Source organism: Cydia pomonella, chromosome 12, assembly GCF_033807575.1.
Source record: "Cydia pomonella isolate Wapato2018A chromosome 12, ilCydPomo1, whole genome shotgun sequence".
Classification (NCBI taxonomy): Eukaryota; Metazoa; Arthropoda; class Insecta; order Lepidoptera; family Tortricidae; genus Cydia; species Cydia pomonella.
Window position 1 is genome coordinate 19455023 of NC_084714.1, and position 119454 is coordinate 19574476.

Genomic DNA, 119454 nt, shown 5'->3' on the forward strand with positions numbered 1-119454 from the left:
TGGGGATAATAATAATAACTTTCCTTTGAGTGTGTCCTCCATGTGTCCTCGTATTTTATGAGTGGATGATTTTGAATTACATTTTTAAGTATACATATAAGGTGTAAGGTGTAGAAAAAAATGTTGGCCTTTGTATGAAAGGTTGGCCGATTTGGACGACCTGCCCCATAGAAAATGTTTTTTTTTTTGCGGCCTAAAATCGTTTCTACCTACTTTTTTCTAATCAAATCACGATACCAAATATCTAAACGTATCCTCACTATTTTTGTTACAATCTGTACAATATCTGGTGGCCGTTTCACAATATCATCAAATAAAATCTTATGACATTTCGGTAAATTTTGATAGCATTACGATATTTTCTAACGGAGTAGATCAATTTTCGGAGCGGATAAGCGAAGGACTGAAATGAAATGGGCTAAAAACTTTTTTAGTATAAGTTATGCGACTTTCCTGTGGACATCATATAAAAAAGTCAGTTTATTTACAATAACAATATATATAATGGAGGTACACAGAGGATTACTATAACTAGCTTAAATAGACCCTTGAGGAATTGCACCAAGGATGCTGGCGGCATTTCTTCGTTGTATCGCAATACTGATACGTTCACCATAGCAGTTACGTCAACCAGACGGTTCGCGATTTCTCCAAAAAACTTGTGCGCGCTGGGGCCCCATGGACCTAAAGTTTCAACACTAAATGCTACAAAAATATAAATAAATGGTCTTTAAACTCCAATTTTCTTGCCGGTTCCTTCTATGCACGTTCAGACCTTTTACTTCTTAAAAACTATTTGATGAAAGCCTTAGTAAAATCTACCTAAATCGTTAACTTTAGTAAAGCCCACCCAAATATCGTTTTATGCTTTTTAATGCCAGGCATTAAAACCACTATACCTACCATACCAAACCATAACCCAAACGTTGACGCGATGTTTTTTTTGTGTCTGTTGTCTTCATGTGTTCTTGTGTAATCTCTGTAGTAGTAAGTAATTATTCTTTTTCTTCGATTTTTTCTTTGTAAAGTTATAATGTACTGTATGTGGAAGCCTGCGCTGGCTTTATAGCTAGCATTATGCTGAGTTGGGTCCATTTCGTGAGGCGCACGTAATGTTCTGTTGTTCTGGTTTTGTTGCCTGTACATGTGACTGTCACGAATAAATGTCTTTTATCTTTATCTATAAAAGACTTTGCAATATCGATCGATCAGGTATAAACAGGGAGAGTAAGTAACCTACTCCCAACTTTTAATTAGACATATTAAGTATACAAGTGGTAAATAAAGTGCTAGTGCAATTACCACTTTATTTACCACTTGTATTAATAAGGTTCTGCGGGCAATATAGCGGGTAATTATGAGGTAATGTTTCCGGGTCAAATATAATGAATGGCACGATAAAAAGAGAAAATAGGTCGACGTCAAGGAAACTCCACCGAGTTTGAGAACAGTTTCGAATGTTTCTGACGGCCGGGTGCGGTTAAGTTTCAAACAAAATTATATTTAATAATGTAGGTAGGTACTTCGGTGTTATGTTTTTAAATATGAAATACAATGGGCCCTCGTATAGCCCATCCTGGATTATGCTGATGTGTGTTATAATAATCTCACCCAAGCTTTCCTATCCAAGTTTGATCGGGTGCTCAACAACTGCATTCGGTTTGTCTGTGGACTCCATAAATACGACCATATCTCAGATTATCGTAAAAACTTAGCTGGCTCTATATCTGAAATACAAGCGATAGAAATTGGAAATCTAGTGGTATTAAACAATCGTTTTCAATTCTATTAGTAGAATATTTAGCCGGTAAAACTTTGTCAGTAGGAAAGGCGCAAAATTACAAAAAGACAGGCAACATTAAGCATTACGTAATTAAAATTTTCCATGGGGCGTAAACCCTTAGCGCCTACATTTTTTGCCGCTCTTTTCTACTGACAGAAATGACTTGACAGACTTCAAATGCCTAGTAGTGGAGATAATATAGGGAAAACCTAAGAAGAACACGGAATCGAGCGATTGAAATTCAGAAATCGACCCCCTAATTACTTTCGGTGCAAATTCCAAGTTTTTCCGCGTCCCGCCACTGATCTCACCTCCCATAGCCTCAAACTCATCATCCCCCGACATCAAACAGATTTTTATGTCTAATTTCTTAAGCTCTTCCCAACTGACGTCCAGTTTTATTGCGGGTACGGTTTTCTCCAGGAGCCCGTTTTAGTAGTATCCGTGCTAATATGGTAACGTTAACACGAGCATTCTATTTGCGGGATACTGCACGCATACTACAGAGAACCGTATCCGCAAAAAACTGGACGTGAGTGGGAAAGAGCTCTAACCGTCCAGGCAATCCTGCTGTGGAATGATCTTCCTCTCTCCATTAGGCAGGCTTAGAACAAATTTACTTTTAAGCGCATGTTGCGCGAGTATCTGTTTGACAAGCTTTAAGTATCGTCCACATGATGTTTCACAATGGATGTATATTGTTTATGTGTCAAATATCAAATATCAAATATCAAACATTTATTCAGCAAATAGGCCACAGGGGCACTTTTACATGTCCATTTTTACAAACAATAAATTAAAAAAATAAAACAATTACAAATATCGAATCTATGAAATAATAAATACTTTATTAGAGATGTATACTGTCTCTAAATGTCAAATTACACAAAAAAAACTATGATAAAAAAATAAAACCATAAAATACTAAAATTCTTTAGAGATGTATAAGTCTCTAAGTGTCAGAGATAAAATATAAAAATATATATTAAATTATCCTTAGAGATGTAGAGGGTCGCCAAGGCTTGAATTCTTATATAAATAATTAAAAGACAAAAAAATTAAAACAGACAAGAACCGAATGAAGTGTCTCACGTTAATGTCACTCAAAAGTAAAGTTACATACTTTAACATAACCTGTACCCCGTGTAAGCTTAAACAGACCGGTCTCCACAAACAGCACCCGTTCACGAGTGTGTGTATGTATATTTATTTATTCTCTTTATGCGGTGAATATGGCGAACCCTGGGGAAGAATTTTTATTGGCCTATAATATCCCACTGCCGGTCAAAGGCTTCCCTCTCTTTCTTCCTCGTATGTCTATGGCAGTACCTACTGCCATAGATCTAGTACCTACTAGATCTATCTTTTTGGAAGACGTTAAGGTTGTGCTCGTGCCGCCATTTTCTTCGAGGTCTGCCGAGACGCCGCACTATGGTTGGTGTCTATTCGGTAGTTTTCTTTGCCCACAAGTCGTGTAGCATACGACAGATGTGTCTGGTACTTGGTTTTGGTGATCTGAAAATATTCGGTAAAAACAGGTTGTAGTTTCTTTGGTTAGTTTGTACTCTAGGTTATTTTTAGGGACAGTTGTACCAACCATAATTCACGACAGTGAACTATTGTTATACCGTGAGATCGTACGATAGATTGTCCATTTTTGCCCTGGGGGGTAAATGAGATTATTGAATACATAACGAAGAACAGAGCTACGACATTATATAATCGTGGTTTGTTTATACCTAGACCTAAGTACTACTAAGTCCGATTTTCCTCTTGATAGATATTGGTGCAGAACCCATCCGAATGCCCACCATGGCAAAATTGGGCGGTTTTACTGATCAAAATATTTTTCAAAGAAATTATAAATAATTAAATGTTATTTTTAGAAATATATATTAATGCCAGTCCAGTTTCACAACGCGACCGCGACTAAAGTTTCCGATCGACATAAAGTCGAGGTAATCCCCGCTTGACGCGCTAACGCTTCTAATCTCCTAATGCCAATTAATTTGATAGTAAACCACTTGACAAAAGCGATTTGTACAAAGCCATCGAATTAACGGTACCAGTGGTTGTTAAACTTTGCTCCGTTTAGATGGGTTTCAATAGCTTGATTACATAAATAAATAGAAGCAGACTGGAAGATTCAATAGCTTGATTACATAAATAAATAGAATCAGAGATGACCCCTACGAATGTTGTAGCGACTGGTTAGAGCGTGCATACTGCTGCACTAAATTATTAAATAACACTAGACCCTACTCATAGTGTTGTGTTCCTACCGGTGAGTAAGGTTGCCAGAGCTCAACGAGGGGGGGCGGGTTTAGGGTCGGCAACGCGCATGTAACTCCTCTGGAGTTGCAGGCATACATAGGCTACAGCGACTGCTTACCATCAGGCGGGCCGTATGCTTGTTTGCCACCGACGTAGTATAAAAAAAATAAAATAATAATTATTCATAAGCATTATGGTATCGTTTACAGACATTTCTGCTTAAAACGAAATTAATTTGGTACGCACCAAACATTTGTCCAGCAGACGGACATAAACTAAGTTATAGTAAATATATTTAGGCGAAGATCCCACATAGTGGTGTGGTGCCTCCGCCGTTCAGTGTGGTACAGCGGCGCCGTTGTGTCGGGACTAGGCGGCGTGAAATTTTAGGGCTCCTCTACACGATGGCCCAGCGTAGGCCAGTCCAAGGGACGCAGCTATGCGGTGAAATGAGATAGCAATATCACTTGCTCCCTCTAACGCATAAATGCGTCCCTAGGACTGGCCTACGCTGGGCCATCATGTAGAGGAGCCATTAGGTAACCGCTACACCGTGATACAAAATTTCACGCCGCCCCTCAGCCGTTCCGCGCGGTACAGCGGTGTCATAACATATGAGATAAGGTGTCTTACCTTTTCTTGTAACGTAGTATCTCTGTCCAACATACTTGGGTCTGTATTGGAGCCTAATTTTTCGTCGAAATAGTTTCCAGGTGCATCAAAATATTCAAAATTACGGGTATTCTATCATTGCCAAGGCATGCTACTCTGCTCCTAGCGGCCCATTTTAAACGAGGTATTTAAATCTTTTGAGGACAATCTTACCACAGATGAACCTAGCCTCAAACTAAGCACAGCTTGTACTATGGGTTCTAGGTGACGATATACATACTTACGTAGATAAAATCCATAACTCAGTAACAAATATTTGTTAATATTTGAATCACTAATGTTCCTGACGCCTGCGATGGGCAACTAGGCAGGGCACGCTACGAATTGACGAGGCCAGAGTACCCAAACGCCTTCTAGATGGCCGACCGGAGAGCCGCAGAGGTAAAGGCAGGCCCAAGCTCAGATGGTTGGATGGCGTCGAAGAGAATATAAGGACCATAGGGGTGACAAGTTGGAGAAGGAAAGCCAGAGATCTGACTGGAGAGATTTTCTTGACCAGGCTAAGGCCCACCCTCAGATGATGATGAATGTTTCTAACCTTCGGGAAGGGAAAACACAACTGTTAATACTGGAGTATTTGACCTATATAAACACTTTGAACCATAATTTTACCTTTTTTTCAATATTTTTTGGGGTATTGTGGAAAAAGTCCTGCCTAATTAAGGCAAACAACATCCTGCTTTGAAGTTCCCGATTAATACTTTGATGTTACCACGCCCAAATCCCAGTAAAGTTAATAAGTACCCACTAAGCTTTCGGTCACAAAGGTGAACCAAGACCTCGTCGCAGAATACTGAACTTACCAGAGTACCACCAACATTTCCATTCACTTAAAGATGACTCACACTAGACCGGCCCGTGCCCGGGCCGAGGCGTTCGACACGTCATTTTCTATGACGGCTGATCGGTGATCAGGTGGTGCTTTAAAAGAAAAAGAAGCGCCGGAAGCTCCGGCCCGGTCTAGTGTGTCATTATTTACTTTAGATGGTTAGCAGTCCTTAACTGTACGTTTCTCCAGAAACTTCCTACCTCACACAACTAAACTCTGGAATGAACTGTTGCTCGCGGTATTTCCGGATCGACTATAGTTCTTACAACACAGTTGTGTTAGCTGTTACTCTGAGTTTAATCATCTGTGTTATAAGGTTCCGTAAGGTCACAAAAGTTATTCTTAGAGTATCTATTGTGTTGTTACTTGTAAGATCGACCTATAACTTTATAAGTAGTGGGTGTAACACGTGTAGTAATTACTAAAATTAGTTTGAGCTAACCTCAGTACAAAATCTTTTATATTATTCATTCATCTGACGTTAACAAAGAGCACCTACATTTACCTCAACGAGGGGGGGCGGGTTTAGGGTCGGCAACGCGCATGTAACTCCTCTGGAGTTGCAGGCATACATAGGTTACGGAGAGTGCTTACCATCAGGCGGGCCCTATGCTTGTTTGCCACCGACGTAGTATAAAAAAAATACCTCTCACTGCCATAATATTTAGTTCGAAGTTCTTATACATTGTTGACTTCAAAAAACGGCCCACATAACTAAATCTTATCTGTCCCGTCTCTGACAGTCATTCCTACTCCATAAATATACCCCGACGGCAGCGTTGAACATTAATAGTACATTACGATACAAGTGCGAAAAATAGGAAATTCGAGACGAGTGGCGATAAATTAAAACACGACCGAAGGGAGTGTTTTAATTCGACACGAGTTGCGAAATACCTATTCGCACATGTATCGTACAACGTTTTACAGTACATATGGCCCTTTAAATATTCGACATAGTAACGTAATATGGTAATTTTCGCACTAGTGCGGTAAAGTTGCACCATATGTACTGTAAATAAATATTATAGGACATTATGACACATATTGACTAAGTCCCATACACAATTTTTCGCTATTAAAAAAGTTGTGATTTGATTGCCTAAAATAAAAATTATAAGCCATACCTCTTGCGCGGCATTTCTATATTTGACATGGTCAAGCTGCGCGCAGTGCAGTTGAGTCGCTCGCGGCACAATAATACCCGCGGCACAATATACCATTATAAGGAAATTTATGATAAATTGTCTGTGTAAACGGCGCATCAGGAATACCACCCTCTTTCAAGTCCCAATACACTCAACTACGGCGCAAATGCCGTACTATCTCTCAGTCCCCATCTTTACAATCAGGAATTTGATTCAACGGATCCTTTTAATGGCCCTAAAAATAAGTTATAAAATGACGTATTAGATATAGGTATGTAACAAAAACAGATGAATATAATAGTTATTTAGTGTCTTAATAGATTCTATAGATTTTCCAAATACTGTTGCAAATGTTAAACCTAATTATTATACTGTAGGAGTATTCATCATTGGCTTAATCTTGCTTGCCTTAAAATATATTTAGTTATTTTTTGCAAGGACCAAGCATATATACATATATGTACATAAAATATAGTAAGTAAAATGGTTAGTTTACAGGAGCGCTAAATAGTGACCTTTGGGTAAAGGCGTGATCACTTAAAATATTTACAAGTGCAATATAAATAAATTACAACAAGTATTAATGTTAATGTTATCCGAATGTCTTTCGCAGAGTCCTTGAATACTTCGGGCATGTTGCAAGAAAATACGGTGGCAACCTTGAAATGCTCATTGTGACCGGCAAAGTGGATGGGAAGAGGCCTGGACGCGGACGCAGTCCAATACGTTGGTCTGACCTGATCGGCCTCGCTCTTGACTCCACAGTTCACATGGCTCTCCACACCGCCAGAGACAGAAACAGATGGAGAAAGATCATAAGAGAGAGAGTGGTACAAAAGAGAGCTCACGACCCTCAATGTTGAGGAAATCGACGCAAGGAGGATGATAATGTTAAGGCATACTTATTAACTTTATGCAAACATGTGTACCTCTAACTTCAATTTTCATGTTGACTATGTATCGATCACCTACTGCTACTGTGTGGCGTGCACACTTTTACTTTAGATATTACTTTGTTTACATATATCTGTATATTATTTTGCAACAAACGGATAACTGTTATTGGCCTAATACTATGTAAAAAATACTTGAAAGTTATTTAACTATTCGTCGGCGGCGGATAATGATTTGGCAAAAACAACACAACGGTGATGTTTTGTCGGCCAAAACCGTAATTTAAATAATCCAATGCGGCCATTGGATAATCAATTGGCCAAAATCTATTTCAATTACACACATTCGCCTGCCAAACCGCAGGTAACGAAATGGCGGTGCCGGTAGCGCATTCAGATGTTGGAAATAGAAATAGGTTCACCGATTTTTTGTTTTGTTGCCAAATTATTTTTTCGTCAGATTTCGATAAGTTCTACTACTACTTAAAATTAATTAATTTATTATAAAAAATTAAATTAAATACAAATCTAACAAAATCGGTCCTCTAAATCCACTTAACACTACGGAAGGGTTCCCAATTGCCCATATGATTGACGATTATCTGGCCAAAGAATAAAAAAGTTTTATTTACGATTTGTCACGCCTTTTCACGACTATGTGAAGTCGAGAAAAGGCGCCGACTCTGCTTGTGCTGCAGCATTTCTGCCGCAGCGCTGGTATTCTGCCGGTACCTAACATCATCATCATTCGACTCGACAGGTTACTAACCCGTATTTTGGCTTCACTTTTTAGGAAATCGACTTTACAGAACTCGTTTTCTAGGTTTTAATAATCTGAGGCGGGCTATTAGGAGTAATCAAAGTAATGCGTTTCTAATACGGGTGATGGATGGAGCCCTGATTGTATTATATCGACGGACAAATTGACGAAAATATTTATAAGTGGATTTAGGAAAAGTGTTATTAATTACTTACTGTCCTGATTTTAATAGTCGTTGCATTGTTTTTCTTTGTTTAATGGAGTAAATAATAATAAACAAGATAAACATTAATGGTCTCAAATCTTAGCCTAGTCGGTAGAGACTGCCTATGAAGCAGGAGGTTCCAGGTTCGAATCCCAATAAGGCATATATTTGGGTGATTTGTTCCATTCAATTAAATTTGGAATATAATAACGGTGTCTCTCAACAGAAAAATATATGCATAAACGGCCAAGAGCGGAGTTATAGAAAGTAGTGTAAAAACCTTAGCGTAAAAAAAATAGTTGTCAAGCGGACCCCAGGCTCCCATGAGCCGTGGCAAAATGCCGGGACAACGCGAGGAAGAAGAGGGATAAGAATGGACATCATAAAATAAGCGGATTTTAAAGCCTAATTTGGGTTTAAAGATTTTTTATTACTCATAAAGAACAAAAGTTCACTTACAATGAGCTTAAACTATAAACAATTTGATACGTGGTTTACAATCACATCCAGCTAGTCGATGATACTTAATATACATTATCACTGATATATTTCTTCAACTTGGTTTTAAACATTTTTAATGACTTACAATTTTTCACTTCACTAGGTAAGTTATTGTACATCTGTGCTCCCTTTTCTCCATTTTCGTACTTTATCCTTATCGGCATGTTAAAACTAGGTACTTCTTTAAAGATTTTCCGTTGAAATTCTTTTGTAATGTCCACAGAGAAAACGCCGGTTTTCGAACGTTTTCGACGACGAATGACGAAGCAAATCACAAATTACCTTTAGACGGCGGGGTCGACTGCGTAATGACATCACAAGCCCTGTCTTTACCCCTTGTCATCGTGCTTACACCGATTAATTAGATAGGTATTTTCTCTTAAATTTGACCTTGAAATTCATACCGAGAGGGGGCCTGTAACAGGAGCAAAAAATTAAACTGTAGGCTGTACTTTTCAAACTGACCAACATTTGTTCAACGACTTTTAAAAATAATTTGTGTTTTGATTTTTACTTATACTTAAAATTTTACTCTAAGACGCGATGTATTGCGAATTTTGTTATGTTCAAAGCATGACAAGCAACGTCAATTGCAATGATTATAGCGTCGTTAATATTTAATTTGTATGAAAGATACGAATTCAAAGAATTCATAATTTTTAAAAGTTATTGAACAAGTCTCTTCGTTTGATCACCCGGTATAACACTTTAAGCTCTCTTTGTGCTCATATTTAGTAATAATAACTGCTCTAACGCGACATAATTTCATTATTTTTAACTTATCCGACGTTTCAACTGTCTATCTCGAACATTTTCATAAAATATTTTTGGGTAGTTTAATGTAGTTTACCCATATCTCCGTTGTTGTTAAGATGTCAGTCATCCATGATCACAACTATTGCAATCATTGACATATATATCTAAGGACGGGCCTTACGATTAGTAAGAATAGGGGCAAGTACAGCGGTGTCACCTACACGAATTAGAGCCAATCGTGCATTCTAACCCCATAACGCGATTGGTTGATGAGTTCGTATCAAGTTGCGTTAGACTGCACGATCGGCTCGAATTCGTGAGTGACACCACTAAACTAGCACCATTCTTAGAAATATGATATGTCAATGCTTGCAACCCAGTTGAAACTTCGCATTAAGAGGCCGTTATCGATTTTAGTCGCAAAAATGACAAATTGATAGATTTAGCGCATGAAATTGTACACCTTTTGTTTACTATTAAAAATAACAAGTACTAGTTTCTATTAGCACGTCTTGTTATCTTTCATTATAATAAATCATTTTTTTAAATACAGACTCACTTAATTAGTAATGATTTTTTTTCTGATGGACGTTTAGGTAAACGCGCGTAAAGCAGTGATTTTGTCGATCTTATTTGTAAATTTCGTAAAGTTTGGACTAGTAAAAATAGTAATTTTGTATTACACATATCCTGTACTTCAATTTTAATAAACTACATTTTTGTTATTATAAATTTGAAGTAGTGTAAATGAAAGTTAGACGAAATCAATTTTCTCCAGAAATTACTTCAAAACAAGTGACAATTTCTCTGAAAATTGACGTAATTTCAACGTAATTTTGATACTTAAACAATCTACAACATTTACTGAAACTGTTCTTATATATCACTTTGTATAATTAATTTACTACCATAATTTTTTGATGAATTTTTAAAAACTATCCCTTCTCGTCACCTATTACCGAGGACGCACGCTTGCGACCTCATTATTAAAAGGCAAGATGAAAAAACGTCCTAATAGAAACCAATACTTGTTATTTAGATATTACGTAACAAAAGATGTACAATTCCAACGACTAAATCTAACAATTTAAAAATTTTCCTCTAAAATCGTTACCGGGCTCTTAAGGTAAACCAAATGAAATTATATTGCGTCCATTTAAAATTACTAAATACCTTGAAACTCATAAGTTTCATAAACCTACAAATGCGGGAGGAGGGTGTCCTTAGACTATCTCTAGGAAATTTTACATAGCGTAATTTAAAAAAAGATTCTTTGACTACGAGTGTCTTGCCCTTAAAGCGTCTTTAACCCTTATAAGACCCACTATGAACGATTAAGTCTCACTTCTCAGTGCCAAATAGCAATTGATAAAATATCGAATAATATTTCATATATAAGTTTCTTTCATACTTTAATCAAAGCGAATTCCCAAAGCGACCAAAAAGACATTTAATTCCATTAAACCCAATTGCCTGTAAATCCGCTAAGTCTGTCTAGACACTCTAGACGAAGGGCACTTGACAGTTAAGGTTGCCGTCACCTTTTCATGGAATAGGTGACATCTAATACAAATACGAGAAACTTTTTGTGTAAAAGGGACTTTCATTTTAATTTTTAACTACTTTATATCGATCTGTTGCGATAGAGATAAACCATTTTTAACTGTCTCCTCTTCCAAAGCACATAGGTAGGTGCGTTGGCATGAAAAATTGTGATATCTGTCGACGCTGACCAGAATCGTCAAGCAGCCACACACTCTCGGTTCGTATTAGTCGGCACTGTTAGTGTGTGACCTTTTGCGATTAACTGACGATGACGGACTAATATCATCAATTGGTTGAAAGCGTTTGGACGGTTTCTTCGGAATCAAGTTGCGGGTTCAAGTCATGCCGGAGGCGGTGAGTTTTCCATTTACTATAAAATATAAAATTATGTATAGATTTTCCTATATTTGGAAAACAATTTCAGGATAGCAGATACTTTTGGCGCGTTGTTTTATCCGCTACTATAGATCGTGTCATTCACGAAGACGCGTGCCTTGACTCATATTATCATGTTATTAAAGGTTAGATTTGGCAAATCTGCGCGTCATCGTAGATGGCACCAACTATAATTATAATTATAATTGAAAGATGATGCCGATATAGAGCGAGAACGGAGGGCGTTGTCTGTTAGGGCAAATATGGTGGCCCGCAGGTTTGCTCGTTGCTCTGCCGAAGTTAAGGTAGGTAACTCTATTTAGAGCCTTTTGCACAACTTTTTACACGAGCAGCCTGTGGATCTCGTATACCCAGAAACGGTACAACGCTCTCCGTGTACAGTACAACAATGCCTTCAGGATGATGATGGGGCTGCCTCGCTACTGCAGCGCATCGGGGATGTTTGCTGAAGCTAGGGTAGACTGTTTCTACACCACAATGCGGAAGCGGTGCACATGCCTATCGCGTAGGGTGCGGGACAGCTCTAACATCATCCTGAGGGCATTTGCGAGGCAAGGTTTGACTGTCAGTACATGAACCATTGCCATATGATACATGTACTGACAGGCAAGCCAATATACTGTATGTAGAAATAGTATGTTATGTCATGTGTTTACTGACTACTATAGACGCACCGCTGACAGATCATAAACAAATATACGTAGAATTAATCAACGAAAAACATACATCTAAAGAAAAACAACAATATTATGCTACAGACTACTCAGGATTATATAAAAGTGTAAGTGAATCTAATTTTAGGAACGAAAACTGTTCATATAACGAACTAGAAACGTTTATTAAGCTACATTTAGAAAAAAACCAAATTATGAAAACAAAAATACTAAACAAACCGAAGGAAGATTGGATAAACAAAAACATTTTAGCTGAAATAACAAAAAGAAACATTTTATGGAAGAAGCTAAAGAAAGACAAGGAAAATGAAGAAAAAAGGAATGAATTTAAAATGGAAAGAAATAAAGTACGTGCATTGATTAAATCTACAAAAGAAAGCTATTATCTCAAAGAATTTAAAAACTGCAATAAGAATTCAAAAAAAATGTGGAATTTGATCAATTCACTTGCTACTAATAAATATAAGGATGTGTCTTCTCCACCGAGACTAGTTATGGACTCTAATGTAATTAACGACGGATATGCAGCTTGTCAGACTTTCAACAAGTTTTTCGCTGATGTAGGCATTGAATTATCAAATTTAATTCCGAGATCATCTAATAGCAATAAGTTCATATTAACTTACATAGAATCTACCCCTGAAATAACCATGGATATTATGAAACCCTGTACTGTAGATGAAGTTGTAAGAATCGTTAGCAAACTGGACACTAGCACCAGTACCGGGGTTGATAATATAAGCACAAAATCAATTAAATGTATATTAGACCAAATAGTGGTTGGTCTGACAAATTATATTAATCAATGTCTTAGTTCTGGCATATTTCCCGACAGTCTAAAAGTAGCCAGAGTTACACCCATTTACAAGTCAGGGTCTAGAACTGACCCTGGAAACTATCGCCCAATATCTGTTTTGCCTGTTATATCGAAGGTTTTTGAAAGAATTTTGTATCGAAGACTTGATAATCACCTGACTAAACTAAACTTTCTTATTGAACAGCAATATGGATTTAGAAAAAAATCAAATACATTATCAGCAACCGTGGACCTTGTGACTAAAATAAAAACGAATATAGATAAAAAAATGTAGCTCTCGGAATCTTTATCGACCTAAAAAAGGCTTTCGATACAGTTAGTCACCCAATACTATTGCAGAAGCTCGGAAATCTTGGTATAACAGGTACAGCATACAATATTTTTAAATCATACTTGTCAAACAGAACTCAGATTGTTAAAATAGGTGATTACAGAAGTGATCCGATTTTTGTTCAATGTGGAATACCGCAGGGATCCATACTAGGTCCCCTGCTGTTCTCCATTTATGTCAACAACGTTAGTACTATAGGTCTGTCAGCACATGTAACTCTATATGCTGACGACACTTGTTTATTTTACTTTGGCCGAAGTCTAACAGAGCTGGTTGATAAAGCACACGCAGACTTACATCTGTATAACAAATGGTGTCAAAGTAATTTGCTGACAATAAATACAAATAAAACATCCTACATGATCTTTGCTGCGAAAAACAAAAAACTTCAGCATCCTCCCACTATAATGATAGAAAACGATACTATACATCGCTCCACTAGCGAAAAATATCTAGGCCTGATACTGGATGAGAAACTAAGCTGGAAAAGTCATATAAATAAAATTAGATCCAAACTATCTTCTCTGACAGGAGCATTAAGACATTGTGCGGGCTGCATACCTTATAAAGCTCGGCTACTCATATATAACTCTTTAGCAAAGTCTCATTTACAATACCTAATTGAAGTGTGGGGATGCGCAGCTAAGACAAATCTTCAATTTCTGCAGAGATCACAAAATAAACTAGTAAGAACTCTATTTCAATATCCTCAGCTCACGAAATCAAAGTCACTTTATACTAAAACAAAACTATTTAATCTAAAACAACTATACACATACTGTACTTGCATACTCATCGATAAGTTACTTACACAGAATATACACTCTCAGTTACTATTAACAAAACGAAAATTTAGACATAATTTAAGAAATACCAATAAAATAAAATTATTTAGACATAGAACTAATTATGGAAAAAAAAACCATTTTATTTGAAGGTGCACAAATGTATAACAACCTACCAAAAGATGTTAAAGAAAGTCATTCAGAGACAATGTTTAAAACTAAGCTGAAAGAATATATATATATATAATAATATTTACTAAGATGTGTTGGAATATGTTACATAATGTTAATTTATTGTAATCTCATGTAAGTGAACTGTTCTGTTCTTATGAGAATAAATGTCTTTAAACCGAACCTTAGTTGTAGGAAGACTAATTAATGTAAATGTGTAATTTAATATAGTAGTACCTGGGCGACCGAGCTTTGCTCGGTTATAACTATTTATTGTAATATGGTGGTGTATACCTAGGTGATAATCTACATAAACTTAAAAAGTAAAATGTGAACTGACAATTATTATTATTTACAATCGATTTTAACCTTACAGCACTTGTCACAGAGTAACGCCATCTATTGTCAATTTCTCTTATTACATAGGTAATTTTTTTACTAAATTAAACTTGTCTAAAACAATATATATAAACTTGAACATATAAAAAAAAAAAAAAACTTAGTCACCGGGCGAGATTCGAACCCGTAACACTTGTTTAGCAGTCCGCGTCTTAACCCGCTGGGCCAGACGGACAGTGTCTGGTAACACGAAATTAGCGACCATATTCTGCGTCGAAAGAAAACGCATGAAAACTCGAAAATACGCGTTTTCCCAAACATAAGACTAATATAGATAGATTGTATACCCCCAAAAACCCCCGTATACCAAATTTCAGCGAAATCGTTAGAGCCGTTTCTGAGATCACAATTGAGATTATATACAAGAATTGCTCGTTTAAAGGTATAAGATAATGTAATTACTAACAAACTATATGGGCCTATTTGACCTGAAATAAATGTATTGAATTGAATTTAATAATGTTGTTGACTAAACCTTAGAACATTGCTCCATTTAAAATAAATATATCGTTAAGTTAGGGTGGGGTAAGACGAACATAGTTTATTTTGCTCGGGCAAGACAAACTGTATGAGGATACCATAGAAGTAATTGTCTTGCCCCAGTGAAAGTCTTACCCCACCTTACCTTATATTAAAATGTAACTAAATAGACGTCTATTCAAGGCTAAAACTACAAGTCCTGACGGTTTTATGCAAGGAATGTCAAATTAAGGGTCGAGCCGTTGGGACAAAAATTAAAAGGGTCTACCCATTTACACCCTACCCTAATAACAATGCCAATATTTCTCATTTTTGTCACGAATATAATCCGATTATTTACGCATTCCATATTTTGCTATGAAAGCCTTTTCTGTAAACGATTTTATTTCAAAAAGATCGTTTTGCTTATTTGTGCAAATTGAAGCGGGGTTTTATTGAATTTATTGGGCAAATATGATAGTTTATGGTTGTTTTTACAATGTCTATAGAGTGCGCTCTGAATTCTGTACCCCTAGTGTAATTTTAGTCGATAGCGAAACGTGACGTACGCGTTTGCGTTAAGTCTCATTTTTTATGGGTTTTTGAACAGCGCGCCAAGCGGGACGTTTTGGAAAGTCAAAAATCTCATACAAAATGACACTTAACGCAAACGTGTACGTCACGTTTCGCTGTCGAAAATATTTACACTAGGGGTACTGATGTCTGGTATTTGATTTTAGCCGCGTTTTCTGCCAAACCATGAACATTCTTAGGTAGGTGGAAGAAATTGTATGTATAAACCACCGGTAGACTTTATTTTTGAAATAAGGTTAATTATATGAATATTAAATGGGAATAACATATACAATTTTACAGATAAGTTAATAAAAAAATAATGATAAAAGTAAACATAAAATAAGGGTCTTATAAATAGAAAACGTCCTCAAGCTCGCTACGATGGGAAGTGTGCCCAGAAGGCTGACCGCATTGCCACGTTGAATGGTTGATTTGTTGTACATTTAATGGCGCTTTTATACAATCTTGCGAGTAAGGAATGAAAACCGGTTTTTATTTGTTTGGGAAAACAGGTTATCAACAAAAATTTTATACTAATGTAAACCGGCTTGCATTCCCTACTCGCGAGATAATTTCTAGGTACATACATATATAATTACATCTACATCCATCTACATAACATACATCTTAATCCCTAACGATTGAGCCACAAGTGAACATCCTAACAATTTTGTCAATAATTTGAGCATCATCTTAACGTATCGATCGGCTTAAGGTTAGTATTATTAAGCCTTTATTTAAAAAAGGAGATAAGGAAATATGTGACAACTATAGACCTATTGCCATTATACCAATATTGTCTAAAATATACGAAAAAGTTATATACAGACGATTGCTACACTTTCTTGACAGACATGAAATTTTAAACACCAACCAATTTGGATTTAGAAAATGTAAATCCACTACTTTGGCTATACATGAGCTAATCAAGGATATTACGTTATCTAGAGACAATAGGACACCTATAACAACAATCTTCATGGATATGTCCAAGGCCTTCGATTGCGTCTCTCATAGTATACTCCTAAGAAAGCTTTATCACTACGGCATACGTGGGAACTGCCAAGACTGGCTACGGACGTACCTATCCGATAGGAAACAGAGAACTGAAATTACGTCATACTGTGCGAAGACGAAATCGTTATCAAAAATGCGGTCTGACCAGTCTAATGTGAACATGGGGGTACCACAGGGGAGTATACTTGGACCGTTATTATTCTTAGTTTACATTAATGACCTACCCAATGTCACACATAACAAGGTCCTTCTTTTCGCCGACGACTGCTCCGTGATTATTCCCGGTAATGATCCAGCAACTTACCAATCAGAGGCAAATTTAGTGTTCAACAATATCAACACCTGGTTGCTGAGAAACAATTTGAAAGCCAATATGAGCAAAACCAAATACATGGAATTCTATGCCCCTCAAAGCAACGCAAAAAATCTGGTAATAAAACATAATCATGATGCCATTGAAAGCGTTCAAACCATAAAATTTCTCGGGGTCATGCTGGATTGCCATTGTGATTGGCGAGCACATATTGAGCATCTGGTCAACAAACTGAACAGATTTGTGTTTGCTCTGCGCAGGATATCACAGGTGGTATCCCAAGAATCTGCTCTTTTGGCTTTTCATGGCCATGTTATGTCCAACCTTCGTTACGGTCTCATTTTATGGGGGAACTCCACATTTGCCCAACAAGCGTTCGTATTACAAAAAAAATGCGTTAGAGCAATCTGTGGCGCCAAAACGATAGATTCTTGTAGACCGTTGTTCAAAAAATTAAAAGTCCTTCCGTTGCCAACGTTGTACATTTACGAAACATGTCTCTTTGTGAAAACTCATATTAGTCAGTACAAAATTATGAAATCTAACCCTAGGTCAACTTCTAAATTCCATGGACTCAATATCAGTTACCCATGTCATAACTCTGCTCATTTTGAAAAATCTGTTCTTTTCATGTCTGTCAAAATCTTTAACCACTTGCCAAATGACCTAAAATCCCTGGATTGTCAAGGATTTAAAAGCAAATTATTTAAGTGGTGTTTACAAAAAATGTTCTACACAGTCGATGAACACTTTGTATCCACCAATGCTTAAAAAAAATGTTATTCCATTTTATTACTATTGAGTGCTATTGACATTTAAATATTATGAATTATTAAAAAAATATATTGTTTGATACTTTTCTATATGCATGACATTTGCCTATTATTATTCTTTTTTATAATTATTATTGACCTTTTATATATTATACTTTTTTTTTTTTTTTATTCTGACATTGTTATACTTTTATTCTTAATTGGTTTTAATGACATGCATACTGAGAGTCCAAGTATTGTACGCCAAATTCTGGCTGATTGTGATGTAACAAAATACTAACCCTACCACCATTTATAACCACTCACATTCAAACAATAAATAATTTGTATTTGTATTTGTATTTGTATCAGCGCAACTATTAAGTAGACTTTAAATCTTCTGCTAAGTTTACTTTAATTAAAATTCAATAATTTACAATTACCCTCTAAGCAATATCAAAGCTTCGGGAATATGAAAGACAAATGGATACAAAACACATCATGTAGCTGTCAGAACTTGCAACATAGACGTGTATAACCCACATTAGTTGTTGTTTGTTGTCCCAACTGTGTGACAAATACAGGGTCTCACCCTATGAAGGTAAGGTCATACAGTAGGATAGCAAATAACAATCTTATTCGTTTCTATTCTAAAAGTGGGTCATTGTTGTTCTATGAAGTGTGCAGACAGTGATACGTTTCTGCTCTAGAGCATTTTACATTCAAAGTACGTTTTTTTAAGTCAAGCAATTAAAATTTGGTTTTAAATGTTTTTTTTTTGTGTAATTTTCATTCTGATATTTAACTCTCTTTTTCATAAATAACAATACTTTGACCTAAATTGTTAATTGAAAGCACCCTCAAGAAATACTTTAAAAGGTCATTCATTATAATTAGTAATATTTTTTGATATTTATGTATTTTTTTCTCATCGTATTCGAAATGAAGAGTGTTTAACTTGGATGAAAGGCACCATTTCAGTCTTGGACTGTTGGCGTTATTTAGGTACGATTAAACCATAGATATAAGAAGTAAGGAGATTTATAACGAAGCATAATTTCAACGAGTCTCGCTGTCTCCAACTGTCCCCCACTACATCATTAAAGGCGTGGCCAGACAACCAACTCACGCGCTGTGATTGGCCAAACCGCGCGGTGTAGGAGCCTAGAGCGGCGGCACTAGAGTGAGGACAATTCGATAGAACTATCGATATTTTACATATTCTGAACATGACCTTAAGAGTTTTGAAATTTTTGTTTTAAGTAATAATTGCCATAGATTTAATTTATATTCCTTTAAATTTTTGACCTTATTTGCTAGCTAAGAATTTTAAGGTACGTGTAAGGTATATTAGTTAATCCATAAGTTCTCTCACAAAGGTTTTTACTGATAAAATGTAATACAAAGCTTTTAATTAAAAAAAAAAAAATGTACCATGATGCGAAAACTTGTTTATGCTAAACTAATCAAATTGGTTTAAATTTTAGTCATTATTTGATGTAATGTTTGTTTAAATTGTTTACTTTGGGATTGTCGTTAGACGCGAGCGCTCGTCTGGATTCTACTTCACAAAACGGAGTAAAAATCAGTGTTTCATTTAAAAAAAAAATAGTTTCAGTTTATTATAGCATATTTCGTCACCAATTGAAAGCAATTCCAGCATGTTACATAGAGTTATGAAGAACTGCGAAAGCAAGTTATAGTAAATTATATTGTAAGTATAATGCACCATTAAAATAAGCTTTTAAATCATATGTACGAATAATTATCAGTAAAAATCTTTCTGATAGAACTTTTGGATCGACTAAGTATGTTTTAAACATATTTATATTCTATCGTTATATAAATGAAAATGATCCAAACAAATAACACTTTTCTCGCTTGGAAACCAGTTAGGGCCTCTACATGTAGCATTTATCCATTTTTCTTTAATACTCGGATTTTTCGGGAAACTGAAAAAAATTGCAATCATGAACATATTTGATTATACCTAGTGCAGTTATTCGAATCGTTGCTAAGAACCTGAATAAAATATACTTCCTTCTTCCTTGCGTTGTCCCGGCATATTGCCACGGCTCATGGGAGCCTAGGGTCCGCTTGACAACTAATCCCAAGATTTGGCGTAGGCACTAGTTTTTACGAAAGCGACTGCCATCTGACCTTCCAACCCAGAGGGTAAAACTAGGCTTTGTGGGGATTCGTCCGGTTTCCTCACGATGTTTTCCTTCACCGAAAAGCGACTGGCAAATATCAAATGATATTTCGTACATAAGTTCCGAAAAACTCATTGGTACGAGCCGGGGTTTGAACCCGCGACCTCTGGATTGCAAGTCGCACGCTCTTACCGCTAGGCCACCAGCGCTTCAAATAAAATATACTTATAGGTATAAACTATAATGTTATAAATAAATTGTACTTAATTAAATCAGTTTATTTTTTGGCGTACCTATTCGATTTTTAATCCAAATTAATAAGTATTAAATTAAACATTAGGTGCATATAAAATAATTGTTAAATTTTACTTGAAAAATTATTACTTTGATACACACTATATCCAAACATTTTTATCGATAACGCTCAAAGATCAATTATATGCACGAGCACCACTCTATTTCGCGGCGTCAGTGAAGGCAGCGGTTGGCGGTCGTACCAAGAAACAATAATGCCCCTGTGAATATCGTTAGCGGTTTAATGCATTGCGCCGTTGCTTAGGACACTACAAATAGTTTTCCATGCCAAAGCGTCAATGTAGAATGCATAGACAAATTGCCACGCGTTTGAATAACGACATGGTCTGACTCAGAAAAATCATATGTCACTGGATTTATTTGTTAAAATGTGTGGTTTTATTGACTAATACGTGAAAAAAATGTACTCACATGTGGTATGTAACTTATAGTTTTTGGATGCACTCCTATTTCGACACAAAATAACGCTATAATTCGGCATTTCAATAAAATTGACGCGCACATTGTTCAATGACAGCTAATTTGCTACTGTCTTATGGCGGGCCGGTATGGCCACGATGTGGCCATGTCGCGGCGACACGCGCCACGCCTCCGTCTGCCATCTAGTACTTTCTATGATCTGAGGATTAAACATACATGGGCATTTCTCAGAGGTGACGTTCGGTGCCTGACTTCGGTGCCGATTATTTTTTTTTACTTTATAGACATGTGATGTTAAAATTAACAATTAGGCTTAAATTTAAAAAATATTGGTAGTGAAGGCCTCCTTATAGACGTAAAGGTTCGCGAGATATTTGAGTTTTTCAAAACACTGAAATCAAACACACTCACTGAAATCAATATTAATAAAAAGGGTGCCACTGAATTCAAAATTTACCAAGATTGTAATAAAACAATATTATTTTAGCACTAAAATAGTTTTATTATCAATTTAAAGACATCATAATGAAGATATAATTATGTTATTATTGTGATTCATCATAAAACGAAGTTATGCTCTGCTACAAACTATGGATTTATGATTATAAAAGTAAATGGCTTCAAAAATTAAAAGTCAAATCATAATCAAGATAGAACGGTAAAAGAATCATTATTTTGAATAAGCAGTTAAAATCAGTAACAAATTAAAGTTTATATCTCTCAAAATAAACTAATTAGATCTTTAAAAAGCAAGGCAAAATTGGCCTGCTCGCAAGCAAACACTTGACAATCAACAACAAAATCAAAAGAAATCTTAGGAAGAAAATAACAGTTATGCTTTAACATTTAACATAACATTGAAAAGAAAAACCTGCGTAATACCCTGCTTAAACTTAATTTTAACTATGTAATGTCTATATCTCTATTAATATAATATTCAGTCGGTTTGTCTGACAATGTGCAGACACATCACAAATATCACAATACTCATTAAATTCTAAAGTTATCTTAAACAAAATACTCTTTTGTCATTGACTATTAAATTAAAATAATAAATGGTAGGAAATTATCAGTTTCTTTGACAGTCTTTTTTCAATAAGATTTTAATTATTTTTTAAGAGACGTTAACATTTTAGTTTTAGCTACATAAAAATTAACAAAAGGTGATATTTCTCGTCTAATAACACTTAACATATACACATAAAATATTTCTTAAAAATAAATCAACATATTTGATATCAATGAGTTATTGAGATCTGCTATTAATCAAATATATTTAAATCATCGTCTGATTCAATGACATTATCTCAGCATTATCTGAATCAAATGTAGGAAGTGAAATGTCATGCTGTGCTAAAGATGGAGTTATCAGGTTTTCCAAGTCAGGTATATATTTCCAGAAGCTGTAATTTTCCTATACACCTATGCTATCAAAGTAACTGCTTTTTGTATGCATGTTCATATAAGATTGCAGATTGTGCTGTAAATAAAAACCAATAAATATGGCACCAGCTTAACAATCAAAATTATATATTTATTTGGACATATATAATAAGCACATGTTAACGTATATAATTTAAATTATCATTGTATGTAAAGTACAAAAATAACGAACAATATAGTAAAGATTGACAACGGTGGACTATTTTTTGATTTCGGTGGTCAAAAAACCCACCGAATCCACGGTTATCACGCCCACTGAATTCAATTTTAATCGCTTTTAATTAATTACAGAAAACATAATCATAGTATGTAAAAGAGTTTCTAATATCCAAATCACATACCTCTGAGGGTGGCTTACGGACTTTTTAGCCGAAAAAAGCATAAGCACTTAAACAATTAATGGCTTCACCGAATTCAAAAAATCACGTAACCAAACCCACCGAATGCCGAACACACCTTTACGAAATCTGCTTGCAGACCGGGAGCCGACGTCCGCTCTCGCCGGTAAACGTGGCGCGACTGACGCTACCTGCGCACGCGGCGCGGAGTTCCTGGTATATTCCTTTGTGAAATGCCGACAAGGTTTATAAATTCCAGTGAAATCACGTGTTGCCGCGGGACAAGTCGAATAATTGGATTTATTTTGTAATATTAATGCGTAAGTTATTTTGAGTCTAATAATATAAATGATAGGCTTATGTTGAATACGTGAACCAACTTTAAAAATTAAAATAAAATTCCAGTCTTAAGTTATGATTTTTTGTTTCAACAAATCTGGGTGCGGGACATACCCACTGTTCGTCAATTTTAGCACTTAACATTTATTTTCTTATAATATATATACTACATGGAATGTTTTACCAGTTGTCCAGGTGTATCAGATGCTGATGGATTTCCATGATTTAATTCAGATTTTATAGGCAACAAATTCATGTGTTTATGCCCCCGGACACGTAAAAACGCCACCTCTGAGAAATGCCCACATAACATACTGGAATTCCGGAATTAATACCACTATTGTAGTTCATCATTTAAAAAGCTATTTGTCAATGGAGATGGTTACTTCTTCTTCTTGCTTTTAAGTACTTAAAGATAATTCAGTACAGAAAAAATGTAGAATATTAGAATTAGACAATAATGAAATAAAACACGCGAAAACATCACATTTTAGTCGTAATTTCATTTTTTTTAAACGAAACTAAAAACATCCTATACCGGAATTCCGATATTTCGATAATGTCCCTCTTTAATTCCAGTATTAAAATATCCTAAAAATCGGTCCGTTATTCCAGTTCATGCCCTAGTTGTAAAGCGCGAATGACCCTACTGTACTTATTGTGTCCTGTATGAAGGATGTCCAAAGACGTGACGCTGCGTTGCGTCACGCGCGGCTTTTAAGAAGTGTCCTCGTTGTGACGCAGAGTGACACTCGTATGACGCCGGGCGCAGATAACAACCCTTTGAGTTCATTCATGCTTAACTGGATCATTATCAATGATAGTAAGGGGGTTCAAATATTACGTAGGTATAGATATAATAGATGAAGTTAATTAATAGGCCCTGTGACACGAACTAGTATTGTATACAATTGTGATATAATGGAGGGCTTTTCAGTCGAGTACCTACCGTGTTTAGGCAACGAAGCTTGCTGAGTGGTCTAAGTAAGTTACGAGATTGAAAAGCTTGATTATATCACTATTGCAATACACTTTATACGAGTCATCTAAATTAATACTTTTTTTAACTATAAAACCTCAATAATTAATCAAAATTGCTAAGTATCTCATTAGACAAAAATGTAGACATAAACGCGCGACTTCCGCCCCGTTTAGTTTTTTCTACGGGAGCTCGGCGGCACGTGGTTGGTCAATGTTTTTAATAGTTAACTACAGCGTATCGAAATGAATCTTATAGTTGAATGGGAGCCCATACATGAAAAGTACGCAATAATAGTGTACGAAATCTTAATTCAACCATTTGAGTCAACGAGTAGAAAAATAAATAAAAACATATATTATAAAACTTTTGTTTAACAATTACTTGGCTGGCGCGATGATCCAAAGTGAGTCTTGGCCTCCGACACAAGAGCACGCTACTTTGCTCGGTCCAGAGCGGATTCGCGCCAGCTTTCGCCGCCGCCGAGCTCACAGAGATCTGTCTCCACTCTATCCGCCCAACGATATTGAGGGTGACCCAACCCAACCCGACCCAAGTGACCCCTTTTGACTGCCCGATCGTCACCCATCCTTTCGAGGTGGCCAATATGTATATGCTTAAAATTAGTAAAATATTTTTGGTTACTACCAAACCTTAACCTTCGACTAATAATAAACATTGGAAAAATAACAACAACAGCACAGTCAAACATAAATGTATATCTATTGAAGAGGTCTAATACTCACTGTTTATTAGCTCTCATACTGACCCTATCAAAAAAAAATTTTTTTTTTTCATTTATTTTTCAAAGGCACATATACATAATCAATTCAATCAATAACCCAAAGAAAAACCGAGTGAGTGTAATAACCTAAAATCTTCAGACATTAAAACCCTCAATTTCCAACCGGCTAAATTACACGTCAAATGGTTTGAAATCCAGAAATATTTTATAAATTTCGCCCCCCTTCCCCCCAGATGACAAGGACATCTAAATGTCATTATAAGTTTGAGTAGCGCCGCTGCGGGCGGTTTGCCATTGGTTTTCTTGTTCCCATTTATTTAGAAGTTTAAACGGTTCGAGCTCACATGACTTTTGCGGTTAAATGTGATATATTACATTATTAAGTTTGATACACAATAGTCTGATATTTGGGAAAACTTTTTTATGTGAACATCCTCCGGCGTTAGAAAAGCGACATGTTGATGAGAATTGAGAGAGAAGCGTTAGGTTTAGATATATATGATATGAAGTAAAAGATTTATTGTTATTTGGAATGATGAGAAGTTTTTATGTTCATGTTTTTTATTTTATTTTGCCACACCTCGTTGAACCTCGAATTTCGAGCTAAATGGGACCAAGACTAGTTTAGATAATCGGAATGTGGGGTTTTTTGGACAATATCAAAAAACAAAACGTTTACAAAAAAATTGTTAGCAGGTACAGTACTTATTATAAAAATTCTACCTATAAATTAACATTAAACATAAAATACGTAGAAGAGTTTCTAATGTAATTAGAATGCCTACTTATAAGAGTTGAAATTGCGATTTTCTTCGATCTTTAAACTGTGCAGGCTATTGGCAATGCAAAATATTCATCGATGTTCATAGAAAAACTATCGAGAAAATATTTTCCTCGAATTTACACCGTCCATTTTCTGTGTAAACACAATGCCTTTTTTCTAAAGCATCAATTTTTCCATCACAAAAAAACAGCCACCGCACGTTGCGTTTAGTTGGCAGCTCTGCTTTATGTTTTATTCTAAAAACGAAACGCTGCTTTTGAGCCTTTTCTGTGCTGTACAACGAAACTCCTTCTTTGTAAGGATTACAAAGGGTTTTAATGTTTGGTGCTTAATTAAAAACTCCTTGTTGTATGTCTCATGTAAATCGGTGATCTCTCTAAACAGCCGGCCTAGCCAAGGTGACAATCGCTATCGCTACGACAACGAAACGCTTTGTGTCTCTCTATCACTCTTCCATATTAGTGCGACGGTGACAGTTGCGTTTCGATCGCTACGGAGCGTAAGCGATTTGCATGTTGGCTACGCGGTCTGGTTATCAGAATAAGTCTAACCCCCGTTTCCGTAAAAGCCATTAAAAAATTACAACTTGTTTTACCCACAAAATCTCCGGTAACGTTTCAATCGCGAATTCTGTACAAAACACACCTTCATTCGGCCATGCTGTACTCGTAGGTACATTAATGATGTAAAAATATGCAGGACTGGAATTTCGTAGTCGCCTCGTCCTGAACAAAAATGTTGACGAGTGCTATTACCATATTTCTATACGTACAAAGGATACCCGCTCTTTAATGCTAAGCTGGATCGGGTCTTAGGGCGACTACAACTTAAAAACAAATTGTATACTTACCTATATCTTAAATGTCTCTGTACTGGACAGCAGCGTTCTAAAAATTTCCACCTTCAATTTTAATTCCAAGCAGAGGTGACAAACAGACTGTCAAAGAGGTTGTTAAACTTTTACTTACTTATAAGTATAATATGAAAGGCGATATAAAATTGGTTAAGGCCGAATTACACCACAATTACAAATTAGCATTTTTATCATAATTCATTTCGATACGCTGTAGTCAACTATAATAAAAAATTACCAATCATGTGCCGCCACGCTCCTATAGAAAAGACTAAACGGCCGCGGGGCCCGGAGTCGCGCGGAGTTGCGCAGAGTCGCGCGTTTATTTATTTTGTACTACATTTTTGTCTACTCTTTCTCTTTCTGTCTAGATACTCACCAATTTTCATTAATGATTAAATTATACAGTAAAAAAAGTATTATTTGAAATGACTTGTAGAAAAAGTGTTGTATACAATAATGATATAATCAAGCTTTTCAATCTCGTACCTTACTGAGGCTTCGTTGCCTAAACACGGCCTCAACTCGACTTGTATAAAATACTATTAATCAGCTACACATCCTCTTAATCTCAGTTGTGTTCAGATCATTGTGAACTCCTCGCCGTCTTAGCTACTTCCGCTGCTGATGATAGGTACCTAAGCTCCATGAAAATAACTTCAAACTCTTTATGAAATCAATCACAAAATAAAATAACTCGTGTGTCACCATCCTACAAATCGCCGAAGCCTGTGTGAGGAAATTCGACATTTTAAGCCTGCCACAACGTAACGTAATATAATGTCAAACAGAATATAAAAGTATCAATGGTTTTTGTGGGTCACTGAGGATCGCTCCGACAAATGAGTTTTAGATGTACCTAAATATGTAAACCTATGTTTATTAAACGTTTTTCTTTTACTTACTTTGATTAAACTTACTTAGTTTTATTAGATGTTTGAAGTTTTTGGGAGTTTATTACCGCCTTAAAGGGCTTATCAATTAAAATTGCTCTAATTGCATGGCTGTGTTGAATTATTTTTTTCAATTTTTCTGCTCGTTTGCAGCCTATTACATAAAACTAATTTAAATCGACTTTCCCTTCTACAAGATACTGCCATAGGCAGAGAGAATCGATCTATCTTTTTCTTACACTAAATTAACAGCCAAAAAAGGGATGAGTATTGTACGATTCCCATCGACGGGCTGGAGTAGAAGGCGCCGGAGCGCATTTTCAATGTGCCTATACATTATGTATGGCAGAAATGGTGGAGTCCGTCCGGAGCCGTCCGCGTCCGCGGTGGGCCGACCGATTTGCGCCCACATAAAAGTGAAATGAGAATTATTGAGACCATTTAGAAACAAATATAATTTGGTAAACCTATTTGGGAATTCTGTCAGTAGCAGTAGAATAAAAAACTATAATTCCCGCCGAAACTCCGGTACTGACAAAATAGGTATACCAGATAATTAGTTTTTAAATGGTCTTAATAATCCGGCAAGGTACATGTAATAAGGTACATCGGAATAACTTCAAGAGTGCGCTAATTTTAAAAATCACTAACAAATATCTAACAAACCAGAATCACTACAAACTTTGGCAATACTTAAGCTGCTCAGATATATACATAACTACTTAGGTATGCATACTGGTGCTACTAATAAATATATGCAATGTTCAAAATTATTCCGCATTTGAAGTTATCCCAATGCACCTCATTCAAGTCTCTGAACTATTATGGATTATGCTCAACTATTAGGTGGTTAATTGCCTAAAACTGAGCAGCTAGTTATCGACCAGTTAGCCGGACTTAGCGGCGATCTATGCCCAACTTTAGTCTATCACTTAGTCCGAAGTTGGGCAGGTTCAGTTAAGTAGGGGAGAGTGGGGGATTGATAACAGCATATACTTCTAATTGCACAAAAAAATCTGAAGTATATTGAACACAAACACAAAGAGGCGTACCATGTCCCTAAGTGCCTGTAACATTCGGATGCTACGCAAATCTGGTCAGGATTATTCGAACAAAAATGTTTTCAACTTCTGTTATAATTTGTATCATATAAGCTGCAGTATAAATTTTGTTATAATCTTGTTTATAATGTCTGCTTTCAAACCCCAGGTTTCAAGTTCACCAAAATTACAATCATGAGTGATACTCATTTTGATTGATATTATTCAATTAAGAGCTAATTAAACGAGAGCGTTTTCATTTAAAACATGCATCTCAATGATTCCTACAATGTGCATACTGATTGAAAATTCAATATCGTTTTAATTTGTTAATTGTTATGTATCCTATGTGGTAAGAAGAGATCCTTGAAAAGTTGTTGTTGTTGTTGTCCTAAAGCACCCCAGAGGTGCAAAGGGCTTTCACAAGCTCAAGCCACGCCTTCCTAACTTCAGCTCGTCTTCTGGCCTCGCTCCAGCTCAACCCGACCGCTCGTAACTCTCTTAGGACGGACCGTTGCCAAGAGTGTACAGGACGCCCGGAGCCACGGCTTCCGTCCGGCGGTTTCCACGCGAAAGCTATGGTAGCATTGAAAAGTGATACTTCAAAATCTTCAGTGTTTCCATTTCCAAGGAACGGCAAGGTTTTTGTTTTCCCCCAAATTTTGTAGGACAACATTATCTTAAAATTATTATTTGTATAAAATTCGATAGACGATAACTAAACTAACGGTTAGAATAAAAACAAATTCGGCTTATGGCATTTTTATATCTTTTTAGGGCGTCTGAAGTTAAGTGTTCCCAATTCCCCCACTGTCCCCTATTAGATATTCGATCCCTTTTGTTGGTTCTGCATTTACATAGTTATTAAATGTAAGTTGCTTGAGTCAGTGCTGTATATCACTCCATTGTTGGAGTTTATGGTTGCTCTGAGCAGTAAACAGGATGACTCACGCTAGAATATTCTATGATGGACACCACGGCCTGAACCCAGACCGTTCTAGCGTGAGTCATCCTTATAGACCGCGAGCCAGGAACAGATTTCCATGAGCAATCGCCTTCCGGGCGAAAACTCGTATAGTGGTTAACGGCTATGAAATTGTCATCGCCGCTCGTTTGATACTTTGTCAGATGGTAGTTCGGATGCCATTGTTAATTTAAAAAATCGTCAGCCGGTTATATCGCGGTAAAAAATAAGCGCTTTACCTTTTTATGATAGCAATAACAAATCATGAAACTTTGCACGTAGCATTTCATCAGGTGAAACGCCTGAAACGTTAAACGGATTACGCAATTTACACTTTGCGGATATGAAGTGGTAAGGAGCGTATTTTTTACATGTTCATTTTACAGCTGACGGTCTTTCTCACCGGACGGCTCACGGTGTTTTTAAATTTAAAACAGCATCCAAACTGTCACCTGACAAAGTATCAGCCGGTAGGCGATGACCTACGAAATATGCACCTGGCCCGCGTTCTATTAGGGATTTTTCGTACACCACGGTTCAAATGTATTGGTTTAATATATGTTAAGAAACAATATGTCAGTTAATAAAAGGTAGAGGTCTGAGTGCACTATCCCAGTACCTATCATTATATCTCTGTCTGTGTATAATTATATCTGCCTGGTTTTCTGGAAGAGATCGCTCTTTAGCGATAAGACCGCCTGTTGTCTGCCTCTACCATTAATCAATTGTTTTTCTTTAAGCTGTATCTTTTACTGAGGTGTGCCAATAAAGAGTATTCCATATACTTATCTATCTATATAGCAAAAGGGTGTTAATATTGGGCATGAGCATGTCTAGCACTGGAACGCTTAACTTATACTTGCTTAGATCCATTGTTTTGAACTTTGTTTGATACTATGCAAGTTAAACAAATGTCATACGCTATACATTAAATAAACACCTAAATGAATTCCATCAAAACTAACTTGAAAGATAAAACAACACGGAATACGAAACTAAATGAAGCTCGCAAAACAATAGCACGAACTTTTCGAAACTGCGGTTAAATACCTGCAAAAACTTTTAGCGGGGTTATTCTTTCACATGAAGTCCATTTGGAAATTGCGACGCGCTCAATAAGGTCGTGCGGTTGTACAAATTTGAATAAATGGCGGGCGGTTCGAGAGGCGTTGGGGCTTGCTGGCGCAGTTTGTGGCGGTTGCACTACTTTTAAATATAGGAGATCAATCTTGTAGTACATCGTCGTTTTTTAACCGACTTCTATTTCATAGAAGTATTAGGTTGTGGCTATTTTTTAACAGACTTCAAGAGGAGAAGGTTTTCAATTCGGTAGTATGTTCTTTTTAAATGTTTGTTACCTCATAACTCCATCATTATTGAACCGATTTAGAAAATTAGTTTTTTGATTAAATTTATATATATACAGATTGGTTCCGTTTTTGTCAAAACTCAGTTCTGATGATGGAATCCACGACGAATCGAGGGAACTCTTCAAATGTGAGATGCATTCATATAGTGATTTTTGTATTTTCATCAACAAATCAAGCATATACATTTAAAAAAGTAACATTTGATGAAGCGTAACTGCTGACGGTGATCAAAAAGGAACTCTTCAACGACGCATGGTTCCCACTTGGCGATTTGTCATCTTCTTTATGTTTGTTAGGCAAATTAGGTTTTCAAGACAAGGTTGTCAAGCTTGAGATCTGACGGAAGAGTATATGAGGAATCGAGGAAACTATTAAAATGTTAAAGGCTTACATATAGTGGTTTTTGTATTTTCTTTAACAAATCAAGCATTAACATTTAAAAAAGTGACATTTGATGAAGTGGAACTGCTGATGATGAACTATAATAGAACTCTTCAACGACGCATTGGTCACGTTTGGTGATTTGTCCTCTTCGATGTGTTTGTTAAGCAAATTAGATCTTCAAGACATTTTTTTTAAATTTCATTATATGAAATCCAAAATCAACAATAATCTTTCTTTCAATGGTCTCTCTCATTGAAGTCGTTTTTTTATTTTTATGTACGTTCACCGATTACTTCGACACTGATTATTTTTGACCGGTATTGTTACTATTGAGCATGGCACCGACTTCAAACACATCAGTTGGTAATGCATATACTTAAAAAAAGATAAAATTTTATTTTATCCTCTTTGAAGTCGGTTTACTTCTTTTTGTAAAAAGTTTTTTACAAGCCTATTAAGAGTGTCCCACTGTCTCCTTGGCAAAGGCATCTCCTCCTTCCCGATATGATCCTGCCCAATGTACACTCCCGCCACTTTTCACAATTTGTATCTAGGTTGTCCCGCCTACTCCGTTTTAGACTTCCTCTGCCCCGATATGCATTCTGTGGGATCCAGTCTGTGGTTAGTTTGGTCCAGAGCGCTTACCGCGAACCACGTTCGACGTGTTGCCTCCCTGTCACACTTACGTAAGTATTTACAAGTGCGACAGAGAGGTAACACGTCGAACGTGGTTCGCGGTAGGCCCTCAGCGCTCCGGGTGCATTCGGAGAACGTGCTCTGCCCGGTTCCACTTTTGTAGAGCTATATGCGACTAAAATAATTTAGAGTGTTAGTGTTCTCTACTCGTTGCATACATAGGTCCGTCTGACATTTAAATATCTTAGTAGGTATCCTGAGAGCACAATGATATTTGCTTTTTGCAACGCTGGCTTTGAGCAATGGTCTTCATTCCAAAACTGTCGACCAACGATTGCGTGTTATTCTCGTAATGTCTGCCTTACTTGCTGTTATTGTTTAACCCCCACTTAGTTAGACATTTTGTCCCTTTCTAACAAATACAAATGTCAAAATGACTCATAAAGAAAAACGATTATTTAGGTGTTGTTAGACTTGACAAGCGTTTATGAATAACGCCAAATAATTTTTGTACCTAAAATATTACCGATGAAACTTACCATACGATATATCTATGCATACGAGGATGTATCACGATGATCTTAGGTGTTCCAGGGTCCAGGGGTTCTAGCCAAGTAAATAATCGTAGATCTATAAACGCCGATCGAAAAGTAAAAATGTATGGGGACGACAGACGCAACGAAAAGTCATGTGATCACTTTCATACATTATTTAAGTTTCGTTTGTCGTTTTCTATATACGATTGTCACTTGGCTAGGTACCCAGGCCGCGTAGCCAACGTGCAAATCGTTGACCCTCCTCTTTTGCGATGGCAATTTCATAGCCGTTAACCCCTATACGAGTTTTCGCCCGGAAGGCGATTGGTCATGGAAATCTGTTCCTGGCTCGCGGTCTATAAGGATGACTCACGCTAGAACGGTCTGGGTTCAGGCCGTGGCATCCATCATAGAATATTCTAGCGTGATTCATCCTGTTTACTACTCAGAGCAATCATAAACTCCAACAATGGAGTGATATACAGCACTGACTCCAGCAAGTTACATTAAATAACTACGTAAATATCTATCTAAAAGATTTAAGTGTCTATTGAAATGTCAGTGAGGCAGCCGTCGCTCCCAGTCTGCAGCTCCGCAATGCACCGGCTTTGTTCGTCCAGTTGGCTTTACTTTACGTATATACTCGTATTAGGGTTGCCACCGGAATAGACCATTCGCGTTACGTTCTACGTAGCCGGCGCAACAAGTCAACTTCGCTTCCAATTACACATTTAGGGTTGTCAATACGACGTAAGTTGATTTAGGGCTTTTGCATTTTAAAATGTTTTGCCTAGACGAGGTTTAAGTTTTGGATCCGGGTACGTCCTTAAACTACGTCCAAATGAGAGGTATGGGCATTGTGAATGTCATCATTATAGCAGAGCATAGGTTGCCAGAGCTCAACGAGGGGGGTGGGGTTAGGGTCGGCAACGCGCATGTAACTCCTCTGGAGTTGCAGGTGGACATAGGCTACGGAGACTGCTTACCATCAGGCAGGCCGTATGCTTGTTTGCCACCGACGTAGTATAAAAGAGCCCAACTGGAGAGGTACTTCCACCTTACAGAAACAGCAGCCAAATAACAATAGATCCTACTCATAGTGTTGTGTTCCTGCCGGTGAGTAAGGTTGCCAGAGCTCAACGAGAAGGGGGGCGGGGAGCTTAGGGTCGGGAACGCGCATGTAACTCCTCTGGATTGCAGGCTTGCATAGACTACGGAGACTGCTTACCATCAGGCGGGCCGTATGCTTGTTTGTCCCTACTAGGGAATATTGAGTTTGTATGGCCAGAACGCTAAAAATCTTCCCTAGTTCCGGTACCCTATTTGTATGGAAAACCAGTCCCGGGAGTACTCCCTAATCCCTACACAAAGTGGCAAAAAATAGGAAAGAAAGCGCTCTCTGTCAAAATGGCGATCGTTTCTGTACAAAATGTACGCGCGATTGCCAAACTCTTATTAGAAAAACACATTGTAAACGTTTTATTCCCATATAAATATGGGTACTAAATTTAGTGATTGACGACATTGACGTATGACGTGATTTGAAGGGTCTGACGTGACATTATGCTGAAACGTCGGATAAGTTATAAGTAATGAAATATTATCACGTTAAGGGAGTGTGGTACCACGCCACATGGTATACATCTGCCTTCACGAATATTTCTTGTTTCTCAGGCTTTTGTTTCATTTCCACGAATATGACTTGTTGTATAACACCAAATGTTTAGATGAATGTCGGACTGACGGTGACTAGCTAACAGCCATTTACACAAGAAATATTCGTGTAGGCAGATGTATACCATGTGAATAAGAGGAGTATATCACGGGCTGTCCTGTACGGATGCATTTTATTTCCTGTGTTGCGATTTTTTTAGCGGGCGATTATCTTTCTGTGCATATTTTCGACCATTAGCAACAGAAAAGGAAACTCTTGTACCTCCAAATCTTCAGAAAATTCGCGTCTGCACGGGACAACCGTAGAAAACTTCATGGAGTGCTCCAAGAGATGATCGTTGATCGCTTACACTACTGTCTTTCAACTATTTCTAGAAGAAATCATTTCCGCAAAGAAAAATCGTTCTATTTTCGCCAATCGGCGTATAACTTTGTTCACGTCGACGGGAAACCAATTTTGTGATTGCTTTTAGTTCATTTATTCACCTCCAATTTTCAGAGGCTCCATTTAAGTTGAAAAAGAACAATGAACAACGTATTCATTAATTATCAAAGCAATTACGTGCTGACGCGATAACCTCGAAAAAGTTTTGAATGCTGCGAAAAACACTCTCAATTTTAGAGCATTTCCCAGGAGCATATTTTCAACAAAAAGAGTAAGATACGTACATAATTACAAAACGCGAAAAACGCAGGCCAATTAAGTTTTTAAATTTTGATATGGTTTTAATCTTTTTTGAGACAAATAGCCTTGAACACCGATCAGCGTTAGCAGCTCACGCTGATTTGTGCTGACGAAATGCAACCAAAACAAGTATTACGTAAAAGCGGCCCGATTCGAAGAATGATTAAGATCCGTTTAAGATCTAGGAAAGATCTTTAAAAGATCAATAACTAATGTCAAAATTGACGTTTATTTCGATTCCGCTGTGATCCCAATAAGACCTATCTACGATATTTCTAACGTTAAAGTGACATTGGTTGCCCGAATCGAGCTGCTTCTGTCAATTTTACGACATAAACGATATCTAAATGAGAACTTATCTTTATCGTATCTCATTCTTCGCATCGGGCCGAAGTAGTGTTTTATTGTTGTGGATGTAGGGTAACATAGGAATATAAATAAATTATTCGTAACCACGAATACAGAAGAGAAAATTATACAAGAGAGAAAAACCTAGGAAGGAGAAAATGCCACGAAATGGTCTCATTTCAGCATGATAGCATGATGCTGGGGACTTCCAGCGCTGAACTTCCGATGAGATCAACCGGTGAAGGTGAAACTAACCACAACAGGGAACAAAAATAATAAACAAAAATAAACACAATAAACAGAAATCCATATCAGTTTGCTTTCGTATGTCCGGATCTTCTCCTCTGTAGGTCGCATTTTTCAACCGATTCTCGTGAAATTTTGTGAGCAGGTTCAATACCTAGTTAGAAAGATTTTTTCTGTCATTTCGTTTTTTTGGAAGTGTTGAAAACGACGGAAAAATGCAGCCTAAACTTCAGTAGGGTCTATGGCCCTTATGACCATTGTGCGTTCGCTGTGATAATGACTCAACGAAGTTTAAAAAATTTTTTAGGCATATCGCGAGGTCTACAGCTTACTGCGCCACTAGCGTATGTATGTGTGTAATAAACGATATCAAATTGCTAAAACAGAACCAGCCTCAAGGTAACGGACCCAGAGAAGTTTCTCGCGGCCTGACCCTAATTTTTTATAGACCCATTTAAGCGTTGCCTGTCCAAAATCCCGTTCGGAACTTCCGAAAAAGGGACGCAAACTGCCGGAGTTTACTGCTTTAATATAATTCGGGGGCGGCTAGATGTGTAATGTTTTTTCACCTAATTTTTTGCAAAGTGTAACAATTGCTGCAATAATTGATTGTTTATGGTTGCTTTTGTTAAATGTTATCCACCATCATGATCTTCCTGAAGGTCAGGTACTGAGTTTATGGGCTTTAGACAGTTCTAAACACAAACAGTTCTTCGGCCCAGTAGCCGCTTTAATATTCTCTTATGAGTCAGATACACCAATAGCCCTTTGAGTTTTTGACCTTTTACAGTACCCCTAGTGTAAATAAATTCGATTTCGAAACGTGACGAACGCGTTTGCGTTTAGTCTCATTTTGTATGTGATTTAGAAAGAGCGCGCCAAGCGGGACGTGTTGGGAACTCAAAATCCTATACAAAATTAGACTTAACGCAAACGCGTTCGTCACGTTATGATGTCGATAAAATTTACACTAGGGGTACTGAAAACGATAACTAATTAGTCCAAAGAGGCCAGAGATTAATCGAAAATCTAACGTTTAGAGTCTGTGCGGAAAGAGAAGAGTCATGGAATGTATGGGGCCCAATACATTCCACGACTCTTCTCTTTCCGAACAGACTAACACGAACTGCCCATGAGACTGCTTTTTGGTCTGAAGAAGAAGAACCATCACCACCATCAGCAGCACTATCTCTTTCGCTATATCGTGGGTAATCCCGCAAGGTATTTGCACGTACTTAAGGTTTGTCAAAGACGCCTAGTCTTTCTAAGATGACATATCGTCGTCTTATATTCGAGAAATTGGGACAGGTTCTGGTGGTTCATGGCGTTAGCCGCGATTGCTAAATGTCGGTTCTGGTCCAGCACTGGAGGGAGGGCTTCATCACTTTTTCTTTAGTATATAACATCTATTTCAGTTTATAATTTATATACAGTAAAGGTTTAAAATACAACAGACCTAAAATCAGTTTTCTAGCATTTTCATAATATTAAAAAAGTAGCTTAGTACTTTAGCGACACGACAAGTTTAATCCGTAACCGAGAAGCGTATTGTAATGGCTTTATAATTTCCATTAAGCGAGTAATGTAGGTTAGGTATCCAACACACAGCTATATGATTCCCACAAAGAGCATTACAAACGCTTCGCTTCTATACACCACTTTCCCTAGACTACGTAAAGGAAGTATTTATGAAAAATCGCGGTCTACAAACGTATCTACCTAGAATGCATTTATTTACTGCTATAATTTATTTACGACATTATTTATAAACGTTTGTCAAATCTAACATCTTTCTAATCTTTGATAATCATTTGTCCTATCCGTATCCGTTATTATGACATTTTCTGTTTGTTACAAAGAGAGAAAATTTAACAAATGTTTGTAAGAGGTTGCTAACTTTATGAATCAATTTAGTTCTCCACATCGTGATAAGCATTATTATAATTTCTCCAGTAGGTGCATATTGTTTACCTATCTTCATGTATAATTTGAGTTCCTTTGTACACTTATTTTAAGGTTGTGCAATGAAGAGTATATGCATTTTTATTTAGATGACGCCAGAGACGTGAAAAGTGGCATTCTAAAAGTTGAGTTGCCATCTTGCCAAATTAGTAATCAATTTTGGCTAGTAAGTACATATTTGCAATTTAATATCCTCATGGAGTTGTAAACGTAACGCAACGAAAATAAGCTGTGGCGCTCTACTGCAAGTCTATGAATGAATATGGAATAAGTAGCCACGCTGCCTAGGCGTCCGATACTTAGTTTTCTATAGAAAAAAAAAACTAAATAAAAAAATATATTTAAGGACATTCTTAGACAAATTGACAAAGCCCCACAATAAGCTCAAGATAGCATATGTTGTGGGTACTCAGGCAACGATATATGTATATAATATACTTACAAATACTTAAATACGTAGAAAATATCCATGACTCGGGAACAAATATCTGTGCTCATCACACAAATATATGCCCATACCGGGATTCGAACCCAGGACCATCGGCTTCATAGGAATGGTCACTACCGACTAGACCAGACCGATCATCAAAACAGAAAAAATCAGGCGATCACCTATCCACCCATCATAAAAACGAAATGTCGGACACCTCGATCCGAACTCGGACCATTCTGGCGTGAGTCATCATGTGATGAGATCGCGAGTAATTACATGGTTCATCTAACATGTAAGTTCTCTGTGTTGGCTTCATAACGAAATTGTTTCAGTCGTGAATTTATATTCAAAATATTCGAGGTGCCGGCGTAAGGAAATTTAAGTTAGACTGAGAATGGAACTTTAACAAGTTCTGAAGTCAGTGCTTAACGCTCAGAGGTTAGGTATGCCGATATAATTTATTTCATTTCGAGTAAAGCACGAATTTCTCCAGAATAGGATATATTTTTCACTAAGTTTCTCGAGGTCCCGAACTGTGAGTAAAAAATAGGTGACCAGAAAGAAATAAGAGTACAACTTCAGGTTATTTAAAAGTGTATACGAATGGTTTTTCTTGATATCGAGAACTTTTTTTTAATTAAATTAAATGTATGGATTTTTTGATGGGTTTTTAGTTCTTTGTGCAGGCAATCCTTCTTCAAGAAATGAAACAATACAGTTGTCTTACCTCAAATATCATGAGCACTGATTTAACACCGTGCGGTGGCAGCATGGTTCCATTTTTATCACTTGTCACTATGGTCGTCACGTTTGCGCTTACAGACTTGTTAGAACGTGTCAGACATGGTGACAAATGATAAAAATCATCTTAGGCCTATAGGAAACCTTGAAATCGACTACCGCCAAGTTTAAAAAAGTGCATGTCGGCCAACTTGGATCCCAAAATGGTCGTAACTATTGAAATCCGCACCCCCTAAAAACTAGGAAATTACTTATATGCGACATTTACGAAAAAATGCTTGTCCACCATCTGGGATACCAAAACGGACGGAATATTTACATTGTGCGTATCGCTGGTAAAGGCAGAAACGCGATTGTGCAACAGTGAAACCGGTGCAGAATATGGCATGTGATGAAAAGCGAATGTATAGTTATACTGTGAAGAATCAATAGTACTTTGTAGAACGAATAAATAGATTACCATGTACATTCGTTTATTCGTCACATTCCAAATTCGGCGAGTAGTATTAACCTAGTACGAGTATGAAGAAATAATATTGTGCAGAATGGCGAATAAGATGAATTGCTTTTGTATTTAAAAAATGCTGCCGTGAATAATTAATACATATTATGCAGAATTGCGGCGAACGAAGAAACTCGTTTCTAAAAAAATACCGAAGTGAAAAAAATGCGGTAAATTCAATCAATCAATCATCATTATTGCACCATAGTAAAAATCAAGAGTTGTTACAGCATTTATACAAGTATCCCATGGACCCTAAAAGGGTATGACAAACCTTTCCTTAAACTAAGATATATAAAATTGCTGGCGTGAAGAATTAATATTGTGCAGAATCGCGAATAGAAAGAAAAGCGAATAGGAATGCATTAAGCGGAGCGATCCTGGAACTGGTCTGATATTGTGAATGTGAATTCCAGGGACAACCACCCCGGTCGACAAAAGAATTATTCATAAAACCAGTGTGGTGAAGTTTAAGAGGTATTGAAACTTCACTGCCAGCCGCTAACATTAAAAGTAGCTGCAAGGCCTCAAACATTACACCAATCCATCTAAATAACAGATACGCCGAACTTAAACTTTCAAGATATCTTAATATTCCTTTCTAAGTTACGAATTCTGCAGCGGCTTTCGAAATGTTAAAATCTGTTATTCATATGTTTTTATTCGCAGCCCATCTCATTCACATCATTACACAGGATTTTATTAAGCCCATAAACGTTCATGGTAAGTATATTAAAATATGTACCTAGGTCCTAGGTCATACTCAGGCTCGCGTCTACTGTTTGGATCTATAGAGAGGGAAGGGAAACGGTGTGGGTTTAATGGGTAGGCTCCTCCCCCTCCTTCTCAGTGGAAAGAGCCGGGTACTCAGGTCAACACTTAACATGGGAATAATCCTGAACTTTCGAAAAATATATTAGCTGTCCTATGCTGTCTGTCTGTTGTGTCCGTAGAATCCAATGGATGAGGATCACGGAGCTGCGCTTCATAACTGTATCACAGATATGAGTGAAGGTTAAGCTCAAGTGGGGTGGCAAGTTACGTCAGATACAGAAAAAATAAAATGAGCCAAAATAGCGACCGAATAGGCACCACAGATCAGCCGTAGCAGACGCAGGCCAAAGAGGAGATGGTGAGACAATTTGACTGATTTGACTCATTTTTTGGTGACTGGCGGAAGCATGCCCAAAGCCGTGATGAGCGGCGGAAGACAGGGGAGGCATAGGCTATAATGTCGATTTCAAAGTTCGTTAAAAAAGTTGGTCAAAAGTTGAAGTAAGCTAGATTCACGAGCTAATGATGTTAAAATGAGATGAAATTGACATTCATATGTAGGTTCAAATCGGATACATGGAGCAACATTCTGGTTTTAAAACCTATTGTAATTGATATGATACGATCGCTAGTGCTGATTGGAGCGCGCAAATCTTCCAGAAATGGGTCGATCGTATCAAAACTTTAACAAATTATAAAGTGAGAATACCGCTGGGTTGCCAAGCCTTATCAGATATATTTGAACAAGTTTCCGAAAAGTCTAACTGATTTGGTAATTCCGCAGTTTGTGCGTTCTTTGAAGCTTGGGAAGTTGGGATAAATAAGATAGCGTTGGTGTATTATATATCTACCTGTAATTGGTAAACTTCAGCCGAGTCAACAACTTCGAGACGAGAATTATTTGAGCATATTTAGAGTTCGTTTATATCTATCTATTGCTATTTGGAACTTTCGTAATAGAACGAAAAAATATGTAAGGACAGCATTATTATAAATATAAATGAAAACTCATTTTATCACACTTGCTTATAACGCGTGGTCACGCAGGTTTAGCGGGAGCTATAGCCCTTTTTACTCCCTAGGGAGTTATGGATCTATATTATTATCTTATTAAGTCATATGAATCATCTCTTGAATTTCCTTAACACTTTAACCGCCATTGACGTTATGACGTCAACAGACGCGCGCGGCTGCAGCTGCCAATATCATGGCTCGGAAACCGGTTAAATTTCCAAATCGTTATCATGTACTTGGCGCAAAACCTTTTAATGTCGAATAACCGTTATTTTTAAACCTTTTTTAATGAGAACAGTTCTCGTCAAATTTACCGGTTTAGAGCCATAAAAACCGGTTTATTCCTATGTCGGTATCTATTCACGTGGTCCATCACCAGGCCGGCCGGCCGTTTCGTCGCTCGACATATAAACCAGTTGTTTTAGGTTACAATCAAGTTCTTAAAACAAATTTAAAAGTGGAACAATTACTGTCTTGGGTGAGAATGAACTCACGGCCTCTGGGTTTAAGTCTCACCCAAGACAGTAATTTTTCCACTTTTAAATTCATTCTAAGCTTAATAGCATCGTTCGCAGACGTCTCTGCTTGTTAAAAATTAATTAAGTTCTTAAAACGTTCGCGTTCTTATAAAAGTTCGGGAAAAACGAAATAAACCGTTATTTACCGGTATTTTATAAACCGGTTTCGTGCATCCCAACAAGGTTCACGACGACGCGCCGCGCACGATAGGCGTAACGTTCAAAGGGTTAAGACGCCGCATATCAGGCTTTACGAATCGGGTTCGTTGACCTTTGAGCTACATATAAAATATTCTTTGCGCCAGCGGGCATTAGCATGGGCTTTATTTCTTGCCTCCGGAGTATTTCTGCTTATTGGCAGTTACATAAAAGGCCGGCATTTAGGCTATATATACAGGATAGCCCATATGTTATCTTTTTTTTATAATTTTCTTATTTTTTACATGTATTTTGTAAAAAAAAACATATTGCCTTCAAAATATTCTCCTTTAGTTTTGATACAGATAGGCAAAGCTTTGTTGAAATTTTCAACAAAATGCACATTTAAAAAAATTGACAACGTATTTTGAATCAATCTGTACTTGTAAGTTAGAAATAGTATAACAATATCTATCCATGCCTAAGAATAAGAATCCTAGTTACTTAATAATCAAGAGAAATCAAAACGAATGACTTAGTATGGGAACTTCCATAAAAAATTGACTATTTTTGAATCTAGGGCTCACTAAACAAGAGAAGCTTTTCATTAAAATTTTCGTACATTGACCCGGCTGTTAACATCACTCGCAGTAGCACTGTTGCACTCGCAGTATTGTATTCAGTGTTGGCCAAATGTTAATTGCAATTGACCATTAACCATTACAATTGAACCGTAAACCGCAACCTATACAGTTACAGTTTACGGTACAATTTGTAATGGCTAATCGGTTACAATTTATGGTTCAATTTGTAATGGCTAATGTTCAATTGCATTAACGTTTCGGCCAACACTGATTATATTGCTGTCAAACTCGCACAGTGACATTGACAACCGGCATCATGATCTAGGTCAATGTACGAAAATCTATATACAAAACGTGTCTGCTTTAGTGAAAAGTTGACAACTGTTTTTGTCGCGTTAAAATCTAAGTTTGACTTGGCCTCAAGGTCTCGTAGCAGCGTAGCTGGTGGCCTCGTAGAATGCTACGAGCCGCGTATAGATTGTATCAATTACGACAACGCGAGCCTTGACTCGTATCGACAAGTTACGCACGTGCCGGTTAGTATTTCTACATAGAAACCTAATACCCCCGTTCCTAAGATCTATGGCAGCGTTCATGAAGCGTGGCGCCAGAGAGGCGATGGACGTATTACATGTCTGTTTGACGAAAGCCATATTATACCAACGTCTATTCCCCTAGGAATACAAAATATTTCAGACTGTATTACGAAGAGGCTATAAGTTCAACGGCCTCTGTAGCCCTGACGCTTATGCTTAACACTACGACGCTGGGATACCGAGTTCCTGAGTTCCAATTCACGCTGAGGACATTTATTTTCGTAAAAAGCAGGAAAATTCTCATATCGCTACTGTTAATATTGACTTGTCTTTCTCCTGTTAGTGTTTGATCCTTTCGGATTTTCTCAAAGGTTAGCTGGAAGAGATCCCTTTTAGGGATATGTTCGCCTGTGTACATACTTTTTTTTTAAGTGGAAATTTCTTTAGCAGCGCTGTGCACTTTTTGTGATGGGGAAAAAATGTTAAACTCGCGTCAGGTCACGTGACCGACAGAAAAGATTTGTTAGATGAGTTTCCCAAACGCAGTTATTCCTTGCAGCTAATTTTCTTTTCGCCGTTATTCACAGTCGCAAATTTTCCCACTTTTTTAATTTCCCTGTCTTACTATTTCTCGGTAGCGACTTTTATGATCGCATTTGTTCACAAACGCATTTTTTCACTTTCGTTTTATTACTCTGTAGTATAGTTTTTTGCTCGCAATATTTTCCAAAACGAATTTTTTACTTGCTTGAATTTGTTTACAAACGCGTTTTTTTACATTCGTTTTATTACTCTGTAGTATATTTGTTGCTCGCAATATTTCCCTAAAACAATTTTTAACATGCTCGAATTTATTTACAAACGCGTTTTTAGGGTTCCGTAGTCAACTAGGAACCCTCATAGTTTCGCCATGTCCGTCTGTCTGTCTGTCTGTCTGTCTGTCCGAGGCTTTGCTCCGTGGTCGTTAGTGCTAGAAAGCTGAAATTTGGCATGGATATATAAATCAATAAAGCCGACAAAGTCGTACAATAAAATCTAAAAAAATTTTTTTTTAGGGTACCTCCCCTATACTTAGGGTGGGGATGAACTTTTTTTTTTTGCTTCAACCCTACAGTGTGGGATATCGTTGGAAAGGTCTTTCAAAACTAATAGGGGTCTTCAACAAACATTTCTTGATAAAGTGAATATATTCGGAGATAATTGCTCCTAAAGAAAAAAAAATGTGTCCCCCCCTCTAAATTTGAACCATAGGTCCAAAAAATATGAAAAAAATCTTGGAAGTAGAGCTTAAAAAAGACATTAAATGAAAACTATAGCGGATATGATCAGTTTAGCTGTTTTTGAGTTATCACAAAAAGTTTTCCCTTCATAGTAAAAAGACTTACTTTAATTAGGTACTGATTATGCAAATTTGCCTATTTGTTTAACTCGGGTGAAAGGTTTAATCCCTTGGTTAACAATTTACTATACTTTAAGCTCCAGTTTAGCTTATTGTGACGGAAGAGTAACTACGGAACCCTACACTGAGCATGGCCCGACATGCTCTTGGCCGGTTTTATTTTATTATTGTAATAATTAGGAGCAAAAAACAGATTTCATAAAAAATAAAGATAAATCTATTATATATATTGCAGATAAATAAGATATGTCAAAAAAGCGGGAATTTTTCACTCGCTCACTAATCTGAGCAAATAATGTAGCCGCGTTTAGTAGAATATTAGTGATATTAGTAATTTTCAGAATATCCCGATTTTCGGAATTAGCCGAGTGTACCTTACATTAAAAGATTAATATGGGTGCTACACAATTTTTTTTAAATATTATGATTATTTTTACATAAATACAAATTCGACTTTTTTCAAATTATATATAATATATCCCCCCCCCCTTCACCCCTCTGGTAGCTGGCCGCGGACATTAAAATAACACGACAAGACGAAAAAACGGAACAGTGAGAAAACTATTAGGAAATATGGCTACGGGTGAAAAAACAGAAAAAAACACAAAACGAAACAAAAATAATTTATAAATTAACTGCAGGTTAAAAGTCAGACAAAAAAAATATCAGAAACAGAAGCAAAGCGACTGTAAAAATAAGCTGCAGAGGAAAATTTAACTGCAGGTTAAAATTCAGACAAAAAAATATCAGAAACAGAAGCAAAGCGACTGTAAAAATAAGCTGCAGAGGAAAAATTAACTGCAGGTTAAAATTCAGACAAAAAAATATCAGAAACAGAAGCAAAGCGACTGTAAAAATAAGCTGCAGAGGAAAAATTAACTGCAGGTTAAAATTCAGACAAAAAAATATCAGAAACAGAAGCAAAGCGACTGTAAAAATAAGCTGCAGAGGAAAAATTAACTGCAGGTTAAAATTCAGACAAAAAAAATCGGAATCAGAAGCAAAGCGACTGTAAAAATAAGCTGCAGAGAAAAAAAGTGTTTAGGATAATCGCTTTCGGGAAAAAATGCGAAAAGAAAATTAGCTGCAAGGAATAACTGCGTTTGGGAAACTCATCTAACAAATCATTGAAAAATCGTATATCATGGTGACGTGCAAATTGAATGTCATCGAAGCCTGATTACTTTTTTTGTTTTGTTTTGTCTTTTTTATATTAACCCGTTTATGTATGTGCAATAAAGTGACATACATACATAAGCCTTTACGTATATATTAGTAGCTACGCCATATTAGTAGCTATTTGAAGCCAGGCGGCTCACAGAACTCGACGCTAAGCGCGACGAGCTGAAGGCCAGACCACCTGCGGCCATACTTTATAATTATGTCGGAGGGGTGCTGACTTGCAACGAGTGTGGTCGTACATTTGCTGCAAAAATTGGCTATATCAGTCACCTGAGAGCGCACCAGCGACGCTCTCAGCGGTAGAACGCAGTCGCTGTGGTCGAAACGGCTAGGAGATGATGATGATGAGTAGCTACGAGAATTTGAATATCATATTAAGTGTTTATTTATAATAAGTGTGTAACTATATCTTCGTCAAGTACAGTCACTGAAACAAGTGGATCAGACTACGCCTTAAGAGTCCGCAGCAGGCTCGGCCGAATTTCATCTTCCCATACAAGCGCAGTTTCCTTCTCATTTTAAAACTACGTGTTGGATTCTAATGAAACGTTGCACATACAATGATATGTAGTATATCTAGACCTGTAAATAGTTTATATTGCTTCACCTTATAAAACAAACGAAATAGAGCTAAAACAAATTTTGTATGAAAATCTTAAATCGTATCTGAGGCTACATAAACTAATTACAGACCTAGATATACTTTATCCTATTCAAAGTACAAAGCTTCAGCGCAATCTAGCGAGACGTTTTAAAATGAGAGCGTAACTACGTTTGTAATACTAGACTCTAAATGCGTACCAATGTATGCTTCTTTATATTAACACATTCGGTGCGGCAGCGGTAAACCCAAACGTACTGACAGTGCTTTACGAGTCATATACTTCCCGTATAGAGAAAGCCAGATTTGCGGCACGACCTACATTTTCCCGTACCATGTCCTGACTTTTTAGGTCCCTATAGGCCTGGAATATAATCGATTTGAAATAAAAATCATTCTGGTCAATACACGACATCCTTGTGTATATACAGCTGCCGTCGCCCGTGGATCTGGATAAAATTCCAAAAGATATAGGTATTTTTCAAAACCCTTAGTTTTAAGGGAATATATTTCCCTTGCCGCACAGGCCGTATATACAGCTGCCGTCGCCCGTGGATCTGGATAAAATTCCAAAAGATATAGGTATTTTTCAAAACCCTTAGTTTTAAGGGAATATATTTCCCTTGCCGCACAGGCCGTATATAACACTAGTGATGGGATACTAAAGAATCGATAATGACTTTTGTAATCGACAAAATATTAAGTATCGTCATCGTGTCTGTACTTAATCAAAACAAATATTATTCATTTTCATATAATTATAAACAGGGGCCGCACTGTTAGATTAACTAATTTTCTATATACTAAACTAATCTTGAATTATCGCATGAATACAATGTCGTATCGACGCGGAAACGTGAACAATGCGCAGTACTATGACCAATCTGAGGGCTATGTACCCGCCTTTCAGTGCGGTACGGGGTGATGGGGTACGGACAAATAGTACCCGTGCCGCACCATACAAAAAAAAATCTTTCAGTGCGTTACGCAAAAATATTTCCCGTACATTTTTTATTTTCAAATGGAATATACTTGCAGTGAGAATATCGGGAGTATAGTCATCTTTGTCTTACTCACACGGGAACATAAAAAACCACCGCCGCACCGAGTGTAAGACAAGCGCAGATAGCTGCCGCACCGGCGGAAAGTCAAATACGGCCAAATGCTTCCCGTAACGCAGCGAATGTGTTAAGGTACTTTTTGTAATAATTTTGCATGCAAGTTTCTGGTGGAATGTGTGTGACCACGATATATTTTTATACCATCATTTGTACCACATATTTAAGCAAAATAAATATACATATTTGTATTTGTATGGAGAACCGAGCTTGCTGGGGACCCTTAACAAAGAGAGAATATCTCTCTAAATGTACAACAATTAAATTGTAACAGATACTTATGAACAAACTTTGCAGATTTATTCCTCTTTGATAAAGTATCCCAGGGTGGCACATACTTTTGCAGCGTAGTTTCATCTCACTATTTATGTTGACTGTACCTACTACATACTGAGCTCAGTTAGGAGCCCGGTACATTTATTATTTATTTATTGCACAATAAAAATAAGTACTAATGGCGGCCTTAATGCCTTAAGGCATTCTCTACCAGTCAACCATAGAGCAAAACAGAAATTCTACATTTGTGTAAGGTTATCTCCACAAATTAACTCGATAAATCATAAAGTAAGGATTTTTTTTTGTATAGACTGAGAAGGTCATTTTCGTACAACCATTATATTAACACTTTTTATAAATTTGGGAATTTTGATGTTATTTTTACTACTAACAGGAAAAATACGAGTACCCATACCTACTAGGTATCTATACGTTTTTCGATCCTTCCAGTCTGTTACCGTCATACAAAGTCTATGAAAAATGGTAATGGAAACGTAACAAAAATCTTGCATTATATATATTTTCCCTCTTAAATCAAAAGAGCGCGTAGTTTAAACAACAATATCTTAGAGACCGAGAGTTGCTCGGAATACATATAACAACTGAAAAATGCGCGTTTTCCCAGATATAGGTCTCATAGGTAGATCGATTTATCGCCCCCGAAAACCCACGTATAGTAGATTTCATCACAACCGAGAGCGGCTTCCGATATCCCCGAAATATATAATTATACAAGAATTTCTCGTTTAAAGGTATAAAAAATATACAAGATAAAAAGGTAAAAAAGAAAACCACAACTTTAAATAAAATGCCCCAGTTACAGTTACAGACCACAAGTATTTTGTTAAAAGTGACCCAGATAGTCCATGGTCCAGGATTTGTACGCGGAAGTGCAGATTAATGCAAACGAGCGCACTTTAAACGTTTCATTTGTTTTCATACTTAAGTGGTCCCGGGGGCCTAATTCCAACTTTAACAATCTGATTTTGATCGCAACACAGGAATGCTAGAATAAAATATAATTTAATTTGACGACCTAGTGGGCCTATGAAGCCGGTAAGGGAATTTATTTGTGTGATGAACACAGATATTTGTTCCTAAGTCATGGATGTTTTCTATGTATATATATCAGTTGATATTGACACATAACTGCGGGACTAACTTACCTCCGCATGAAATAGATTGATAGCTGAGAGAAATGTCAAATCAAGATCAGATTATTATGGTCTAAACACAGCCCCAGAAACTAGTGAGGACACTAAAACACATGTGCTACCCATTTAGCATAAAATGTTAATAGTTTTGATATTTCTTACGTACATTTTGGTATTCCCTCTCAATAACGTATCACGTTTCGCGGATATTTATTTAATCTAGGTTCCTATCTTATAAATAAGCTTATTAATAAGTTCAATAATCTATGATTACAGACGACTGTTGGATTATTTATTAAACGTTTACAGTTTACTAGGATATATGTTTTCTTTTTTGAAATACATAAGATATGTAAGTGTTAGAAACTATTAATTATAAATCAAAAAATATTTTGGACCTCAGGATATTTATTTGACTATTGCAACGATTTCGCGAGAATATATTCATCATCATCATCATATCAGCCTTTTATGGCCCACTGCTGCGCATAGGCCTCTCTTCCAGCACACCACTTATCCCGATCCAGAGCCAATCTCATCCAGAAGTGACCCGCAATCATCCGAATGTCGTCCACCCAACGAGAAAATATATTATATAAACAAAACAATTTTTTTTTCGAGTTGATACTACGCTCCATGCCTTAATCTAGGTGCGAGGCAAGGGGCCTATCGCGAAAACCGAAAATCGCATATTGCGGGGATCTTTCTCTTTTACTCTTACTAAGACTATTATTCATTTGTAGTTTTACATGTATGTAAAATGTATAATTGTTGGTGCAATAAAAAATATTTACTTACTTACTTAAGACGTAATTAGAGTGACAGAGAAAAATGCCCGCAATTGACGAAATTCGATTTTCGCGGTTATAGCACAGGACCGAAATACTCTTCGATCAAGCCTTTTCATTTCCAACAACCTAAATTCACATCGCATTGCCCCGCCTAACCTAAAATCGACGTACCCAAGAGCCATAGTATAGACAGTCAACTATTTACGATTCGTAAACCTTATTACAAAGACATAAGGACTATCAATGGATATGATAAGAGTTATACTGTTAGGACAGTCAATCTATAGGAGCGTATGAAACAATTGAAACAACGCGTCAAAAATGTCTGTCTCCCTGGAACACTTTTCAAGAAATACATTTCTATATTGAAATAAATATTTGCCAGTAACAAACATATTTTGTTACTACTTACACAAAAATTGTGACTTGCGGATTTTGTGTTACCAGGATAAGTAGCCAACTTGCCAATGGTTTACGCTCCGTTGCGAACTAAACGCAACTGTCTCTGTCGCACTATTATGGAAGAGTTATAGAGAGAGATGACTACGATACGCTACGACGCGTAAACAATTGGCACGTTGGCTACGTAGTCACCCTGTTACAGAATCGGTTTTAGGATATTGAGCAACATTTGCTTATTTATTACATACTTAATTTCAGTTATTATTTTAATTAATGAGTTCGGTTAATTTCTTTTTTCAGTGTTCAGTTCGCGATGAAAAGTAATTGCTGCAGTCTAATTATTCTACATATAGATAGATAGAAATACTCTTTATTGGCACACCTCAGTAAAAAGATATAAGAAAAATAAACAATTGATTAAATGTAGAGGCAGACAACAGGCGGTCTTATCGCTAAAAAGAGATCTCTTCCAGACAACCTTTGGGTAGCGGAAATAGAGAAGTTAATCGAAAAAGTAGGTGTTGCTAAACCGTTATGAAGCCTACATTCACACACACAATTACAGTGAATAAACATACACTTATAAGAAATACAAATAGACATACATAAACATTCATATAAATATATAATTAATTAATTAATTTTTATTTTTATTTTTAATCTGTTTATTTCAGTTTTTGTTGAGGTACAGTCTGCACTCAGTTATAATCTCTATATTCGGAGATTGTGTTAACTAAGTTTAGCCTTAACTAAGTATATAATTAGTCCTGTTGGCAGTTAGTGTTTACATGTTATTAAATTAAGAGAGGTATGGGCATTGTGAATGTCATCTCGCTCTGTGTGGTAGGGCACAGCACAGCGGATGTCATTCCAGATCTAGAGCAGAGCCCAACTGGGGAAGTACCTCCACCTTACAGAAAATCGCAGCCAAATAACACTAGACCCTACTCATAGTGTTGTGTTCCTGCCGGTGAGTAAGGTTGCCAGAGCTCAACGAGGGTGGGAGGGGGTTAAGGTCGGCAACGCGCATGTAACTCCTCTGGAGTTGCAGGCGTACATAGGCTACGGATACTGCTTACCATCAGGCAGGCCGTATGCTTGTTTGCCACCGACGTAGTATAAAAAAAAAAAAAAAAAATACTATTTGTAACAAAATTAATTCATTTAATCAGTGCTTTCTTAAGTGTACTCTTTATTTTATCAGGATGTTTTTCTAAAGTTATATATAAAATTAACCGAAACATAGCTAAATATGACAGCAGCATGTCAGCCACAGAGTAAAAATAACTATGTACTATATAAACACTAAGGGAGAGATAAATAATATATTTTTGTTAAGTGGTTATAATTCGTGTCATCCACGATGTGAATGACACAATCTATAGAGAATGGTATACTTTTGACGCGAAGTCGGATCGTTACGTATGATGCCGACTATACCTTATCATGAATTCCCTGTAGCGATCAATTCTCTCCAAATCTGAGGTTATATTCTTTGAGTCGGGACCTTGACGTTTTCGCGAAAGTGAAGGCTGATAAATTAGTAATCATTATTTACCTAAGCCACCTAAGGTAAAGTCTTGGTAAAGGAAAAGTTTCCTTAGGTTGAGTGCTTATTTATGGCATTATATTGGACGTACAGCTAGCAAATCTTGATTATTGCTCTTATAACTTAAGTGGAAAGAATGGCTTTGCGATCTTAGCGAAATAACGGCATTTTTTCTATGAAATTCCAATTAGGGAGAAAATGTTTTCCAAAAAGTACATCTTAAATAACGATTCACTTTGATTTTGATGTAGATCGCTTCAGCGTTATAAATTCTAGGTTTATAGGTTTCGCTTTTAAACAAAAAAAAAGGTTTTTTTTACAAATTTTGAAAAAAAATGAAAACCTATATAAACCTAGTTTTTAATTGTGTCAATAACATACTAAAAAATCATGGCGAATGAAAATATTTAGAAGTGGAAAAACGTTTTCTCTTTTTGTATGGACGGACGAGCGTACTTCCCTCTTAATTAATATGACTCTTTAAATTAAACTTAACAAATATGACAGTATGCATTTTAGTGACAGCTTTTGAACAGCTTCTACTAAACTTGTTCAGGATGACTCACGCTAAAACGGACGACGAAGCATCAAACACCTCATTTTCTATAAAAAACATCACGTTGTCGGATTCCTGGGCCCAGACCCTGGCCGTTTTAGCATAAGTCATTGTGTACCATTTTGTACCATTTGGCGTTGAAACTCTAGGTCCATGGGGTCCCAGCGCGCACAAGTTTTTTGGAGAAATCGCGAAACGTCTGGTTGACGTAATTGGTGACCGAAGAGCTGGCGGCTTTCTCGCACAACGTATCAGTATTGCGATATAACGAGGAAAAAAAAAAAGGCCTTAAGGGCCTATTTTATATATAAGCTAGTTATAGCAATCATCTGTATATATCCATTATGTACATTGTTATTGTAAATAAAGTATATTATTTTTAAGTCATTCTTAAGTTCTGGGTTTTTTTTTAAGTTCCAGTATAGAACGATTTCTCTGTCTCTCACTATAACGCACGATAAGGCTATACCTTGTGAATATTGTATTGTGTTCTCGTTAGGTGTAGAATAGTACATTACCGATACAAGTGCGAAAAATAGGAAATTCGAAACTAGTGGCGATAAATTAAAACACGACCGGAGGGAGTGTTTTAAATCGACACGAGTTGCGAATTATCTATTCGCACATGTATCGTACAACTTTTTACAATACATATGGCCCTTTAAATTTTCAATATTATTGCGTAATGTGCTAATTATCGCACTAGTGCGGTAAAGTAGTACCATATGTACTGTAAAGATTTTTACCTATTCAATAATTATTTTGGACTTACGACCCTAAAGAAAAGTGAGGGTCCTTATACACCGATAACTTTAAGTAGGTAAATAAGTAGGTATACAATTCATTCTCGGTGTATATCTCGCGCGAATGCGGAACACGTTGCGTGGAGCGAGATTCAACCTCTTCACAATTCACAATCGCGTAATGGAGACGCACTGTGGAGCCGTTTGGATCAGATGGGAATGGGGAACGGCACACAAGAAAGTAGTAACGTCGGTATTTTTGTGTCTAATGGATCAGGTTACACGGAATCGTTTCATCGTTATGTAAAGAGCATTTGAAGGGTTTTGGAAAAAACGATAACTTTCCGTTTTACGACTTGAGATTTAGTGTTTTTACCTTAAAAATGACATAGGTACCTATTTTACATTTTGATTCAGCGATGATATATTTGGAAAAAGAGTTATTAAAACTCGCATAGGTACTTCCCGATTAACAGGAACTGACCTAATTAACGCACACTTCAATAAAACAGGCTCCTAATACTCGTTTTCCTCAATAAATCTTCGTTTATTAAATAAAGAATTAATATAAATCTTTTTCATCAAAATAAAAGGTTCTCTGGAAAAGTAACTCTTTAGCGAGAACTCCAACCCTTGCCTTTTTTCTTTATGTATATTTTTCTTTTAATGATATAATGTTAAATAAAAAATTAATAGGTAGTTAATAGGGGTACTTGTAAGGGATTTGTGTTCCAAAATTCATATTTCTACAATGCAATTTGCAGAATGTTGTATTATACTTATCTTATAATATACAGTATAATAAAAGCGTCGCAATAGTGCTACAAAATATTCACCAATCATAGAATTTAGCCAAAATATTTATGTGGTGTGGTATTTAGGCGTTACCAGCGTATGTGTCAACGCGCGCTGAATGCTAATGGGCGCCGTCCTCAACCAAGTGTACTGAACAAATCTAGCTGCTTTCAAACATTTTGTGGCCTGCGGACGTGATTAGGGTCTAGTTGAATGAAGTAAAAATTATGTAACTATCTTTAAAGGTCAATTGTTTTAAGGTCAAAAGCTTTAGATGGTCAATTTATAGGTAAAATGAGAACGTAAATCAACGAAATGCTGAATTATTTATTAGGCTGTTTTTTTACCTCACCATCTAGAGGTCCAGAAAGACTCTCGTTGAGACTCTGACTAGTTTGCAAGTGTCCATGGTCTACCGCGTGCGCTTACCCAGAAACTCTACTCTTGCTTGTCAATGAAAAACTAAATCTTTGGTACCGAATGTTACAATTAGACGTAATTTAGGGACGAGTATCCAACCGACCAAAATCTGTAAATATAACTTAAAATTTCTGTCAAAAATATAAAAACCATTCATATTAATGTATTTTTTTTTCAGAGATCCTTTTCGCTAATTTAAATCACGTTAACTTCACAGTTTGAGAACTTCTGACCGGCATTGATGTAATTCATGCTTCACCAAATAGACAAGCAGCTTTATTTTATTCAATTAAGGAATTAACTGACACGCACTATTTGCTTCATATAAAAGTGGCCGTCACGAACAAACCGCACAAGTGAGAAGCGACCCAGGTCGGACTACTCACTTCGTCTTAAACCAGTATTTATTTTTACATTTTTAAATCACAAATGTTGAGATTGGTACTCATAGTGTAAATTTCATAGTCGGCCATTTTGTTTTAAGTTCGTGTGCAAAATGGCTTCCAACTACACGGACCTGATCGGGCCTATGGCGTATCCATTGAAAATGTTAGTATCATTCTTCCCTTTGGCATTTTTTTATTAAAAATATGTATTGAATAGGGATAACTTCGGAAGCGTGATTATTTTGAAAATGGCAAAATATCCCCTAAAGTTTTCTACTGTAGCAACAGTAAGCATCGTGCCTTGGTGAGCATTGCATTAGCGTAAATATTGCTTAAGTATGTCAAATGTTGTCTGACAAAATATTTTTTTTATCAAAAAACATTTCTTGTAGTGATAAAACTATACTAAGCAGATCAACGGTACTTTTAAAAACATTTCAAATAGTAGAAAGTGTTCTTGTAGTTATTTAAGAATAAGTAGCTCATCCATAACCCTTCCTCAACTGTTTCTATACCTAACCTAAACATCCGTACCGTATCCGTCTCAATCGACAATTATCACTGCTATTGTTAGTGACAAATGGCAGTCCATAACCCGTAACCGTAATCTATTGGAAACTTCCTTACAGACCACTCCCATCTCTATTTCAAACCTCACAAAGTTCAGTTTCCTTTGTCTAGTTTGAGCGTCCCTGTGACTTGATTGATGGTTACATTTCCACATCCTATATGTCCCTTTGAAATATCGCGCCTAATATTCTCGTGCTTCGAGAGGGCTTTGAGGCTTCGCTGTCGTTTAATTAAAACCGCTTCAATCATTTTTTCTTGGTCTTTATTAAACTAATTGAGCCAAAAATCCGGCCATTTTAGGGGAGCTTGCTTCCTTTCAACATAAAATTAAGAATCTTTAAAATGGTTTTCCTCTCTTGAAAATTGCTCCAAGGTTTGACTGTGTAGTGCGGCGCGTGAATTCAATGTCGCAGTCAATCCGACCCTATAAAAAAGTGCAACATAACAAAACTCTTAAATCACCATACGTATGAACATCAACCCATTTTCTTTTGTTTTACGTACTTAAGTATATCACGTATATGCAGAGGTTTATGCTCAGCAGCGAAACGAAAAATGTCACCGGACACCGCGCGCCGCCGTCTGATTTTGACCTCCGAAGCAAAAAAGGGGGCTGTTATAAGTTTTATCTATGTGTGTGTCTGTCTGTGACACTATAGCTCTTATACGGGTAAACCGATTCGGATGCGCTTTTCTTTCAAAAGCAGGTTTTCTAGCGCTGATTCTAAGACATGTTTTTATGAAAATCGGTTAATCGGTTTACTATATTTTTAATTTATATGACGTCGTAGTCAGAACACAGAAGCTGATTCATTTTATAAATAATTCAAGTTACTTTGGTTTTCATGATGAAATTTACCCTGTCTAAAATGCCTCCGCTGCAAAAAATTTGAAACGCTATCATTTTACACTAACATACAATTCTGAACACTTATTATTTATTTCCCCAGGGTAGCCAGAGAGGTGGAGGAGCACATGCTAGGATGGAACATTCCCGAAGAACATCAAGACATGGTGCACGAGCACTGGCGCGCGTTCCCCGCCGTCAGCAAGTACTGGCACTATTGCATGGCGCTTATCTACACCATACTTATGGTCATGTCGCTCACGGGCAATGGGATCGTCATATGGATCTTTAGCACGTAAGTACTCACATGCTAGGATGGAACATTCCCGAAGAACATCAAGACATGGTGCACGAGCACTGGCACTTACTTATTCTATACATTTATGACGTTATTCATAAACGTCTGTTAAGTTTAACAAGACGTTTATAATCTTTTATCCCTATCCGCAATTTTTTGACATTTGCGTTTGTTGGAAAGAGACAAATATTTAACAAAGGTTTATACGGTGAAACCTCGATAACTCGAACCTCGATAAGGCGAAATCCTCATCAACACGAAATAAAATTCCCTTCTTTTCAAAAACCAACACGTCCATAAGTCGAAATATTTAACCTCGTTAACACGAAGAAACCAACGATAGGTATGAACGACTATCCAGTACTATTTTTACCTCTATCACTAGAAAAATTAAATTTAACCTCTGTAACTCGAAAAAATAGGCGTATTGTTTTGTCGCCTTTATGAGTAAAGTTTTAAAGCCGACGACTGGCTAACAGGCCGCCGGACGATATCGCACTGTCAGTTATTACAAAAATTTGACAGTTCCCAACGACTGACCGTTCACTTCCAGCAACGCATTTTTTTGATATAACCTCAAACTTAAACTAGACGTAGGTTTTAGTGCTATAAAACAATTCTGAAACATATTTTTAGTTTATTCTTCACTACCAGAGCATAATTCATTTTTTTTTCAAGCTTAAATTTATTTCGTACATCATGATCACTTGTGACGGTTGTGACGTCGCGTCATTAAAGAGACGTTTTGAGTTAAAACAAAGTAATGATACATTACTTGCTGAATTATTTTGCATAAAAAAAAAAGTCGTCCATTATTTATAAAACCTATGTAAGTGTGTTAATTAAAGCCTATACTAACTACCCTTTGATTATGTGGTCGTATCAAAAATACACGCTGTATATGCGTTCACCGTCATACAAGTTTGTTCCTAGGACACGCCCCTTGGCAGTGAAGACAAAAACTCGGTTGAAGTTGTGTTTCCCTTGAGTTTCGTGTTACCGAGGTACCACTGTAAGACGTTTCTAAGTTTTATGAATGAGGGGGCTAGACGTGTAGATAATATTCATAATTTAGAGTTCAAAATATATTTGAGCAAAACACACTGTCCCATCCCAGTGAGACGGCAGTAACCGCAAATATAAGTGTATTCGCATATTTTGTAATGTAATACCAATATTTTTAATTGCATGTAAACACCAGTGAAAACAATGGCGCTGTAAACACTTTCACTTATTTACAAGCCCAAACTCCCACTTATTACACAGTCGAGTGGGCCTCAAAACAGGGAACTTGTCTAAATGTTTCAACCATCACTTTTTGTAATGAAGGAGACAGTCCCGGGATTGTTTACGTAATGGCTCTTACGGAAATCGTGGTGTTTTGTTATAATAATAATAATAATAATTCAGCCTATATACGTCCCACTGCTGGGCACAGGCCTCCTCTCATGTGCGAGAGGGCTCGGGCTATAGTCCCCACGCTAGCCCAATGCGGATTGGGGACTTCACATACACCTTTGAATTTCTTCGCAGATGTATTGCAGGTTTCCTCACGATGTTTTCCTTCACCGAAAAGCTAGTGGTAAATATCAAATGATATTTCGTACATAAGTTCCGAAAAACTCATTGGCACGAGCCAGGATTTGAACCCGCGACCTCCGGATTGAAAGTCGGACATCATATCCACTCGGCCACCACCGCTTGGTGTTTTGTTACTTCCTAAAATAGTCGGTAAAGTTCTCAATTTACATTTGGGTACTACCTTTTCTCAAACATTGCTCTCTCAGATCCTAGCTTCTGCCCACGTCTTCAATAATGATAATTATTGATAAAACCTACCCTTTGCTCTTTCTTGGACTTCAAACTACCTATCTCCTTACCAAATTTTATCTAAATTGGTTCAGGGGTTTAAGCGAGTCTTCACGCTTACAGACAAACAGAGTTACTTTCTCATTTATAATATTAGTCGGGATAATAGATCCCTCCCCCCTATATAGATAGTTTAGAGTAGTTTTTTCTGATTATTCATCAGTGTTGCCCGAACGTTAATTGCAATTAACCATTTACCATTACAAATTGAACCGTAAACAGTAACGGACGGTTACAGTTTACGGTTCAATTTGTAATGGTTAGTGGTTAATTGCATTAACGTTTCAATTTGTAATAGTTAATTGTCAATTGCATTAACGGTTCAATTTGTAATAGTTAATTGTCAATTGTATTAACGGCTCAATTTGTAATGGTTAATTGTCAATTACATTAACGTTTCGGCCAACACTGATATTAATATTCAAGTGTATAACCTTATAAAATAGAATGAAGTTCACCAAACATGAGATTATTAAATATTAAAGCAAAGCCCAGCTGGGAGCGAAACTAACAAATGTTGTATATTTAGGTCATTTTCTGAACGCGGTTTTTTTCCGAATTCTATCGTTAAAGCTTACGATTCTAATACTCAGACTCATTAAAATACCAAAACAATATAAATTATGGAAATACATACTAAAATATATCTAAACATATAACTAATTAAAAACTAAACCTAAATGTATAAATATTATATTATAAAATTTTAACCATCTCAAATCACTAACCTTCCTACCTAGTACTTAAATACGGTATCAAAAATTTCAAGTTGCGTTCATATATTAATACGAGTAGGTAGAGTCAGACCAAGATAAGTTGGCAGCGATTTTTGAAACGTTAAATTTCTATAAAATTATGACTTTTACTTAACACTTGCAAAGGCTGGGCTATCAAAATCGCTGCCAAATTAGCTTGGTCCGACCTTATCAATTGTTTGTCACAAAAGTTGACTTCATATAACTTTTATTACTTCACCCATCTCATATTATTAACGGTACTGAAAACAACAAATAATTTTAGTATTTTTTTTTATTTAAGTCATCATTATGCCTCAATCTGAACTTTATAATATTAGCATAACCCCAAACTCTGCCAGCTGGACGTTCAGAAACCTTCTGGAATTCACAAAAGTCCGGGAATTAGTTAAGCCAACAGGGTTAATAATGTGGAACAATTTGATCATATCGAGTGTTGCAAAGGGCGTCAGTCGCGCGGTGATTTAATTAAGTTTCTGAACGGACAACCGACAGATTAAAATACAGAGGGATCACATTTAAACTTACGAGTATATACCTAAGTTCAACACTAGTAACTACAAAACTTAAAACTACTTTCGATAAAAACTTTATTGCAAATTGAATACTAATATTTGGAACAAATTCCCTTCGAAGTTGCGTTTCATATAAGTGTAAATCAAAAAAGATCGAAGAAGGTTCCATACTATTCTTTTAGGATATTACCTTAGGAGCTACTAACACATACAGGCTGCTCGAAAGTAAAAAATGGTAATTTGTTAATTTCTTCGAAACCGCTACACCGGTTGTTATGATACTTTGTACACTGGTTCTAAATACCCTAATGCATATGTACATTTTGGCTTTGTCCAATGGCTAGGGACACACTGTATATCACATGATCGTCCATGCAATAGGAGAAAATTTGTACAATGTACAATCTGTGAATTAAAATCTGCGTCCTTAATCCTTGGAGTGTTGTTCAAAGAAGTTGACGTGACATTTTAAAATACGGAGCTTCAGACGTTTGTTGATAAAATAGATGAAAACTTTATGTTTTTATAACTGTATAAAAAACACCTAGATTTTTTTTTCAAACTTATCGTAGAATAATACCTCGATGCTGAATGCGACCACAAGATTGAATGAACACCCTTTCATAGGTCTTATAAAAAATACGACTTTTATTTTTCCTTTTAATAATAGAATTCAGTATGCTACCATTAGGTACTTTGTTTTAACTAAAAACGTCGCATTTACTGATGCAAGTGATCACGATGTACCAAACACATTGCCGCTTGAAAACAAATGTGTGCTTTGGGAGTTAAGTGTAAATTTAAATTTTACTTTCAGAATCGTTTCATAGCACTGAGAAATACGTCTAGTTTAATTTTGGTGTTAATTATATCAAAAATACACGCTGTACATTACATTGAATATAAACTAGGTCAGAAAATTAGTGTTTCTTTGACAATTAATAATTACACAAATCGCATGGCGACTGCATTAGCTTCTGTAGCTTTGAAGCGGGTGATGTGACTGTCAAAATCCTTGATAAAGTGACGGATTGGACGTTCCAATCGAGGCAGTACTGTGGCTACGAACGTCACTCATTTTATCAAGGAAATTGACAATGACAGTGCCCGGGTCAGGCCACAACAGTAGGCATGGCATTTCACCTGTCCAATTTCTTGGTCTAATGTGTATTTGCATCTCAAATTTTGCTTAATGAGAGCACTCGCTGATGACGCAATGCACATTGGACAAAGAAATTGGACGGGTGGAATACCATTCTAATTCATCTGAAGTTGCCATACGAATGTCACCTTAAATTCATTATTTATTCTAAAATGTAGGGTGAACTGTTCCCACGTTTCCAGTCATTTATAGGAACCCTAATAATCAACTAGGAACCCTTATAGTTTCGCCATGTCCGTCTGTCTCTCCGAGGATTTGCTCCGCGATCGTTAGTGCTGGCAAGCAAATATAAATCAATGCCGACAAAGTGGTAAATAAAAAGTAAAAAAAAATTAGGGTACCTCCCCTATACAAAAAGTGGAGATGATTTTGTTTGAACCCTGTAGTGTGGGGTATCGTTGGGTAGGTCTTTCATAACGAATGGAGGTCTTCAACAACCATTTTTTGATAAAGTAAATATTTTGGCAAATAATCGCTTCAAAATTTTATAAAATATATAGGTATATTTTATTATTTTATTTCTTAGCCTGTTGTGTCCCACTGCTGAGCTAAGGCCTTCCTTTCTTTCTTCCCGCATCTCGCGGAATAGCAATCAATATTAGGTCAATCTTTCCGAAAGACGCCAAGATGTGCTGCCATCTCCTTCAAGGTCTGATAACTTTAATAATTAATAAGGTATATGCACACTATGTAAAACCGACCTGTAACAATTGTTACCAATAAAGATTTTCATTTAAATTTTCATTTTTGCTTGGTGTCCACTCGGTAGTTTGCTTGGCCCACAAGTCGTTTGGCATACGGCAGATGTGTTCAGCCCAGTCCCATTTAAGCTTAGCGGCTGTCAGTGCTACGTTGGCTACTTTGGTTTTGTCGCGCAAGATGGAAATTCTGATTCTGTCAGTTAGTTTGACACCAAGAATACTGTGCTCCATGACTCTCTGGCAAACCTTGAGAGAATGCTTTTGAGCATTAGTCAAAGCTAAGTCTGAGCGCCGTAGGTGAGGATCGGAAGAATACACATATCCATGAGTTTGCGTTTCAGCGATATAGGAAGGTCGCCCTCCATGCAATAGCTCTTCCAGGAAATTCCGGTACGTCTTGCGGCCTCCTCGTCTTGTCGTACCTGGAAAAAGACTTTGACCCAAGTAAATGTACCTACTCATGGAAATACGCAATTCTTCCGCCGCCGTCAACTTCAATCCCACGTTTGGCGATGTTTAGTAATTAGTTTGGTCTTTGACATGTTCATTTGCAGTCCGATTCCAAGCTTACCGTGCTCAGTTGTTGGAGCATGCTTTAGTTCTGTAGCCGACGCTGAGAAAAGGACCATGTCGTCAGCAAAGCGAAAGTTTGTTAACCGTCTGCCGCCGACCTCAACGCCTCTGTCTTCCCATACAGTCGCCAGCGAATATAGTTTACATAAAGATAAAAAGAATTAAGTTAAAGTACCCGTTTAGTATACAGCGGATTGAGTGACAATTTACTATACACTTATACTCGTATTTAAAGAAACTACACCGCCCGACAGATCTCGAGCGAAGTTGGAAACCGCTACTCTTCGCAACTTCGAAAAACGTTTTCAATGTTCCGAAAGTATATTTTTATACGCAATCGTATTTATCTTGCTCGTTTTATTCAAAATTCCGCCGAGTTTCGTCCGAATACAGACAATAGCTGAAGCGAAACGAAAATTATGATAATTTTATTTAAAAATGTTTGCTTGATGTCCGTTTCGTGTGGAAAGTTGGGTTGGAAAAGTTTTTTATGATAAAGAGTTTGATGACATTTCTTAATTTGGGGATTTACGGAGAGCTCTAAATATAAAGTTTGGAGCGAAATTAGAAATATGTACAGTCGAGGACAAAGATTTTTTTACACTTTCGCCTTATTATACCTAAAGGAGTACGGTGTTAAAGTGTAAACATATTTGACGTAGACTGTGCATTTGTTTCTCAAAGAACTCGAGTTTTTACAAGCTTTTATTTGACTTGCAATGTATGTTTGTTTATCTGGGTGGAATCTTGCAAGTTAAATTTGACCCACTTCCCGGTTTCCGATGAAGCTGAAAATTTGCATACATTAAATATGTAAGTCGGGTGACAATGCAATATTATGGTACCATCAAGCTGATCTATCTAAAGATGGAGATAGGAGTTGCGTTGTTTTAGCCATAGGAACTCTGTGATAAAACAACGCAACCTATTTGTGTTTGGGGTTTTTAGAATTGTCTCGATGAGTATTAGTTGCCTGTGGAAAAAAAGACAGCGATAAAAGCTTGTACCAAAAATGAAATTTTTGCCAAAAACTTATTATACCATGACAGTGGCAAAAAATCGTACGGCTCGCATTACGCATGACGGTAAGCAGGAACTGTAGCCTGCGGACTTCATTGTCTTGCTTAAAAGGAATATTTGCCGATTTAGGTACTTAGGAGTTTTTTAAAAGACTCGAGTCTCTTTTCATGGGTTACATTCGGGAACAATAATTTAATTAAATTGGTTTCGTAATTACTAAAAAAACGCCAAAGTATGTGATCCGGTGTGATTCATCATCTTTGCGTTGTGTCGATCGGTCATTTCATGGGAGCCTGGGGTTTACTTGCCAAAAAATCCCAAGAATTGGCGTAAGCGTAAGCACTAGTTTTTACGAAAGCGACTTCCATCTGTCCTTCCAACCCAGAGGGGATGCTAGACCTTATCGGGATTAGTCCGGTTTCCTCACAATGTTTTCCTTCACCGAAAAACGACTGTGAAAAATATCGAATAATTTATCGTATATAAGTTCCGAAGAACTTGGTACGAGCCAGGGTTTGAACCCCCAACCTCCGGATTGAAAGTCGCACGCTCTTACCGCTAGGCTACCATGCAGCGCTTTTGTTTAATCTAATATGATTGCAAAAATAAAAATCAACGGCTTAGCAACGGCAAGCTAAGTAACAACATAACTAAATATCTCTAAAAATGTTTCTCACATTTCTCCTTTCCAGCGTCGATATTAGAGGGATTAGGGATTGGGAATGTAGAAGCCATTGAGGCGACGATTTGTTACCATTTCTATTGACCTCCATTTCAGATTTTCAGTAATACGACGTGAATGTCATTCATTCTGAAACTTCAATACGTTGCCGGCGCTCCGGAAATGGCCTCCGTCTACTGCAATAGGCCTGGCTTGTAACATGTGACGTAAAAACAATTTCCCGGGTTTGAAACCTGGTAATGGCGTCTCTTTTGTGTTCGTCGCGAATATTTGTTCCTGAGTTATGGATGTTATTATGTATCTAAATATGTATTTATCTACATTTGCGTACGGAGGTACATCCAGCCATTTCGCTCATATTTTCCCGTACGTATAATGGCGCGAGCGAGACGCACAATAACTAAATGATATCTTTCTGGTCATCATTGTGATGTCAGTGTACGTTCGTAGCCTGATCGTGGCTTAGTATGGGGTTAGATCGATCTGTGTAAAGACTAATTAAAGAGTGTTCCCAAAATATTAATTAATTAAATATTTACCTGAATACGGCAACGGCATCTATAATATATACTTGTATAATATACATACGCTGTCGTAACTTCAAAAATATAGAGCTAATTTTTGAAGAATATCACGGCATTGGATAAATTTGTTTCTTTTATCCAACTTACGAGTATTCAAAAACGACTTTTAGGAAGAAGGATGTCTAAAAGTGTAGGTAGTCAACTTTTTAAAAATTTACGTGAATATACAATAACCTCGTGGATCGTGGACACATAAAGTATTGGCCTGCAGAATATTCCTGGCGCGGGGCGCGTCGCTAAAATGCCCGTCACGGGCGTGTATCGATAATATGTCGATTATATCCCGGTTTAGTATTTGGCGCATCGACGAAATTGGCCTCGTTGAAATACCAGAGAGTACATTGTATGTGGTCATTGGTAACAGTAGGGTAATAGAAACAAAGCTCAAATGAATTTAGAATTCGAAGGCAAAGAAGAGTTAAGATACTTACTATCTCTAGGTAAAATCATAAATTAAATAAACACGCATTGGTTCATATGATTTCGTCAGTTTCGTTTCAACTCTCTCGTTTTTACTGTTATATTTTGTCTCAAGTAGTGCGGCGCCTTAGCTCGATTTAGTATAGAGGTTTGGTTTCATCCGGCAGAAAGCACGAAACTTGGCATGCATATAGCTTTTACGTTTGTTAGTCTTTTACGTTGAGGTTATGAAGCCGCACTAAAGATACATTGCAGAGGTACGGAAAAAATAGATAGATATCACTATCTCTCTCTCTCTCTCTCCCTCTCTCTGTCTATCCTTTCGAGCATACAGATAGGTAGTACTACGATGGTGACACTATAAGTGACCTTGCTACTAACAGAAACAACAATAGCCTTTGTGTTGTATTTAATTTACTCTGTAACTATGTTTAAGGTGTTTTTATTCCTATACAATAAAGTATATGCATACATATATATACAGGATTTAGGACTGTTTTACCAAATAAACCGAACGGATAACTTATTTAAAACTTTTGTTGCAGTTCAAAATCCCTGCGAAGCGCCAGCAACATGTTTGTGATAAACCTGGCGATCTTCGATATGATGATGATGCTGGAAATGCCGCTGCTCATCATCAACTCCTTCTACCAGCGGACTGTGGGCTACCAGCTTGGATGCGACATCTATGCTGCTTTAGGCTCATTGTCTGGCATCGGGGGTGCTATTACGAACGCTGTAATCGCATTTGATAGATACAAGTAAGGGAACTGTCGTTTCTTCTAGCATTTTGATTCATCTTCAACCTACCGTATCCCTGTCTCTTCTTTCCGCCATCGCTCTACGCGACTACATTTTCATCTTTACCACTTAGACGGTTGGCAGTCTTCTCCAGAAACTTCCTGCCTTGCACAGCTAAACTGTGTAAAAGCACTATGGCCTGCGGTATTCCCGGACCGATACGACCTTCAAACCTTTAAGAAAAGAGCGTACTCCCGTCTTAAAGGCCGGCAACTGTTATCTGGTGAATTTTCCTCTATCTGCGAAACACCTTTGGAAAAGGAGACTCTTCTATTGATGGTAAAAACTGTACTACCCCCTCCCCTGCCTCGACGTTTATCTCTATGTATGTTTGACTGGCAAAAAATCCAAACTCGGCGATTTTTGACATGATGATGTTGCTGGAAATACCGCTGCTCATCATCAACTCTTTCTACCAGTGGATTGTGGGCTCTGATGCGACGTCTATCCTGCTTTAGGCTCATTGTCTGGCATAGGGGGTGGCTATTACGAACGCTGTAATCGCGTTTGATAGATACAAGTAAGTTAGACTGTCATCTTCTCTTCTGGCATTTTGGCTGTATTTTCAAACTACCCAGGCGTCCGGCAGGATCCTCACACTCTAAAACCTGAATGGTCTAAGGGAATTTACTCCCACGGACGCTCCGGCTACGGAATAAGCTCCCTGCCGAGGTTTTCCCGAGGGTCTACAGTATGGGGTTCTTCAAAAAAGGAGTGTACAGGTTTTTAAAAGCGCGCATGTAACACCTCTGGAGTTGCCGGCGTCCATAGACTACGGTGACTGCTTACCATCAGGCAGACCGTATGCTTGTTTGCCACCGACGTGGTATTAAAAAAAACCGTTCCGCCATCGCTCTCCGCAACATTTCCATCTTTACCGCTAAGATGGTTTGCAGTGCTTAACTGTACGATTCTCCAGAAACTTCCTGCCTCGCACAGCTAAACTGGGAAATATTCCGCGGTATTTTTGTACCGATACGACCCTCAAACCTTCAAGAATAGAGCGTACTTAGCCGATTCATCTGCTCATTACCTCCTAGATCATTTTTTACTATTTTACTGACGTGTACAATGAACTAATTATAAAGTGGAGTCCAATAGAAATTGCAAATAATGCAAACAAACCAATTCACCTTCAATACTTCGTAATCACGTTGACGACAATCATGATCTTATCAATTTATATACTTAAATATTTTATAATAGTTAATCATATTTTAACCTCCAAATTTTTTTTAGGGTAGATGTCAAATGCCAACAAAAGCTGTCATTTGTTGTTTCTGTTAAACTTGTGATTGTATGATGTATGTATTAATGCATTGTTGAGATACATTTTATTTTATTTCATTAGAAGACCGACCTATATAGGTACGAGTATTAAGTATGAAGCTACTTCTAACATTGAATTACGCATGTGTTGTCGACCAGAACGATATCCTGCCCGCTGGACGGCCGCATTAACAAAGTACAGGCGTCCCTTCTCATCGTGTTCACCTGGTTCTGGGCGATGCCCTTCACAATACTGCCCTGGATCCAAGTGTGGGGAAAATATGTACCAGGTAAATTATCATCATCACCGTACATAACGATATAAACTATCCATTTTTCGCGTAAGTATAAGTATTTTTTTATATAAAAAATACGTTTATTAATTACAATCAAACGAAAACATAAGTACTAATAATTATGTTAAATGCTATGCTACAAGTGACGTCCCCAGGAAGTGATGTTTTTGGAAAGTGATTTCCTAAGAAAGTGAGGGCCCGAGAAAGTGATCTACCAAGAAAATAACCTCCTTAGAATGTGACCTAAGATTCACTGAGATTCAATTACATTCTCTCAGATTCAGTCACAGACTTCAGATCTTAAGATTAATATAGTTCTTCTTCTTCTTTTACAATATATGGCCTCCATCAACTATGATGATTTTGCCAATGTCAAGTCAAGTGTCGTTGTTCAGTAGTAACTTTCAAGTGTGCTCGTAGAGCATGATGTTGCTCGGTAGTTGCTTTTAGTAAATAGATAGCTTTACTAAAAGCCACGATGAATTGCCGGGTTTTTCATTAGTTGCACACTTCCACGATAGTTCACAAGCTATCACTATTACACTTTAAACATCATTAATGAGCAAAACAAAAAAGAAAAATCTCGAAACGTCTTCGCCATCTTGAATCTCAACGACAACCCTATCATATACATATTTATATAGTGACTTACTCCGTCTATATGGGTAAAACTTTTCATTCATCAACTGCCAAGAGTATTAAGTACATAATGATGGACACGAGAATGTATCAGACAAACGTTTAGTTTAGGCTTTTAGAGTCCAGCGGTCTCCATTACCCGTAAATTCTTATATAAGTATTTTGAACCTATGCGTGTACAATTTTGTACTGACAAAATAAAGATAGTTATAGTTCATGTCATCCACGATGACGCACATATTTGCTAAATCTAACCTTTAATAACATTACAATACGAGTCAAGACACGCGTCATCGTAAATGGCACGTACAGTCACGTCTGAGAATATATATACGAAAAAAGTGACAAAAATATGTATACACTACCTTATTGTCCATATATTAAGTTAGTGTTTCATGTTTTTGGCACTTTGTCCGTATCGATATTTTCAGACGTGACCGTACTATAGACCTTTTTATTGGGCTCTGGACTGCTATAGGATATAATATGCCGGCCTTTCTAGATCAACAAATTGTGTATACTTGATACTTTACTTTCAACTTCCTCCATGCCTGTTTTGTTCTTCGATAATTATCGAACAATTAAGTTAAACAACAATAACAACTTTCTTAGATAACCAGTCGCTCGTAGACATATTAAAATTATTCCAGAAGCGGCTTATTTTGCCAAGCTTTATATCCAATAAAAAATGGGTTAAAAACGTTCGGGAATATGGGCGTAATTTCTGTGGATATGAAAGTTAACTATTTGGATACTTTTTCAAGCCTTTTATCCGTGTTGTGTTTAACCTTTTTGACGCCAATGATGGATATATCCGCACCGTGCGTAGGTCCAACGCCGAAGACGGATTAATCCGTCACAGACCACGGAGCACCTAGGTCCTATGCGGCATAAAGTTCAATTTCATTTTTGAACACTGACATAGATGTACTAGACTCGCTATCGAGAGCAACTTTGTCCGCCATTTTCGGCGTTTGACCTCTGTCACTAAGCTTAAGAATAATAGTAAATTAGGCTTTAAAGTTCATTTATTGTATAATGTCCACCGGAAAGTCGCATAACCAACATAAAAACTTTTGACCCTAATACTCTTGATTTCAAATAAAACACACAATTTACACACATACACATATACACCGTGGGCCCTTCTTCGCATCATTCATCTTGACCGCATTTAGAGACTAAAATGTCATACTTAAAGTTTTCTGAAATCGGTCTTGTTTTAGAAATAATGACAATTCCTGTGAAAACGCGTTTCTATAGCAACTTAGTGGAAAACACCTTATTGGCTGCTGCGCTGCCACTACATATGTGACTTGGTTTAGATATACATACTGACAGACATTAAAGTTTTAAAAGAAAGCCGCAAAAATTATCTGTAAATAAATAAAAAAATTGACTCATTCGTTGCAATGTTTAATTTTTCGCCAAGATATAAAAATAAATAACGTGTCGTGTGCAGAAAACAGTGAAAACACACTACACACACGCGAAAATATTTTTTGCCGAATTTGAGCAAGTCTTATAACATTTTTTGCTCTATACAGAATGTTTATTTAGTCACAGCTCTAAGAGTACATTTACTACAGGGACCAACCCCGAAATCGCAAAAAAATACATTTGGCTGTTTCATATATTTTGACTATTTTGCTGTCTTACCTTGACATTTTCTATGGAAGAGTAAATTTATCGATTTCGATATTGTTCCCATAGTAAAAGTTGCTCAATACCTATATATTCAGCCCCTAAATTATTGCAGGTGACAAAATAAACACTCTGTACGACCTCAGGAATGCGTGGTTGAAATCGGTCAGGTTATATGGGTCCACAGTGTATATTGTATAATGTTTATAAATGTGATTAAAGATGGTCCTGGTATTGTGATTTCGAAAATGAACTTCAGTATAACGTTTGATGCGTCATAAATAACTAATTTTAGTTCCCCAACGGACCAAGTCCGTTGAACTATTGGCATCCTCATTCCGCGAACAATATTCCGCACCCGCAATTTAACTGTTTCTTCAAAAAAACTCCTATCAACGCTAAAATCGTACAGTAAAATGAAATCTATCTCGTTATAAATAAGTAGGATTTTTGTATGAATGTAAAGGACCTGTACGAGATTGACAAAGTAAGGAGGATTTGGATAATTCGTTAACTAGAGTGCAAATTGTCAGCATCCGTTGACCGAGCATTGTCTTGCCTAATCTTCGTTGACGACTGAGGCTAATTTTACATTGTGTGCATTGTTATGTAGGTAAGTTACGTCTATATGATAATGGTATCATTATTTTTATTTATTTTATTTATTTATGTATGTATCTAAACACTTTATTGTACATAACAGGGACAGGTAGATACAATTAAAAAAATGTTGGCAATTTACAAAGGCGAACTTATCCCAATAAGGGATCTCTTCCAGTCAACCTTTGAGCAATTGAGATTCAAAAGTAAAACATGAAAGACAAACGAACACTGTACAAAAAAGTAAACTATAACAACTGTAAGTAACTATTTTATTTTTTATATATATTTTTCCCACATATTAGTCACAGAATAAGCTCAATAAGGCTTGTGTTGTGAGTTCTAGACGACGATATATATAAATAATATATAGATACATTTTAGTACTGTAACATAACACCACATCCAATACGGAAAGTTTACCCAATTGCTCGCTTGATGGCGCTAGCGTCGAGTTAGATCGCGCAAGCGATAGTCTTTCACAGTTTTATGGCATGTATTCGACATTAGTATGCAAACCATTCGCTAGATGGCGGTGGCGTCGAGATAGAACGCGCAAGCGTTTGTCTTCCATAGAAAAGTTAAGTTCTTAGTTTGATTTCTGTTTCTATGCAAAATATTCGTCTGATCCGCGTATCTTCCAACTAAGAAATGCTTGGAGAGTGATTACTAAGTGTGGTAGCCAGTGGTTTAGTTCGTTACTCCTTGCTCCTGCTTACTCTACTGTAGGTCTACCTTTGCATACGTAAGTGTGTGTTTCGTGTACAAACGAACGGTTTAAACTTTTATGAGCACTTACCACGTTTTACATAACTACTTGTCGTTAACACTGTCTTTCACTGATTACTAAGAACGCCGCATCAAAATTCAAAATTCAAAAATTTATTCTGCAAGTAGGCCTCAAGGGCTCTTTTACAAGTCAATACAACATTTATAGTAACATCATATAGTGACATGAAAAATACATAACAACATTTATAAATACAACAGCCAATACCTGGGTAAACATTACATTATAATAATCTTAAAATAAATAATTAATACAATACAATAGAGATGTATAGTCTCTATGGTTAAAAACACATTAAATCTGGAGATGTAAAAGGTCCCCAATGTCAGAGTACTAATACTAATAAAATTTGGAGGTGTAAAGTCTCTCCAAGTGTCAAAATAAAATTTATACTAAATAAATAAACCGCGTCTGGACTGTTAAACTAGCAGTCTCATAAACTAATGCTACATTCTGTACATAACTAGTATGTACCAAGTCAAGTATATTATACAATATGACAGAGACGTATAGTCTCCACGGTTAATACATTAAGTTTGGAGATGTATAAGGTCCCCACGGTCTGAGAAAAATAATAATACACAATAATAAGATTTGGAGGTGTAAAGGTTCTCCAAATGTCAAAGAATAAAAAAAATAAAAAATTGTATGAAATACATATTTCACGTCAAGAGACTGTTAAGCTAACAATCTTAAAACTAGTTCTACAAAATACATAACTACTATGTATTTAATATGTCAATGACATCATCAAAATAACTAAAACATAACAAACATTAATACATAAGGTTGAACAGCTAGAAACAACAGCGCCATATGCCTCTCCGGGACACTGCACGCAAAACTATTACAGCTTTTGAGACTGGATACTTGGCCATGATTCCGTGTCTCCCAAGTAGTCATCTATTTTATAGTATCCCTTTTTGAGAAGTGCATTTTTGACGTATTGCTTGAATGAAGTATAGGGCAGGTTCCATGCCTCTAAGGGTACTTTGTTATAAAATGTTACACAGTTTCCCATGAACGATTTTTTAACTTTCTGTAGACGAAACTTGGAGACTACTAACTTATGTTTATTTCGCGTATTATAACTATGGATATCGGACAGTTTCTTAAAGGACTTTATATTCTTATGCGTATACATTATCACATCTAGTATGTATTGTGAAGCTACTGTGGGAATATCTATTTCCTTGAATCGTTCTCTCAGTGAGTCACGAGAAGCCATGTTATAAATAGATCTGATCGATCCCGCCACTTACAGTACTTATATACATAGAAAACATCCCTAACTAAGGAACAAATATTCGTGATGAAGGCAAATAAATGCCCTTACCGGGATTCCAACCAAGCACCACCAGCGTAGGCGGGGTCACTACCGACCAGCTACTTAAGAGAAGACATCTCTACCGGTTACGTTATATTGACTATATACTTATATAATGGCGCAGCGACCCAAAATGAGTCTTGGCCTCTGACACGAGTACACGCCAGTTGTCTCGATCCTGTGCCATGTCCCACCAGTTATCGCCGCTTCAACAGCATCTGCCTAGCGATACCTGGGACGTCCGATAGGCCTCCGCCCTACCCGGCGTTGACTATATAGAAAGTTGAAAATATCGATCGGCCGCTAAAATAGCGCACCGTCCTAGCTGTAACATCCGTTTAGTAATGTTACATTCACGTGCGTCGTCTATTGTGTGAAATTGATTTTCATTATATTTGGGACATTTAGATTACGCCTCTAAGGGCCTGTTTCAAAAAGTGCAATTAAAGCATTGGATAGCTAATTAACAAATAAATTAACTGCCAGATTAAACTTCCTGCAAAACTTAGCCCTTTATCTACGGTTTAAGCTTATTTGAAGATTGTGAAACGCCAACGATGACTTTATTCGTCAAATAAGTGGCAAGTCGCTTATTCAAGACTTTACTTGGACATTGTGAGACAGGCCCTAACACTCTTAATATTTATTGCATATCGTATCTTAACTATTAAGTACATAATACAATTTTATACACAGTAGGGCACGACAAACAGTTTATAGTAAAGGGGAAATCGAGTTTTTTACACAATGTTCTAAATTTAGGTACCTAGTGAGAAAGAATTATTTATAATAATATTTTTAGCATAAAGTTAGACAGCCGCCTCTTAGCGTCTTGAGGTTCAATGACCTAGTACAAATGACCTGCAATGAAATTTTAATCTTAATCAAATGGAACATAGTTGCTTTTGTTTTGCTTCGATTTTTTTTAATAACACGTCGGTGGCAAACAAGCATACGGCCCGCCTGATGGTAAGCAGTCACAATACCCTATGAACGCCTGCAATTCCAGAGGTGTTACATGCGCGTTGCCGACCCTTTAAAAACCTGTACACTCCTTTTTTGAAGTACCCCATACTGTACTCCCTCGGGAAAACCTTGGCAGGGAGCTCATTCCACAGCCGGAGCGTCCGCGGATGAAATAAAAAAAAAACAAATTCAACTCTATTTTCTAGTACCATTGATTCAAATTTGATTGCCAATTGTATGGTGGTCCGATAGAGGTTAAAAATAAATTTAGTAAATATACAAAACCAAAATTCCCATATTGAATACATATTTATATATACCTACATTTATCACATATTTAAACGTTTATTTGGTAAATATACTAAAAGCTAAACTACAAAACTTAAAAACCTAGAACTAAAAATAAATAAAACTAGACTTAAAATAAAATAAAACTATCCCCCTGCGGCATGGTGCCGTAGATGCTAGCAGCATTTCCTCGCTGTATCGCAAGACTAATTCTTTGAGCGAGGAAGCTGCCAGCTCTGCGGTCACCAGTGACCTCTCTAATCCTTTTAGAAACTTCCTTAAAAAGGTTAAAGGCGCTCGGACCCCAATAATATTGAATTATATAATTATAAATATACTCGTATAGTGTGTAGGTAAATACCTGCTCATATATTTTTAACGTCTTCGATCTTCATCCTCTACAAAATGAGTCAATGATGTTACCTTATATTTATTTGCTAATGTCCTAATGTTCACCATTTCTCTCACAGTGCCTTATTTAGAATTCGTTTTAGACACATCACAATTACATCGAAAACGTGTTGATTTCCCGTGCTTATGCATGTGCACTGACATTTATACGTCTAATATAAGATAGTGTTTATATCCAAAAATACATTTTACAGAATGTGTGTGTGTGTGGGGTGGGGGGGGGGGGTACTTTACACAGTACAATTAGTCAACATAACTAGGTTACATAGTCAGGTCCAGCTTCCGATAAAAGAAACATAAAAGTATTGATATTTCTACAATAGGTTCTATGGCAAAATCTTGAAACTAAAGTGTATGATTTTAAGTGTCTTCTGCTTTGCTATAATTTCGGGACCTCAAGAATTTAAATGGGTCAAAAATCATCCGGAAAACCGTCGTCTTTTCGGCGGACATTACAAAAGTTAACGATTTGGATACATTTTCCGAAAACTTTCATCGTAAAGATTAGGTAAAAGAAGTAGAACATCGGCATGTAAGGATAACATACAAAAATTAGGCCTTAAAGTTTGTTTTTAGTTTATGATGTCCACAGGAAAGTCGCATAACTTTAACTTATACTAAAAAGTTTTTTATCCATTTTCTGCATGGTATTATAAGTCGTCACATCGGAACGTTTTCCGTTGAATTGATATTATATTGCAATTGAATCGTGTTTCTGAACAGGGCAGCAATAAGCGGAAACGTTAATTGCTTCCAGCAGTTCACTAGAGTGCACTTTCATTCGGTTACTTGTTCAGGATATTGCGGCCGACTGTACTAATAGTATGTTTGTTATTAAACAAGTTCATGTAAAACTAAGTTATTGATTAGTGTAGTAAAAGTGTACTTTCTACACAGTTAATGCATTTGGTGTATTAATTTCAATTCGATTTCATTTTATTCAAGGACCAACTTAGATATTTTTTTTTGTTAGTACAAATATGATTTATAAAAAATGGTTAGTACTTACTCCATACACTATACAACGTCATTCTATGTAATAAAACTGATAACCAGGGGTCGGACAAAAAGTGCGGATGACGTAAAAAATTACGTAATCTTGCACACCGGATGATGTTTGAGTTTGTATTTAAACTTCCGTATATAAAATTTGTAAGGTTCATATTAAATTCACTTTGCCCTTTTTTTCTACGTTTCCGACATGTTTGGTTGTCTCCAAATGTCTTTTAATATTGCTTACTTTCGTTGGTATATCTTGATTACAGCAAGAGCAGTATACGTGTTTGTCACGTACCTCCAAAAACGGAAAATTGCCACAATATTCGAGTAAAGATGACATTTTAGAGCGTTTTCTTATACATTAGTAAATATAAATTTTAGCTAAATATAGTCGTGAAGATACAATAGCTAAACAATAACGAAGTCAATTTATTGTTCATCTGATTGACAATGTGTCAGTCAAAAACGTACTTACTCATTTCAAGTGGCGATATCGTTTAATAAAGAGGTTGATAAATGATAAGTGATAATTGTTTATGAAAATCAAAAATACTATTTGAAATCATCCTATAAGTGGTTTGACGTCATCCGCACTTTTTGTCCGACCCCTGCTGATAACGATGCCTTGGCCGGCCGGCCAGAGTGGAGTCGCGAGAGCTGCATTCTCGAGGGTAGATGTGGAAACATAAGTGGTGAATTGGCTATATGTTTAAAGTCCAGTGTCCGGTTTGTAAAATACTGGTAAATACCGGTTTATTTGTACGCCAATCATGGCAAAACAAGGATCGGTCAAAACCAAAAATGTAACACCCAACGATATAACACACAAAACTAAATACCTTGTGTTTGGCAGCAGGCAACAACTGTCTGGTGTCAGTATTACAGCGGATGTTGAGTTGATGAACACACCGGTCGAGAGGGTGTATGAAGCGCGTAATTTGGGTCTCATAATGGATTGCGGACTACGTTATGAGAAGCATATTGCTGCGGCTATTAGAAGTTGTTTTTATAAGCTTAAGGTTTTATATACAATTCGGCCATATTTAAGCGAAAACCTGCGATGTCAACTAGTTGAGTCACTTGTCCTATCAAAGCTGAATTATGTGGATGTAGTGTTTGGGCCTCGGCTTCTTGCTAAAACAAAAAGGCTCATTCAACGTGTTCAAAATGCCTGTGCTCGTTTTTGTTTTAATATTCCGTTGAGAGCTCATGTGACTCCATTTCTGAATAGCCATAATATCCTTAAAATGCAACACCGTCGTAAACTTCACTTGGCTTGTCTGCTCTTTGGTGTAATGAAGTATAAAACCCCCCCATATCTCTTCAATAAGCTATGTTGTATTAAGCTTCGCGAACGCCGTAACTGTGGGATTCAACTGTTAACGCCGCGCCATGCCTCAGCTGCTTTTCGGGGAAGTTTTCGCTACGCCGCATCGAAGGTCTGGAATAACATCCCTCCCCCCTTGAGAAACCTGCAAAGTATTCATAGTTTTAAGTCAAAGTTGAAACAGTATTTACTTAATCACCAACTTAACCAGGAAGCCTACAGACTTGATACTAGCTGCCTGTAGTTTGTACGCTTTTACTTACGCTTACCACAAGTTTTTTGTTCCTTCTGCAGAGCAATAGTTCACCACTCCTGTTATGCCATACATGTTTGAGTATTATTATGTTAGTATTCGTCTTCCTCTGATGCTGTTTTCATAATATAAAAATCTTGTAAATTGATAAAATGGACGCTCGATGTTGGTCTGGTCTGTCATTGCCTTTTAGTTCGTGTAGCTACCGTTGGCGCTTGTTGCGTATGCAGCTGTAATGTTCAGCCAAGGTATGGTTGGACCGGACCGATACAGTGTTATGTTTACGATGCTTGATATAAAAATAATCTTTACTTAATTTTGTCGTTATCTTTTATCTATTTTTCAATTTGTTCACTCTATATTATTTTGTCTTTTTCCTTCTTGTCTGTTACCTTTCGTGATTTTTCTCACTTGATGGTCTCATCGGAAGATCAGCGCTGGAAGCCACCAGCAACATGCTGAGATGAGGCCATTTCGTGGCACTTTATACTTCCTTTGTTTTTGTTATATCATGTAATTTAATGTGTCTTGTTTGTGTCTACGAATAAAAAAAATATTCTATTCTATTCTATTCTATATAGGTACGCTTATTTGACTCAAATAAATTAATAATAAATATTTTAACGAAATTGGTTCTTCTGCAGCTCTTCTTTATCTCCTGACACTTGTCATTTATCTACTTACCTAGAAGTTTCTATATTTTATATATGAATTATTATTTGATATTATACCTGTTGCTTTTCGATTTGTTAAAAGATTTCTCTAATCTATTGTGATGTGTCTTCTAAATGTGATGTGAGGTCCCAAATTGAGCTGTTGTGGAGAATACATTCCTATGCCTCTTCTATAATGAAAAGAGGCCTGTGTAGCAGTTAGATAAATACCAACAACCTTGTAAATAAACTGATTAATACCCTAAATCCAATAGCAAGTTAACTAGCAAGGAAATACAAACATACTCATAAGCTGTCGCCGCCCTCTTAATAACTAAATCATAAATCGTAACGATATTTCACGTGTTTACCAAAATTACGGTTCAATTTCGCGTCTCCACGAACACCTAATCGTCTCCTAAATTACTGTAATTACGTAGGCGTAAGCGTTTCAACAATAGCATCGTTTGTTTTGTTTTGAATTAGGCCTGAAATTCGGCCCTTTCAGCCGCCCAATTTGCTAAGGTAATTAAAAATTCTTTGAGCATAACTCAACGGGTTGAAGTGTTAAAGAGTTGGAATTTGCTTTTGATAATAGGCTTTTTTTAATTTTCAGTTATATTTGCGAGAAATGATCGTTCCATCGTCAATTTTTAAGTTCTATCTATTTAATATATATATCTATTTAATATATTTAAGGAAAACAATCACGCTTTTTTCTGTTATCTATGTATCATATATATATAAACTTGTATTTTCATCAAAACTGTAAAGTTTTCTTTCCTTTTTGAGTATGTCTACAGGACAGACGTGAACTTAGTTTTGAGTTTGACCCAGTATAGCCCTTTTTGGATATGTCTACTAGAGAGACGTGAACATAGTTTTGAGTTTAACCCATTTAACCTTTCGTGTGCTAGTATAAAATTTTAGTTACTCAAAATTAAACTTAATATTGACGGACTTAAATTTAATGTAAGTGAATACACTGTTCAGTGCTAAAGCATACCACCATACCAGGGTGCTTAGCCAACGTGCCAATCGTGAACGCTCCGTAGCGTGGCGTATTCATCTTTTTCACTCTCCCGTATTAGTGCGCCAGTGACTGTTGCGTTTCGTTTGCTACGAGCGTAAACGATTGGCACGTTGGCTAAGCACCCTGGTATGCACGTTGGCTACACATGCAGTATGTATATGATGGTCGTTCTTGTCTACGTGCAAGGACGGTTAAACGGTATCCGTCCCTTTCAATCCCGCGGTGTTAGAATGTGACGGTTATTTTATCACATGAATAAAGCCATATACGCCTGCAGATATTGATAATTAATATTTAGGTACATTCGCCTGATATATCAATAGTTCGCATTTTTTATACATTATACACCGTGGGCCAATTAAACCAGACAAAGGACAATGGGCACTTTTGTATGGGGAGTGTCCCATGGATGTATACTGTTGAGACATATGTCGTTTTAAAGCTCTTAATCGTAGTATTATTTTATTGTATGGCACCAACCTTGGACCACTTGCAGGGACCGAGCTATATAAAAAAAGAAGTTGCGCATAGAAGCAGTTATATTTCCTTATACGCGGGATATAAAAAGTTTTAGCGTATTTTATTCGAAAGAATATAAAAAATGCTTTATGTTTTTTGTATCAACACCAATGATAAAGTATTTAAAGGGACACAATGTACAGTTTTAAAAAATCGTCATTCTAAAAATTACTTGATACACAGCGAAATAAGAGTGTATACAAATGCCATGTATATCATATGAAAAGTATTTTTATAAGCTATTTTTCGTATAGTATAACTGGGGTCAAATCGTTGCAGGGACCAAAATAAAACCATTTAATGAGTTAATTAATTGTAGTTAATTACGCCTTAACTTTTCTACTCAACGCCAGATGTCGCTCTAAAGCAAAATTCTACTTGACGTAAAACATTTATACATAGCGGTAATCTCGTCAGTCTTACTCCATCATTTTAAAAAGTATAGACTAGTTTATGGTTTTCTAAAGTTATGTCAAGATGACTCTGAATGTAATATTGTCAACAATAATTGTCAAAACACGCAATTTAAAATATTCAACATTGTAATTACAAAATAGTATATTTCTAATACGCTATAATTTTCTCCAATCGAAAGGCACTCCATTCCATTGATCTCAGAGAGTATGCTCCTTGATGATCTTCACTATTCATGGGGTAGGTAAGATAAAAGTATTATTTTTTCTCGTATAGCTGCTATATAGCGTTCGACTCCATGGAAAATAAAGGCTCCAAATTATATAAAAAATGTAGCATATATACAAAGTGCAATTTAGATAGTATTCCAGAAAAAAATGCGCCAATGTAAATGCTGAAAAGTTTCCGTATTGTCGAACAAATTCATATCTACTTCTGATCTACGCGACCTTAGAAGTTTGGATTGTCCTACCTAATCATTTTACATTTTATTGTTTTCAGAACAAGAATTATTTTACTTCCCACTGTCTATGTAAGGGGACTTAGAGCGGATTCATACTTTACTATACGTGTCGTGTCGAATGATAGTCCCTATGTCAGTTTCTCCAATTCTATTTTGCGTAGGATAAGTTAAAAAAATAATTAAAAATATGTTTTACCGTATTTTTATTCGTGAAATGTTACCTATATTTCTAAGTTAATGATTGTACTATACTTCAAAAAATATGTCTGACAAACATTTTACATGAAAGCCATTTTTCCCCGTAAAAATGAACCATCTTTTGAATTTATGATAATTTATTCATATTTTAATGTACAGTCAGCGTCAAATATTTTGTAGCAGTCAAAGTGGCCAAATAGTTCGGTACACCATACTAAATATATGGTGTACCGAACTATTTGGCTACTTTGGTTGCTACAAAGTATTTGACGCTGACTGTACTCGGGTAATATTGCAGGCATTATATCAGCACCAAATAAATGCTGTGAACCAGATATATAAAGTGTTTTAAGTGGCGAATAACGTTTCCAAATCGCATTTTCTTTTAACATATCATTCTTTTTTCTTTTTTTTTTGCTCTTTTTTTCACGACCGGTTTGGTCTAGTAAGTCGATGATCCTGGGTTTGAATCCCGGTAAGGGCATTATTTGTGTGATGAGCACAGATATTTGTTCCTGAGTCATGGATGTTTTCTATGTATTTAAGTATTTGTATATTATATATTATTATGTCGTTGTATGAGTACCCACAAAACAAGCCTTCTCGGCTTGCCGTGGGACTCAGTCAATTTGTGTAAGAATGTCCCTATAATATTTATTTATTGTTATTATTATTGTATGTCCGGTAACAGAACTCCCCAGGAGCACTCGGATGTGTAAGGTCGCTACTCCCCAACTTATTATAATTGTTATTACTTTCAGCATTTTTAAGTTATTCATCGGACACTGAGGCCATTGAAGTTTTAAGCTGGCGGCATCAAAATGGAGTACCTAGGTACTGTTTCAAATAAATGGGTGGTAAGTAAGTACATTTGGTGAAGTGGAACTGCTGATGTTGTTCAGAAACGGAACTCTTCCACGCGCGTGATTTGTCTTCTTTGTAAGCGAGTAAGTTTCAAGTACCAAGGTTTTTAGGAACCTTTGTGTCAAGGTAAAGGTCTGACGATGGGTTCCATGAGGAAGCGAGGGAACACCTCAAATCTTATAGGCATATAGTAATTTTGGATTTTCATCAATACTTTAAGCTTTTTAATTCCCACTAGTGGCATTTAATGAAGTGGAACTACTGATGTTGACCAAAACGGAACTCTTGAACGTGCGAGATTTTTCTTCTTTGTTTTTTTTTTGATATAAGAGGCAAACGAGCAGACGTCACACCTGATGGTAAGCGATTACCGCCGCCCATGGACACCTGCTAAACCATAGGGGTTGTAAGTTCGGTGCTGGCCTTTAAGATTGGAATACGCTGTTTTCTTAAAGTTTTAAATGTCGTATTGGTCCGGAAATACCGCAGGCGACAGATCATTTCATAGTTTAGCTGTATGAGGCAGGAAGTTTCTATAGAAATGCACAGTTGAGGACTGCCAATCATCTAAGTGGTGAAAATAAAAATGTTGTAGCGTAGAGCGCTGACGAAAAGAGGCGACAAGTATTAATCCGAGCAATTCGATGGAACACTCGCCGTAATAGATTTGTCCTGATAAGTTTGTAGAAAGTAAGGTTGTTAAGAAACATCTGTGTCTAGATCCAGATCTGATAGATACCTCAAACCTTATAGAAATACATATAGTTTTTTTTTGGATTTACATCAATATCTTTAGGCGTTTTATTAAAAAAAAAAAGCGACATTTAATCAAGTGGAACTGCTGATGTGTTCCAGAACGGAACTTTTCAACGCACACGTTTTGTATTCTTTATTAAGCTTGTAGTGAGTAAGGTTCTTAAGGTGTACTTAATACATCAATGTCCAGTTCTGATGATGGGTTTCATGAAGAATCGAGGGAATTCCTAAAATCTTTTAGGCATACATGTAATAATTTCTGGGATTTTATTTACATATCAAGCATTATTATTAAAAAAGTGTCATTTGACTAAAAGTAACAGCTGATGTTGACCAGAATGGAACTCGCCAACTCGCGCGCGATTTGTTTTATTAGTTAAGTTTGTAGCAAGTATGTTTTAAGTATTAAGGTTTTTAGGAACATTTGTGTCAAGGTAAAGGTCTGAAGATGGGTCCCAAGAAGAATCGAGGGAATTTCTTAAATGCTATAGGCATATATGTAGTACTTATTGGATTTTCATCAACATATTATCAACTTTTATTCACAAAAGTGACATTTGATGATGTGGAACTACTGATGTTGACCAGAACGGAACTCCAACGCGTGCAATTTTTCTTCGTTAAGTTTGTAGCAAGTAAGGTTCTTAAGAAACATTTTTGACAAAGTACAGTTCTGATGATGGGTTTCATGAAGAATCGAGGGAATTCCTAAAATCTTATAGGCATACATGTAATAATTTCTGGGATTTTATTTACATATCAAGCATTTTTATTAAAAAAATTGTCATTTGACTAAGTGTAACAGCTGATGTTGACCAGAATGGAACTCGCCAACTCGCGCGCGATTTGTTTTATTAGCTAAGTTTGTAGCAAGTAAGTTTTAAGTATTAAGGTTTTTAGGAACATTTGTGTCAAGGTAAAGGTCTGATGATGGGTCCCATGAAGAATCGAGGGAATTTCTTAAATGCTATAGGCATATATGTAGTACTTATTGGATTTTCATCAACATATTATCAACTTTTATTCACAAAAGTGACATTTGATGATGTGGAACTACTGATGTTGACCAGAACGGAACTCCAACGCGTGCAATTTTTCTTCGTTAAGTTTGTAGCAAGTAAGGTTCTTAAGAAACATTTTAGACAAAGTACAGTTCTGATGATGGGTTTCATGAAGAATCGAGGGAATTCCTAAAATCTTATAGGCATACATGAAATAATTTCTGGGATTTTATTTACATATCAAGCATTTTTATTAAAAAATTATCATTTGACTAAGTGTAACAGCTGATGTTGACCAGAATGGAACTCGCCAACTCGCGCGCGATTTGTTTTATTAGTTAAGTTTGTAGCAAGTAAGTTTTAAGTTTTAAGGTTTTAAGGAACATTTGTGTCAAGGTAAAGGTCTGAAGATGGGTCCCATGAAGAATCGAGGGAATTTCTTAAATGTTATAGGTATATATATAGTACTTATTGGATTTTCATCAACATATTATCAAGTTTTATTCACAAAAGTGACATTTGATGATGTGGAACTACTGATGTTGACCAAAACGGAACTCCAACGCGCGCAATTTTTCTTCGTTGTTAAGTTTGTAGCGAGTAAGATTCTCAAGAAACATTTTTGTCGAAGTACAGTTCTGATGATGTTTCATGAGAAAGCGAGGGAACTCCTCATTCTCCTCAATTCTTATAGGCATATAGTCATTTTGGATTTTCATCAATATCTTTAGCTTTTTTTATTCACATTAGTGGCATTTGATGAAGTGGAACTAGTGATGTTGACTAAAACGGAACTCTTCAACGCGCGAGATATTTTCATTTTTTGTTTGTTGTGATATAAGAGGCAAACTAGCAGACGAATCAACTGATGGTAAGCAATTACCGCTGGCCATGGACATCTGTTACACCATAGGGATTGTAAGTGCGGTGCCGGCATTTAAGATAGGAATACGCTCTTTCCTTAAAGTTTTAAAGATCGTATTGGGCCGGAAATACCGCATGCGACAGATCATTTCATAGTTTAGCTGTATGAGGCAGAAAGTTTCTAGAGAAATGCACAGTTGAGGATTGCCAACCATCTAAGTGGTGAAGATATAAATGATGTAGCGTAAAGCGGTGACGGAAAGAGGCGGCAGAGATTAATCCGAACAATTCCTCGGAACTTTTAAGTTTGTAGAAAGTAAGGTTCTTAAGAAATATCTGTGCTAGACACCAGTGTCTAGTGTCTAGGTCTGATGATGGACAGCTCGAACCTTATAGAAATACATATAGTTTTTTTTTCATCAATATCTCTAGGTGTTTTATTTAAAAAAAGTTATATTTGATCAAGTGGAACTGCTGATGTTGTCCAGAACGGAACTTTTCAACGCACGCGTTTTGTATTCTTTATTAAGCTTGTAGCGAGTAACGTTCTTAAGGTGTATTTATATCAATGTTCAGTTCTCATGATGGGTTTCATAAATAATCGAGGGAATTCCTGACATCTTATAATTTCTGGATTTTTATTTACATATCAAGCATTTTTATTAAAAAGTGACATTTGACGAAACGCAACAGCTGATGCTGGCCAAAATGGAACTCGCCAATTCGCGCGCGATATGTTTTATTTGTTTATTTTGTAGCAAGTAAAGTTCTTGAAGATATTTGTGTCATAAGGTCTAGTTCTGAGGATGGGTTCCATGAGAAATCGAAGAAATTCCTCAAATCTTATAGGCATACAATACATACAGTAATGTTTGGATTCTCGTCAACATATCAAGCATTTTTATTTAAACAAGTTAGTGATATTGACCAGAACGGAACTCTTCAACGCGCGCGATTCTTATTCTTTGTTAAGTTTGTAGCAAGCTAGGTTCTTAGGAAACATTTGTGTCAAGGTCCAGTTATGATGATGGATTCAATGAGGAATTGAGGATTTTAAATCGATTTGAATTCTCAATTGGGAGGAATTGAGGATTTTCGTCAACATATCAAGTTTTTTTTATTTGAACAAGTGACATTTGATGAAGTGAAACTGCTGATATTGAGCAAAATGGATTTCTTCAACGACAAGTATTTTACCTTAGGCGGTTTTTTTATTTATTTCGTTTATAGCATGTAAGGCTTTTAAGGAACATTTGTGTCAAGGTCCAGTTCTGATGATAGGTTCTACGAGAAACCGAAGGAGCTTCTCATATTGTATAGGATAGGCATACATATAGTCATTTTAGGATTTTCATCAATATTACAAGCATTTTTACTCAATAAAGTGACATTTGATGAAGTAGAAATTGCTGATGAAGAACGGAACACCTCAACGACTTCCAGATTCTTTATTTTTATTACTCTTCTTTCTTTTTCATTATTCTTAGAACAGGTATTTCTACTAAGTGAACTGAACTGCTACTATAGTAGGTAGGTAGGTTAAATAGGTTAAAACTGTAAGGATTATTATGTATAAGTAGTCTTTCTTTTAATTAAACATAGGTAAGTAATTCTATTTAAGTGTAAGTATCTTTAAAAAAAACATCAATCGACTCTTATCTGTCACTAGTTCTAGTTTCAGAGTATAAAATCCGGGTACAGAGCCACGGCTAGCCGGGTAGCCAGACAGTTCGAATACGGACAAGTTATTGTTAATAAAAAATCTTATCGTCTTGCAAAAGTGAGGTAGATGTGAGCGTAAAGGAAACACAGCAGTTGCATATACTACAAAAAGTTATTGTCATAAATGTATAGGTTTCGAATACATGAATATAAAGTTAAAATGCTGGTAAAAGTATTAGTTTTTATCATTAACCATTTTATATCCCAACAAAACTAAATGCTTACCTAATGTAGGTTACGTTAGGTAATAAATAAATAAATATGTAGGGACAATCTTACACAGATTGGCCCCAAACTAATCAAAGCTTGTACTATGGGTACTAGGCGACGTTAAACATACTTATTTAGATAAATATATATTTACGAATATACATAGAAAACACGCATGCCTTAGGAACAAATATCTGTGTTCATCACACAAAGAAATGCCCTTACGCGATTCAAACTCGGGACCATCGGCTTCATAGGCAGGGTCACTACCCACTAGGCCAAACCGGTAGGCAAAAGGTAAAGATAATTAGGTAAAGACAATGAATAATTAAACGTATTATAAATTGACACCAATATCCATCAAATAGTATAACTAGGTATGCTAAGAGCGTGCTTCAGGCCATTACGTCGCACCTTTAGAATGAAACTAATTTGACTCAAAAAGTACGACTACTTTATATATGTAGTTTGGTAGAACAGTAAGAACTCACTATATGTGTCTCTTTTTCATGCGGTGAAATCCCCCCACCCGGAAAGGGTAGCGACGCCCATTTTATCGACTCTCGAGTCGACTCCAATCTGATACTAATAGTAAGTAAGTACTTACTTAGTAAGCAAATTGTAGTAGTCATCCCTTCTTAATAAAAGGACGGAAGGATTGTAAAGATACTACTTTTTAACCGACTACAAAAACTTTTTTTTTGTATATATGTTAAGTAAGATCTTCGTCATTTCTGAACCAATGTTGAAAATTAGTTATGGTTTGAAAGTGGGTATATAGTTCCAAGATGGTCCTATTTTTGACAAAACCACGAGGAATTAAGGGAACTCCCCAAATCTTATAGGCATTTTTTAGTTTCATCAACAGACCAGGCATTGCCATTCAAAAAAGTGCTATTTGAAGAAGTGGAACTTCTGATCAGGACCAGAAAAGAACTCTTTAACGATGCGTATTTCACGCTAGACGATTTGTCTTCTTTGTTATGTTTGTAAAGAAGCTACTTGCTTAACGAGGTTTAAGGAATATTTGTGTAAAGGTCTAGCTTACATCATGGGTTCCATGAGGAATTGAGGCAACCTCTCAATTCTTGATGGAACGTAAAACTGTTTATTGACATAATTGTCGATAGGTATCCCATCTGCTCTAATTTACCCCACTTGACGGTACTTACATGAAAAAAAACTTCTCTTAAAAATAGGAAACCGACTTCAAACATAGGTATTAGAAAACAATACAAAAACTGTTATTATATTTTCAGAAACCATACGGCAATAATGAGGATGCATCGACATAAGAAGAATCGAACATGGGCAAGATAAAGTTCAAGAAAAAAGCAAATATAATGTGTACTTGTGTGTAGTCAAAGAAAGTTGAAAAATAAAGCATAATTAATGGCCATAGAATACAGAACCAATACACGAACATTAAGACTATTAAAAATAGACATATAGGTTGATCGTACTACTCGTACTAATGTATTTCTTTTGTTCAATTATATTATTGCATTAAAGTTAGATTCTCTAGGTATATATTATTCATAGGTTCTGTATTCTATACGAATTGTTTTAGTGTAATTATTGTACTAAATACCGTTGACCGCCTGTCAACAGTATTTATTTCTACATTACTATCACAGAAGATTTTAGGCCCTTCAGTAGTTTTTGAATTAGTATTTACTATGGACAAATATAGCGAAATGTGAGTTTTTACCTAAAATATCAATCTTTTGTGAACGTGGTGTAGAGTATATACCGCCTAAGACTGAAGTAGCTACGCGGGCAACGGGTTCAAAATAGAATCGTGTTCATGGTCGGCCCATGGTAAAAATAATTAGGTACCCGTAGACCCGCTGGTGAACACTGTTTATGATAACACTTAAAATAAACTCTGTGGACCCACTACGAGAACATATTGGAGAGACTAGAGATAATACACCGCTTTAAGGGCGGTCGCACTCGGCATTGACATCTGGCGTCTAGATGGCGGGTGGACCTCAGCGAATTTCAAAGAAATATTTATAAATATCCAATGACGTTCGGCTCGGACACCAGATCTTCAATCTCCTGATTCCTGTGGAGTCTCCAGGTTCCATCCTCTCCACGTGTGGGTCCTAGGATTTTTCACGCTGCCAGACTCCGATGACTCGGGCACGTAGTCCAGATGGGTGAGGATCGTGCAGCCTGGAGGGCGTACTCTGAAGTTCCAAATGGCCGAAGACCGTCTAGACGTCCTAGGTAGGTCCCGCTGGAGAGACGAAATGCAAAAAGACCTTAGCGAACTCGGCGCCGTCGACTAGATGGAAACGGTTTTGGACAGAGAAGCATGGCGGTCTTTGGTGTCGGAGGCCAAGATCCACTTCGGGTCGCTGCGCCACAGCAGTAAGTAAGTATAAACATACTGTACCTTCTGTGTACCTAACCCAAAACAAGATATTTAAGAAAAACTCCACCCGCCATTCTGACGTCAGGATTGCGGTTGGACCTATGAAACCTTACATTATACCGCACTAAAAGTATGCAGTTATATGGTACAGTCGCCATCAGATATATCGGAGTGGCCGAGGTGCTCATAGATATCTAAACACGCACTCTAACCTCTTGACAGTAGAGGCATGTTCAGATATTCGTGGGTACCTTGGCCGCTGCGATATATATGATGGTGACTGTACCTTCAGTGTACCTCTGTAAATAGAAATAGAAACCGGTGTACCTCTCCCCAAAACAAGCTAGGCTAAACTCATGCACAATATAACTGCATACTTTTAGTGCGGTATAATGCAAGATTTCATAGGTCCACCCGCCATCCTGACGTCAGGTTGGCGGGTGGACCGTTTTGTAAAATATCTCGTTTTGGGGAAAGGTACACTGGTTTCTATTAAAGGTACACTGAGGTACACAGAAGGTACAATATGGTTATAAATATTTCTTTGAAATTCGCTGAGGTCCACCGCCATCCTGACGCTTACCATATATCTAAAGACCGACCTTAGGGGCAATAACGATAGTGCTAGTTCAGTTGTGTCATTCACAAATTCGAGCCAATCGTGCTGTCTAACGCAACTAGATGCGATCAATCGCGTGCGTAATGCGAACTCGTCAACCAATCACGTTGTGGCACTTGTGGCGTTAGACTGCACGATTGGCTCAAACTCGTGTGCGTAACACCGCTGTACTGGCCCCATTCTTATTGCCCGTAAGGCCCGTCCTCAGATATATTATGTCAATGACACAGTCGCGATTTAAAAAAATCACATCGCTTCTGCTACCAAATTGTTGAGCATAACGTTTTCCTATCCATAGGTTCCATCTGTCCAGTAGGATCCACCATCTCGATCCACCAGATTGAAGAGATTGTTACTAGATAACTGATGGATCGAGATAATGAAACCTACTGAATAGAGCGGGTCGATTGGATATAACAAAGTACGCTTATATGAAACGGTGCTCCGGTGTGCGAGTGAGACAGTCAGGCCAATTTGAACTTGCATTTGACAGAAAACTGATTGTCTCCATCAAACGCTACCAGTTCCATTGCCGGCCTCTTCGCTGCCTTCTATAGTGGTTCAATCTTACCTTGCTTATGAATAAAAAGGGGCGTGCACACCGATATTAGAGTAATATTGGAATCATATCAGTTAGTTGCGGGCATCTCGCTCGCACAAATACATGCGTATAAGTGCGAAATGAACGCACGAATGACAGATAAATGGTATCATTCCAATATTATTCTAAAATTGGTTTAATGTCAGTTGCACTTTCGAATTGGCCTACATAGCGATTTCCTTAGCCTGCACACCGGATCGGCGTGTGGGCCGGCATCTAGCTAATGTAAAGCACCCTCATTAGGTGCTTTTAGCCTTTTGAACGGCAAGAACACCTAAAGATGTGGTGAGAGAAAGCCGCGCGTACCTCATGCACTGCACTAGCTTTACAGCTTGCATTGCGACCAATGTATGCCGCTCACCGCCCCGCCGGTCGCGAGGGTCCAATCCGCGGCCCTAGAAGACGTACTTTACATAGAAACAAGAACACGCGAGCATTTTGTGAGTTGTGTATGTGTACTTGTGTTATCTAGGCGCACAAACGGTTACAATAACAAGAAGTGTACACCGCGTGTGCAGTCCAACACGGGAGCACGGGTGCGATTCGAAAATAACGCGCTAGCGACGCATTACGACATTGATACTTTACCCTTTCAACGCCATAACAAAAACGTTACTCACATGCCAAGGTCACGGGCGCAAGTGAGCTTGAAAATGCATGAGTATTACATTAGGGACTTTGACAGCGATTATAACAGCTATAATCATTAATGTGTTCATGGCCCTTAAATCATGTCTAGTGACGGCGCCTTTAGATGTTCTTGACGTTCAAAAGGTTAAGGGCGTTTGCTAGCTGGCGCGAGTGCACGGAGCGGGTGCACGCGCGCGGGTGCCTTTGTAGGTAAAATTCGTCGCACGCGTCCGCGCCAGTTAGCGTCCTCAGTTACTGTTTTTCGTTAACCCGCTCCAGCTAGCAAACTAATCGCAAATGGTCCGAGATTGGCGCAATAACCATGCATTCCCATATCTGGATCTGGATGCACCTATTCACCAATGCTTGCTTTAAAATAACTTGTCGACTCGTCCTGATAATATTTGTGCGACCGTGAAGAAAATCTATGCCGTCACTTATTTTTCAATTTATATGAAATAAAGATGTTTAATGTATTCAAAAGTTTTTATTTAATAAGGTATGTATAAGTGCTCTGTGCATCCGCACCAGCTAGCGGTGCCCTTAGCAAACCAATCGCAAATGGTCCGAGATTGGCGCAATAACCATGCATTCTCTTATCTGGATCTGGATGCACCTATTCACCAATGCTTGCTTTAAATTAACTTGTCGACTCATCCTGCTAATATTTCTGCGACCGTGAAGAAAATGTATGCCGTCAGTTATTTTTCAATTTATATGAAATAAAGGTGTTAAATGTATTCAAAAGTTTTTATTTTATACGTATATATAATGGAACGAAATACAGCTACTATCTTAGCTTGGCAAGCAGTTAAGAGTCGCTGATACTTGTAATGTATTCACTGCGTTAATTTTAGGTTTAAGATTCTTTATTCTCACTAAGAATTTGACAATTCACTTACATGAGAACTTAAAACTACACAATTTAATCCTGATTCATATGGCAAACGAAGGGAACGTTGCTTTGAACCGCGACGCAATCTCAAATGTTTCACTTTTACACAATTTTCCTGCAGAGAGACAAAACAAGTATGTACATAGTACCTTTTTACGATTTATTTTATAGTAACATATAAACTTAGATTTATTTTCTTGCTGCTAATTATGGTACTCCAACTACTCCATAAATACATTTACTTACCTACTTATTGCTTAGGAATCTTATTTCATGTTTAATAATAAGTTTATATAACGTTTCTAGCGGGACATAACGCGAACTTTAAAAAATATAATGTTTTTTCTACCTTTATCACTCGAATATGTAAGACCAAGAGAGATAAATAGACGAAACTTACTAGTTCAAGGTAACCACTCGTTTTATTGTCAAAGTTCCGTTAAACAAACTTATTCTTCGGTGACATTTTTTAGCGTTTATAAGCGACTATACGGATCCAGCATATGCCGCTCATTCGGTTCTCCTATTGCACGCAAGATGTCAGTACTAGAGAGGATTTGAAAAATCATAATTAAGTAGTTTAGTGCCATTTATTGAGCGGTAATAATTTAAAAAAATATATAAATTACTTTTTCATTATATTTCAGGCATGCAAAGTGATGTAAATGGTTACAAAAGTAACTCTATATGAATGACATTTTTTAGTTCCAGTTTACGCCGCAGCGCATGATCAAAATTATTAATATCATCTTCCCTGGACATTTTCGGTCTTTGGTGTCATATAAGTAATTAATGCTTAATTGAAGACCTTCCAAATAGGATATGACTCAAATGTATATACCAATAGTAAAAATTACCCAAACTGCTACCAAGGCTCCATCTAGTGCCAGGTAGAACAAACAAAGCGGCATTTACCACAATTAATTAACGAAAAAACTCGTTTTATTACCGCCCCTGCAAGCATTTGAGTGCAAGTATATATATATTAAAATACCTTATAAAAATGTCTTTTAAATGATATATATGGCTTGAGTATACAAGCAAGTTTCAGTGTTTAATAGCAGTATTTTTAATTCAAGCATATGTTATATCAACTAATTCCAGCCCTGTACGTACTTAAACGTAAGTAGTGGTAAACAGAAATCTAGAATTTCTCATATTCTTTCATACAAAACACCTAACAACCGGCTACATAACAAGTACTTTGTAAAACAACAGTTTATATTGGCCACTCTTTTTTTTAAATTGCTCAGTCCCTGCACGTTATCCAAAGTTAGTGTCATACAATAAAATAATGCTAAGAGTAAACCCTTTCAAACGAGATATGTCTCAACAGTATACATCCATGGGACAAATTGCCCATTCTCCTTTTAAAGGTGTATTCTTGACCGCATTTAGAGACTAAAATGTTACAAAGTTTCCTGAAATCGATCTTGTTTTAGAGACATAGACATAGAAGACAGATTTCTTTTATTCAACATCACATGAGTTAACAGACAGTGACATTTAATACAAACAAGCCTTAAATTTAGACTTCAAAACTAAGAAATTGAGGTGTAAATCTAAGGGAACAATATTCATGAGTGTTAAGTAGGAGCTTGTCTCAGCATAATGTTGTAGAGGTAGTTAAAATTTTTGGGAATTTTTTTTTCTGTTATAACTTAATGAAAAACGCCTTTTTAGCGGCGACGCTGCCACTAAGTATGTGACTTGGTGTATACATACCTACTAATTTTTATATGTTAATAATAAAAAACCCTTTATTCGTGTCAATGTTTTTTTTTTTTCACCAATGTGTAAAAATAAATAACGTGTCGTGTGCAGAAAACGCAAAAGATTTTTTTTTGCGAGTTTGGCCAAAACTCATATAACATTGTTTGCTCCTTATCACCTCAGGAATTCGTGGTAAAAAAACTGTCAGGTTTGATTGGCCCACGGTGTATATAAAAACAATGTACTTATTTTTATTGGATCAGAATGAGCTGGCAGAAAACTTGAATTGAACCCTTAAACTAACTTTAACAAAACTTAAATTAGTTGATACCTTTCCTATCGGCTGTCCAAACTAATAGGATTTTGTTCTTGTGGAGTAAATAGTGGAACGCTGAATCAACCACTTCAAATTCAAATATGGGGCAATAGAGGCTCGTCTAGTGTAACTTTTGTGATTGGTTTTTTGACTGACAGGTCTAATCAACTTTTTTACGAATATCGAGCTATGGAGTTTAATGAAATAGGTACTTACGAGTGTTTGAAGTTCTTTCCGATTTTTTGAAACATAAATTGTATCCAAAGATGATAGCGGTATACGTTTTTCCAATAATAGTCTAGTACTTCATTTGATGCATGCATGGTGTCCAATAATTTATGTTATCCTTAGTGTCGCTCCGATCTGCGAGCGGGATGTAGCTATAATACGCGCATAGCATTGTCTCGCTCAAACATCGGAGCGACGTGCGAATCGGATCCAGTGTGCGAAGCGCCAAAGTCAACATCCCTATTGTTTGTTCCAGAGGGCTTCCTGACGACGTGCTCGTTCGACTTCCTGACTGACGACCAGGACACGAAAGTGTTCGTGGGCTGCATCTTCGTGTGGAGCTACTGCATCCCGATGACGCTCATCTGCTATTTCTACTCCCAGCTCTTCAGCGCGGTAAGTTGTATCCATTACTGACTGACGACAGGACACGAAGGCGTCCGTGGCTTGCATCTTCGTGTAGAGCTACTGCAACCCAATGATGCTCATCTGCTCTTTTTACTCGAAGCTCTTCAGTGCGGTAAGTTGTATCTACTACTTCCTGACTGACGACCAGGACACGAGGGCGTTCGTGGCTTGCATCTTCGTGTAGAGCTACTGCAACCCAATGATGCTCATCTGCTCTTTTTACTCGAAGCTCTTCAGTGCGGTAAGTTGTATCTACTACTTCCTGACTGACGACCAGGACACGAAGGTGTTCGTGGCTTGCATCTTCGTGTGGAGCTACTGCATCCCAATGACGCTCATCTGCTCTTTCTACTCCTAGATCTTCAGTGCGGTAAGTTGTATCTATACTTCCTGACTGACGACCAGGACACGAAGGTGTTTGTGGCTTGCATCTTCGTGTGGAGCTACTGCAACCCAATGATGCTCATCTGCTCTTTTTACTCGAAGCTCTTCAGTGCGGTAAGTTGTATCTACTACTTCCTGACTGACGACCAGGACACGAAGGTGTTCGTGGCTTGCATCTTCGTGTGGAGCTACTGTATCCCAATGACGCTCATCTGTTATTTCTACTCCTAGCTCTTCAGTGCGATAAGTTGTATCTACTACTTCCTGACCGACGACCAGAATACGAAGGTGTTCGTGGCTTGCATCTTCGTGTGGAGCTACTGTATCCCGATGACGCTCATCAACTCTTTTTACTCGAAACTCTTCAGTGCGGTAAGTTGTTCCAGAGGTTCTGTTGTTACAGCGTCTGAATTTCAATCAAAACTAACCTAACCTAACGTAACTGGTGAATCAAGACCAAGTCCGGGTAGGTAATACCCACGCTGTTAGAATATATTATTCCTATTAAGGATGACTCACATTAGAAAGGTCCGATACTTCGTTTTCTTTTCTACGATGGTGATCACGTGATGATTTCTATAGGTAACGAAGTCGGACGCCTCGGCTCGGACCCAGCCCGCTCTATCGTGTCTCCTATACCCGTTCTGCCAACCATTTCGTTGGAACCCGAAACGCAAAATCGTGTTCGATACGTCAAGTGATAATCAACATCTACCTCTACTGCCATAAAGATTAAACATGACCAAAACCTTGTCAATAATCAACAAACCTTGACCCTGTCCATGTCACACAACAGTTCCCTACTCATAATCAGAAATTCGTTCCACAAGTCAATCCTATTGCCACGCGGTCGCCGTGGAAAGCTTTTTCTTGTTGGCAACGGTTGCCTGCACACACTAACACACTTGTGTTGTGATCGATTCGCTTAAACTTGCCTCTAGGGATTTGGCAAATTCATTTGCGTTCACACGTATATTTTAGGCGAAATAAATGTGCCCAGTGCAATTAGTAGATGTCCACGTCACCTAGTTTATTTGAGTAAACTACTAAACCATAAATCTCAGATACTAAATTAACGGCCCGAAAATGTCAATTTGTCCAACCGATTTTATATTTTAGCAGAAAATTGCTACAACAGTTATAGTAGTAGTAGTAGTAGTGGAGTTATAGTTATTTAATAGTAAATTGGCCAATCGTCATAATTATTTTTCTGCTCCAGCACTTCTATTTGTCAATTAAATAGCTGTCAGTGACATTCTAATGGAGTTGCCATTAGAGGCGCGTCGCGGCGTGAGCCGGCGCTTGCCTATCGGATCATAATAGCAGTGTTATTATGAATATTCAAATATTCATACAATAAAGAACAATTGTTATATTTTTTTATGTGATAACTTCTAGGAAAAGATTTACATTCCTAATTGATTTACTTTTGTAAAGATATTTAGTTGGATTTTATATTAGAAATATTGTGTGCAACGGTGTCATTAGGTCTTATGGTAACCCTTATTATTTACCCGTTGCACTATATAATATTTTGTATCTGGGATATAAAAACAGAACTTATACTCTGTATCTTTAGGTATTTAAATAAAGGTAAACAAAATCTACCCTCAAATGGCTCCTTGAGAGCCAGTTGAGGGTAGATAAAAACATGATCAAATAATGTAGGTTAAAGCCAGGTCGTTCAGGAACAGATCTAGGCGGTTTTGTATTTGGTTGTTTAACCGATAAATGTAAGAACTACGTAGGTACAACCAAATATTTCTCTGAGGTAAGGTACAAAATTAGGTACAGTCAGCGTCAAATACTTCGTAGCAGTCAAAGTAGCCAAATAGTTCGGTACACCATATATTTAGTATGGTGTACCGAACTATTTGGCCACTTCCTCCTTTGAAGTATTTGACGCTGACTGTACGTGAGCAATCGATATTAAGACACCACTAATAGTTTCCCCCAGATTTAAAATGAGTAGCCTTGGTCACTACTAAAATAGAACAACAACAAAATATTAACTTCAAATAACACTAGGCAGTGTTATTTGTTATTGTTAACCTTCCTCACCAGTCGGGTAAACACATTTAAACCCATGGAACGCTTTAATTACCATGCTTTACCTGTGATTGATTGTCATTTACAGCTTCCAATAAACGCCAATTTCATCTCAAACTCTTTGAACCCGCGCTTAATTACAATTTATTCCATTATTCGAATAATGAAAACGATCCTCTAGGTGAAATCAAACAAAAGAACATTAAGTAACAAACCTATAATCGGTCGTCCCTTCGGCGGGGACCCTCGCACAGAGATCACAGGTACCTACAGCTGTAACAATTCAGAAATCAGAAATCATCGCATTTATTCGTGATAAACAAAAACATAACAAAGAAATTTAAACATAAAATAAATAAACAGTTTCTTTCTAAATAATTCAGTTCTAAATAACTATTTCCTCAGTATAAATGCTAACCCAAAAGTCAGCGCTGATCTTCCGGCTAGACCATTTGTGGGTCACGAACGCAGCTGTACGACACGGCATAAAACTGAACGCGGCGGCGAAAGGGGGGTGATCAACGCCGTCTAGTCTGCAGGCGAGACGTCATGATGACAAAAGGCCATGTCGTACACATGCTGATGGTAAATTCGGTGTTAGGCATCAAACCAAACACGTAGACAATTCTACTTAATATAATAAAGAACTGTAAATGTGTGGTTACGTTTTAAATACTATCAAAATCTTCGGAGTTGCCTTTAAGAGCTTACCCCTCTGTTGAAAACCTTGGCCAATGGTCATTTGCAAGGCCCGTACATTTCATGCCGATGACACAAAAATGACATAGTTTACAGCATTTTACAGGGAGTTCTCTTACAACACTACAAATTTAGATAACTTACCTACTGACGCGTAGAAAAATAAATACTTGTTACGTAAAATACACTGTTAAACATCAAAAATATGTACCTATCCTTGAATTATATAATAATTTATTATTTAATTGAGTGAAAATAAGATGCAAATAAGATGAAAGTCAGTTACTTAGACGTTTCTGTACTGATTGTCAAGTATCTATAACAATTAACTAAAGAGGTTGACAAATGATTAATTATTACGAAAATACTAATACGTTTTCTGCCTAAACACATGAATAACCTAAGAACCAAAAAAAATAGGCTTATTCGTATAATAAAGAATATTCTTCGTACTTATTCTGTCTGTTTTCCAGACATAATGTTCTCTTAATACTCGGGAGAGCAAATACTTTTCTTGTTCCCCGTTTCGCCCGTATTTTCACCGCTTAACCATCACGGAAGCGAATTTGTCCAATTCTAAAACGATTGCCTTTAACGTTTACGTTCTACTGTATTCCCTGCTGCAGCAAAGCCAATTAAATAGTCCGGAAACGGGTCCTTTCGGGGCTATTACCTATCTTTTCGCTGGACACTTTCCGCTATCTTACTGCTAAGAGCGACAGGAAAACAAAGTAAACCTTTCTCTGTTGTTCTCAGGAGAAATTTTCCTGAAATTGGGTATATAATAAACCCCTTTTAGGGGATCGTCAACGCACACGGAAGGGAAATTACTTGGTGAAATTCTCAGCTGTCTGGAGCAGACCGTCGATTTAGAGAAAGGTTATTTAGAGTTCGGTTTACAAAATGCTAGCTTAGAGTTTAAGAGGCGAATGATTTTTGGTTTATCGACGACCAATCTAAATGTTTATTGCTTGCTTTTGTTTACACTAATTTAATCAGGGCAGTGGGGAAACTAGAGCGTTCGCGCGTTTTCGGCTCCATTCGGCACAGCGTTGCTACAATTATTAGGGTTGGCAGAACTTGTCGTTTCTTTGCGTTCACAACCACAGATAAGATACTAACATGAATTTTGTTCCACTTATGACGTTATAAATTCTTATTATTAGGTACTTTATTTTTACATGCAAACTTTTGACATAAATAAGTAAATTCGATTTAACTAGTTATTAGCTAACAGTTTGATGAACTTTTGTGCTGAATTTAATTGACTTGAAACTTGACGTTTGTATTTAATAGTTTAATATTTGATGATATTTTAGTAAACACGACATTTATGTTACGTATTTTACTTTATGAATGAACTGGGCAATACAAATGAACTGTGATAATCACATGCCCTAATACAACTCTTTGCCCTAAGGCCGAACATATCAAAGGTCAAAATGCACACTGAATGATATTTAATAAATTACCATATGTTCTTGTGAATAAACGTTCATTCATTCATTCGAATGAATGATGTTATATTAATACTCATACTCGTTTATTGGTAAAATATAAGAATTTTACATGTCATTCATTCATTCTACCATACTTACATTGGAAAGGGACAACATGATTCGTCGATGAATCACTGTCACACTTCGGTTTTGTAGGAAGTTTCCTTTGTGTACGGTAGTAATACCTATATTCTGTGATTAGGGTGCGTAGCCAACATGCCAATCGTTTACGCTCCATAGCGAACGAAACGCAACTGTCACTGTCGCACTAATATGGAAGAGTGATAGAGAGACTTAAAGCGTGTTGTCGTAGCGCAAGCGATTGCCACCTTGGCTAGGCACCCAGTAGTTACTAGTTCAATTTTATTTTTTAGCGATTGTAGAGTCAGACCAAGACAAGTCTGCAACGATTTTGATAGCACACGCAGTGCAAGTGTTATTTTAAACGTCAAACTTCTATAACATTATGACGTATACGTGCGACTTATAAATTAAGTAAGGGTTTCGAACCCCCGCTTCGGACCAATAAGTGTCTCATATCATAACTTACGTACAGTCGAGTTCATAAATATGTATACATTTCTTCACTTTACGCCATTGAAATAAGGTGAAAAATGTATACATATCTATGAACTGAACTACACAGTAACATTTGCAGCATTTCGATAACGCAAAACATTGTGGATGTTGGACTAATTACAGTAATGGCTATTTTTTTTTCCATAGGTTTGTAAACAACTGGTGCCTGTGCCAATTTTTGAGATTAGATTGACGAGCGGACCACACGCTCCTCTAATAAGCCGCAGGGTGTGCCCCCAGTATTAGATAGTTTTCTAAACTAACTCAGTACCAGGATTTCCGGTTTTCGCCATACAAATTCAGTCCCGGGAGCATTTCTTAAGCCGTTGTATTTGTAATACTTATAAAAAAAAATGAATAAACGTTTATTCACGTGTCATGCCTTATAAATATTTACAATATACTTTTGCCAAACCACAGAGTGCTTTGTTGGCAGACGAAGCTCCTATAATATGTAAGCTAGGTAGTCTATATGTTACTTATATATTATCTATTTAACCCCTTACCGCATGCGCAGCCCTATATGGCAGTTATAATATTCACTTCTATTGATAGCTATTAAAGTTTATTTTTAAACAGATATAATACTTTTGTTTACGACATGAAGTAAGGGGTTAACGCAACAATATGTAGCGGTTGTATTTTACCTTTTATTTTATTTAATAGAATATTGCTAAGTTTCTATAGTACGTTAAAGTAAGTATAAGTTTTTTTATGGCTTCTTCAGTTTTTATTTGCTACTCTAACTATATAATTATCTATTATAATCTGACAGATTTATTGATAAAGCATTGAACACGAGTTGAAAAGTACATAAGAAGTATTTTCATCAATGGATAAGTAAGCTTGCAAGTCGTTTAAAGTTTAAAACAGTTTAGTTAAACTCCGTTCGGCTGTCGGGCGCACAACTTCGTCTCGCTAGTTTTTTAATATTCTTAACTCGGCCAGTATTCCGTATATTTGATCAAACTTAGCAAACTTAAGATTTACATACGAAAAAATGTTTACCTACGTGAAACATTACATGGCAATGGATTAACTTTATGGTTATGCTATTGTTGCAAATTACCCTATTATTTTTTGTAAATCGAAAACGATGAGGAGGGTGACTGTACATTAACCGAGTTCCCAAATAGAGTTCCTTCTCAGAAATGTTCTAATATGGTAAATTATTTGATTAGACAACTTCTTCTTCCTCCTCGCGTTGTCCCGGCATTTTGCCACTGCTCATGGATTAGACAACATAAAAAAAAGTTAAATAACTTAAATCAAATAAATCATCAATAAATAAAGCATTCACAGTAACGATAACATCAAAGTGACACTAGTGACATGACGTACTCTTTAATTACCTTGTATCTACATACAGGCTGTTCCGAAGTGTTAAATTGTAAATCATTAATTTCTCCATTAACACTGTGTCGTATGGAATGAGACTTTGTACATAGATTATAAATAGCCTAATCGACCTGTCCTTATTCATCTATGTCCAGAGGGTAGAGTAGAGACACGTTGTACATATGAGTAGCAAAACAAATCACTTTCATTTTGATATTTACTAGGATAAATATTGTATTAACACTTATTCATCATTCATTCATTTCATTCATCCATTCATTGTGTCAATTAAACTCTTAGACAAATTTTGTTTCGAGTGTCACGGCGGCACGTTATTTTCTTAAATTTACCTCTCTATTCAATCAATGACTCTTTAAGCTTATAATAAATTTAATAGCATCGTTCACAGACGTTTCTGCTTAATACAGAATTAATAACTCTGTCATAAAAGTCACTACATGTCCGCAAGCATTTATAATTTGTAGCCCCAATCAACCCTAACATCCGCTTCTTTATTCTTTAATTAAAATTTAATTAGCGAACTTACGAACAATTTGGGTACCTGAATGGCTACAGCAGGCGACCTCTTTCTACAAGAATCATAAGAAATAGCTGGGGAAAACATTGGTCGATAACGATTTTAAATTTTGTCACCACGACCGAAGGCAAATCAATCAATCAGTACAAAATCGTCTTTTAAAAATAAATGTAATCAAATAGGCCTGCTTACCATCAGGCGGGCTGTATGCTTGTTTGCCATCGACGTAGTGTAAAAACAAACAAGTCACTTCTCAGCAAAGCATTTCTTTTTTTAATATAATCACAACCAATAATAATAACAGTACATTTGTTTGCTTACAATAAACAAATGTCAATAACGATAACAAGGTCATATATCCTATATATTATTAAATTACCATTACTTTGACGCGGTGTAGGTACAAACAATACTTAATCGATTTTGCATATAGATAATATAATATATTTCAGTAATACCAAAATGCTTGGAAAAAAAACCTTTAAGATTCTTTCAATCTTTTCCTTGAAGGATTTAAACGTGTTCTTCACTTAGTTTCAAACAGAGTACACTAAGAGAAAGGAAGCGAAAAGTTCTTAAAACTCTTAAACAATTAGTTGCAGCAAGTTAGCGAACTGCGAGCTGATGAGATTAATAACAGTTCTAAACTGGATCGCAGCAAGATAGTTTCCATCGCGGGTTAATTTGAGTGAAAGATGCATTCGGGCTGCGGTTCCAGTCGGGGGGCTGTCAAATAGTTAATTTGTACTTGATGCAGTTAGAGACGAGCTTAGTTTATTTGATTCGTGTATCGTTTAATCCTACTAAATAATAATTACAACTTACAGACGAACACTTTAAAAAGAACAAACACAAATCAAACTTATAACTAACTACAACTAACTATAAAACTAAACAAGCAATAACTAGATACAATTAAAATATTAAAAATACTAATAATTATAAATAAATAAATAAAAATGTTATTTATTCAGGTATCAACCCATTAAATTACAATAACGCAACAATACAATAAAATAAAATATACAATTAAAATTAAGGCTAATTATATAGGTGCAGCGGGGAAACCTTGCTCATACAGTAGCAGGTTGTATACACTACTTTAACAATACTGTTCGCCGTTTCGCTCACTCTCCCGACAAACGACCAGTGCCTTTTACGCATTATAGCGTAAAAGTCATCTACTCTGTTCTCGGCGAACATACCAGACGCACTACACCGCCACGGTAGCCGTAACATTGCACGAAACGCGTTGTTGTACTGTACTCGAAGTCTATTGAACGATCGTTTCGTGAAATGGTACCACAGCTGGCTAGTGTAGAACGCCTGACAGTACGCCTTGAACAAAGTTATTTTGGCTTGGTCGGAACAGTGAGCAAACCGACGTGCCAGCATGTTGCTTCTCATCGCTATGGCCCGCCGCTGTCTTTCGAGATCGTCATCGTCCTTTAATCTCTCTGTCAAAACATGCCCTAGATACTTAAAACTACTTACACATTTATTATGAATGTAATATGGAGCATTATTATGTACCTATGTGCAAATTTAGAAATAATATTTATCTTTTTTTTTTCGTTTGCAATCGTTTCTGCTTGTTAAAAAATATTTTAGTATGGGTAGCACATCGTTACTGGTGAATTTCCAATATGACTTGGAACTCCGGTAGCCGTCTAAGAAGTGTAACGTTCTTACGGTAGATGTCACTAGGGTCCCTAGACCCATATGGTGGAAAAATTTGCTGCCTGTGGATGAGGTCTTGGTGGCTCAGATGGCAGAGCGCTGGAGTATCGATCCAGATGCCGTGAGTTCAAGTCTCACCCAAGACAGTAATTTTTCCACTTTTAAATTTATTCTAAGCTTAATAGCATCGTTTGCAAACGTTTCTGTTTGTAAAAAAATATTTTTATATATTTTATCATTATATTATCAATGTAATATGGTAAAAAGATACTCAAAAGTAATAAAATTAAGACACTTTAAAAATAATACAATGTTTGGATGTTAGTTAATCATGCATTTGATATTAAGATGAAATTTTGGCAGATTGCCTGGGGATGAAATTAGTACAAGGGTTGTAACATTTATAATTGGTATAGTAAATACCGTGGGCTCGAGTAACCCGACATATTTTAACCACGCATTCCTGTACCCCTAGTGTAAATTTATTCGATAGCGAAACGTGACGTACGCGTTTGCGTTAAGTCTCATTTTGTACGGGATTTAGAAACAGGGCGCCAAACGGGACTTTTTGGAAACTCATAATCCCATACAAAATGAGTAGTTAAGTCTCATACGTCCCGCGTTCGTCACGTTTCGCTATCGAATAAATTTACACGTAGAAGTACTGAGGTCATGAGAGAGAGAGACTTTCTTTAGCTGATTGTGAAGTAACACAGCGATTGTTCTAAATATTCTCATATTTAAATAATTGATTTGCATAGTCGTTTCTCATGATACGTGCGCCGTATTCGAGAAACGTGTCAGCTAAATTCCTAAAATTTTGTAAGGCGCTATCTCGCTCGTTCGTTTTTCTCCTTTTCTGGCATTTTCAATTTTATATAGTAGATGAGTTAAGCTTACCTATTTCTCTATGGCATTATGCGCGTTTGCGCAAAGGGTTTCTCTCGCGTAGAGATGGGCCAAATACGGAGTTTACCGAATACGAATATTCAGCAGAACATTCGGTTCAGATCTTACCGAACGTATGCAGCAGAATTATTCAGGTCATCTGTATCGGTCTAAAAAACCATTTGAAAATGCTTCAAATACATTACCAGCTAAAAATGAATCGATTCCTATGCAATTGCCTAAAAACAAATGACTTAAGTTATGGAGGAGCTTACAAAATATTTGCCTAATATTCGGCATGTTAACGGAGTAATTCGGTGTATTCTTATCTGTGCTCGCCCGCCGGTCATTTATTCACCAATAATTTGGTCGAATACGAACAGTGGAAAAATTGTCGAATATGCCGAATAACGAATAATTACCAAATATTCGGCCCATCTCTACTCTCGCGTGACTTGTGAGCGCGGTAAGGTGCTACGCAAAATTTTCCGCTACATAACATCTACGGTGTGCTACGCCTTTCCACATCTGTGGGTTCTGCCATTATACCATAACTGTATCAATAAAAAAAAGAATTCTCACTTGTACATCTATGTCTCACAAGGAATCATACAAAAATACAAAGAAATAGTCTGGCAAGTCAACTTTTTCGGTAGAAAAAGGCGTGAAATGCAATATTTGTATGGGAGGTAAACCCTTTGCGCCACAATTTTTAGGCACCTTTTTCTACTAACGAAGTATCATATCATATCTCACATAAGAGTGTAACTATGTGTAAGTAACGGCCCGATTCGAAGAAGAGATACGAATACGATAAGTTATGATTTAGATAAGTTCTCATTTAGATATCGTTTGTATCTCGTATAATTGACATAAGCAGCTCGATTGAGGCAACCAATGCCATTTTGGCGTTAGAAATATCGTAATATATTGGGATCACAGCGGAATCGAAATAAACGTCAATTTTGACATGTCGTTTATTTATCGATCTTTTAAAGATCTTTCTAAGATCTTAAACGTGTCTTAATCATTCTTCGAATCGGGCCGTAACAGGTATTTTCGCGCTTCATTGTATAGATACCTACTATTGCAGTATGACTGTATTTTATAAGTAAGTGTGGCAAGCCAGTGTAATTATAATTATTAATTTTACGGTTAGATTGCTTTTGCGATTTATCGCGTCAAGTCTTTAAATGATCCCTAGTAAGCATTTTTTCCTTAAGAGTCGCACGGACCACCTAATCGAAAGTTACGCTTAAAACAAATACTAAATAATTTTTAAGAAAAAAATAACCGACATTAATGAGGAGACCACTAAACTAATCTTAAATAAATTAAAATGTCACTGCGGCCGGCAAAACGTCCAACTTTGTCGCCTGCCATAAGGACGAGATTAGCTTGTATCAGTGGCGGATTTAGACATTTGCCGCCTGTAGGCTATTCTGATTTTGCCGCCCCTATCCACCTAGCCTTGAACCTAGCCTAGCTATGAAAACTAAAAGTACTTCGCAATCGGAGACGTCGTATGTCGTATCACGAAAATAGTGATAATCATCCTTTTTACCACACCAGCTAATCAAAGGTCTTTAGTTCGTAAAACTTGATGAGAAAGTAGGTAGCATTTTACCCACAAGATTGGCATAGTAACTAGATGCAAATTTTGAAAGATTTCCAGAAAGATACATATTTAATAGCATTCGTTTGGATTTGATTTGTAATGTCTTACAGTTAGTTCCTCTCGTTGGTGAAAAAATAAGTGTTTCATTCGGTAGCAAAGTTTCTTTAACCCCGGCGTGCCTTGAAAGTCTCAAAACCTCCACAACAACGCTTAAGATTCCACTTTTCGAATTAGCTGGTATATGGCAAATCCTATGACGTGGGCTACCGCTTACAGCCTCGCGGTCCGAGGGGCCTCGCGTCTCAATTTCGCAGGGCAGCCGGTCCTAGGGTACATCGAGTGAAGCGGCCGCTCGAGTGAAGATCACAAGCGTTAATTTTCACTGTATGTTCGGAACACATTTACTTACTTTGCTGAAATATATTTTAAACCGAGAAAGTTCTTTTTCAACTCCCGATTGGCGAGAAAGTCCAAAGTTTTAAACAAGTTAGTAACTCACGATAGTTTAATCAATCCATTTAAACTTGGATTATACGTATATTTCGCTAAGGTCTGATTTTTCATATATTAGATAAAGTTATCTATCAGTCAGACCTAAGCAGTATATAAACTGAAATATATGTCATATAAACTGAACAAGTGCGAGTCAGACTCGCCCACCGAGGGCTCCTTACTTTTTAGTATTGGTTGTTATAGCGGCAACAGAAATACATAATCTTTGAAAATTTCAACTGTCTATCACGGTTCATGAGTTCACTGGTGACAGACGGACAGACAGACAGACAGAAATACAGTCTTAGTAATAGGGTCCCGTTTTACCCTTTGGGTACGGAACCTTAAAAAGTGACCAAGGCACTCAGTGCCCAGGGCCAATGCCGGATTTAGAGGTCTGGAGGCCTCGGGCAATAAAGGAGTGGAGGCCCCCTGCCCCCAATTTAAAAAAAAAAAAATGGTAAATTTTTCGAAGTCTCTATTGTGGGGGCCCCTCTTTTGTGGAGGCCCGGGGCTGTAGCCCCGGTTGCCCTCCCGTAAATCCGGCCCTGCCCAGGGCTGGGCCCGAACCTCCATAGTCCGCATTCGCAACAGGGCATGAAACATTGGTTTCATGCCCTGTCTACTTTTTTAATATCTATTTCAATTTATAATTTACATTGTAAAATAAAATAATACAAATTATTTATTTTGATTTTGGACATTCTGTTTTGACGAAACCCACACAAAACCTAAGGTGAATGAGCTTTCTGTAATGTGACGAAGCCTGCACTGTGGATCTGATGGTATGCTATTTTTTTTTGGTTATTAAAATTTTTATATTTATTTATTCATAAAATAATTCTAACATAAATGCATGCTTTCCTTTTTTAACTAACAATAGAATACGTAGACAAGTCGTAATGTAAATATTTACCTTAACTGGTTACTCCAGTTTGGCGCATTTATTCTAATGTGTAAGTGTGTAATTGTTTTACGTACGTGAATAAATTAATTAATAATAAAAAAAAATCTGTTTGGAAAAGTTTGTTTACTAGTTAAACCACTGACATATATCTAAGGAAATGCCTTACGGGTATGGTGCTAGTTCCGCGATGTCACTCACGAAATCGATCCAATCGTGCAGTATAACGCAACTAAATAGTTGCAACCAATCGCGTTGTGGCGTTAGACTGCACTATTGGCTCGAAACCGTGTGCGTGACACAGCTGTAGTGGCCCCATTCTTATTGCCCGTAAGGCCCGTCCTTAGATATATGTCAATGAGTTAAACAGTATACAGGGTGTCAACTCAACTAAACAAATAGTTTGTTCTCTTATAGAATGTAAGAAACAATTTTTTTTTTTTCAGTTTCGGCCCATAGTAAAAATTGCTCAGTGTGTCTCGAAAATTCTACCCGCAAAATATTTCTAAGGAAAACATCATGTTAACCTACTCTAAATCGCGGTAGCAAGAAAGCTAAGTAACCAATGTTTTCGTGAAGTGGCATTAGGTATTTGTATTTGAATCGAATGCACGAATTCCTAAACGGAATGGCTCTGGAATGTTATAAAGGAGAAAACGGCGAGCCCGGGCTTGTATCGGCGAGCACAGTCGGTAGATTAGGAGCAGTACGATTACTAAAGGTCGATACACACAGCGTAACAGCATGGCTTCAGCTTCCTGCGTAAACACGCGCATGCACGCGTTGTTTACCTATAATAATTAATTATATAATTTAATAGATATTTATTACATAGTTGACAGCTATTTTAATATCACATTAAAGAGGAAATGCGTAATTCCCTCTTCTTGCATTGTCGTCGCTTGTTTTCCTCCACCAAGTAATTCGTATTTAGTTACACTGCTTGCGTTTGTGTGCCCTAGTTGACGTTATCTATATTATGAGAACTGGAACCATGCTGCATTCTACGTACCCTGTATGGGGCTATGGGCTGTATGGTTCGCCCTTTTAATTATTTCATTTAGCTTTCATGATACGAGTATCTAAAATTACGGGTTATTGCGATATTATTCTCGTGTTGTGATAATCGCCGACGGGAAAATATGGGCATTTTTGCCTCTACCATTAAAAAATCGGAAGTTTCTGAGAGTTTATTTATGTATTTATTAGCCTATTTTATTATCCCACCGCTGAGTAAAGACCTCCTCTCATTTTTCCATTCGGCCCTAACGCTTGTCCCACCATTCCATGTACAATGCGTCAAAGTCGTCTCGCCATCTCCTTTTTGGTCTGCCTTTCCGAGTGCATGCGGCCCAGTAAAATTTTACAAATCAAAATAATTTGAGCGTCAGTGTTTTCAAACTACCCTGCCTACTGTTAACTACGGGGTAGTATGCCGCAGCTCCGACCGTCTGCCTCTTTATTCGTTCCCATTGTGCACAATCGCGGACGGAATCGGGTTAGCAATTTTCTTCATAATACAGGTAATCTTCGCTGCCCCTGACAGATGTACTAAACTCGTAAATATACAACGAGACCCCGCGGCGGCCATTTTTTCTTCTTTTGTTTAATGTTTATGCCCAGGACCGGATGCGATTACGTTCCGTGTCATATTTTTTTAATAGTAAGAGTGAAGATAAGGAAAATACGCTTGTTTTATTTAAGAAAACACGTGTTTTTGATCACCATCAATTTCGCACAACACTTTTAATTAATACTTTTTTTTTCGTCTAATCTAATCCGTCTTTTCTAATTTCCTTTCCAAAGTACTGCACGCGTAGCCAACGTGCATATCGTTCACGCTCCGTGGCGAACGAAACGCAACTATCACAGTCGCACTAATATGGAAGAGCGATAGAGAGAGATGACTACGCGGCCGTTGGGCACTTAGACAACGTGCCAATCGTTAACGCTCCGTAGCGTAGCGTAGTCATCTCTCTCTATCACTCTTCCTACTAGGCTTAAAATTAAAGGATATAGAGCCTTTAATTTTAAGCCTAGTAGGCTTCTCTCCATTCGCTTCTGCGTTATTTGTATTTTTTGCCTGTTTGTGTAATCGAACGTCCAAGTTTGACAACCATAGGACAGGACATAAATATTACGAATAAAAAATAATGACTATTTATTAATAATACATATTGTTTTTTTTTTAATTCTCTTTTAATATGCATATTGGTTTTTTTAATGAAATTCGTAATATAATCAATACAAAATATAGTAATTATTCTTATTTTTAATATTTATATATTCAAAGACAAAATTAAAGTATAGTATATAACTCGTCAAAGTTCTAGTTCTCGGTTATAAAATTAATATCACTTATTAAATAGATGAATGAGTATGAGTATGAATACGAATTGAATTTTATTGCTAATGTCGACTCCATAGCTCGCTATTAGTCTTACCGTGCGATAAAAACTCCGATGTCTAGTAATATTACATGAGTTGATGGGAGATTGAGTTTTTGCTCCTTATGACTTAGGGAATGCGTGGTTAAAATCTGTTAGGTTTATTTGACCCACGGCGTATATCTAATTCCCGCCATCTTGACCTCGGCTCACATTGCCGCTCTAAGTTATATTTACTCTTAGACCCTGTTTACCCTTTACCCCAATGTATCGATCGGAAATTAATAACGCGTCCATGCGATACGTAGTAGCAGCCGAAGTTGCAATGCAAATAACCTACGGCCCGATTCGAACTTTAAGATACGTTAAATATTAGGTCTAGATACGATATGGATCGGATATGTCAGTGTCAAAAATGACGTTTTTGTTTGAAGAACCGTCACTTTTGACACTGGCAATACCGATCCGGTCTTCCGGTTCGACCACCATCTTGATAGTCACGCCTCGTAATTAATTCCTGTGTTTTTGCGCATTATTGTTTAAAGTGTAATATCGATAGCTTATTATACAGTAAACTAATGTGGTTGGTAGTGTACAGTGAATAGAGAATTAATCTTGAATCGCGTTTAACCACCATTTTGGAGTTAACGACCGGTAGTCCTTTCGAAGGATCGGTATTCTGTACATATGCTGCATCTCATTTGAGACACACTCTAAAGTCGGCGGGATCGGCGGAAACGACTGTAAGGCTCAAACACGCCAAGTACCTCGGAAGTGACGTACGATTTAGTACCGGTCGCTGTTTAGACTGCTGGACCCTTTAGGGAGTTGGGTAGGCGTTTACGAGAGAAGGGTAATGATCCCCGCTCTGGGTCTTCGCTGGTCCAACAGGTTTCCATCGCCATACGGCGTGGGAATGCTGCCGGCATAATGGGAACTTTTGGGCCTGGCTTGTTGCAGGGGTGGATGGTTAGTTTATAGATGTTTTTGACGAAGCTTTAAGATGTAGAATAAGTTTGTGACCATGCTTGTGCGGATTAAATTTGTTTTTGACGAAGCTTGTGGCGGATTACCTTTATATTTGATTATGTCTAGAGCTAATGTTTGATGTATGTTAAAGTTCGAATCAGGCCGGTAGTATGAGCGCAATGCACGCTATTGGTTCAAAATGCAGCCACAGACAGCTGAAATGTAACTAACCACCAATAGTACAGTAATCAGTCACATGTGTCGGGCACAAAGAAGCGCGAAATAGTTATTTGTTTCAAAAAGAGGCAAACTTGTTATCCCCAATAATAGCCTTCTGCAGCCTATATACGTCCCGCTGCTGGGCACAGGCCTCCTCTCATGTTCGAGAGGGCTGGGCTAAGTCCTCACGTAAATCCAATACGGGCAATAAATTAAACCAGACGTAGAATTTACCCGTGTACCTAAATATGAATTAAGAAGTTTTTTACTAGCTCGCATCTCGTAACTTGTGTTGTTTTACATTAGGAGCCGAATAATTTTGTAATATTTTCATTGTATTTCTAAGCAAAAGTACTTCTTCTTATCTCAATGAACTTCTTAGGTCCTATATATGCTAACATTTAGTTCAGTTTATGATTTCCATCCAGCTGTAGCACGATCGAATTTTTATCACTAGCCACTATGCCTGTCGCATTCTGTAAGTGCGAAAGTGACAAGTGATAAAAATGAGACCGTGCTACAGCCGCTGATAGCAGAACTGACGGTCATTTATTTGCTATGCAGTTCGTCTTCGCACTGTTATTGACAGCTAGCAGTGACTGGGCGCTACTCGGTTTGATTAGTAGCGGCAGTTCGGCCTTAACTGTAAGGCCTGAGTGGACGCTCGAAGCGGGGCGTTCAGCGGGGCGTGCGGCGTGGCGTCGGGCTCACAGGTGATGTGAGCAGCGTGCACTAAGACCGCTCCTATACGTTTGCATTTGTTTACCTTACACTAAGGCCTGAGTGGAGTGGACGCTAGAGTTGGGCGTGCAGCGGGGCGGGGCGCGCGACGTGAATGTTAAACAAATGCAAACGTATAGGAGAGGCCTTAGTGCACGCTGCTCACAGCACTTGTGAGCCCGACGCCACGCTGCACGCCCCGCCGAACGCTCCGTTTCGAGCGTCCAATCAGGCCTTACAGTAAGGCGAGGTGTGCTTAGACCGATTTATGGTTCGTTGGCAAACAAGCATACGGCCCGCCTGGTCTCCGTAGCCTATGGACGCCTGCAACTCCAGAGGTATTACATGCGCATTGCCGGCCCTAGCACTCCGCACCCTCGTTGAGCTCTGGCGACTTACCGGCAGGAACACAACACTATGGTCTATGTAGTGTTATTTGGCTGCTGTTTTCTGTAAGGTACTCATGTATCATATTCTTGGATCTAAATCTCACAACTTGACTCTCACGAACCCTGATCGTTCGCCTTTTAGTGTGAGTCATTCCTAACCCATGTATATGTTACGGCTAATGTTAGAAGGTTAATCAAAGTGAAATTTACCCTGATACAACTAGTTTTACCCAAGCCTTTTTAGTAAAGTCCGAAAATTAATCTGTATTCCGCGTTTACCCGGACACATCTAGGTCTACCCAATACTGGCTGGGTAAAGTTAAGTGTGTCAAAAGATTTCATTTGTGACCGATTGCATACCTTGTCTCAGTGACAAACAACTTAAATGTCGCTAGAGATCTCATACAATTGATCGAATGAACTACTTCAAGATCAGCAATTTGGTTTTACAAGAGGTCGTTCGACGACTGATGCCGCCTCTGTACTAATCAAGCACATATACGACGCCTGGGAACACTCGCTAGATGCTATAGGTGTCTTCTGCGATCTGTCCAAAGCATTTGATTGCGTGGAGCATGACACACTTCTACACAAGCTGAAGCACTACGGTCTGTCAACGGAAGTTCTAAGCCTTGTTAAGTCTTACTTAAACCAAAGAACCCAGAAAGTGGTTGTAAATGGAACGGAGTCTACTGGAATGACTGTAAAGCTCGGAGTTCCACAGGGTTCAATTTTGGGCCCTTTTCTCTTCCTTGTATATATAAATGATCTGCCGAACCTTGTAAAACATAAATGTGAGATAGTCTTATTTGCTGATGACACTTCACTAATTTTCAAAGTTGACAGGAAACTGAGCGATTATAGCCAAGTCAATGAAACTTTGGAAAAGGTACTAGAATGGTTCACAGCAAATAACTTACTTCTTAATGCGAAAAAGACGAAATGTGTCAAATTTTCGCTGCCGAATGTAAGAAAATCTGAAACTATCATCACATTAAATGGCGAAACGCTGGACCTTGTCGAGAATACGGTTTTTCTGGGCCTTACTTTAGATAGTAAACTGCAATGGGTCCCTCACATATCTGCCCTGGCGAAAAGGTTGAGCTCTGCCGCGTATGCAGTAAGAAGAATCAGGCAGTTTACTGACGTGGAGACAGCTCGCCTAGTTTACTTCAGTTACTTTCACAGTATTATGTCTTATGGCATACTGGCGTGGGGCAAAGCAGCTGACATAGAAACCATCTTCGTTCTTCAGAAGAGGGCAATCAGATCTATTTATAACATGGCTTCTCGTGACTCACTGAGAGAACGATTCAAGGAAATAGATATTCTCACAGTAGCTTCACAATACATACTAGATGTGATAATGTATACGCATAAGAATATAAAGTCCTTTAAGAAACTGTCCGATATCCATAGTTATAATACGCGAAATAAACATAAGTTAGTAGTCTCCAAGTTTCGTCTACAGAAAGTTAAAAAATCGTTCATGGGAAACTGTGTAACATTTTATAACAAAGTACCCTTAGAGGCATGGAACCTGCCCTATACTTCATTCAAGCAATACGTCAAAAATGCACTTCTCAAAAAGGGATACTATAAAATAGATGACTACTTGGGAGACACGGAATCATGGCCAAGTATCCAGTCTCAAAAGCTGTAATAGTTTTGCGTGCAGTGTCCCGGAGAGGCATATGGCGCTGTTGTTTCTAGCTGTTCAACCTTATGTATTAATGTTTGTTATGTTTTAGTTATTTTGATGATGACATTGACATATTAAATACATAGTAGTTATGTATTCTGTAGAACTAGTTTTAAGATTGTTAGCTTAACAGTCTCTTGACGTGAAATATGTACCTATTTCATACAATTTTTTATTTTTTTTATTCTTTGACATTTGGAGAACCTTTACACCTCCAAATCTTATTATTGTGTATTATTATTTTTCTCAGACCGTGGGGACCTTATACATCTCCAAACTTAATGTATTAACCGTGGAGACTATACGTCTCTGTCATATTGTATAATATACTTGACTTGGTACATACTAGTTATGTACAGAATGTAGCATTAGTTTATGAGACTGCTAGTTTAACAGTCCAGACGCGGTTTATTTATTTAGTATAAATTTTATTTTGACACTTGGAGAGACTTTACACCTCCAAATTTTATTAGTATTAGTACTCTGACATTGGGGACCTTTTACATCTCCAGATTTAATGTGTTTTTAACCATAGAGACTATACATCTCTATTGTATTGTATTAATTATTTATTTTAAGATTATTATAATATAATGTTTACCCAGGTATTGGCTGTTGTATTTATAAATGTTGTTATGTATTTTTCATGTCACTATATGATGTTACTATAAATGTTGTATTGACTTGTAAAAGAGCCCTTGAGGCCTACTTGCAGAATAAATTTTTGAATTTTGAATTTTGAATTTTGAATTGTCTCTGTCACAAGGTACGAAATGGGTCACAAATTAAATCTTTTGATTGCACAAAATCCCAAATTTGTCGAATTAATTTTAAGATGGCAGTCATTACATCTAGGCTTCTTTTAATTAAGTAAATTTCCCCGCTTTATTATTCTTAATAATTTTGCCCGAACCAACCAATTAAAAAGCTGTTTAAGACAGGAGATATTATAATAAGTAGACGGCATGTTTTTGAAATGTATCTAGATCTCTTTGAATCGGGGTTTCGCAGCGAAATTAATTTATTTAAGATCAAAGCGGATTCAATCGTATTCTGCTGATTTAAGTTACTAAAGCTGGAGATTATAGACGGGGATTTGATGTTTTTGACCTAAATAAATATTAATCAATTTAATTCGGATTACAGTGCGTTTTTGATAGCGAACACAAATATTTTTGCAATATGTAATGTATTGTAAATGTATATCTATGTATATCACCGTGTCATTCACGAAGACTCGCCTTGATTCGTATTGTCATGCCATTAAAGGTTAGATTTGACAAATTTGCGGTTCATCGTGAATGACACGAATTCACACGATATATAAGCAAAATTTGAGCGATGAGTTTGAGCCTAAGCAAAATTGCTTAAGTCCAGTCTGAATGATTTTAATAATTAAAAGTGAATAATTTACAAAATATGTTATCGAGTTCACCTATATTGTTTTATATACATTGTTACCGTGGAATATTTCTATATAGGCTACGTTACATACTAAACAAAATAAATAAATAGATATGAATAACTTCTTCGACTCTAACGTAAACAAAATTACATTTGGCATTACGTCTTCAAAATACCTACATCAATAGCACCCTCGATAATTATTAATACTTCATCAGTTCCAGGAGAATTACGAAATGCTTTTGACATGTATGGCAGCTACCTCATTTAAATGTGTAAAACTCGAGAATATAATTACATTGACAATTTGTTAGTCATGAAATATTCTTCTTGTTTATCGTCACGGTCGTAGTCGTCATATCGTCACGGTCGTAGCTTTATAATCCGTCGCCATTCTTCCCGTATTGTAGCACTTCTTGCAGGTACATTCGTGGAGTTGGCCATTCAGTGAGTTTTTGACTAGGTCTGTCTAACGCATTGGTGACCTACCGCCGCGTGCCTTCGACTACAAGTCGTTCCACAGATGTGTCGTCTCGACGTATAATATGTCCAAAGAAAGTGAGAATGACACTTCTTCGGACGTCGGTGACCACCTTTGCAAAGTCTTTTCTATTCTTGGCCAGTCTTATTAGCGTGGCCGCGTCCTTGATGTTTGTCTATTTTTTGATGCTATGGTTTTGAATACGATACTGGACGATAGAAGAAAGACGCTATTTCAATTACAATTTTTTTCTGTTTGATACCTACCAAATATTACCAGACCAAATATCTCTTTCTAAGCATTTTCAATTTTTCAGAAATATTTGAAGAATGGCACTTTGTAAGTGACATTTACATAGAATGCCTCAGTACCCGTTATCACCAGCGCGCTCTGTTCTTTCCAGTACCTGTCAAGTTTTACTCTTCGTAGGTATATACGTACTCTTTGCAGCTTTCTAAACTTTTACGCTATTGTTCCAGGTACGCCTCCACGAGCGTATGCTCCAAGAGCAAGCCAAGAAGATGAACGTGAAGTCACTGGCGGCAAATAAGGAGGACGCTGGCAAGAGCGTCGAGATCCGCATCGCTAAAGTAGCCTTCACTATTTTCTTCCTATTCGTCTGCGCTTGGACGCCGTACGCGTTCGTTGCGATGACTGGTGCCTTTGGAGACAGGTAATTTACCATTGGAATAAGGACTCCAGAAAGTGTGTCATGATCTTCATTGTCAAAGCCATCTACCATCAGTGGCTTGTTATGTCTAACGCTTTCAGATACAGCTCGATAGGTAAATGTGTGTTGTAAGAAAGAGATGCGCCTACAAGAGTGAGAGTGATTCGTATTACGAACGCCGCGCACATTAAGAAGACATCATCATTAAATCCGAAGAGCATTCAAGCGTCTCACATCTTTAACCAGCCTATTTGACGCATCCTCGCGGATAAAGTTAGCTGTTTAGTAACATTTGTAATTCGCGAAACCAATAGAAAATGACTTACCTCTTTTTTCACAGGAGTATCCTGACACCAGTGGCCACGATGATCCCAGCGGTGTGCGCTAAAGTGGTGTCCTGTATAGACCCGTGGGTGTACGCCATCAACCATCCCAGATACAGGTCAGCTAAAGCTACGTTGTTCACGGAAAAACCGTGCCGAGCTCACGTCGCCAATCATCCTACGTACCGTGGTCCGTACTCCGGTCAACCATCAAAATGTTTAATCAAAAATGTGGAAATGCTGCTAAGAAAATAATTGAAACTTTATTTAAAAACTTAGTTACTAGTTCAGGTTACTAGTTAGGTTCAGGAAGCTAAATTTTAGACAGAACAGAACAACTTCCTGAAGTGCGATTATTAATCGCTGGTATATACGAATTATGTAAGAACGATGACAATCGAATTGATGAGGTAGGATGAGAATGTCCAAGGTAGTCTTAGGAATTAGGTAAGAAAAAAAACGTATGCAATGATGAGTTTAGGTTTGTTAGAATCTTCTCAATGAGTAGTAAATTACTGTTTAAAGAAACGTAAACTCGCCAATAAATAAATAAATAAAATAATTTATTTTAGACTAAAAATCAAATCTCATTATAGGTAAAAAAAATTAAGTAAGTCACCTGTACCCCTAGTGTAAATAAATTCGATTTCGAAATGTGACGTACGCGTTTGCGTTTAGTCTCATTTTGTATTGGATTTAGAAAGAGCGTGCCAAGCGGGACGTTTTGGAAACTCAAAATCCTATACAAAATGAGACTTAACGCAAACGCGTTCGTCACGTTATGATGTCGATCAAATTTACACTAGGGGTACTGTTGTATGTAGTTGTGACGTGTTCGAACAGACAATACATGTTTAAAAGACACACACAAACAAAACAAATGTCTATTCGAACACGTCACAACTACATACAACAGGTGACTTACTTAAGTTTTTTTACCTATACTAGTGTTAGTACAACATAATAAGAAACTAAACAGTGACTGCATGCAATTTCTGCCAACGATTGAGCACGGGGCCATTTTCGCCCCCAAATAAATGTTTTTTACTTATTCACAAAACCAATTTTTTTAAACATACCTCACATAAAACCACGTATTTCAATACAGTACCCAATACATCTGTAGCAAGTGGTATTTTACAGGGCCGAGTTAGAAAAGCGGCTGCCATGGCTGGGCGTGCGCGAACAGGACCCCGACGCCGTGTCTACCACCACCAGCGTCAACACGGCCACCACGGGACCCCAGGTCGAGGCCTGAACTTGAACAATCCCTTCCTGACGTAATCTGTGCAAATCTCATGCCAAGCAAGGCAACCGTAGACACCGATTAATTTATATTTCGTATGGTCACTTTCAGAGCTGCTGCGTTAAAGCTATGATTATGAAATGATGCTGCGATAACAGACGGCACATAGGTGTGAAGTCCTTTAATGAACCGCCACACAGTTAACGGTCGGATTCTTGTTTTATGTTATCTTTTACAGTACTTATATACCTAAATATAAATGTGCCTTACTAGTACCTCCTATTAAATTCTACCTCAAATCATAAACATTAATATTTTTAACTTACTTGAAAAATGTTTTATAAAAATATATAAAAATAAAAATTCGTATTATCTACAAAAGAGACAATACAACCCATTATAAATGAATGGATCAATCATCAAGATTATTTGAAAACGTATTCAGGTCAAAAATATTTCATCATGTAGATTAAAAAGGATTTTTCGGAGCACAATATTAGCGTTCGTCCCTCGGGACTCTCAATAATGGAAACCTTAACGAATCTCTATTTCACATTCAATGGATTGCTGTTTGTTATCAAAGAAATTCATTTATACAAAAAACTTTTTAATAATTAGAGAAAATCATTAATTTTGACGGTTCATTTTTGAGGTATCTGTTATTTAGAATATTTAGACGAGCTTCAATCTCGTATTTAATTTGAGTAATGAAATATTTCAATGCCTTCTTTAATGGACTGGGATTTGGACTGATTGCATTTAACTGATATTTTGTAATGTTATCGTATTATTATTGATATACTTTGAGTACGAATCTCTGATTCACGTAATATTATTACTTTTGTTATATCGGATCTTTGATTAATGACCGGCTGCCCTAATGGATTCTGATGACGCCATATTTTTTTACAATGGAAGCAAAATATAAAAATAACAAAAAAAATGGAAGGACCGATCCCGACGACAATGGCTAACGACTTTGAAGCAAATAAAGTTGAATACTGCAAGCAATTTGGATTGTTTTATTTCTTCCAAAAATCCTTACCAAGTCCTGAAGAGAGTAGGTAAGTATTATTATATAAAAAATGTACTAGGAATGTTGAAATACCTAAATTATTGTATACATACATCACGCCTATTTCCCGAAGGGGTAGGCAGAGACCACGGATTTCCAGTTGCTATGATCCTGACAGACCTCTTTCGCTTCCTTCACTTTCATGACATTCCTCATGCACGCTCGTCGGTTTAGGGTGCTCTTGACCTGGCCTTTCTTCAGGATTTCCCCGATTTGATCAGAGAAAGTCCGCCGAGGTCTACCCCTCCCAGCTCCCTCTTCTACTTCTCCCTTATACACTCTCTTTATTATTATATATTTTAAAAGAAATCATATTTAGATGTTTGTTACTCGTTCACGCACAATATATTACTTCGTAAAGACGGGCCGTAAGGTGTTGAGTACTGAGGGCCTACCGCGAACCACATTCGACGTGTTGCCTCCCTATCACACTTACGCACGAATTTACAAGTGCGACAGAGAGGCAACACGTCGAACGTGGTTCGCGGTAGGCCCTCTGGACATACGCACGGGAGGAGACGCGCAGGCGGCGAGCAGAGCGCAACATCACCGCGGCAGGCCGCGAGCGACGTGCGGCACACACTCTGCTTAAATAACTTCACCGGCAACGAACGAATCCCAAATTCTTTTTTATACTTGTTTTAGCCGGGAAACCTTGTAATTGAGACACAGTAAACCACCCGTTGATACGTCCAGTAGGACCCTAACATTGGTCCTTCGAGCCGGATAGCTACCGCCTGCCGCGAAGACGTCGCGTTCTGCCCACCGCCTACTTAACATAACGCACTAAGAATTGGGCCAGTTCATTCAATTCAATTCAATTCAATACTTTATTGATAAAATAAAATTTTACATGTCAGGTACCATTTGTGCTTATAGCTAATTAAGTCTTATTATTTAATATTTCTCACAGTTGAGAGGCAAGGCTGAGTTAACGAACCAGTTGTTTTGTATGTATATATATATATACACATATGTACATAGTTTTACTCACTAGATACAGTGCTAGGTCTCGAAAAAGGCATCGACAGAATAGTATGCATCAGACACCAGTTTAGATTTAAGTTTTTTATTGAAATTTTCGTCGCTCGCAGTTTGTTTTAACTCGAGTAGTATTTTATTATATACTTTAGGCCCTACCGTGTGCATACACTTTCTAGACTTGGCAAGTCGCGTTTTAGGGAGATAAAGTTCATTTTGCCTTCTGGAACTCGCACCGCGTGCGTTGCCGCGAGTCGGAAATTGCGTTAGGTTACGTCTTACGTATTTTGCCACTTCGAAGATATATAAATACGGTAGGGTGAGAATTCCTGTTTGTTTAAATAGTTCCTGTGCTGGATGGTCCCATGGGACCCCAGATATGCACCGAATCGCTCGTTTTTGGAGTTTGAATGGCCTCAGTCGGTCCGCAGCGTCGCCCCATAGGTCAATACCGTATGTTAGTATTGAATGAAAGTAGCCGTAATAAGCTTTCTTAACATTATTTATATTTAGACTGGGGCGAAGTCTGCCCAGGGCGAAGCAAGCGGATGACAGGCGGTCACATAGCTGATCAATATGCGGACTCCACGTAAGCCCAGAGTCAATTATCAGACCTAGGTATTTCACTTGATCCACCTGAGGGACACGCTGGCCATTGCAACTTATATGTAAATCGTGCACTCTTTTACCTCGCAAGCAGAAGCGTATTATATTAGTTTTTTCAACGTTCAATATCATTCCGTTGGCTGAAAACCACTTCGCTACCTCGTCCATTACTTTAGCCAATTTGTATTTGAGTAGGATGTGATTTTCTGCCGCGACGATTACACAACAGTCATCAGCAAACATCACAATTTCGGCATCGTCGGTGGCGGTTGTGAAATCGTTCATTAATATTGAAAAAAGGTTATTTCCGATCACAGACCCTTGAGGAACAGCAGTATCCCCCAATTCCAGAAGATCAGATCGTTCACCACGAACATTAGTGAGCAAAACGCTTTTGTGCACATGTTCGTTATATTTTTATTTGTATTTACAGGTGTATTCATAGGTATGAAGGTGTAAATACATTTACACGGCTTTTTGTTTGCCACAGTCGTAAATTAAAAAAAAACGTAGAGTGCCTAAAATAAATCCAAACAAAGCTTAAGTTATGAATCAAGCTTAAATCGGCTATCGGAACATTGGGCAATGAAAGAAAAAGCTCCGATTGTCTCTCGGGGCGTTTTTATGTCCGCATTAGAATTTTTATGTGGCACTTATTTTGAAAACGACTGATCTATTAAAGGGGATTTAAAGGTCTTTAACGCCTTTGAAGCACTTTCTGATCAAACTTACGTATAGAAAGTACCATCAGCTGTAAAAGTGCATGGCGACTTTATCAATTAATTCATTCATAATTTCTCCATGCAATTTCGCAAGTTTACAGCTAAATCCCGGCCAAACAATTATAAAAAACTAATATGGTATTCGTCCGTTGCCGGTGGAGTATGTGAAGCCGAGTGTGTGCCGCGCGGCGCTTGCGGCTTGCCGCGATGACGTCGCGCTCTGTCCGCCGCCCGCGCGTCTCCTCCCGTGCGTATGTCCAGTACTTAACAGTCACTGTACATACTTGAACCGTATGAACCTTAAAGGCAATGACATTATAACTCCAGATAGGTTATCTGCCGTGCTAACAACAAATCACACTTGAAGTCATGTTATTGTTTATCTTTTTCTCAATGAATAAGTTCTTTATTTAAACAATGTTTTTCAGGTAAGTACTGCACTTACGATATGCAGGGCAGTTATAAGCGTTCCAAAATTATAGCACATCATACAACTTGCCGTTATTAGTCGCGCCAAGCCAGCAAGCGATAAATGTGCACGTGCTAACGAGCGAAAGAAAAAGAGACAAGGTTATGTTTAACAAAACAAATATGGATGGTATGCGAAAACTAATCAACAAAAACAGATTCATTCGTAGGTAATGAATTAAATATGTAAGTATTTTTTTGCTCCTTATGTATGAGTATAACCTATCGTTATACCTACTTATAATATCATTGCTTAAATGGGGATTCTTATTTGTGAATTAGTACATACTGATGTAAGTACGTTATGACAAGCTTTTATTTAGTTTCACCTGTTTGTTACCTACTTGTTAAAAGCCACATCTTACTAAGGCTTTATTTAATCGATATAACTTAGAGAAGTAGAAGATTGGAACCTGCCTATAAGGAACCGGCAAGAAAATTAGGATTTAATATTCCTTTATTTTGGGCATTTTCAGTTTGAAGTGTACCATTTACTTTTTTCGAAAACCCTCAACCTTTGGGTTATTTCTACTCAGAATCACGAGCAATTTCG

General features: G+C 37.2%; 1 protein-coding gene and 2 long non-coding RNA genes across 4 annotated transcripts; all 3 read left to right on the forward strand.

The window, feature by feature from the left end:
* Positions 1 to 42926: 42926 nt before the first annotated feature.
* LOC133523180 (uncharacterized) lies at positions 42927 to 44768 on the forward strand. The gene is made up of 2 exons (XR_009800198.1): positions 42927 to 43037; positions 44526 to 44768. It is a non-coding gene; the product is annotated as an uncharacterized LOC133523180 (long non-coding RNA).
* An 8961-nt stretch (positions 44769 to 53729) lies between these two features.
* On the forward strand, positions 53730 to 116060 carry LOC133523808 (opsin-3). The gene is made up of 8 exons (XM_061859546.1): positions 53730 to 53938; positions 55296 to 55487; positions 64317 to 64532; positions 66001 to 66131; positions 91720 to 91859; positions 113290 to 113483; positions 113821 to 113922; positions 114947 to 116060. The coding sequence occupies exons 1-8, from the start codon at positions 53886 to 53888 to the stop codon at positions 115059 to 115061; spliced, it is 1143 nt and encodes a 380-aa protein (XP_061715530.1). The 5' UTR covers positions 53730 to 53885; the 3' UTR covers positions 115062 to 116060.
* Positions 77431 to 85597, forward strand: LOC133523811 (uncharacterized). Of its 2 annotated transcripts, XR_009800284.1 has the most exons (3): positions 77431 to 78240; positions 79423 to 79495; positions 85338 to 85597. It is a non-coding gene; the product is annotated as an uncharacterized LOC133523811 (long non-coding RNA). The 2 variants fall into 2 exon arrangements; XR_009800283.1 differs by lacking the exons at positions 77431 to 78240; positions 79423 to 79495 and adding an exon at positions 83822 to 84669.
* Positions 116061 to 119454: the final 3394 nt, after the last annotated feature.

Excerpts from the sequence above, each read along its gene's own strand:
- LOC133523808 (XM_061859546.1), top strand. The coding sequence starts at position 53,886 with ATGGCTTCCAACTACACGGACCTGATCGGGCCTATGGCGTATCCATTG. Across the intron at positions 66,132-91,719 it reads GTGGGGAAAATATGTACCAG|AGGGCTTCCTGACGACGTGC; the intron begins GTAAATTATCAT and ends TGTTTGTTCCAG. Across the intron at positions 113,484-113,820 it reads ACTGGTGCCTTTGGAGACAG|GAGTATCCTGACACCAGTGG; the intron begins GTAATTTACCAT and ends CTTTTTTCACAG.